This window comes from Lactuca virosa, chromosome 8 (assembly GCF_052849685.1).
Source record: "Lactuca virosa cultivar CGN04683 chromosome 8, Lactuca_virosa_CGN04683_v6, whole genome shotgun sequence".
Lineage (NCBI taxonomy): Eukaryota > Viridiplantae > Streptophyta > Magnoliopsida > Asterales > Asteraceae > Lactuca > Lactuca virosa.
Window position 1 is genome coordinate 100,180,073 of NC_136433.1, and position 144,179 is coordinate 100,324,251.

General features: G+C 36.3%; 6 protein-coding genes and 2 pseudogenes across 9 annotated transcripts; 3 read left to right on the forward strand and 5 right to left on the reverse strand.

Moving 5' to 3' along the window:
- Positions 1-997: 997 nt before the first annotated feature.
- Positions 998-3,496, forward strand: LOC145129603 (rho GDP-dissociation inhibitor 1-like). The gene is made up of 5 exons (XM_079064375.1): positions 998-1,418; positions 2,177-2,240; positions 2,349-2,570; positions 2,999-3,123; positions 3,206-3,496. Exons 1-5 carry the CDS (start codon positions 1,161-1,163, stop codon positions 3,272-3,274), a joined length of 738 nt encoding a protein of 245 aa, XP_078920501.1. The 5' UTR covers positions 998-1,160; the 3' UTR covers positions 3,275-3,496.
- A 38-nt stretch (positions 3,497-3,534) lies between these two features.
- Positions 3,535-8,186, reverse strand: PSAT1 (phospholipid sterol acyl transferase 1). 3 transcript variants are annotated; one of them, XM_079064371.1, is made up of 15 exons: positions 7,772-8,186; positions 6,833-6,968; positions 6,586-6,730; positions 6,252-6,421; positions 6,093-6,169; positions 5,802-6,015; positions 5,541-5,712; positions 5,181-5,375; positions 5,006-5,057; positions 4,665-4,736; positions 4,413-4,581; positions 4,249-4,353; positions 4,065-4,149; positions 3,816-3,918; positions 3,535-3,734 (listed from the first exon to the last, which is right to left on the reverse strand). In XM_079064371.1, exons 1-14 carry the CDS (start codon positions 8,111-8,113, stop codon positions 3,837-3,839), a joined length of 2,016 nt encoding a protein of 671 aa, XP_078920497.1. In that variant the 5' UTR covers positions 8,114-8,186; the 3' UTR covers positions 3,535-3,734; positions 3,816-3,836. The 3 variants fall into 3 exon arrangements, with proteins under 3 accessions (XP_078920497.1, XP_078920499.1, XP_078920498.1); XM_079064373.1 differs by having other exon boundaries at positions 6,833-6,993; XM_079064372.1 differs by having other exon boundaries at positions 3,536-3,734; positions 5,541-5,709.
- Positions 8,187-40,425: 32,239 nt separating this feature from the next.
- Positions 40,426-43,699, forward strand: LOC145133365 (exocyst complex component EXO84A-like). Its single transcript, XM_079068310.1, has 7 exons — positions 40,426-40,726; positions 40,974-41,071; positions 41,148-42,183; positions 42,261-42,692; positions 42,767-42,952; positions 43,024-43,160; positions 43,226-43,699. The coding sequence occupies exons 1-7, from the start codon at positions 40,562-40,564 to the stop codon at positions 43,581-43,583; spliced, it is 2,412 nt and encodes an 803-aa protein (XP_078924436.1). The 5' UTR covers positions 40,426-40,561; the 3' UTR covers positions 43,584-43,699.
- A 1,244-nt stretch (positions 43,700-44,943) lies between these two features.
- LOC145134072 (multiple organellar RNA editing factor 2, chloroplastic-like) lies at positions 44,944-46,328 on the reverse strand. Its single transcript, XM_079068994.1, has 4 exons — positions 45,845-46,328; positions 45,485-45,582; positions 45,343-45,408; positions 44,944-45,267 (listed from the first exon to the last, which is right to left on the reverse strand). Exons 1-4 carry the CDS (start codon positions 46,270-46,272, stop codon positions 45,125-45,127), a joined length of 735 nt encoding a protein of 244 aa, XP_078925120.1. The 5' UTR covers positions 46,273-46,328; the 3' UTR covers positions 44,944-45,124.
- A 4,631-nt stretch (positions 46,329-50,959) lies between these two features.
- LOC145134506 (large ribosomal subunit protein uL16c pseudogene) lies at positions 50,960-51,886 on the reverse strand (annotated as a pseudogene).
- Positions 51,887-76,804: 24,918 nt separating this feature from the next.
- LOC145132470 (heterogeneous nuclear ribonucleoprotein 1-like) lies at positions 76,805-81,350 on the reverse strand. Of its 2 annotated transcripts, XM_079067252.1 has the most exons (10): positions 81,144-81,350; positions 80,718-80,807; positions 80,126-80,562; positions 79,862-80,018; positions 79,523-79,693; positions 79,351-79,457; positions 79,045-79,113; positions 78,922-78,962; positions 78,656-78,737; positions 77,719-77,826 (listed from the first exon to the last, which is right to left on the reverse strand). In XM_079067252.1, the coding sequence occupies exons 1-9, from the start codon at positions 81,312-81,314 to the stop codon at positions 78,676-78,678; spliced, it is 1,305 nt and encodes a 434-aa protein (XP_078923378.1). In that variant the 5' UTR covers positions 81,315-81,350; the 3' UTR covers positions 77,719-77,826; positions 78,656-78,675. The 2 variants fall into 2 exon arrangements, with proteins under 2 accessions (XP_078923379.1, XP_078923378.1); XM_079067253.1 differs by lacking the exons at positions 78,656-78,737; positions 78,922-78,962; positions 79,045-79,113; ... (4 more) ...; positions 80,718-80,807; positions 81,144-81,350 and adding an exon at positions 77,997-78,453 and having other exon boundaries at positions 76,805-77,826.
- Positions 81,351-82,980: 1,630 nt separating this feature from the next.
- Positions 82,981-93,727, forward strand: LOC145130679 (uncharacterized; annotated as a pseudogene).
- Positions 93,728-95,655: 1,928 nt separating this feature from the next.
- LOC145129980 (putative inactive histone-lysine N-methyltransferase SUVR2) lies at positions 95,656-99,759 on the reverse strand. The gene is made up of 11 exons (XM_079064818.1): positions 99,562-99,759; positions 98,774-99,021; positions 98,628-98,660; positions 98,491-98,526; positions 97,898-98,417; positions 96,835-97,808; positions 96,477-96,742; positions 96,325-96,391; positions 96,199-96,249; positions 95,995-96,094; positions 95,656-95,887 (listed from the first exon to the last, which is right to left on the reverse strand). Exons 2-11 carry the CDS (start codon positions 98,954-98,956, stop codon positions 95,862-95,864), a joined length of 2,256 nt encoding a protein of 751 aa, XP_078920944.1. The 5' UTR covers positions 98,957-99,021; positions 99,562-99,759; the 3' UTR covers positions 95,656-95,861.
- Positions 99,760-144,179: the final 44,420 nt, after the last annotated feature.

A 144,179-nucleotide genomic window follows, 5' to 3' on the forward strand; every position in this document is an offset into this window, starting at 1 on the left:
CTCTAGCTTTTTATTTTTATAAAAAAATTAAGTTAAATCATCTACTCTGATAAATCAAAATCTTTTGTCACATGTCATATTCTCATTGATTTGGTTACATGTCATTTTGTGGTTATTTTCAATTAATTTTTTCCACATGACATTTTGTGGCTTTTTTCATTTTATTAATTTCCACATAATATTTAAATGTAATAATTACAATAAATATAATAATAAATGGATATCAATTTCATTAATTAACTTCTTTCTAATTTTCAAACTTCTAAATTAAAGTCTCATTAGTTTTCTTTGTTTATTTATCTAAATTATTTGTTTAATTTAAAAGAAAAACAAACAATTTAATTTTTATAATTCAATATTTTTCTATTTTTTCTTATAAATTCAAACTTTTCAAATATTTAGAATTTCATATTTTTTTTTCTTTAAAATGAACTCATGTAATACATGAGTCTTACACCTAGTACCTAATAAATGAATGTTTTTTGACACATGTCATCATCTAATTCAATATGCCACATGACATTTTTTTATTTTTTTCAAATTCATTTAAATCCACTTGACAAATTGTGGTGTTTTTGGCTTTTTATTAAATTATAAAAGAATCTAATCTAAAAATATAATAAAAAAATAAGGAAATTTAAATGTCTCCATAAATTCTCACGTAATTTGTCAATTAATATATTAAATTCAATTTAAATTCAAATCAAACTTTTTAATTGAAAAACATAATTTTTGGCCAATCCCTTTTGAATTCATGATAATTGGCAGAAACCTTGCAGAAATTGATTCATTCACATTTAATATTGATATTTTTTTTTCTACATTCAGTTTTATAAATTATTAAACATGTAATACTTAATAAAATATATTATTATTATTTTTAAAACTCGTATTTTATACGGGTCTGAGACCTAATAATGTAAATAAACTATAATCAAATTCAATTTTATAAGGATAAAAAGTCGTATATAGTCAAACGACCTACGCTTATTTTGATGCTAAACAAAGACATTCAAACAAATATATGTGCTAGTGATAATGTGACTACTGTCTATATCAAAATCCGAAAAAGGAAATAAAGGAGAAAGGGTGTTGATTTGATTTCTTTAGAAGAAGGGTTCTTTTCTTGTTCTCATCTTGTCTGCAGAAAAAGAACAGGGATGGAAGGTGTGAAGGGAGCAGAAGCAGGAACATCATCTGGGTCTACCTCATGTTCACTTCTTGATGATGTTAATGGAGATTTGAAGAACAAACAAACAGGAGAATTTGCAGAAAACCCCTTAAATGTTAGGGTTTTTGAACATGAACATGAACATGATGATGATGATGAAGAAGAACATGAACATCATCAAGTGGGTGTCTCCAAATTTGTTCCTGGCCCTCTTCTTCCTCTTAAGGACCAGCTTGACAAGGACAAGGTTTCTTTTTTACTTTATTTGTAGAAATTTTAAATGTTTTATGTCTCATATTTACTCTTATATAATCCTCAGTTACTTTTAAAATATGGTATGTTCTGTTTCAATCTAGGGTTTGTAAAGTCGTAGCGTATGCTCTGTTGCAATTTAAGATTTGCAGATAAATATCAAATTAACATGTAAATTTTTATTTTTTAAATTTTTTGCTTTGCATCTTGGGGTATCTATGTGATTCTTGCATTTTAAGCTTTATTTTCAAGAATAGCTGAAAACATGAGTGAATGTGTACAATTTGCAGAATCCCAGTGTCCTATATCAAATTGACTGTAAAAAGTTACACAATTTCAAATTTTGGGGTTCTAAAAGAAAGGTCCTTAATGGGCCCTAGTGCACTTCTAGGGTTTCTTTCGATTTTGTCTTGCCGCTTTTGATAATTAGTGGGAGTTGTTCATTTCCGGATTGACTATCTTATTTTGTTTCGTATTATAATTCAAATTTGGAATTAATAAAGTTGAGATCTTGCTCTGTTTCTTTAGTTTCTCTATTATCACTAGCACAATATAGAAATTCACGCAATTTCAATTTAGGGTTCCCCTATTATATCCAATAATGTAGTCATAGAAATTTGGTATGTCCAAGATCCTTTGTGTTGAATAGTATATGCCACCTTTCAGAAGGGTAAAATCGTCTTTTCCTGGATATGTTTGCTGGAATATGTTATATGTTTCAAAAGGGTGTAAAACAGTCTTTTGGATTTACAGGATGATGAAAGTTTAAGGAGGTGGAAAGAGAAGTTGCTTGGTGGAGTCGAAAGTGAATTGTATGGTTAGTCTTATTTAATTGTTATGATAATTTTCACATACAATTAATTTATCAAGTTTAGCCTCTTAACTATGTTATGTAGTGATTAAGACATTATTATACTTTTGTTAGGTCAAAAGGATCCCGAAGTTAAATTCCACTCCATAGGAATCGTATCAAAAGACGTTGGGGAGATCACTACTTCATTACCGGTCAAAGAAAGTCAAAGTGGTCGTCCCCTTTTTACACTTAAAGAAGGAGTTCAATATCGGCTTAAGCTAACATTCACTATTCTTCACAACATTGTTTCTGGTCTCACCTACACCAATACAGTGTGGAAATCAGGAATCCAAGGTAACTTTTTTTCTTTTATAATATACTCACTTTGACGTTTGAATTCAAACACAATACTTTCCAAGAGCATAAAAAATATCAACTTCTGTACAAACTTAAAGCCAAGTTTTTCGGGGTTGTAAAACTCGGTATCCAGTTCAATTTCATTTGAAAATTCCTTTGAATAGCTTATAGAAGTCATGCAAAGGGCAGTTTGAGAGTTGTTGGTTTAGTCGGATCTAATTGAGCCAATGTCGGACTAAGTGAGACTCAACCATGACCAAGTAAAACAGTCTGAATCTGACCGAGTCAGCCCAGCCTCTTACCAAACCCAGTAAGAGGCATTCCAAACAACCCCTTATAAAGCATGAAAAGATTCTTGTTTGACTTTAAATGTCAAACCATATCCACAAAGTGATCGACCTTTTTTTTATTGTCTTTGGTGTCAGTGGATCGAATCAAAGGAATGTTGGGTACATTTGCACCTCAGAAAGATGCTTACGTGGAAACCTTAGAGGAGGAGACCACGCCATCTGGCATACTTGCAAGAGGAATATACACAGCAAAGCTGAGGGTAAGTTAGTTCTTGTTTGTGCGGGTCCCATCAAAATTGACGAAATATGAAGTATAATTTGTAAGTTTGTTTGGTGATTCAGTTTGAAGATGATGATAAGAGGTGTCATTTGGAGCTTGATTATTCTTTTGAGATCAAGAAGAAAAGCTAGTTCATATGCCATATTGAATTAATTGTTCAAGTTTAAAGTCATTTATTTATTCTCATTTTACTACCCTTTTAGACATTTTTTGTTATTGAATTTTAAAGATGTTTGGCGAGCTTTTAGTTTAATTATTGTTAAAAATCTTTTGCTCTGAGTGGGAGCTATTCAACTTGTACTGTATTAAGTGGAAGTTGTACATCGTTATGGATTTGATTTTTTTCTGTGGCATTTGAGAGAATAATGTTTTTTGTTTTTTTTTTTTTTTATAATTTTGGATGACCATGGCCTTATGTGTATTGTTGAACATGATGAATGATACATCTCTACATATTTCAATCACTAATTTCTGTCAAATGCTTCAAAAAAATATGCCTTCCCTCTAGTTTGCCATCTATGGTATGTATGATGTATGGCAATTGGCACATCAATGGCATTTAAATCCCATTTCCACCATCATTGACCAATCCTGCATCAATCAGCATTTTCTGTTTGTCAAAATAAAGAAATCAAACAGGCTGTATAGAAGCTTTTAAGGAAAGGAAACTACCTCTCATGGCTGTGGTTGTGGTTATACATATTTGAGAAGGAGATCGGCTGAAGAGCTTTTGACCCTGCAACTTTGACCCAAATGAACATCTCCAAAAACATATCTGCGTCATTATTTTTACATATGTAAACTGCCAACATATGGACCAAATTCATTCTAAGTTTTTTTTTTTTTTTTTTTTTTTTTGTTAGGGCTATTGCACTATAGATTGTCCTATTGTCATGTGTAACAGATAAGGAGTGGATTTACCTGTATTCACAATACTCGGCCCACGCGCAACGAGCTTTTCCATAATCCCAATAACAGTCTTCATCCCTCAAAGGTCCACGCTTAGCTGTAAAAAAAAACCCCCACAATTTAATTTTTTAAAAAAAAAATTTATTAACTTTGACATCTCTTCAAAAAAAGAAAAGGGAGGGAAAACCAAACTAACCCTTGGTAACAAATTTGGATTTCTTATCCGGATGAATATCATGCCACATCTCAAGCCATAGCTCCCGCATCAAAATTGGTGATCTCACAATGTTCCTATGATTTGCTGCAAATAAACACTCAAATTCAAAGCCCTAAACCCTAAAAATTTTTAAAAAAAGATACCTTTATCGATTTCCCAAACAGCTGTCCTTTGTCCAGGAAGGCTTTCAGAGTCTTCATAATAGGTAATGTACTTAACACGAGATGACCTTGTCATGTTGGGGATTATATCAGCCCCTATTTGGTGTTCTACATCCGTATGCACTTGCACATCCTCCCCATCATGCTCTGACTAAAATAATAAATAAATAATTCAATTTAATTTAACTTTTTTTTAATGTATGATATTATGATGCCATTAGGGCTTTCACATACCTGAGGTGTTCTTGTTATATTGACTTTTGGTCCCAGCCAATTCTTGCAATATGAAAGAGAATTATATGGTACCTATAACCAATACATTTCTTGATTCAATGTTTTATATTTTTAACATAAAAATATTGGTTTAACCATTAATACATGATCTTTTCTAATTAAACCATAAAAGTTTCCAAATTAACCATTTTAACCTCCGATGAAATGGTTAATTTGGAAAGATGTCAGAAACTTTTATGGTTTAATTGGAAAAAATATAATAAAGTATAAGTGGTTTAACCGCAAAATTGACCAAAATATAATGGTTTTTCCGTAATTTTCTTATAATTATTTTCGGTTACCGTTTCATCACCACTTGCAGCCCCGGGATTTCCTTCAATTAAATTTCCAGACCTATATCAAAAAAGAAATAAACCAAAATACCAGAAGTTGAATAATGGAATTAAAATCTGAAAATTTTGAAATGGTGCATGATCATCAATTTCAATCATATGGTAAAGAAAGTAGTTATTATACCTGGTAAACAAAATTCCCTCAAATTCATATACAACATCAGTCATAATCCAGTTGTCAGGGTAAGGTTTTCCACTTGGTGCAAAATAGTAACCAACTTCAGTTCTTGAATCTACTCCATATATACAAAATATGTTCTTCAAAGGTGGTCTCTCCCATGGTGTCAAAGGATTTAATACTGGATCACCATGATACAACCTGCATACCACAAAAAACATCTTAAACAAATACCCTGACCAAAAAATTATGCAAGACTTTACTACATTTTATACTTATAACAACCATTATTGTAATTTATATTTTCTATGTTGCTATTATTGGTAGAAAAATAATATAAAGTACATTGTTATTTGCATTACTCACTTGTCTAATTGGTAGAGAAGCCTTTTGCTATCAGGATCATAATCCTCAATTGCTTTAAAAAATGTCCCATCTGCTATTTCCCGAGCATTAAATGATAACTGAGTAGGGACCCCACATTCCATGTTAGATAAATTGGCTTGTAACTCATCTCCAAAAGATGGATAAGCTTCTGCTACAATGTTGAAGAATGAAGCCCATTAATATAGTTAACAGAAACCACTTTTTTTTTCTTCATAAAAACATTCATATTTCATAACATACCTACAACTGAAGGGATTTCAATGTTGATTATGTTAGTTGGAAATCCAGAATAGTTTAACCGATATTCAAGATCATCACAGTGGTATATATTGTGTTTCTTTTTGCGCCCAGTGGAAAAATGCTTCGAGTAGACATTTTCACTTTGACAATACTCTGAAAAAGGTGTCATCCATAGTGAAGAACCAAATGAATTGAACATCAATCGTGCTGTCCCCTGATAATAAATTGACATTAATAAGATAAGCCAAAAAACATAAAAAGGAAAGAAAAACAAATACTTGAAGAACAAACCTCGGGTACAGGAAGACCAAATGTGGATCCAGAGAGTGTTGCTTCTACTGTTTGAACTGACCCAAGAAGTGGAGACCCTGAAAGTAAGAATTAGAAAGCGTAAATGTCTAAATTGCCCCTTAAAGTTCGTGGCCAGAATGACATGTTGATGTGACATACCCACAGCAAAATAGGCATGAATGTGATCATCTAGCCATTGGATATATTTTTTAGGGGCAATTTCTAGCTTCAACCACTCCAAAAAATAACGAAAAACATTGTTGCCCAAAGAGTGGGCAAAGACTATGGAGGGCCCACCACGATGTTTCAAAGCTGTTTCAAAAGTAAGTCTGCAAAGAAATTTTAAAAAAAAAAAAAATTATGGGTGTCAAAATTATTATAATTTGGATCATGATTGAAAGATATATATATATATATATATATATATATATATATATATATATATATATATATATATATATATATATATATATATATATAACTGAATACAAACTTTAGCTTGTGGAAGTACAAATCCCGTTCTTCAAGCTTTGATGGTGACAATCTCCAATCATATGGAACAGCAAGAATAGCATTTGCCTCAATCCCAAATTCAATGCACCATTTGATCCATTCTTTCCATACTGATGAAAGAGGACCTGATAATCAACAATTCACATTCAGGGACTATATGTTACAACTTACATATAAGTGTGTGTTTATGTATATAAGGATGGAGAAATGAAAAAAAAAAATGTTACCTGTTATATAACCTGGGTCAAGTTCTGTGATAGCTGAAAGGCCACTATCTGGGCGTGACTTACACTCTGGGTGATCTGTTTGATTGTAAGGATCAAGCATCATGCATTTAAGCCAGCAATTCATTGCAGAAAGACACTGCATGGTAGATTGTAGCCTTCTTCTATCATCCACCAGACAGTATTGGATAGAAAATGAGAAATGTAGCATTACTTCTACTATAGCATATATCAAGAAATGAATCACATTTTATTTGGATATAACATCCAATGTGGCAATATGTCTTATCAAGTTGTTGCACAATCTGGTTATAAGTTATAATCTACCATATCTTTTTCCTAAGAATATATGCTCATCATATAGGATATCTCTAGGATCATCACTTATATGTTTCAAAAAGGAGTCACACTTTGGTTTTCCAGGTCAAAGCTAATACATTTCACCTGTGTTTAAACTAATTATTGTGATTTCAAGTACCAATAATCAGTTTAAAGTGTTTGACAAAAAGTGATTATGATTATGATTTTGTGATTATTTGGGGTCAAAAAATTTAGATTTGGAGATGCTTATCCCTAACTTTATGCACTTATCATTAACATGTTTTTCCTAACCCCTTAAAATCCATACATGTTCAAATTATAAACTATTCCATTTGAATTCCAAATCCCAAAATAGTTTAAGGGAGCATGGAGCATCATGTATAATCTACTAGAAAAATCAATAACTTAACACAATCGGAATAAAAACAATGTTAAGTTAGAAGCATATCAATTCAACAGTGCTAATATGCAAATACGTTATCCTTCATAAACTAATAATTATAAATTCATAGGCAATCACACGTCACGGTTGCTTAATCATCAACAGGATAAAAGTAAACACATGATATAGAAATTTTTGATGGGTTAAATGAAAAAATCTCAGATTGTAGGAAAATATACTTTGGTCGTGTCGAGCCAAACCAAATCGAGTGGATTGAAATCTAGAGGAGAGTAAGGGCAATCCAAAATAGACCAGGCTCTGAGCTGAGTAGACGCAAAACCTGGTATTATAATCCCCGATAACTTGGAGTAATCTCCCTTGAACTGACCGCCATTGACGACGGAGGTTCTATCCAAAACCCCGACGATAACGAACACGACGGCGATGAACTTTAAATCACTTTTCATTCGCCCTGCCTCCCTTGTGTGACTCCGTGTGCGAGTTATGATGGTTGACTGGGGGTTTGATGGAGGAGGAGAAGGCGTATAAGTTAGTTGGGGATTTGGTTGAGTTTTATACATCCCTCGGAGACTTTTCGCCGCCGCCGGGGAAATGGAGACATGATTTGGTTCAATTGGTTGTATCGTTCATGTGGCAAATTTAAAATAGCGAGGACGAATATGAAAAGTAACATTTTTCTACCTTTTTTAAAGACAAAATTTAAAAAATGATGTGGGTAAGGTCCAAAAAAAAGTTTATTAGCAAAAAAGATCCTATTTGATGGTTTTGTTGCAGTTTTGGTCCCAACCTCGTTAAATTTAACAGCATAGCTGTTAACTTTTGGCAAATGACGGATTTACCCCTTGGACCATTTCTGCAGTTTTATCTTTTTACCAAACAATGATCAATTATGCAATTTTTCTTTTTTATTTTATTGATTATATATTAATTATTTTAATAACTTTTTTCTTATTGTATTATTTTTTTATTGGATTATTATATATTAATAAATATTATTTTTAATATTTAATATTTATATATTAATAAATATTACTTTTTTTTATTATTAATTTATTTAATTAATTTTTTTTTGAATTTCTTCTTTATTGCATTAATTCTTTTTTATTGGATTATTATATATTAATAAATATTATTTTTAACATATAATATTTATCTATTAGTAAGTCTTACTTTTTTGGATTATTAAATTCATTTAATTAATTTTTTTTAATTTTTTTATTTCGTTAATTCTTTTGATTGGATTATTATATATTAATAAATTTTATTTTTAATATATTATATTTATATATTAATAAATATTACTTTTTTATTATTATTTTTTTAAATGATTTTTTTTAATTTCTTCTTTATTGTATTAATTCTTTATTATTCGATTATTATATATTAACAAATATCATTTTTAGCATATATAGTATTTATCTATTAGTAAGTGTTACTCTATTGGATTATTAATTTCATTATATTATTTTTTAATTCTTTTATTGCATTAGTTCTTTTTATTGGAATATTTAATTTAAATTTAATATTTTATTTATAATAAATAATATTTATTTATTTGTTTTTATTTTATTTTAATTTCTTTCTTTATTGTTTTAAATAAAAATACCAAAAAATCTCACCCACCCCACATTCTCTAATTTATTTTAAATATTTGGAACATAACATATTTTGGACAACACCACCACTATCACTCAGTCACAACAAACCACTATCGGGTCGTCTCCAACCCTGTTACTATATATATAAATATATAAGATCAGTAATTATTCACGAAATGAGATCATCGTGTGTATTTTAGTTTTTGTGTATTCACATATATCTAAATTTATTATATATTTCAATAAACTTATGATTTTAACTTATGATTTTGACACTAAAAATATTTCTACATGAATTACCAAATCTGAGTATTCGCTACTCGGCGGTCAGCCGAACGAGTACCGAATAACGAGTTCTACAACTTTTTCACCACCTGTAGTGGCTATGGTGGTTTGAAAACCCTCGATCTAACATTGTCGTCATCGATGGTGGTATATGTAATGAATGGTCGGCTGGAGGAAGTATGCTTTCTGAGGTTTATTTCACATTGTGGGTAGTCAACTGGTGTAGTTTTTGTCGAGAATGGTCGACTGTAGTCGATGATCGATGATTTCCAGCGAGATGATACGACGACGCAAGGTGGTAAAATGCAACGAATGGAGGAGCTGACCCGGAGTGTTTGGTATTTTTATTTATAACAACAAAGAAAGAAATTAAAATAAAATAAAAACAATTAAATAAATATTATTTATTATAAATAAAAATAATAAATTTAAATTAATAATCCAATAAAAAGAACTAATGCAATAAAAAAATTAAAAAAGTTAAATGAAATTAACAATCTAATAAAGTAACACTTACCAATGGATAAATATTATATGCTAAAAATAATATTTGTTAATATATAGTAATCCAATAAAAAAGAATTAATACAATAAAGAAGAAATTAAAAAAATCAATTAAAAAAATAATAATCAAAAAAGTAATATTTATTAATATATAAATATAATATATTAAAAATAAATTTTAATAATATATAATAATTCAATCAAAAGAATTAACGAAATAAAAAAATTAAAAAAAAATAATTAAATGAATTTAATAATCCAAAAAAGTAACACTTACTAACAGATAAATATTATATGTTAAAAATAATATTTATTAATATATAATAATCCAATAAAAAAGAATAATGCAATAAAGAAGAAATTCAAAAAAAATAATTAAAAAAATTAATAATAAAAAAGTAATATTTATTAATATATAAATATAAAATATTAAAAATAATATTTATTAATATTAAATAATCCAATAAAAAAATAATACAATAAGAAAAAAGTTAAAAAAAAAGTAATTAAAATAATTAATATATAATAATTCAATAAAATGAAAAAGAAAAATTGCATAATTGGTCCTTGTAGTTTGGTAAAAAGATAAAACTGCAGAAATGATCCCAGGGGTAAATCCGTCATTTGCCAAAAGTTAACAGCCATGTTGTAACAATGTAATTTTTCAAAACAATTTTTCATTTTAAAAACATACTTTCATTCATAAAATATCAGAGTAATCCAATGTATCACATGATATCATAATAACAAATCCCAAGATCTCTAATTACATAAATCCTCTCAGTGTGTACGAATCACGTCGGCGCCTTCCCACGGTCCTCGCTAGTACCTGAAACACATCACACAACAACTGTAAGCATAAAAGCTTAGTGAGTTCCCCAAAATACCACATACCTCACATACGCCTTTCCAGGCCATAACCCTGTAGGATCTTCCGATACATGTGTCTCAGGGGACTTCCGTCCCAAATCCCGGTAGACCTTCCGGTCCGTAACCTCTTGACCTTCCGGTCCATATCATCTCGACCTTCCGGTACTTACCATACGTAACATACATAGCACATACATACATATCATCTTGACCTTCCGGTCCTTATCATTCATAGCATACATAACACATACATATCACATAACCGCATATAGCACATACATCATAACATACAAGACCTTCTGGTCACACATAGGTACCCTTCCAGGTACAGTATAGTGAGAAGACTCACCTCAATGAAGTCGGATAAACTCTCGTGCTCAACGTCCCGACCTAGCCTCCTCTTATTATTCAAATAACATACCCGATCAATACTTTCTCATGATCTCCTCTCTACAGATTGGGTAGAAGGCCATTCTACCCTTCCCTGAACTCTCCTGAATCAGTCTTGACCAGAACCCTAAAGTCAACGAAAGTTAACGGTCAACTTTAACCCGACTCGCCGAGTGCACTAGGGTGACTCGGCGAGTACACGCCTGCTCTCTTCGCCCCTGGTCCTCTCTTGACTCGCTGAATCAACCCTATACTCTACGGGTCGTCACAGGTCGCGAGTCGCGGGGCAATCCGACTCGACTCGTCGAGTCCGCTCATGGACTCGGCGAGTTCATTCCATGCTCACACTCAAACGACCTTCTGAGGTCAGATCTGTTCCTCTAATCCATAGATCTAACCTTCCCAAGCTCATTAAACACGTAAAGGTTCGAACTTGATACTCATGCAACGTCCAAATGACTCTACTTGATGATTTAGCCCCAAATACAACATCCTAAGTCCATTTCTTCCATAACTCCTCATAAAGCAAGATGGAATAAGTTCTCTGGACCACTATGGATCCAGATCTGATATCCAAACATGATAAGGGACCATATTCCCAACAAATCATCCCAATAAAGGGTATAGAAAACCCTAGATCCATGGATTCTTTAACAAAACAGAAAGGGGATTGATATACTACCTCAAGGATGATGCCCTTTGCTTGAAAACCACAGATGTGCAATCTCCTTGGCCTCCTCTAAGCTGGAAACAACTTCTTCTTGCAAAACCAACCCACAAAGGTCCAATAATGGCTTCTTCTCTCCCACAAACGCTCCAGCACTATTAGGGTTTCTCTCAAGGGTCTGGTAGCCGCAAATGGTGGCTATAAGGGTCCTTAAATAGGTCCCAAACCCGAGAAATTAGGGTTTCATTAAACAGCGTGGACTCGCCGAGTCCACGCATGGACTCGCCGAGTCCTTCATTAAATCAGACCAATACATGCGCGATCCCACGCGGTGAGTCTGGACGCCTACTCGCCGAGTCCCTCTCTAAAATTCAATATAAAATACTTAAAATAAGATACCTGGGAATCCGGATGTTACAATTCTCCCCCACTAGAATCAGACTTCGCCCTCGAAGTCCTGCTCGACAAACAACTTCGGATGTTGCTCCCGCATCTCCAACTCCGGCTCCCAGGTCAGCTCGGACCCCTTCCGATGTTGCCACTGGACCTGCACCAGTGACACCTCCTTGTTCCTCAGAACCTTGATCTTCCGATCCCGGATTGCGATTGGCCTCTCCGCATAATTCAGGCTCGCATCCACCTGAATATCCTCCAGTGGTACCATCGCCGACTCGTCAGCTATACACTTCCTCAACTGGGACACGTGGAAGGTATCATGAATCTGGCTCAACTCCGCAGGTATCTCCAACCGATATGCTACCTTGCCCACCCTCGCGGTCACCCTGAATGGACCGATGTACCGGGGCCCCAGCTTGCCCCTCTTCCTGAATCGGATCACCCCTTTCCAAGGAGATACTTTCAGGAGTACAAAGTTCCCCACCTGGAACTCCAGCTCGGATCGTCGCCGATCCGCATAACTCTTCTGACGACTCTGAGCCGTCAGTAACCTCTGTCTAACCTGTTGTATCTGCTCTGTCGTCTGAAGCACTATCTCAGTGCTACCCATCACACGCTGCCCTACCTCTCCCCAGCAAATGGGAGTCCGACACCTCCTCCCATACAACAACTCGAAAGGAGGCATACCAATACTAGAATGGTGACTGTTGTTGTAGGAAAACTCAGCCAATGGCAGATACGTGTCCCAACTTCCTCCGAAGTCCAACACACATGCTCGAACCATGTCCTCGAGCGTCTGAATCGTCCGCCCACTCTGCCCGTCCGTCTGTGGGTAGGTAGGCGGTACTGAAATGCAACCTCGTACCCAACTCCTCGTGGAACTTCTTCCAGAACCTGGAAGTGAAACGTACATCTCGATATGACACAATCGAGATCGGCACCCCATGACGCGATACCACCTCTCTCACATACAACTCTGCCAACCTCTCAGCAGAAGAGCTCTCACTAATAGCAAGAAAGTGTGCGCTCTTCGTCAGTCGGTCGACGATCACCCAAATTGCATCGACACCCCTCGCGGTCCTCGGCAATTTGGTGATGAAAGCCATGGAAATCTGTTCCCACTTCCACTGGGGAACCTCAAGCGGCTGCAACTTGCCATGCGGACGCTGGTGCTCGGCCTTAACCCTACGACAGGTCAAGCACCTCTCAACAAACCACGCGACATCCCTCTTCATACAGGGCCACCAATAATCTTTCTTCGGGTCCAAATACATCTTCGTGGCCCCGGGATGGATCGAGAACCTCGATCTATGCGCCTCCTCCATCAGAATGGTACGTGCCCTGCCTGCATACGACACCCAAATCCGACCCTGAAAGGTCATCAGCCCTCGACTATCCGTCACGAACTCGGACACCGACCCGATCACCCGCTCCCTCTTGCGGTTCTCCGGTATCACGGCCTCTGCCTGGGCCTCCCGAATGGTGTCCAACACCGGGGTCATCACTGTCAACCTCATACAAGTGCCTCGAATCGGGGCACTCTCCGCCCTACGGCTCAGCGCATCGGCTACCACATTAGCTTTGCCCGGGTGGTACAGGATCTCACAATCATAATCCTTTACCACATCCAACCATCTTCTCTGACGCATGTTCAGATTGGGCTGATCCATCAGATACTTCAAACTCTTATGGTCCGTATAAATGGTACACCGAACCCCATACAAATAGTGACGCCAGATCTTGAGGGCGAACACCACTGCCCCCAACTCCAGATCGTGGGTGGGATACCTCGTCTCATGAGGCTTCAGCTGCCTCGATGCATACGCTATCACATGCCCTCTCTGCATAAGCACCGCACCCAACCCCGATATCGATGCGTCACAATACACCACAAAATCCTCCATCCCTTCCGGGAGGGCTAACACAGGGGCTTCGCATAACTTCTGGCGAAGTGTCTCAAACGAGGTCTGCTGCCCGGACCCCATGAAAAAGCAACACCCTTCCGGGTCATCCTGGTGAGAGGCACGACAATCTTGGAGAAATCCCTGATAAATCTCCGATAGTAGCCGGCCAATCCTAGAAAACTCCTAATCTCGGTGGGAGATCTCGACACCTCCCAACTCATAACCGCCTCAATCTTGGCCGGATCGACCAAAATCCCATCCTGGTTGACGCGATGTCCCAAGAACTGGACCTCCCGTAACCAGAACTCGCACTTGGAGAATTTGGCATAAAGCCTCTCCGTCCTCAATACCCCGAGAATCTCTCTAAGATGCTCCTCGTGCTGCTCTCTAGATCTCGAATACACCAATATATCGTCGATGAACACGATCACCGAACGATCCAACATCGGTCTACACACTCTGTTCATGAGATCCATGAACGCTGCTGGTGCATTGGTGAGCCCGAAAGGCATCACCACGAACTCGTAATGCCCATAACGAGTCCTGAACGCCGTCTTCTGGATATCCTCATCACGCACTCTCATTTGATGATATCCAGACCTCAGATCGATCTTGGAGAACCAAGATGCTCCCTGCAACTGATCGAACAAATCGTCGATCTTCGGTAATGGATAACGGTTCTTGACCGTCAACTTGTTCAACTCCCGGTAATCAATACATATCCGGTGTGAACCATCCTTTTTCTTGACAAAAAGGATCGGCGCTCCCCATGGCGAGCTACTCGGTCGAATAAATCGCTTCCCCAGCAGCTCCTGAAGCTGCGAGGATAACTCCTGCACCTCTGGCGGCGCAAGGCGATAAGGCGCTGCCCCCGGAACCAAATCAATGCGGAACTCTACCTGCCTCTCGGGAGGCACACCCGACAACTCCTCGGGAAAAACATCCGGGAACTCGCGCACTATCGGAACGTCATCCACTGAACTCGGTCTCCCAGCGGCCTCTCGTGTGTCCATCACATAGGCTACAAACCCGCTGCATCCCTGCTGTAAACTCTGTCTCGCTCTGGCAGCCGAACAGAACGCTGACCCACATCGGGTACCCTTGTCGTACACCGTAAGTACTCCCCCACTGGGGTCTCGTATCGTCACCAACTGTCGCTCGCAGTCTATCACAGCCCCAAATCGGCTCAACCAATCCATGCCCACTATGACACACACGTCCCCCATCGCTATCGGGACCAGATCTATCGGGAACTCAACACCGAAGATCTCGAGTACACATCCTCGTATCACCTCCGTAGCATACACCGCTCGCTCGTCGGCTATGGAAACTCGCAGAGGTCGACTCATCGCCTCTCGTCTGCTACTGATGTGCCGACTAAACGCTATCGACACAAATGATCGACTCGCACCCGAGTCAAATAACACTAAGGCAGGTACAGAACTCACAAGAAAAGTACCTACGCATATCATCATATAAGCAAAATATCTCATCTCAGCATAAAATAAATAAATAAGAATACATACCAGCCACAACATTGGGCGCTGCGCGGACCTCCTCCGCTGTCAACTTGAAAGCTCTCCCACGAGCCTTCGGTGCCTCGGCCTTCACTGGCCGAACCTCGGTAACCCTAGCAGCAGGGGCAGATCCCTGTGTTGATCCCTGATGTAACTGCGGGCACTCGGCCTTCCGATGGCCAGTCTGGTTGCAATGAAAGCAAACCATAAATCCTTTGGGGCAATCCTTGGCGATATGCCCCTCCTTGCCACATTTGTAGCAAGCACCCGATCGACAGACCCGATCGCAAGTGCGGCCCTTCTGGCCTCCAGATCTAGTATCAGCGGACTTGGCCCGCTTGGCTGCCGGCTGAGACTGTGCCGGCCGCCGATCTATCCTCTGAGACTCGGCCTCCTCCCTGGCCTGAGTCTCCAACTCAATCTCCCTCTTCCGGGCATTTGCCTGGAGCTCAGCAAATGTCCGGTAAGTCGAGTTCGACACGAACTCCCGTATATCCCTCCTCAAAACGCCCAAATACCGGCTCATACGTGCCTGCTCAGTAGACACCTGCTCAGGGCAGAACACCACCCTCTCATGAAACTTCCTCGTAACCACAGTAACCGAATCAGTACCCTGCTTGAGGGTCAAGAACTCCTGAACCAACCGTTCCCTCTCCACCGGAGGAACATACTCGTCTCTGAACATGGTGGTGAACCTCTCCCAGGTCACCGCTGAAATCTCTGCAAGAGTGAAGCTCGTCGTCACGAACTTCCACCAATCCTTCGCTCCCAATCGAAGCTGGTTCAACGCGAACCGTACCCTCAGATGCTCCGGACATGAACACGTGTAGAAGCATCCCTCGATATCAGCAATCCATCTCATCGCAGCGATCGGATCCTGCGTCCCATCAAACTCTGGTGGCTTCGTGTTGCTGAACTCTCGAAGCAACAACGAGTCACCTCCCTGAGGTCTGGCAGCAGCCACAGCTGCAGTAGCAGCAGCAGCAGCAGCCTCAGTCACCGCGGCGTACCGCTCATCGAAAGTCTCAATCAGTGTGGTCTTGATAGACCCAAACATCTCTGGAATCTCGGCCCTGATCGCCGCCGCCACCTCATCGTGGATCATCTGACGAAGCTCCTCGTCACTCACGCCACTCGGCTTAGGTCTGTGGTGTGTACCAACCATGATGTCTCTGAAACACAACATAATAATATCAGAGACTCGCTCGAGTATACTCGCACTCGATAACTCAACCCTACTTGTTCCTTAGTACCCAATGGATTCTTACTTAGAGTGCGCACTGCTCCGGTGTCTTCAGTAGTACGGGCCCTATACTACCGTCCACACCGCATCAGTATTCACCCTAAGTCCTCCTCTTTGGATCCCAGATCACAAGTACTCTATATCTCACTGGCATAGGCTACCCTTCGGTAGACCTCTCATCAGCTCCTCACTGCTACCTACTCGCTCTCAAGCATCACATAGCAGCAAACTCCTTCCTAGGCTAAGGCATCACAAATCAGGCCACTCTAGTCCTAACATGAATACCTAGCCTACTCATGCATATCATATCATAACATATCTCATAACACATAATGTAAGGGTATTTTGGGAAATCACCGTTCGGGCGCTGGCTGACCGTACACACTGCTTCCTTTTGCTTTTCTCAAAATCTTTTACTTTCCTAGAAAAATTGTTTATTTTATGAAAAACTTTCTCAATTCCTCAGTTTGAGTTCAGATTCATCCGAAGATGCACCCGAATCCCTCAAACCAAGGCTCTGATACCAACTTGTAACAACGTAATTTTTCAAAACAATTTTTCATTTTAAAAACATACTTTCATTCATAAAACATCAGAGTAATCCAATGTATCACATGATATCATAATAATAAATCCCAAGATCTCTAATTACATAAATCCTCTCAATGTGTACGAATCACGCCGGCGCCTTCCCACGGTCATCGCTAGTACCTGAAACACATCACACAACAACTGTAAGCATAAAAGCTTAGTGAGTTCCCCAAAATACCACATACCCCACATACGCCTTTCCAGGCCATAACCCTGTAGGATCTTCCGATCCATGTGTCTCAGGGGACTTCCGTCCCAAATCCCGGTAGACCTTCCGGTCCGTAACCTCTTGACCTTCCGGTCCATATCATCTCGACCTTCCGGTCCTTACCATACGTAACATACATAGCACATACATACATATCATCTTGACCTTCCGGTCCTTATCATTCATAGCATACATATCACATAACCGCATATAGCACATACATCATAACATACAAGACCTTCTGGTCACACATAGGTACCCTTCCAGGTACAGTATAGTGAGAAGACTCACCTCAATGAAGTCGGATAAACTCTCGTGCTCAACGTCCCGACCTAGCCTCCTCCTATTATTCAAATAACATACCCGATCAATACTTTCTCATGATCTCCTCTCTACAGACTGGGTAGAAGGCCATTCTACCCTTCCATGAACTCTCCTGAATCAATCTTGACCAGAACCCTAAAGTCAACGAAAGTCAACAGTCAACTTTGACCCGACTCGCCGAGTGCACTAGGTGTTGGATATAGTGTCTAAGTCCATAACTTTATTTGGTATGTACTTGACCCGACCCGGCATGGTCCATTTGGGTTGCATGGCATTGCAATACTTGGATAGACTAAATGAGAGAATAAGGCACTTATGATTATTAATATATTATAAGTTCTAATATATTAATTAGTATTGATCAAGTATTAATCTAGTATTAATTTGGTGATCAAAGTGAGACTAATTAAATATATAGGGTTGATTATGACAATCATCAATTATTTTATGGTGGATTAATGATCCATGGTTTATGGGTTATGGATGTAACCATTTGGAGCTCCATGGATAGTCCATGGGAGTTACAAACCCATGGGTCATGGGAAATCAAGAGTCATGACAATTAAGGGCATTCATGTGTAAACCCTAATTGTGACAACACTATAAAAGGAACCCTATGGCTAGCAAAATCATGACCTAGTGGACCTAGTGTTACTAGAGAGGGCATAACCGATTTTGAGTGCTAGAAGTATTCTCTTAAGTTATTCCAAGTCTTGTGGTGTTGTGTGAAGCATTTGAGGCACAACATTTGGGGTGCTAGGCTCACAAAGTCTTGAAGGAATCCAAGCAACAACAAGGTATGTATTTCTACTAGTTTTATGTTCTATGTAATCCCCATGCCATGCTAGTTAGGAAATAACCTTGAAAAGAAATTTGCATGTATATAGAGAAAACATAGATTCAAGGTTATTAGGGTTGCATGTACACTTAGGAAGTGTTAGAATGCTCAAAAACCCATCAGTGGTATCAGAGCCTAGGATTGTTTTCTGTATACTTGATGCAAAACTGCTTAAAAATCGAAAATTCTGCATTCTGACGACTGGACTCGCCGAGTCCATGGGGAGGACTCGCCGAGTCCATGAACAAATTCATTCTACTCGCCGAGTAGAATAATGCACTCGGCGAGTAAGAGCGTGCTGGGCAGTTTTTTCGAGTTTTGTTGCTGGAAATGGATTAAGATCATTATCCCAATCTGTTTTGGACTTGTAAAATCTGTTTTTCAAAATGATAATGATTATGTTAATCCATTTTACATGACTTTTATCAATTTTCAAGTATTGTATATGTTTATATGATTTCTTGAAATTGCTTGACATGAATTTGTGTTCTTATGAGTTTTTAGAAGATCATAGGAATTATGTGTAACCACCATGTGTGTTTAATTCATGATCTTAATGGCTATGATGGTGTCCATAACTTGTCCTCAAGTTATGGATAACCAAAAGTCACTTCTTTTAATTGTGATTAAAGAACTAAAGAGGTTTCATAAAATGAAGAGTCTTCATTTTATGAACCATTAAAACTCATAAGTTACAAATTGAAGAGACTTGGAATAGTTTCAAATCTTGCCCTCAAGTTTTGGAATTTGAAAAGTCTTACACTTTAATACTTTAATTCCAAATTAAACCTTAGATTTTTAAAAAGTTTAAAAATCAACCCTTATACTATTATTATAATTTTATTATATAGATATGTATACGAATATGTCATTCTTACCGTTAGTAGGCCTCATTCACGAAGCCGGTCTATAAGGGGGGTATAAGGTTGTTGTCTATAAAATGGTGACTTAATGGGTGTCCACTCTCACCCACCGCTTCCTTGATCGGTGGAGGGTCGTTAGCCGAACGGGTAGGATACGACTTTAAATACTTGTTAAAAGTATAATGAATTATAAAGTAACTATACATTATAAATTCCCAATCTTAGTTACTTTAGGAAAATGTGAAATTGGTGCTAGCCCATAAAATTACACTTTGTACCTTACCAAGTCGTTAGTGGAGCGTGTGTGGTTAACCGGCACACTAACATGGACTAGTAAGAGTGGCAAAGGGTAACTTAACTTTATTATAGATCGGTGGAGCGTGTGTGGTTAACCGGCACATCGATTAGGTAATATTGTTGAGGGTACCAAGTCAATTTGTATGGTTATTCACACCTTGTTTGTGATCCTCGACATCCCAGTCACAAACTTGAGACGGCACAATCGAGATTCAAACATGCCATTGAAAAGTTCAATGTATCTCAAAAGATCTAGGAGTTTCAAAACCAATAAAACCTAATAATAAAATATTTCGTTCTTATGGTGGAAATTGGTAAATCGTCATTTACCTACCTTCAAATATTTTATAGTATGGATTACGACATCCCTCTTCCAACTATAAATAGTTTGTTGGATCCTAGCCTTAATATTTCAATTGGGTGAATTATTAAGGATTCCTAATCTAATGAAACTTGTCTTTCTTTCCTTTCAGATGTCTTCCAACAATGCTTCTGGCTCAAACCCAACAGGCTCCTTTTCCCTTATGAACTTGTGTGGTAAGGTCATCTTTGATGGATCCAATTTCAATGAGTGGATCAGAAACATCAGAATGATTACCCGCTATGAGGACAAAGAATATGTCCTCGATAGGGAGCTTAAGGTTGTGAGTGAAGCCACTGCTACTCCTGAAGAGTTTGCGGAGTTTGTTGCACATGAAAAGGATGCTACTAAAGTAGCATGCATCATGATGGCCACCATGACTCCTGAACTTCAAAAATCCTATGAAGATTTCTACCCCTATGAGATGCACCTGGATCTGATGGAAAGGTACCATCAGAGCGCGCGTCAGGAGAGGTATGAAATCATCTCCTCCATGATAACCGCAAGGATGAAGGATGGTGAACCCATCACCGGTCACTTGCAGAAGATGCAAAGGTTCGTTGACCGGTTGCTGAAGCTAAATGTTGACCTTCCTGAGGAAATGGCGATTGACATCATTCTCCATTCCTTACCTCCAAGTTAAGATCAGTTTCGTATGACTTATCATATGAACAAGGAGGAAGTCACACTTAGCAAACTTCAAGGACTCTTAAGGACAGCTGAAAATGGCCTTAAGGGTAAAGCGGTTGCTACTTCTACTCCTTCAACAGCCCCTGTTCTGGCTATTGGGCAGGGAAAGGGTAAGAAGAGGAAAAGCCCTTCGAAGGGTACCAAGGGTAAGACTCTTGATGGTTCCTCTTCAAGTGGGACAAAGAAAGGTCCCATTACTCCTTCTTCAAACCCAAAGGAAGCACAATGCTTCTATTGCCAGGATAAGGGACACTTCAAGCGAAGCTGCCCGAAATATCTGCAAGATGTAAAGGATGGGAAGGTTAAACCCACCCATGCAGGTATTTACACAATGCTAATTCTTGGGTGCTTGATACAGGTTGTGGTATTCACATCTGTACTGATTTGCAGGCACTAAGAAGAAGTGAGCAAGTGGAGCACGGGAAGATAAACTTAGTCATGGGCAACAGGAAAGCATCACCTGTTACCAAGATAGGAGTTTATTCTTTATTGCTTAATAATGGGTTAATGTTAGATTTGAATAAGTGTTGTTACTCGCCCGAAATGGCGAGAAATATTATTTCTTTTCATGGCTTGTACAAACAAGGTTTTACATTTTCATTTGATAATAAAAATGGTGCTATTAATGTTTATTACAATGATGTATTTTACTTTAAAGCATTACCTTGTGATGGTGTATATGAAGCCGTGAATGTTGTAGACAATCTAGGAAATAATGTGTTGTATATTGATTCTTCAGATAGCTTGGATAAAGCATCCTTGTGGCATTGTCGTCTTGGACATGTTAACAAGAAGCGCATAGGCCAACTCCAAAAGGCTGGAGTCTTGGAATCATTTGACCTCAAGTCAGATGATAGTTGCGAGTCTTGTTTACTTGGAAAAATGACAAAGTCACCCTTCACAGGTACTTGTGATAGGGGTGAAGGTTTGTTGGACCTTGTACACACGGATGTGTGTGGGCCCTTCAGAGTTGCTACAAGGGATGCTAATCGCTATTATGTGACTTTTACTGATGATTACAGTAGATATGGATATATTTACTTAATCAAGCATAAGTCAGAAACCTTTGAAAAGTTCAAAGAGTTTAAGCAGGAAGTGGAGAATCAATTGGGCAGGAACATCAAGATGCTCCGATCCGATCGGGGAGGAGAGTATCTTAGCATTGAGTTCCTTGACTATCTTAAGGAATGTGGGATTGTCTCACAATTGACACCTCCCAGAACACCACAGTTGAATGGTGTAGCTGAGAGGCGCAATCGAACCTTGTTGGATATGGTTCGTTCCATGATGAGTCGAGCTTCGTTACCAATCTCTTTCTGGGGGTATGCCTTAGAGACTGCCGCCCATATCCTTAATCTAGTCCCTACTAAAAAGGTTGCCAAAACACCTCACGAGATGTGGACTGGGAAAGTTCCCAATTTGGACCACATCAAGATTTGGGGTTGTGAAGCTTTCGTGAGGCGTGAGACTCATGATAAGCTTGAACCTCGAAGTGAGAGGTGTATTTTCATCGGCTACCCACAGAGATCCTTTGGTTACCTCTTCTACAGACCCAGTGATAATGTGGTCTTTGTAACAAGAAGAGGAGTCTTTCGTGAGAGAGAATTCATAAGCCAAGGGGACAGTGGGAGGCAAATTGACCTTGAAGAGCTTCAAGAGTCAAGTGGTGAAGGAACCTCAAATGCTATCGACCAACCTGAGGAGGAAACTCCTGTTGATCCGATAGATGAGTCTGTACCTCCAAGACGTTCCACTAGGATGAGGAACACACCTGATTTTTATTATGGTTATCACATCACCACTGAAGGTGATACATTTATTAGTGATAGTACACTAATAGATTTGGATGAACCTAATAATTACAGGGAAGCCATGGCAGGCCCTGAGTCTGCTAAATGGAAGGAGGCTATGGACAGCGAGATTCAGTCCATGTATGACAATCAAGTTTGGAACTTGGTTGACAATGTACCAGATCGTAAGACAATTGGGTGCAAATGGATCTTCAAGAAGAAGACCGACATGGATGGGAAGGTACATACTTACAAAGCGCGACTGGTTGCGAAGGGCTTTACTCAAACTCCGGGAGTTGACTATGATGAGACCTTCTCACCAGTAGCTAAGATTAAGTCTATTAGAGTATTGTTAGCCATAGCTGCATTTCATGATTATGAAATATGGCAAATGGATGTCAAAACCGCTTTCCTTAATGGAAAGTTGGCTGAGGATGTTTACATGGCTCAACCAGAGGGTTTTGTCGATACAAGATACCCTAATAGAGTGTGTAAGCTTGATAAATCCATTTATGGATTGAAACAAGCATCTCGCAGATGGAATCTTTGCTTTGATGAAAAAGTCAAAGAGTTTGGCTTTTCTAGGAGTGAGGATGAGTCTTGTGTGTATGTCAGGGCTAGTGGGAGCATAGTTAGCTTCTTGGTGTTGTATGTGGATGACATACTTCTCATAGGAAACGACGTCCCAACCTTGCAGGAGGTTAAGTCCTGGCTTGGGAAGTGTTTCGCTATGAAGGACCTTGGGGAAGCTGCCTATATCCTAGGGATAAGGATATTGAGAGATAGGAGTAAGAGACTAATTGGACTTAGTCAAAGTACTTACTTGGATAAGGTGTTGAAGAGGTTCAGCATGCAAGAATCCAAGAAAGGAGAATTACCAATCCAGAGTAATGCCAAGCTGAGTAAGACTCAGAGTCCGAGTACACAAGCTGAGATAGCTGAAATGAGTCATATACCATATGCTTCCGCTGTGGGCTCGATCATGTATGTTATGACTTGTACTCGCCCTGATGTGGCCTTTGCTTTGAGCATGGTCAGTAGATATCAAGGGAACCCTGACAAGGCACACTGGACAGCGGTAAAGAACATTCTCAAGTATCTGCGAAGGACTAAGGATTGGGTCCTTACCCTCGGAGGCAGTGATGACTTGAGAGTGGAAGGATATAGCGATGCTAGCTTCCAGACTGATAGGGATAATTTCCGCTCTCAGTCAGGCTGGGTCTTTATCCTAAATGGACGGGCAATTACTTGGAAAAGTTCCAAGCAGGAGACAGTAGCTGATTCTACTTGTGAATCAGAGTACATAGCAGCAAGTGAAGCAGCTAAGGAGGCGATATGGCTAAAGAACTTCATCGGAGACCTTGGAGTTGTACCAGCTATAAAGGAGCCAATGGAAATTTTCTGTGACAGCGAAAGTACGGTTGCTTTGGCTAAGGAACCAAGAGATCACGGGAGATCTAGGCACATTGACAGAAAATACCATTTTATCAGACATCGAATAGAAGAATGACTCCTCGTGGCTAAGAGGGTATCATCAGATGAGAACCCGACAGATCCCCTCACGAAGGGACTGAGCAGGGTTAAGCATTTACAGCATGCGAGGCGCATTGGGCTGAGGGATGATATTAGTTTCAATAATTAGATTCCTGAAACTTGTAAAATGTAATTGACATTTGATGATAAATAAAAGTTGTTATTTATTTATGAGTAAGGTGTTACTATCTTGTGTTGATTGTTTACTATGTTTCAATTTTGCATGTTTTTACTTCCAGAATAATTATGTTATTATTCAAACCATCCACAGTCAGTCAAACTTTGGAAGTAAGTATTGATTTAAGACTGTCATGAATTTGGCTTGTATGATTTGTCTAAAAGTGCTTTGGACAATGCAATGGTTGCTACAACATTCATGAGTACTCATAAGGGCTGAGTATTGGATCCAACCCACGCTCACTTGCATCACTTAATGGAATTTTATCTCGAGTGATCGTGAGACGGTAATATCATATAAATCTTCAAACCTAGAGATATGAGTTGTTGACTATGAGTTGGTTATTCATTGATTGTACGAAAACGCATTGGTAACTCGATGTTATAAAACGTGCCTTTGTGAATAATTCAACAAGTAGTTAGTACAAGCATATCAGTCGAAGTTTATCTGTTCCTTCTAGAAATAGAAGCGATATCTGGGCCCCTCGATGATTTGGTTTTGACCTATGTACCGGGCCCGGTCAGAACCTAATTGATGTGTTCAATTTAGTTCTATGTCGAAACAAATCAGAGATCGAGAAACAAATGTTGGACAATAAGTAAGACCATGTTCCATGTGTTTGTCCGGCTGATATCATGAGAACAGAGGATTATATGATCACTTATCTTAAATGGCGTATCATCATCATCTCAGTTCCGAGAGACTTTGAAAGAGCTACGATTGCTAGTCGGATTTTGAAGTCATATTTGCAAATATAGTTATTAGACTTATCCAAGTGGGAGGCTGTTGGATATAGTGTCTAAGTCCATAACTTTATTTGGTATGTACTTGACCCGGCCCGGCATGGTCCATTTGGGTTGCATGGCATTGCAATACTTGGATAGACTAAATGAGAGAATAAGGCACTTATGATTATTAATATATTATAAGTTCTAATATATTAATTAGTATTGATCAAGTATTAATCTAGTATTAATTTGGTGATCAAAGTGAGACTAATTAAATATATAGGGTTGATTATGACAATCATCAATTATTTTATGGTGGATTAATGATCCATGGTTTATGGGTTATGGATGTAACCATTTGGAGCTCCATGGATAGTCCATGGGAGTTACAAACCCATGGGTCATGGGAAATCAAGAGTCATGACAATTAAGGGCATTCATGTGTAAACCCTAATTGTGACAACACTATAAAAGGAACCCTATGGCTAGCAAAATCATGACCTAGTGGACCTAGTGTTACTAGAGAGGGCATAACCGATTTTGAGTGCTAGAAGTATTCTCTTAAGTTATTCCAAGTCTTGTGGTGTTGTGTGAAGCATTTGAGGCACAACATTTGGGGTGCTAGGCTCACAAAGTCTTGAAGGAATCCAAGCAACAACAAGGTATGTATTTCTACTAGTTTTATGTTTTATGTAATCCCCATGCCATGCTAGTTAGGAAATAACCTTGAAAAGAAATTTGCATGTATATAGATAAAACATAGATTCAAGGTTATTAGGGTTGCATGTACACTTAGGAAGTGTTAGAATGCTCAAAAACCCATCACTAGGGTGACTCGGCGAGTACACGCCTGCCCTCTTCGCCCCTGGTCCTCTCTTGACTCGCTGAGTCAACCCTATACTCTACGGGTCGTCACAGGTCGCGAGTCGCGGGGCAACCCGACTCGACTCGTCGAGTCCGCTCATGGACTCGGCGAGTTCATTCCATGCTCACTCTCAAACGACCTTCTGAGGTCAGATCTGTTCCTCTAATCCATAGATCTAACCTTCCCAAGCTCATTAAACACGTAAAGGTTCGAACTTGATACTCATGCAACGTCCAAATGACTCTACTTGATGATTTAGCCCCAAATACAACATCCTAAGTACATTTCTTCCATAACTCCTCATAAAGCAAGATGGAATAAGTTCTCTGGACCACTATGGATCCAAATCTGATATCCAAACATGATAAGGGACCATCTTCCCAACAAATCATCCCAATAAAGGGTATAGAAAACCCTAGATCCATGGATTCTTTAACAAAACAGAAAGGGGATTGATATACTACCTCAAGGATGATGCCCTTTGCTTGAAAACCACAGATGTGCAATCTCCTTGGCCTCCTCTAAGCTGGAAACAACTTCTTCTTGCAAAACCAACCCACAAAGGTCCAATAATGGCTTTTTCTCTCCCACAAACGCTGCAGCACTATTAGGGTTTCTCTCAAGGGTCTGGTAGCCGCAAATGGTGGCTATAAGGGTCCTTAAATAGGTCCCAAACCCGAGAAATTAGGGTTTCATTAAACAGTGTGGATTCGCCGAGTCCACGCATGGACTCGCCGAGTCCTTCATTAAATCAGACCAATACATGCGCGATCCCACTCGGCGAGTCTGGACGCCTACTCGCCGAGTCCCTCTCTAAAATTCAATATAAAATACTTAAAATAAGATACCTGGGAATCCGGATGTTACACATGTTGTTAAACTTAACGAGGTTAGGACCAAAACCGCAACAAAACCATCAAATATGGACCTTTTTTGCTAATAAACTTTTTTTTGGACCTTACCCATAAAAATTGACAAACCACAGGGACTATTTTTGCAATTTTGTCTTTTTTAAACAATTTAGTTTTACCAAAAATAATAAGTTCTTGAGAAAACTATAAATTTGGTCCCTGTGATTAAAGTTGCAAATTTCGTCCTTATCAACAAGTTTCGTTGTGGATTTGGTCCCTACCATCGCCCATAAGTGTGTTATCCTTGGATACTGATCTTAGCCGCCACCACCACTACCATCACCCATCACCACCATTGCCGTCGCCAATGCCAAGATTTTACTATTTTTAAAATTTATATAACGTATATTTACATATAAGTTAAAAAATAAAGTAAATTTAAGCAAAACAGACAAAAAGGGTAATTATGTCATTTTATATGGATTTCAATTTCATTTCCTGAAAACCAAACAAAATCTGGAATTAATTCTAATTCCATTTCATGTCAACCAAACAGGATATGAAATTGAATTCAAATTCCTGACAAATTCTTTTTCCAATTCCAATTCCAATTCATTCAGAAACATTTTGCAAATCAAACAGCTCCTAAGGCTAAAGAGAGTGGTAACACTCTTAACACCTTGCCACATCAGATTTTTAAGTGTCACCTCATTTTTTACCATTTAACATCTAATCTTAGCATTTGGTAGATTTCCTGCCACACCCCGCTAAAGCGGAAACACGAGGCGTGGCAGTATAAAGGGTTTCATAGCAAAAGTTAAAAGACAACACCAACCATAGTATTAAAAATCATTACAATTTTACAATGGGTTTGAACAACTTTTAAAAGAAATTACAATGTAAATTGAAATACAACACATGCGATTGCTCCTAAAACTGAAGTGTCCCTAAGTGCCACTTACTCGATGATTCCTGAAAAAGCATGTAAAACGAGCGTCAACTATAAAAATAGTTGGTGAGTACTCACAAGTTTAAAAATAATATTGGTTTCATGAATCGAAATCAAATTTTGATATAAGTTTCCATAGATAAAAATATATTGCTAAAATGAGTAAATAAGTTTGTGTAAACAAAGTTCGTTGTTATCATGAGAAATAAAGTATGTTGCCCAAAAGAGATGCAACGTTCATATCCTCATGGGAAATAAAGTTTGTTACTAAAATGAGTAATCAAGTTTCATTGCTACAAGGAGCAAACAAGTTTGTTACTATAAGAAGCAACCAATTTTGTTGCTAAAACAAGTAAATAAGTATTTAGTAACAAAAGTTCGTTGTTATAATGAGATACAAAGTTTATTGCTATAATTAATAAACAAGTTTATTGCTATAACGAGAAACGAGTTTGTATGTGTATGAGCAAACAATGAGTCTCAACCAAACCTATGACTGAAGCCCTATCGAGATCTATGCTTATCGTTCCATAGATGAATATGGTATCATGCACTCCAGCGATTCGGGCGAGTGAGGAGTTGTCAATTCCTAATAGCGCTATCCATAATGACCATTGGCTCAAAGAGTTAATGGTTAGAGATAAGGGAAGGGCCTTAGTACGATAAGTTCTCATGTTCCGTGTTGCATAGACATACATAAAGAGACATAGCAATACAATAGCAATCATGTTTGATAATAATCAATTTAAATACAACATGCAAACAGTAGTTTTTCTGGACATGCTTTTCCACCCCAAAACATAAAACGGAAAATAGGGGAGTGCGTGAATACTCACAATATGCAAAATATAGTAATCAAGTTTATACGAGTCAACTAAATATAACGAACATAAATAGTTTAGGACATGCTTTTCCACCCCAAAACATAAAAACCGAAAATAGGGGAGTGCGTGAATACTCACAATATGCAAAATATAGCAACCAAGTTTATACAAGTCAAATAAATACAATGAGCATAAATAGTTTAGGACATGCTTTTCCACCCCAAAACATTTAAAAACCGAAAATAGGGGAGAGTGGTAAATACTCACAATGCATTGAGATGATGCAAATGATGCCTTGATTTACGCTCCACTCGTACCACTATCGTTGTCCTACAACGATGTTACACACTAATGAGTCTCTAATTGAAATCTAATACTAGTATACTTACTACTACAATAGAATTATGCCAATAATGTGTCAAAATTTAATATTGATAAGTTACAAACATTTTTCTGTGGAAATTAAGTTTCAAAGAATCAATTGTTATATAACAATTTAAGTGGAAAATTTCCATTATTGAAATGTTAATATTTAACATTTTAGAGGTGTTCCAATGATTAAATATTCAAAACGAAATTAATTTAGTTCTAAACTTTCCCAAACTTTGTATTTCATTTTTAATTGAAGTCAAAGACCTTAAGATGAATTTTCTTGAATTTTTGATTTGTCTAACTATTTTTCACCATTTAATTCCATGAATAATCATAAAATCATGGAAAAATAGTAAATTATCATGAAAAATTCTTGTAATTTTTGTGTAACTATTTTACAGTGTACATAATCTAGGAAAAATATTAATATGTGTTTTCAAAAAGTTTAACACAATTTTTCTGATTTTTGTACATTTAAGTGTATTAAATCTTGGGAAAATAGAAGAAAAATAGCATACAGAAGATAAAAATCATCAAAATTTTTATGTATCATCCTAACATATTATAAGAGTTTCTGGTAAATTTTCATGAATTTCGGATGAGTAAAACTATTTTTCCTGTTTTTAGTCCATTATAAACACAAAAATTCAAGAAAAATAGATATACATTTTCAAAAATTCCCAAAATATTTTTCGGAGTCTTAAATATAAGGTACAAGCTGCGAAAAATAAGAAACAATATTTTCACATTCCCTAATGTCGTTTTATGATTTATTAGAGCTAAATAAAAAGAAAATTAAAAACCATACTAAACAGTAACAAAAATCGATGAAACTTCATGAGAGATGTTTATTAACTTAAAGGGTCATCCACAAATATTTCCAGAATTTATTTACAAGTTTAAGTATTTTATATGCTTTAACACTCTATTTTATTATTATTTTCATGTAAAAATAATGAAAATATATATTGAGCTGAAAATTTCCAGAATGCAACTTCAAACAATTTAATAACAATGAAAGATTCTTTTCTTATTTTTGATGTTGAAAACCATGCCTAAAGGCTCAATAAATTATAGAGAAAACTTGGTTCTTGTGATTTATGTAAAGATTATTGATGTTACTATGACAATTTTTGCAACATGTTACAAAGACTTTTGAATCAAGATCTTTTTGTACCTATTAATACATGATATTAAGAGTTCAAAATAATTTTTGAATGACTTTTAGTGATGAATAAATCCTTTGAACATGCAATACAAAACTAGTATTCACAAGAAGGTGCTGATTGAGCAACAGTTTTGTAAAAATTGCTAAAAATCGAAATATTTGAATTTTCCAGTGAGGTCAGATGGGTTTGAAAGCTAACTCAAAATATTCTATTTCAGAAAAAGAATCCCGAATTTTGGTTAAGAAATGAGTGAGATATGACAGTTTAAAGTCAGGTAAAGAAATCTGGCAGATTGCATGCATGATGATTGGTTAGAAAAGTGAGTTTTCATCATTTCCTTGAGTAAATCTTTTGAAATATTTTGAATATATCATGATAAACTCATATTTTAGTCATGTTTCCAGAGATCAAAAGATTAAAACTTATCAAAATGTATACATGCATTTATGAACAAAATTTTGTTTCTCAAAAACTCTTAACTTGAGTTTGATGTTTTAATCCTTAAAATCGATTTTTGCACTAAGATCATGAACATGCAACCTTGTTTATCATATATGCATGGTGTTAAAACACATCCATCATGTTCTAAAAACCATTTTAACAAAAATAAAACAAGTTTGAAGAAGATGAAGAAGGAGAAAGTGTAAGAAAAAGAGCAAAACTTGAAGGAAAAGTGAAGTAGAAATCGATTTTACCTTCAAGAATACCACAAGATGATGAAGATTTCGAGTTTGAGGAGTGTTCTTGGGTTTGTTTTCTGGAAAATTTCATGGTTCTTAGAGGGAGGAAGAGAGAATGGAGTGGTGTTTGGAGAGAAAAATTAGAGAGAAGGTAGAGAGAGTTTTCTAGAAAGAGAAAGAAGAGAGATGTGTGTGTGTTGGAGAATGAGAGTGTGAGAGAGAGATATGGGGAGAGAGGGATCCGAATTTTTTTAGTATAATACCCCTTTCTCATTCATTTTCTTTTATAAAATTTAAGTTCTTTTATAAAATATCTCAATTTTTATATAAAATGTGCACTAAAATCAAGTTTTTATTCATAAAACCTTGATTTTTGATTTATAAATTAAGGGTAAATGTTAATGAGTTAAATTTTATTTTCCTTGATTATATTTCCCTGAATTTAATTGTTTTAAGATAATATTATAAGTTTCATAACTATTTTTATAGAATTCTTGATGTTAAACTTTATAAAATTTAAGTTTTAGGGTTTTTAGGGTTTTTGAGAGTTTGTAAAAATTTGGATATCAAAATAAATAGAATATTTGAGACTTTAAATTATCTTATGGTATTATAACTCTTTTATAGTTATAAATAATGTTTGTAATTTATTTTTATCGGTTTATTGGCATTCTATGTAGTGATTCCGAGATTCAAGCGAAATTGAGGAATCAAGTATACTAGTCCTAGTCTTCAACTTTGACTTAAGTTTCTATGAGACTTTGACCTAATTTATACTTCTAGGTCAAGTGCATGATGTGTGTATATGATTCATGAAAAGGTGTTCGAGTCAAAGAGTGACCCAAATATGGATAGCCTCTACAGTTAAGTAGTTGTAGAATTCACATATCAATGTGAAATCTAAGTACATTATCCATTGTTTCTAGTTGCTTCCAAGTTTCTAGTAGCTTATAACTGAGCTTCTAGTCACTAAGTCCAGTATGTGTCGTGCGTATATGTGCAACTAAGTTTATTCAAATCTAGAACCGACTCGAATTTTGACGGTTGTCACATTCTCCCCCGGTTGAAAGAATTTCGCCCCGAAATTCAATTCGTGACGTATTCTATTAGAAATCAGTCGAATACAATTATATAGTTGGAGAGGTGGTGACTTGCAATGTTCTTTGATTATTTCGGGTTTCTTTCCTCAAGGGAAAAGCCCAATTCTTTAGCTATAGTCAAATTAATGTGTCCTTAATTCGAGTTCTACAATTTAGATTGCGAGAAATTAGGATCATGGAAATCATGATCCAAACATGGCGACCTAGTCGAAAAAGATCATCTAGTTAGATATTATCTGAATTAAGAGAGCTATAAGTTTTGCTGAAGCACTAACTGCACTGAGCGTTAAATCCGCATTGATCCTTAAGTCGCGTTCTAAATTAGCACTAAGTGTAAATTCGCCGCCTAATAAAGAAGAGATTAGGAACAATTTGTTCACTTCCGGGTTGGCTACTACATCTGGAAAGGATATATTTTGAAATAAGAAGGGGTAGCACAAATGAAAGAGAAGCGATTGAGGGTAAGTTCCTAAAAATACGTACTAAGGGTAGGCAACGAAGTTTTGGTACATCTCAAATGTAAAGGCTAATTAAGTGTCGTCGACAAAATAAATTACGAATGATTGAGCATCTCCGATGCTATAATTACTACTATGGTTACTCTTACAATAATAAAACCTTATTCAAAGAATAAATATATTTAGAGAGTCATTGGTGCAAATGGAGGCGATGAAAATTTATGATAAATTAAATCACATTGTGTATATAGCATTTTAAGTGTTTAGAAGTGATTAAAAATCTCATTGTTATCAAAATGTCTGTTTAGAAATGATAATTAATCTCACTATTATCAAAATGTGTAATAATTCCAAGATAATGAAGATACATGTGTGGCGATCCAACAAAGTAGTAAAATAATATAAAGATTAATTAAAGTTAAAGGTTTAAGTCGTCATTAAGGGAATTTTTTTTATTGAATTTATTGATATTACGCTATTTGAAAAATTGACTAATTGTCTAAGTCAGGACAAATCTAAGTTTACGAGGAGTCAAAATACTTATGAAAACAAGCTTGAGAGTTTAGGAACTCACTGAAAATTGCAAAGTAAATTACTATTTTAAGAAAGGTGTAAAAATGTCAATCTTCAAAATAGGGCATTCATAGTTTAGTGTTTCTACAAAAACAATCATTTATAGAATAGATAATCGTAAAATTCAAAATTCTTGATGTATTTAAAGAAAAGGAGAAACATAAGGATACATATCCTTCACATATATTTTCCGGATATAGAAAAATTATAAGCATAAGAGTATTCATCTTGTGTATTAATTATAAGGAAAAATACAATGAAAATTGCATTTTATATCAAGTTTCTGAATTTAGAACGAAAGAGCAAATGTAAATAAGGATCACTTGTTTATAGAGATTTCAAAATAAAAACAAGATGTATATGATAAAAAGGCGTAATTGAATATATCAAAGTTGACTAAATAAAAATTATTCCTCACAGCTATACATGTATTAATCGCTCAAAACGAAAGGATAGACTTCTAGTATGTATGTGTACAAACATGATACCAGGAGAAGCAAAATAGACAGAAACAAAGTTAGACAATGTATTATGTTACTATTATGGGTGTGCGAGATCTAAAATCATAAGGAGAGCAAGAAATCAAGTGCGGGGGAAAGAAAAAAGGAAGGTAGCGGCGACAATGATTGTTATTGTTAAAATTATAAGAACAATACCTATAGGTAGATTAAAACCAGGTTGAGATATATTTCAAACTTTAATATTTGATGTATATTGATGATTAAATAGACATGTGAGAGTCTTAGAATGTTTGCTAATAATCACGAGTTACCTTATTAAGTTAAACTCCATTTGTGAAAAAGAAGAAGCACTACAAACGGTAGTTGAAAATCTGACAATTTGACTTTTTAGAATGGAGTTCAATAATAGTTAAAACATATAAGGTAAAGACTCAATAGATTTAGAAGAGTAATTATACATTGTTGAAGGTGTCACTGGAAATTTAAAAGTGAACACTAAGTTTTGCAATGTTGTAAGTTTTATAAACACATATTATAAAACTAATTTGAAATAAAATAAACAAATAAGGTGTGTTTTGAAATGTAGTCATCAGTGATGTCTTGTAAACACATTTGGATTAGAAAGTTGTAAAAATACCATGTTGGGTTTCAAGAAAACACATTTAAGTAAAGTACGATGCCTAAATGGGGAAGTAGTCAAAAGTCTTAAAACAAAAGTGGTTTGAAGATCCGATGAAGCTTTTACACATAATATGAACTTTAACGTCATATGTTTAAGTTTTATAGTAAAGAGTTTAAACACGATTATAAAAGAAAATGTTTCTAGTTTTTCGAAGACGTGTCAAAATGGTAAGCAATGTTTAAAATGGTTTATATGCCCTTAAAAGCACATCAATCCATTGAAATGAATTTGAAATGAAATTGAAATAGCAAGGTTAAAACCAATATTGGTTAAATTGAGTTTTGAAGAAAAGTGTTAAGTTAAAGCAAGTTGTCAAAAGATTTTTAGCGAGAATATGGCTTACATTGTTAGGAAATGTCTAGTAAGTTGTATGAAGTGGTTATAAAGTATTTTATCGATGATAAATAAAACCGATGAAACGAAATAATTTTTCGATGGAAGATTAAGAAGTAAGGAATAAGTATATTAGTGTAGCTGATCGTACCTAAATACTAAGGCGAGTACAAGGCGAGTATAAGACGAGTACCGATGTCTTTTTCCCTAAGATAAAGGGCAAGAAAAATTGTTTGAAAAACGTTTTATGGTGTCAATGCAGTTTCGTGGCCTTTTATAGAGGTCAAAGGGATATCCTATGTTAAGTTTTAACCTGAAGGTGGAAACAACCTAAAGCTAAATCGTAGCGTAGTAATAAGGTCTCACGTATTAGTAGCAATAGGTTAAACCTTTGTGTCTCCTTGTGAGTCGAATCCGGAATGCCCGCCAATGGTATCCAAGTGATTACTTAGTGGTGACTCATCTACATCCTTACGCGATGCTCCAATTATCATTCGTGTCGGTATCGAAACGCTTTTTCCTAGTTGTAACTCTAGTACGAAGACGATGAAGAGGTATTGAGGGATAATTAGTATTGGTTTCGACTTAAGATTATTACTAGTGTATATCTAACTACTAACCTTATATCTAAAGTCAATAGCTACCGAGGAATACCCATTATCAGTACTATGTGCATTGCTCTTAGAGTGGCTAGTGAAATAACCTAAGTGGTTAACCTAGCACTTGATAAGGGATAAGAATATTTCTAAATAAGGGCATTGATATAACAGTGAACTTAGTTTCTAAGTGTATCTAGATGAATGCCTATAATATGCAATGCCCGTACGCACACCAAAAATTTTGTTTTTCAAAAGTTTAAGTTGAAAATTGTTTTGAACATAATTCTACTATAACCGTTTCAAGCCTCGCATTAAGTTTCCTTAATTAAGCATAGTTGGCCAGGCTATACTTAGTTAAAGTCCAATAATGCGTACTCGAATTAGTTATACTAGTAGTATGTTCGGTATTTTAAAAACATTTTGAAATTTTTTTTGGCTATAGTTGTGGTTCTCCAAAGGAAAACTAAAACAAGTAAATAAGTATTTAGTAACAAAAGTTCGTTGTTATAATGAGATACAAAGTTTATTGCTATAATAAGAAACAAAGTTGATTGCTATAATTGATAAACGAGTTTATTGCCATAATAAATAACAAGTTTGTATGTGTATGAGCAAACAATGAGTTCTCAACCAAACCTATGACTGAAGCCCTATCAAGATCTATGCTTATCGTTCCATAGATTAATATGGTATCATGCACTCCAGCAATAGGGCGAGTGAGGAGTTGTCAATTCCTAATAGCGCTATCCATAATGACCATTGGCTCAAAGAGTTAATGGTTAGAGATAAGGGAAGGGCCTTAATACGATAAGTTCTCATGTTCCGTGTTGCATAGACATACATAGAGAGATATAGCAATAAAATAGCAATCATGTTTGATACAAATCAATTTAAATACAACATTCAAATAATAGTTTTTCGGGACATGCTTTTCCACCCCAAAACATAAAAACTGAAAATAGGGGAGTGCGTGAATACTCACAATATGCAAAATATAGTAATCGAGTTTATACGAGTCAACTAAATATAACGAACATAAATAGTTTAGGACATGCTTTTCCACCCCAAAACATAAAAACCGAAAATAGGGGAGTGCGTGAATACTCACAATATGCAAAATATAGCAACCAAGTTTATACGAGTCAAATAAATACAATGAGCATATTATGATGATGAACATCAAACAATATTCCAAAAACCCTAAAGAGCCCAAAATCCAAATTTATAAATCTTAAAGCTTAAAAACTTTATAAAATTTGGCTATAAACTTCCAAATATCAAATTTTATTAATCAAATTATGGATTATACCAATGAAATAGAAATATAAATTATCATGCATTAATCATAATTAATTAGTTAAAAACAAGATTTTTAAATAAATCAAAAAATTGCTTAAAGAATCACTTTTATAAAAATTAGATTTTTATAAAAAATATTGGAGGGAATTTTATAAAATTTGAGATACAATGATCAAAAATAGTTTAGGACTTTAAACTGTCATATCTCACTCATTTCTTAACCAAAATTCGGGATTCTTTTTCTGAAATATAATATTTTGAGTTAGCTTTCAAACCCATCTGACCTCACTGGAAAATTCAAATATTTCGATTTTTAGCAATTTTTACAAAACTGTTGCTCAATCAGCACCTTTTTGTGAATACTAGTTTTGTATTGCATGTTCAAAGGACTTATTCATCACTAAAAGTCATTCAAAAATTATTTTGAACTCTTAATATCATGTATTAATAGGTACAAAAAGATCTTGATTCAAAAGTCTTTGTAACATGTTGCAAAAATTGTCATAGTAACATCAATAATCTTTACATAAATCACAAGAACCAAGTTTTCTCTATAATTTATTGAGCCTTTAGGCATGGTTTTCAACATCAAAAATAAGAAAACAATTTTTCATTGTTATTAAATTGTATAAAGATGCATTCTGGAAATATTCAGCTCAATATATATTTTCTTTATTTTTATATGAAAATAATAAGAAAATAGAGTGTTAAATCATATAAAATACTTACTAGTCCAGTATGCTAATAATAACTAAAACTTTCGGAAAGCATACCAAACAGCAACAAAAATTGATGAAATTTAGTGAGGGGTCATTATCCATCATAAGGGTCATCCATGAATTTGTTCCGGATTTATTGACCTCTGGAAGTATTTTATGTGATTTATGCCCTTGGTTTCTAGCAATAATTTAAATAAATCAAAGAAATAATAAAAGCTTTTGGTATTTTACAGATTATCACATGCATGTGAGGGCTTTCAAAAGGAAAAATGTTCAAAATTTAATCAGAAGGGAAATAGGGGTATTGAACCCAAACAAGATAAGAAATGTTGCATTCAATGGTGCATGAGATGTAAATGTGGCTGAAGTTCATGAATTTATGAAGCACATTCTGTGGGGTTTTAAGCCACGAAATTTCAACCATCATTCACTGGATATGTTAAGTTTCTAAAGTATTTTTCCCCAGATTTATGGTTGGGTTTAAGGCCATTGATCATGCAAGGCAAAAATGGTGATCATAGAAAAAGAGCTGTTTGCGCAACCATTTTGTAAAAATTGCCAAAAATCGGATATTTAATATTTTACAGTGAGACCAGTTGGGTTTGAAAGTTAACTCATGGAACTATCCAATACAAAAAGAATATCATGATTTGGTTAAGTAATGACCGAGATATGGTCGTTCAAAGCTGAATAAAGTAATCTGGCAGATTGCATGTTTGCTTTGAGTGCATCCTTAGGACATTTTGACAAGAACATCATGCATGCCTTTGATAAGGTCCGATTTCTAGCACATGCATGGAGTGAATGAGCATCCAAGATGTACTAGAAATGGTTTAAATGCTTTTGATCATGCAAGAACACAAAAGAAATGGAGAAGAAGATGTAATACTTGTTTTTGAAGTCACATGAACATATGTGCATCATTTTCACTCCTTGCATGGGTTTGATCCCGGATTTTCACCATTTCAAACACATGCATTGTGTTATGGTGAGAATCTACAAACCACAAGGGAAAAATAGAGATTTCTAGCCATGGAAAGGCATAGAATCCGAAAAGAAGAGAAAACTAAGAAGAAGAGGAAGTAGAATCATGAAACTATGGGAGAAGATGTTGTTGTTTACCTTGGTTTTGATCTTGAGGGAAGTAAGAACACTTCAAGGTCTTCAAAATCTCGAAATTTGGCAGAGGAATGAGAGAAATTTCGTGGGTTAGAGAGAGAGAGGAAGAGAGTTTGTGGGTTAGGAGGGTGGAGTGTGAGAGAGTGAAGAGAGAAGAGGTAGAGTGAGAAACATGAGAACTTATCGTACTAAGGCCCTTCCCTTATCTCTAACCATTAACTCTTTGAGCCAATGGTCATTATGGATAGCGCTATTAGGAATTGACAACTCCTCACTCGCCCTATTGCTGGAGTGCATGATACCATATTCATCTATGGAACGATAAGCATAGATCTTGATAGGGCTTCAGTCATAGGTTTGGTTGAGACTCATTGTTTGCTCATACACATACAAACTCGTTTCTCGTTATAGCAATAAACTTGTTATTTATTATGACAATAAACTCGTTTATCAGTTATAGCAATCGACTTTGTTTCTCATTATAGCAATGAACTTTGTTTCTCATTACAACAACGAACTTTTATTACTGAAAACTTATATACATGTTTTAGCAACGAAATTGATTGCTCATTATAGCAATGAAACTTGTTTACTCATTTTTAGCAACGAACTTTATTTCCATGAGGATATGAACGTTGCATCTCATTTGGGCAACGTAACTTTATTTAACTTTATTTCTCACGATGGCAACAAACTTTGTTTATACAAACTTATTTACTCATTTTTGCAATATATTTTTAGACTCCTAGCACTTAATTTTTTTATTTCTTTTTCTAATTTAATTTAACTACTTTATTTTAATACACGAACATTTTTTGTGCACAAATATTAAATATATTTGATTTTTTTAAGCCACAAACATTTTGCGATCCAAATCCTCCCCTATTAAATACCCCTTTTTCTGTAGGGTTAATGTCATTATTGAATTCTTTTAAAATTATATCAAAGCCTAAATAAAAGTTATAGAATTCTTTTAAAATTATATGAAAGCCTAAATAAATAACATATTATATTATGATTGATAGTAATTGCATTATATACTAACAAAGACGTTTTAATGTGTATATACTCTTTTACATACTACAAAAAACAATAACGGGTAACTTTTATCAATAAAGTAAATATGGATGTTATCATTGATACAGTAAAATCATTGACTTCTTTTGTCACATATACCTATTTACACTCAACCATAACCATCTTGATATGCATAGAGAGACAAGTAATATTCTAAGAGATTTAGAGAGAGAAAGAAGAAAAATATTGATATTGCTGTTGTGGAGAGGAGATCGGAGAGGGAGAGTGGTAGTTGGCGGCGAGAGGAGCGAACACCGGAGAAAATATAGCGAGGCGGAGAAGTGACAGTCCGATGACGGAGACGCAGTGGTTCAACGATTGGCAACAGAGACAGGTGGGGGAGATGCAGTTGGGTGGTGGCAACGACGTTATTCCAGCTTCGATTTGAATCTTTATTGTTAATATTGAGTTAAGACTTTTGTACATTTGATAAGATTTTTGATTTTGTTTTGGAGAACATCAAACGCAAACTCAGATCAAAAGCAAAACAAAACCAACCCGATTTCCGTTTCGTCTTCTTCCAACCAATCACAATGCGTTGTTGTTTCTTTCTCTTCTCGGCAAAATTTAGACGAGTACAGGTAGCGACCCCCTAACAAGTGCTAGGGGGTGGTGTTTCAAGCTGGCTAGCGAGGCCGGTAGCGACCTCCACTCCACTCAGCCTAAGTCCTGTTTGAACTTCAACCTTGTACTTTACTTTTGCATTTGAGCCTACACCTGAAATGTTTGTTCCAACGATAATAATATATGTCAAATTCATGGCTATTTTTGAAAGTTACCAATTCATGTCTAAATCTTGGAAAACACTTATACCGATGGCACTTTATATCAAGAAAAATCAAGTAATCGAACAGGGGAAATCCCTTGTAGTTCCCGCCAAACAAAACGACGTCATATACGTTCGAGATCCATTTGCCTGCAAAAAAAAAAAAAAAAAAAAAAAAAAAAAAAAAAAAAAAAACGCATATTGAAAGCGAACCTCTGTCTCATTGCGATCAACTGAACGAAGAAATCGAAGTTTATTTCTCCAAGATTCTCATCTAAATGACACAAAATCGGGATTCGGATCATTGCATAGGATATCCATTGTACCTAAAATCGCCATGGAAACATCTCCTCCCGCATCAAAATTCCGATTTAGAGATCACGGTGATGATATGGAGAACGGAGAATCTGTCGTCGATGATACAAGTTCTGAACCGTCTTCAGTCACCAGCGATGAAGACTCCGACATCGAGTCTGATGAGCTTGCATCAATGACCGCCAAGGTAGACACCGGACTTATATATCTAATATGATCGGCCTAAATTACTTTGTATCTCTGGAACATTATATAGTAACTATCCCGGATTTTAAAATTTGGATTTGGAAACAAATGGGGGCATTGACTTCGAACATTCAAACTGATTTTGGTCAAATGCTAAAGAACTTGCTGAATGTCGTTTCTATATATAGATTCCGAAAATCTGGCCGTGTTCTTGTGTTGCCATGGTGATGAGTTTTTCATTGTTTTAGGGGATCAATCATCTATGTTTAGAACTCATTGAGCTGAGGCAAGCATCAGAAGTTGATTTCCAAGATAATATAATCTCCAATTACTTATCCTTCATCAGGTGAACTTCAATATCTTTTACTAATACGAGTTTCCCTGATGAAAGCAGGATTTGATATTGGTCATCATGTTTACAGGGTTTTTAGAGAAACAAAAGGTATAAACAATGAAGTAATGCAATTGAAGTATCATCTGATGTCCCAAAAACAGCTTGTTCAGAATCTGATGGATGGTGCTTATCTAAAGGCTGTATCAGATGATCCAATGGACACAGTCGTTGAGGAACACCCACTTGATGATCAAAACCCTACTACTTTTTTCAAGACTTGTGCTGATGAGGTATTAGAAACCCTAGACAACCTTCTGTTCGAGCATAGATTAGAAGAAGCATTGGGGATTTTCGAGATAGAAGATGGAAATTCTCCAAAAGTGAAGTTACAAGAGGATGTTTCACCAGATGTATGGATGTGCTATAAATCTGACATGGCTGAAAGGAGGGTAAAGCTTGCAGATAAGCTAACACTGGTGGCTGACAACACAAGAATCTCTGCTGCAGAACTGCAAAAATCATTAGTTGGACTTTCCAGCCTTGGTTTTGATCATCTAGCAACTCGTTTACTTTTCAAATATTACCATACTCGCATTGCTTCTGGTGTAAATAATCTGCAGTCCTCAGCAAGATTTCTACCTGGGATTCACATTCATGATCTAGCAAAATACATATTTTCCATGATGTATCAAGCAGCAAGGAGTTTTGTTATGTTACATGGAGAAACTTCAACTTATGATTCAGAACTTATGAAATGGGCATGCGAGGAAACAGAAGCTTTTGCTTCTTGCTTCAATACACATGTTAGATTGATTTCACAGACTGGTGACGGGTTGTCAATGGTGGTCAACTCTTTACATTCTGCCATGTCATATTGCTCTGTGTTAGAAAGCCAAAAGTTAGTGTTACAACCGTGTTTGATCGAACACATTCTTCCTTGTATACAAGGTTTTTTGAAGACTCGTTTTGATCATTTCAAGAAAGTCATCAGCATCTTCACATCTAATGATGTTTGGGTTATGGGAAGATATCTTGTATCAGGAATGTTGACAGAAGACGCCTCTTCATTGGCTGAATATTGCTTACTCACCAACAGTGGCAGAAAGTTCATGTCACTGCTACAGGTAATGCCCAAATTCCAAATCTAGATAGTTCATATCAGACCTGGTCAAATTTTCTTACTTGCGTTTTATAATTTCAGACAGCTATTGAAGATGCTTCATCTTTGGTTTCTATTTTGGGAAGTTCAATTCTTGAAGAGCTCATGAACCTGTTTACAGAGTATGCTTTCCTCCTTCAAACAGCCCTCACCCATGAAACAAACCATGTTGTAGAAGGTGCACCAAGAATCCAAAAGGCGGAATCACTGTCACAAAAAGTTTCAATATTTGCCAATTTATCAACACTCGAGCAATTCTTCTTCATTGTGATCAGAAACTTATTCAAGAACGCAAATGATTTAAAGATTGTAATTGAAAGTCACATGGAATCAGTTGCAGGCACTTTCAGTAGACTGAGAACTGAATTCTGCAAGCAATTTATACATGACATAATGTCTAATGAAGCTTCTTGCATTAGGGAGCATAGTGATATCAAGTTGTTGCAGGATCTAATGCCTTCTCTTCCTTATCAGGTAACCATTAACAATTTCCTTACACCGATTTTTTATCTGAAGTTTGAATTGATAGTGGTTTGTGAAATGAGCAGATACTGTTTCTGGAACTAAGGAAAGTAGAAGAACTTGCTGAAGAGAATGTGGTTGAATTTGATTGGTTGGTGATGTTACTGAAAGAGCTCATTGAAACTATATTTGATTGGATTTCCAGAAACCATGAAATCTGGATGACTAACAAGGAGGATACAACTGTTGATCAATCTGATAGATTAACTCAGGTAAAAGATTCTGTTTCAGCTTACAAGTGTGTCTTTAAACATGATTTAATTAACTTTTGTTTTGACAACAGTTTGCGGTTGACATGCAATTTGTGGTTGAAATCGCAAGGCGTGGAGGATACTTAACCACAAATATGATGAATTCTTCAAAAGATGTTGTATTAGAGATGGAATCAGCCATGGTTTCTGGTGGATTTGATATAAACAGGTGCATAATTCTCATTCACATTGGTATTAGAAACAGACATTGAAATATGGTATATTGTTGTGTAGATACGTGGTTGATTATGAAAAGGTAGCCAAGTCTGCCATGGAAGCTATCAAAGAGCTTGAAGCAGTTGAAGAAGAAAAATGGAAGTCGGATGAAGGGAGTGAAGAACACCAATCATATTTTTCAAGCGACTCGATTGAAGATGATGATAATGATGATGACAATGAAATGTTTAAAGAAGTTTACTTGGAACCTCAACCAACAGAGATGTCAGATGATGTTTGTGTTGAAGAGGAGGAGGGTGTTGGCGTTGTGAATGTGGAGATAAAAGAGGTTGTTAGTTTAACAACTTCTGATGAGTTGTTGCAGCTCAGGAAGATAAGAAGGGTTAGCAAAGTGGTTCTTCAAAACCAAGAATGAAGACTCCAATTTAGCAAGAACACACAAGTTTAGTAGTATTAATATTAACATATAAGTATAATCATATATGTTCAAAGGAAAAACAACAATGTGCGACATTAAAACTCTACTCCAAATGTAAGGAATTTGTCTAAGATATGAATTTTATTTTTTTGCTATAAAATGAGTATTTTGTATGTGTTTAAAAGTATTTTTCAGTCGAAAGTTTCAAGAGGTCACTTGTGTAACTTTGAGATCCCCTCGGAACACGAGGACCTTCAACAACCAGTCATTAAGCGTATTTCGCATGTATCGATTACATGTGTGAAGATATGGGGTAGCTTATGAACCCAATATATAGATTTGAAGTCGTATATACCGCCTCTTTTCACTAGAGGTGTGAATTAAATTGATTGATAATGTCGTGAACTTAATTGGAAGTCAGGAAATAGAACTACTTTATATTTACCGAGCCTAGTATGATCCAAACATCATAAACCATAAATATGTTCTAACATGTCTTATACTTGTATTATTCTTGTCAAGTTTAAATTTTTCTTCAACATTAACAAACTTTGTAGCATTATGTAACAAGTTCGGTATATTTTGAAGCCAAACTCAATCATTGTATATGTTATTCTCGTAAAAACATTAATCCTGCCATTTTACACAAAAAACAAATTGTTCATTTTCATTTCTCATACCTATTACAAACTTTCAATTACAATGGCAATCAACTAATTAGTATAATGTCATCATATGATTAATCTTAATCGACACCAAATAACCAAAACACTAAAACTGATAATAAAAAAACACACACAAAAATATCATAAACCTAATTGAGACACCATATACTATAGTTGTTTGCTTCAATTGGTTTTTGAACAATGGGTTCGCTTCAATTGGTTTTTGAACAATGGGTTCACCGAGATGTTGCTTTTCACTTATCTCATTTAACAGTTTGTGCATTTCAAAAGATTTCTCCTTGTACCAACTCTTTGGTAGCATTTCATCAAATCATTCAAAACATCCAAATATCTATCCATATTTGAAAACTTTGAGAAACCAAATAAACACTGGGGTCTTTTTAACCAAGAAACTAAAAACTTAGTTTGAATACCAAAGCAACATCTACGTAGAGGCTGGGGTTGATTTCCATGTCTACACACATAAATATAGATAAATAGACATCTCTTTTGTCATTGTAAGGGAGTGGTGTCACATTCGATGTAGAGTCACCTGTGAGAGAGAGAGAGAGAGAGACTTGCCATGCCGTGGAGCTCACCCACAAGCCTAAATAATGTTACTCCACAAAACTATTTATATAAATAGAAAATAAATTATGGCAGTGAAATATCCAACTTCTATAGAACAATGATTATTGATTACTAAGACGATATATATATTTGATAAATAGAATCATAGAACCATTAGTGTCAAAAGCCAACAGCTAACACATGCACAAAGAAACTGAGCACGTCCATTACTTCATTCATCCACATCCACTAGAGAAAGAGAAAGAGAGAATATTTCTGATCTGAAATGAAACATAAATATGACTAGCGGCTATTTTCACGACGCCTGACATATCTGGTTCGATCATTGTATCTGGGCCTGTCTTGCACTCTTTGTGGAACTGGTTCCACCCTCCTTTGCCTTTCAGGTGATCTCTGGACAATCTCTCCATTCACATACAGCTCAGCTGTCAAACATCATCCATTAATTTAATTAACTTCAATATCAAAACCCCAATTCACTTATATTATTATTAGCATACCTCCATAATCTTTGTTTTCAGCATCCACATATGAATCTGGTAGCACAAAAAGCACACCAGGCAGTCCTGTACAACATAGCTAAAAGCTGTGACTAACTTGTCCCTTCAAAAACTAATGGAATAGATAAAAATGCAGACAAACCTTCAAGCTTGTTTGATGTCTCTTCATCAATCTCGCACCCAAATCCAAAGTACCTCTCACAAGAAACGTTATATATCTTCTTCTTTGCTTCTTCCTCACTAGAAGAATTAACAAATTCGCAAACGCAAAGAAAGGTTATTCATCAAATTCTTACACACATAAACTCAAATCCGATCATTATTTTCCAAAACCAAACAGTTTGGTGCCTAAAAGATGGATTTTTTTCTTAGATGCCTTTTACGTCCATCAGGGGTTGTGGGATCTAATAACCTTCGTCTTAAGAAAAAATGCCTCAAAGACAACGACGATCACTAAAAACAAAAAGTGAAATTTGGCGTAAATTAGGGTTTTATGACGTACCTTCCTAGAACTTTAGATAGGGTTTCAACATAGCAGTCGATCATCTGCTGCTTGGTGGCGCCTTCACCGCCGGGCTTATCCATCACGATTAACCAATGCTCGTAATCACATCCGGGGAACAGCGGCGCCATCTCCGTCGGTGGTCGATCACTGAAGTTCGAACCGGAGTTCAGAGGAGAATAAGCACCTCCGGCGCGGGTTACACGGCACCGGATAGTGTTCAGACGAACCGCGCCCGGTGCGAACACTCGGAGGGAGTGTGAAAGAGAAACGGTCGACCGGACGGGTCGAGAAAATCCGGGTAGGGGCGAAGCTCTACCTATGGAAGATGAAGACGAAAATAGACGCTTGGACATGACAAGGAATGAAGAAGATGATCGGAAGGTTAGGAGTGACCGGCCAATGGCCGCTGTCGTTGTCGCCGCCATGACTACGGATACGGTGGTTTGGACGAGTGCAGTGATTGTAGAAGGGTTTATGGATAGAGGGGGCCAGGGGTGTTGGATATATAATATATTCACATATTCAATTATTGGGCTAAGATGAAAAGCAATAAGACCCAATCGATTTCAAATTAGCCCAATCAACTCTATTTGTATTTAAATTATTTTCCATATATATATATATATATATATATATATATATATATATATATATATTGCTTAGGAAATATGTGGCTGTCATGTACCTAAGCTTATATATATAACCCTCCCAAAAATGTAGTTTTGATCCATTTATATCCAAACTAATCATGATATCTCTTTTACTATTCTTCCTTAATCATGTGACTTACTAAATCGATCAAAATTATGTTTTTTTTTCATGGTGTCTAAAAACTTAAAGCATTAAAAGTCGTGACCATTTAATCTACCATACTAAATTCTAAATGAAAACTAATAGAATAAAAGATAAAATGAACATATTATAACTTAATCAAGTTTTTCACAAAATCATTTGATAAAGTCTTTCAATTGAAAGACAAAACACTTGAGTTATATTTGTTAAAAAAATATTGGTTTTTTATTTTCTCTATAAACTTCAATAATTATTTGCAACAAAGAAATATATATAATTGATCTTTTTCATTCCATAATTGAACTTAATTCAATGGTATTCTATTAAAACAAAACTAAGAGAAAATGAAATTGGATTTGTTTTGTTTAAAACTACTTCGTTTAAAAAGTTCTATACCTAAGCTTAGGTACATAAAGGCTGCGATTTTTTGATAAAAAAATTCAAAAAAAAGTTTTGTAATGTCTAGGTATTTTTTTTATGCATTTTTATGATTTTTAGGGTTTTTTTAGGGTTTTTTTGTTTTCAAAATAACCCTTCCCTATATATATATATATATATATATATATATATATATATATATATATATATATATATATATATATATATATATATATATAGACACACACACACATTACAGCCCCACCTAAGCTTAGGTATTAAACCTCTAAAATATGTCGTTTTAACTTAGTAAATATGTCGGTTTGGTTTTCACTTGGTAATATATCATCATCGATAACATTTCTTTCCCCCATTACCATTTTATCATTTCTGTTTTATTTCCTCTATTATCGTTTATTATTTTAATCCCAGTGAACATTATTTTTTTTCACTGTCACGAAAGTCGAAGATAATCAATATTTTTGCTTCCTTATCAAAACTATTGCGTCGATCTTGAATCTACATCTTCAAGTGTTAATCGTGAATCTATTAACCGCAATAAATATATATATATATATATATATATATATATATATATATATATATAAAAGACTAAAACGCTACCTCTAAAATTTATAATCGTATGTACTCAACTATCAACTGTGTAAAACATGGATGGGGTTGGGTTTGGTTTGGTTTGGTTAAAAAGAAAATTTCCAAATGAAATGTTCAAAAGGAGTTTGTGGATAGAGATTTGTCGATGTTGATATGAATGAAATAAATTTGATTGCAATATATTTATTGTAATTTCATATTTGATTTGTAGGGATATTTTCTTTAGAACAATTGATATGAATGAAATAAATTTGCTTGCAATATATTTATTGTAAATTTATATTTGATTTGTAGGTGTATTTTCTTTAGAACGATATAAATCTTAGTAATCATCTAAATATTCTTTTTAATAATAGTAATAATGAAAACAACACTTATTGGTAAATTAACTTGTAATACTAAATTAATGTTAATAACTAATTAACAATGATCTTAAATAGGTTAATTTCACCTAAATTGGATACCAAACGATTATAATTCGATCAATTCATTTCTCAATTCATTTCTCGGCCGAAAAAGTTTGGTTATCTGGTGATTTATTAAAGGTAGTATAAGCATATTTTTAATTAATTAGAGGAAAACTGATTGTTTTTTAACGTCTGCATGTTTTTAAAATAGACTGAGATTTAGATATACCGGTTTTTTTAAACATAAAAAATATTACAACAAACTAATTTTTTTCATCAACTATAACTTGAGAGACTAAATAAAGTATACAACTAATTCACAAATATAGTTTGGGGTGAGCACAAACCGAGTTGATAAAAAAATCCGATAAAAACGGAACAAACCGAAAATAATAACTGAAACTGATACAAAATTCGACGATGTGATGATTCGAAGGGCTAAAATTATGTTGGGATTCGATAATCAAAAAATTAAATGAACTTAGTTATTAATGTGGTATAAATTATGATAGCTGAAAAATAAACTTCATTAAGATTTTTGATATTATATATATGAACTACTTAATCGATAATATTGTTTCTATCCTAAATAACATTATAAAGTATTCAAAATTATAAAGTATGCATATTAATTCATCATTCCAAACTAAACATTTCAATATAACTCTATGTTTTTTCTGACCAGTATATCAATTTAATCTAACTATAATTTTTTTAACCATTATGCAATTTAATCTAATTCTATGTTTTTTCTAGCCATAATATCCATTTACAACTTTTACATCTCTCAATTCCTTTTTTTTCCATTATCAATTCCATAAAACTCTATACATACATCCACAGTGATATTTAATTATTGATTATCAATTATGAAGCGAAACAATAAATCATGAGTAGAGTATTGTTGGAGAATCATAAATAAAACGTTACAGAGTATTGTTAAGAATTATTGTAACAATACACTAAAAAAGTAGTACAAGGTAAGCATGATCAATTCACACTAACACATGGCTAATGGTTATGCCACTTTGCACAAGGCATGACTTGGTCGTTTAAAGGGGGTTTGTTTGTAAAATATTTTATTGAAAGATAAAAATGACATTGTACTAAAAATATAATTCATAAAATGAAGAAATTCTGACTCTATGTTATACTAGTTTGGTATTCCAATTCAATTGTGAATCGACATAACTCAACTCTATCTAAGTTGGTACTTCAAAGCATTAACAATATCTAATATTTCCCATTTATTAGATTGTTCAATTCAAAATAAACTCTTTGAGGTAAACCTGGTCTTCTAATTCTAATCTAAACAAGCTCTTAGAAATAAATTAAAAGATTGCATTAAGATTAATGTGTATGTTCCTAACAACATCCAATACTTCTCATAATCTTGAAAGCGTAAAAATGTGTGATTTTAGTATGCATCAAAATTAATTAATTGAAAATAAATTTAATGCTTGTTACTAGTTTCAATTCACAAAACAATTACAAATTTTGCAAATCAAATAACTTGAATGATCTAAATATAATTCAAGTGGCCAAAAAGAACCAAGTCTAGAACCAAATTTTTAATTAACATGAAACCATAATCACTAGATAGAAATTGAAGGAAAGCATCAAATCACATGACTGAATCTCAAACAACAGTCAAAACATAGAATCTTAAAGGTAGGGTTTTAGCCACATATGGCTAAAACAAACACAAAAGTCTACAAATGTAAAATAGTATGCAAATACGACTTACAAATTCGTCAAATAATGTTTCCAAATGTTTTAGTATGAAATCCTAATAGAGAGCTTCAAAATCTTCAATCTCCAAGTACTCTTTGATGAAGTCTATATTAAAAATGGCCTAATTCCCGTCATAAGGCTAAAAGGAAAAACTTCAAAAATTAGTTTTAGATGGGACACAACCGTGTGGAATTAGTGTAATTCCACATAGCTCGTGTGAAAGTAAAGTGTGTTGCCTTAAATGAGACTTCTTCCAAAGTTCATTGCCAAAAAGTTACATCTTTTCACATCACACGAATCGTGTGATTTTAGTGTAAACCAACACGACCCTTGTGAAGCCTTCAAGTCCACAATAGATCTTCAATCAGATGGCATGTGTGTCTTCCAAGAGTAAATGCCCCACATGGACCTTGTTACAAACTCGAGAATTAGAAACTCACCAGGAGTGGTGGAAATTAAGGAGTGGTGGAAATTAAGGAAAGGGAGATTACGATGGTTTAGAAAATGTCTATAAATCCGGTTCATATGGTTGACCCGATTCAAAGGACGTTCATCCTTGATTGTACGGATGGATTCGTGAATCAAGATTGTCAAACTATATATCTCTGGAGTTTGATAATATAACTAGTGTTTTGCATGTTATCCATGTAAATAAATATCTTTTTGATTGAATGAGATTTGTTTTTTACAAAAAATATTTGTTCCCGACCTTTTGACATGGGTGCTGGTAATGAACATCAATGTTGAATGAAATCGTATTTTGATGTGATAATTGCAGTTTTTTATTTACTTATTATGTATTTATTAAGATAGAAAATATAATTTTTATAGGACATTGTCATACGATGTTGCATATGTATTTTAACTAATTTTACTTGATGTGTTCTTCATTTCCTATCTACCAAACAACATGGATTACTTAAGCCATTCCATCCATTCTATTCCACTGGAGTAACCAACCACAACAATGGAATTATAAGATGATCTTAGGCTATCACCTTGTCCTTTCAATTGCTTGAGCAATTCCATTCCATTCGAATTCACATTCCATATGAACCAACAACCAAACAACATCTGAAATATCATCTCATACACTTACAATCATATCATTTGTATTATACTTATTTGATCATACTCGTACTGAAACTACTTAGCTTAAACTACTGCTACAAGCATATATCTAGAATGTTGATTAAGCTGAGGAAAAACTTGTATAAATTCTCTAATAATAGAGCAAAATCAAACACAAGGAAGTCATGATTATTAGCAAATGGTTTGATCAGAAACTCATTCAAATTTCTAAAGTTTACAGTTTAACAAATGAAACAAACCGTTCGGAGTCTAACAAAACAGAGCGAAGATCATCAAGAAACAAAATTCACCGAATGCCAATCTCCTTAGTTTTTGCATCCCGGATGATGGATCTTGTTTGTATAGGCATTTTAGAACCTGCTATCTGTATCGCCCTTTTAGCCAAACTTTCTGTTACTCCTCCCATTTCATAAATAATCTGACCTCGTTGAACTGGAGCTACCCAATGTGAAATAGATCCTTTCCCTCTACCCATTCGTACTTCTGCAGGTTTCGATGTTACAGATTTATATGGGAATATACGGACCCACACCTTACCTCCTTTCCCGCCGCGACGTACATTCAACTGCAGCGCTCTTCGACCAGCTTCCAGCTGTTTAGCTGTGATCCGTGCACATTCAAGCGCCTGAAGTGCGTATTTACCGAAACAGATCTCGTTACCTCCATCACGAATTCCTTCGATTCTTCCTTTTCGGTATTTAGGGAATTTCATTCTTTGGATATTCACAACGGTGCTATAGAATCGGAGGTTGATCGGTGAATACGAACCGGTTGCACTATTCAGATTAACGGCGCCGAGAGAGTCGGAGAGAGATGATATGGAGGAGCGAGCGAATCCGGTTGAGTGCATGGAAGATGATGATCGGACGGCTACAAGCGATCGAGCAATCTTAGCCGCCATTGCTATTGCCATGACTGTGAAATGGAAGATTAGGGTTTGAGATTGGGTCTTTTAGTTGATTTCTGGAAAAGGGCGAAGAAAGATCAATACCAAACCACGATTCCTTGTAGGATTAATGAAAATAAAAATGAACCTTAAATTCTTTAGAAAAGTCTATTTTATTTTAATTTATGAAAAAATCTAAAATTAAAATTCATTTATAAGAAAAACATAAATTATAGGTAAAAATGATGATTTGATCTTTTTTCCCGGTTTACAGGTTTTATTATTTTTCTGGTTTCAATAAAGTCTCATTATTTTATCATAATTTATGAATAAGTCTTAAACTAAAATTTAGTGATGATTTGACATTTTCTTCCTATAACATACATTTTACCGGTTTCATTGCTGACATGGATGTCTAGTCATTAAATGACCTTATGTGTTGGATTATCTAATGTTATGTTTACCATAAAACTTGATATCCTAATGTATTATATATTTTTGAACATAAAATGCATCCAACGAAGACTGCAATAATTAATAAACTAGCAACAATCCATCTCGTCAGACATCAGCTCATTTTCCATCCTTTTTTCCCTAGAAACACATATTTTACCGGTTTCATTGTTGACTTAGATATATAGTCACAAATGAGTCGACGAGATGGTTATCAAATTTTACGGTTGACCCAGCATTATATAACCCATCGTATTCATCTTATTAACTCATTTAATGACTAGGCATCCATGTCAGCAATAAAACTGGTGAAATATATGGTACATGGAGAAAAAAAAGGGTCAAATCATCATTAAATTTTAGTTTGGGACTTATTCGTAAATTAAGGTAAAATATTGGAACTTTAATGGAACTAGGTAAGTAATGAAACCGGTAAACCGGAAAAATAGGTCAAATCGTCATTTTTACCTGTAATTCATGTTTTTTCGTAAACAAATTTTAGTGTGAGATTTTTTTCGTAAATTAGGGTAAAATATTAGGGTTTTTTCTGAAGATTTTCCTAAATTGTAAATAAAAACTTTAAATAACAACTTTATTTATTTATTTATCTTTTGTATTATTCTATAAGTTAATTTACGGAGAGGCTTATGAATAGTACCTAGTATTGAGTCGACTCTAATAACACTTGGTTATAAGTTGTAGCTTCCTTGGTATAAACAGTTGATTCATCCAATAGTGTTCTCGAATCCTCATCTTCTTCAGTTACCACCCATCGACGACCTCAAAGGCCTCCGGAAAATCTTCTTTCGTCGTTTTCCTCGATTTCCCGTTTCCTTGCACAATACCTTCGATTTCCCGATTTCCCTATAAGTAGCGGAGAAATTCTCCTGAAACTCACCTGGTCCACCATAAAACAATGGCTGAGAAATTATCTGATTTTTCCACAATGTAAGAAATCAAGTGATGTAGTTGTCGGTGAATTCGAATTTCAAATTGTGAATCATATACCAACAAATGATTCATTCGACATGTTTTTGGGTTGAGATTTTGAATATTACCAATGATATGGAAGCTAACGATTTCGAAGTTATACTCATCTTTTTCTGTGGACCTGCAGATAATTCCACTTAAATTCGTTGGTACGTTCTTTGTATTCTTATTTCATGTTCACTTTTTTTGAGTGGTATGGTTTCTTAGGAGTTATTAGGAGCACTGAAGAGACTAAATTAATGTTGATATCCGCTCATGCTCGCAATAATTTAGGGTTACTTCGTGTTGTTCTTCATTATATTACTTCAATTTCTCTTATCTAGTGTGAAAAGCGCAAAGAACATGTCAATGAAAACATAAAATGATTGGGACCTTGTATGTTTATTTATGTGTATATTACTTCAAATCGAAGGAAAATAGTTGTAATGTTCATTTATATTTGGGTGCAACTGTGAATAAAGGAAAAACAATGTGATTTGTGGATTGAACAAGGAGGGCGAGATTCATATAGAGGTAGTTACATGTATTTGTTATTTCAGATTATTTTGATACGCGTTAATCTTTGTTGTACACCTTTAAAAAGGTTTCTACTGAGTCTTTGCAACAACTCTTGTTGGAATTATGTTGTCTTTTAGAGGCTTCCACAACAAAGGTAATTGTGTTTCCTTTTCTATTTTCATATTTTTGGGGGTCGATTGTATAAAGAATAACATTTATGCATTCACTTACATAAATTCCTTAAAAGGTGTTTAAAATTTGAAGTAATGAAAGTTAGTGTCAATTGTTGTAAGGTTGTTGGTGATGTGACATATATAGGGGAATACGACCCTCCAATTCCTAAGATGAGTTTTAAACTTCAAATGATGAATTATCAAAAGAAAACTTAGCAAATTAAGGAATTTACCATTTTACCCTTCCATTGGCAGGTTACATATGAATGGTTATTTAAATTTGCAACATGTGTCAAGGTATTCATTATTGAGTACATTGTACATAAATTAATATGTATAATAATTTTCTACTTGTCTAATTGTTTCAATTTCTAATTACAATGTCTGGAACGACGTCTTTGGTTTGGATTGGGCTATCACAACAGACATTGTGCGAGGTTGAAGAAAAATGTAAAGCTTAGCGTTTATACAAAACGAGCTCTTTTAATATGATTTTGTGATGTGTTTATTTGCACTGACAATTTTAAATTTATAAGTCCTGTCAGATCTAAACCAGGTAAACATAAATAGGCAGTGTACCTAGTCGCAAAATAGTATAGTAAAGGTAAGACAGGTGTTGAACACTAGTGAAACGAGTAGGGTTGTAAACGAACTGAACGTTCAACGAACTGTTCATGAACCGTTCGGCAGGAAGTTTGTTTATGTTCATTTACTTAATAAACGAACGAACATGAACACAAATTATCGTTCGTTTAGTTAAACGAACGAACATGAACAATGGTCTCGTTCGTTCAATTATATTTGTGAACGTCCGTTTATGTTGTTCATATAAGTTCATTTTATGTTCACATATGCCTAATTGTGTTTGATTACATTAGTGTATTATATGTTCATTTATGTTTATATATCTTCAATTATGTTTTTTATCTTTGTTTATTTATGTTCGTTTGTTTATGTTCGTTTAGCATGTTCACGAACATAAACGAACGAACATGAACAATGTAATTTGTTAAACGAACGAACATGAACAAGAAAACTCGTCCGTTTATCTGTTCGTGTTCGTTTATTTGTTCGGCTAACTTAAATGAACGAACATGAACAAGCCTCGTTCGTGTTCGTTTGGTTCGTTTACAACCCTAGAAACGAGTATGATTTTAATTAAAAACTAATGTTGCTAATTAAACTAAAGAAATAATTGTAAATTGGGGGGTTTTATCTGATTTTACAAGTTCAGAAAAACTTAATTTATTAACTTAACAATTAAACTAACTATGATTACTTTGACTATACCAAACAAACAGAAAACGATTTTAAATCAAGATTAAAGAGCACTTTCATTTAGCTTCAAATCACCTATACCTTATGGTTGATTTCTTATGAAATGGATTATTTAGTTGGTTACTGAATTCTAAGTTACTAATTATCTTGTTCCGATTTCCTAGTGTTTATCAATTCATGAACTACTATTACAATGGGCATGCAACAAGTGAACACTAAATTGATTCTAATATTTTTGCACTATGAATGACAAGATCTAGTGATTTTCTTATCTATGATCAAGACAATAACTCAAACCCTTCACTTAGGGTTTCATCAAAACCTTCAAAATCTTACCCTAAATCCGAAATTAGAGGGTTAGAAGATGAATTTCTTACCTTAATTCATCAAATTAAAGCTTAAATCAAGTTATCCCTTCAAAAATCGACCCATGCGGCTTAAGTGTGTGTTTTTCACACCTGGGGGAGTGTTTGGGTGTTTGGGTTTCGAATAGAATCATTCACAGATCATATTTTTATGGTCAGAACATGTTCACGTCGTGAGCCTGTCTTGCTCACGCCGTGAATACTGGCAATAAGCAAAGTATGTTGTTGATTTCCTTCCAGCTTTAGGCAGTTTTTGTCCCAACTTTAAATGCGCATTTCCTAGTGTTTATCAATTCATGAACTACTATTACAATGGGCATGCAACAAGTGAACACTAAATTGATTCTAATATTTTTGAACTATGAATGACAAGATCTAGTGATTTTCTTATCTATGATCAAGACAATAACTCAAACCCTTCACTTAGGGTTTCATCAAAACCTTCAAAATCTTACCCTAAATTCGAAATTAGAGGGTTAGAAGATGAATTTCTTACCTTAATTCATCAAATTAAAGCTTAAATCAAGTTATCCCTTCAAAAATCGACCCATACGGCTTAAGTGTGTGTTTTTCGCACCTGGGGGTGTGTTTGGGTGTTTGGGTTTCGAATAGAATCATTCACAGATCATATTTTTATGATCAGAACATGTTCACGTCGTGACCCTATCTTGCTCACGCCGTGAATACTGGAAATAAGCAAAGTATGTTGCTGATTTCCTTCCAGCTTTAGGCAGTTTTTGTCTCAACTTTAAATGCGCATATCTTATTCGTTTCTTATCCGTTTTTAATGATCTTTATATCCACGCGAAGGTGGAAACATAGTCTAAATGTTTTTTAAGTCATATCTAATTAAATTAATACAGATCTTAATCTATTAAGTCATGAAGTTGGCCTAAAAAGCATAAATATACCAATTTTGCCCTTTTGGCCAAAAATGCATTTCTCATGCATTCTTTCTCTACAACTCACTCATATAACTTCTTATAGTGACTTAAAAATGTTTTGACCATCTCCATGAAGTTACAACTTCATACTCCTACGTACGCCCAATGTACTCATCAGAGGCCAAAACTCACCATTAAGCTCTTATTGGGTTAAGTCAAGTTGTCCAAACTCTTATCTTAACCCTAAATGATGTCTTAAACCATAAAATCGAAACCTTTAAGCCTTTGCATGGATAAAGAGGGCTAAATCTCCAAAATCCTTACTTTCACAACACTCCAAACCACTTAACTCTTGTATGGTGCTAAGGAAACAATCAAGCAACCATTTTTATGATTCATAATAGCTCCATAATGGATAAAGTTTCCAACTTTATCCATTAGAATGGTCCCAACAAACAAGATCTGGTCTTTAAGTCTCAAAGGGACCCAAAAGTGCATTTTTTTCAACTTAATACATTAAGTCCAAGTCTCCAACCTTCATATCTGAATTAAAATGGTGTTTAGATGGATAAAGTTTCCAACTTTATCCATAACAAGGTCACAAACTTTCAAGATCTAAATTTTATGCACTTAAAGTGACCAAAAGCTCATAACACTCAAAACTAGCTAGATCTAACAATATCATCATCAAGATTCAAACTTTATACCTCTAGAAGAAAGATCAAGGTGAATAAAGTCTGGATCTACAAGCTCCAATGCAACCAACACTTCTTCCATGAGTTCCTTCTTCTCCAAGGTGCACCAAGAACACTCCAAAGCACTTAAAAACACCTTCTTTTTGCTCACAAGGCTCAAACTAGGGTTAGAGTTTCAAGAGAGGGTGTTGGAGAGGTGGAGGTTGAGAATGGAGTGGTTTGGGGTAGTTAAGGAGCTTAAATAGGGCTCAAACCACGAAAATATGGTTTAGGAACTGATCGCGTACGCCCAACGTACTCAATTTACGCCGAGCGTATGCGGCTGAACCAAAAATCGCCCTAACTTCAAACGGTCATAACTTCTTCGTTTCAACTCCGATTTTGACGATCTTTATTGATGGGTTTTTGAGCATTCTAACACTTCCTAAGTGTACATGCAACCCTAATAACCTTGAATCTATGTTTTCTCTATATACATGCAAATTTCTATTTCAAGGTTATTTCCTAACTAGCATGGCATGGGGAATATATGAAACATAAAAACTAGTAGAAATACATACCTTGTTGTTGCTTGGATTCCTTCAAGACTTTGTGAGCCTAGCACCCCAAATGTTGTGCCTCAAATGCTTCACACAACACCACAAAACTTGGAATAACTTGAGAGAATACTTCTTGCACTCAAAATAGTTATGCCCTCTCTAGTAACACTAGGTCACGATTTTGCTAGCCATAGGGTTCCTTTTATAGTGTTGTCACAATTAGGGTTTACATATGAATGCCCTTAATTGTCATGACTCTTGATTTCTCATGACCCATGGGTTTGTAACTCCCATGGACTATCCATGGAGCTCCATATGGTTATAACCAAACCCATAAACCATGGATCATTAATCCACCATAAAAGAATTGATGATTGTCATAATCAACCCTATATATTTAATTAGTCTCACTTTGATCACCAAATTAATACTAGATTAATACTTGATCAATACTAATTAAATAATACTATTATTAATATATTAGAACTTATAATATATTAATAATCATAAGTGCCTTATTCTCTCATCTAGTCTATCCAAGTATTGCAATGCCATGCAACCCAAATGGACCATGCCGGGTCGGGTCAAGTTCATACCAAATAAAGTTATGGACTTAGACACTATATCCAACAGTCTCCCACTTGGATAAGTCTAATAACTATATTTGCAAATATGACTTCAAAATCCGACTAGCAATCGTAGCTCTTTCAAAGTCTCTCAGAACTGAAATGATGATGATACGCCATTTAAGATAAGTGATCATATAATCCTCTGTTCTCATGATATCAGCCGGACAAACACATGGAACATGGTCTTACTTATTGTCCAGCATTTGTTTCTCGATCTCTGATTTGTTTCGACATAGAACTAAATTGAACACATCAATTAGGTTCTGACCGGGCCCGGTACATAATTCAAAACCAAATCATCGAGGGGCCCAGATATCGCTTCTATTTCTAGAAGGAACAGATAAACTTCGACTGATATGCTTGTACTAACTACTTGTTGAATTATTCACAAAGGCACGTTTTATAACATCGAGTTACCAATGCGTTTTCGTACAATCAATGAATAACCAACTCATAGTCAACAACTCATATCTCTAGGTTTGAAGATTTATATGATATTACCGTCTCACGATCACTCGAGATAAATTCCATGAAGTGATGCAAGTGAGCGTGGGTTGAGTCCAATACTCAGCCCTTATGAGTACTCATGAATGTTGTAGCAACCATTGCATTGTCTAAAGCACTTTAGACAAATCATACAAGCCAAATTCATGACAGTCTTGATTCATATCTACTTCCAACATATGACTGACTGTGGATGGTTTGAATAATATGATATATACCATAACATAATTATTCTGGAAGTCAAAACATGCAAAGTGAAACACAAGAATAATACTAATCTTATATGGCCCCAACACTTTGAGTGTAAATAAAACACCTTTTATTTAAGCACCATATTGATTACTCATTATTTATGTTTCGATTAATCAACTTTATGCTTGAATTAAAACATTAGTTGTCCCATGCTCCAAGCATGTACACTATGGTTTTCCAAACAACAATTATGCCATACTCCAAGTATGCATACTATGTTTACATATGGTCCTCTCTTTGTGAAATAGATCAATTGACAATATTCCAATGATGCTCATTTCACAATTCCAATCCTTGTTGTAAATGAAAGAATACCAAACTCTTGCCATTTACTGTAATATGTTAGATTCTAAACTTATATGCAATGATCCCCTTGTAATGACTATGCACATAAGTCACAAAGACTTGACAACAGACATTACAGGATATTTCAATGGAAAACAATTCCATGAAGTCTCAAATTCAAAGTACATTCCTTTGAACATCCTTCTTGCATTAAGTTCTCTAATCTTACACAGATTCAAAAAGTAACTTCCACCTATGGAAACAATTCCATATTCCTTCTTGCATTAAGTTCTCTAATCTTACACAGATTCAAAGAGTAACTTCCAATTGTCCATGAGTAACCAATCTTTGGTAAACCTCAAACTGTCCTCGACAATTTTGCTTAATCATTTTAGTCATTTCCAGTTCTATTCCTTTTTTCCATCTTAATGCCCTAGGCATTTGGAAAATTTAGAATGGATGAATATTATAGCACATGTAATCAAACTTATACCCAAAGCATATGGGACATGATTTATGCTATAAAATTTTTTATTTGCCATGTTTTCATAATTCGAACTATGAAGAGGGATGCCGTAATCATAATCGAATTTTGAGAACGCAACATATATAGAAATTCCTTATGTTGAACAATTCCAACATAACATTCACATATATCCTTGACTAAAGTTGATAAAACTCAATCTAAGCTGGTAGAATTGGAATGAAGTATAAAATCCTCTCCCTTAATTATAGCAAACAACTTTTCAAAGCAAATTGAAACTTTTGTTTTCTATAATTAACATTGCTAACCTGCAATATTTAACATAATCGTCATGCTCCCACTAGCATAATGATTACCAGCATAACACTTTATGCTCCCACTAGCTTTGACATGTACTCAGAAATCAACTGGACTTCTAGAAATCAATACTTTATTGACTTTCTTACCAAAGTTCATATTTCTGATACTAGATTGCTTTGATAAGACTTTATCAAAAAACATACACCTTTCCTTAGATAGCTCACATGTTTGTCTAGACCTTTTGCAATTCTCACTAGTTAGTGTGCCGGTTAACCACACACGCTCCACTAACTATATGAGAATGCAAATATCACAACCGCTATCTACTTAAAATCTTCTTGGTGGAAGCGTTTCCTCACCATCATTTTCATGAATCGAAGAGAAACCTTATGACACTTAGATTTTATGGTGTATGTGTTCCTATCCATGTGAATTTGTCATAACCATAATCACAGGACTAGGTTAGTGACACTTCCAAATTCATATGGACTGAACTTGTGCAATCTTAATTTCTTGCCACCTGGTAGCACAATGCCCACCATTGCTTCCGGGTTGTTATGCAAACAATTGAGAACTCATAGAACTCACAAGCATAATCATCTTTCAACTGGAATAGACACAGAAACAAGAATATGTCAACACGATAGGTTACAAACCTCAAGTCGTGGGCTAGTGATTAACAAAACTCTTGATTTAGTTCTTGAAACTATTTCAGAATCATTTAGACTCCCACTATCCTCTTGACATATAAGACTTCTCTTTGTCAAGAACCATTCCTTGACAATACAAATATTCAAGAGCTAGTGCGGATTCTTATCAAGTTAAACACTTCTCACTATTGGTCTTAGCTGGTCTTTGTTTTATCCAAAACATCACAACTTACCAATCTCAAATGTACAAGAATAGGAAACATCTTATTCTACATTTGACAAGTGTTATGAACTTTCTAAAGACTATGTCACTCAAGTTACAATCTTGGAGTATAACTCCAGGATTTGTTTTTGGCACGAAGTATGAATTATCTTTTGATTTAACCATTTCAACAATTCACGATTCCTCTCCTCATGCAACAAACACACTAAGGTGTCCTTAGAGGATCAATTGTGATATGGTTCCATAATCACTAAGATAATCATAAAACAAAATACACAAGTACTCTCCCATCTCTTCAGATTGGAGAAAATTTTATCTTTCTGCCTTATTTGATTCTTCTTATTCATTCTGCCATACATTGAAACTTTTCCAATGTTTCAGAATTACACTTAAACTCGTAAGCATAACCATATTTACTAAACTTTAGTAAATCATAACGAATAATCTTATCTACCTTTGTGGTGGACCTGACCAGCACACAACCAAGTGTACCCAATCTTTTAGTCCTTCACTTGACTCACATGTGCATGTGAACAATGAATTAGTCTTAATTTCCCAAAGACGAAAACTTCTCATTCATCATACAATACAAGTTGCATGATTCCAAGTTTCTATCTAACTAAAACTTGGGCGATGAGAATCTTTCCTTATTTGGTAAATTATGATACTACCACAAATGAAAGAATCAAATCCATTTTCAAATATTGCTATTAATGGAAACATATAATCAACAATTTTTCACAAATGCCATTGTAAGGATACTTAAAATAAATAAAATCAAAACTTTTCTTTATTTTAAAACTTTGCGGAAAACTTATCCTTACAACCCATATGAAAACCTTGTTGTTATCTATTCCTAAGCAATATGTCTCAACTCTTAAGTAATAGCTCAAAATTCTGATCACCGAACCATGCGATCAAAATCCCTCTTCGCGATCAGAATCAGCATATACTTCCTTTAAGTTTCTTCACTTTTCTTTGATTCTTAAAACATCAACATGTGACCCAGTCACATCATGCAATAAGAATCTCAGAATAGAAACTTAATAGAGTTAGATAATGGACTTTACCTGAAGTAGAGTCAAACATTTGACTTTACTATCCTTATGGACTTTTAGGTAAATTTGACAGCTTCGCAACCAATGACCTTCCTTTGGCAACAGAAACATATGGACTCTTTGGAAACGGTACATGGGACTATCACAGACTTAGCCTTTCTCTTTACCATTTGGTCAACCGAGTTGACTATGGCCAATCCCTTTCAATTGGGAAGAGAAAGTTTTTTTGGACTTCCAATGTTACCATTGTCAATGTCCATGGAAGTTTGGGAAGTTGATCTTTCAATCAAATTTTGCTTTACCAATGCTCCAAATCATTGCTGATTCAGCATCATCAAGCAAATAGGTAAGATCATTAAGGGTCATGTCGTGATCTGTTATCAGGGAGTGACCAAGTCAACAGCCAGCTACCTTGAGACTTCGACACCCGACTCTCCCGGCTTGTCAATATGTGACTTAATCTCCAAGACCTAAGCACATATAGACTTTGTTTGCCAATAGGGATTGAGTGACTTAGAACTTATCATGTCTTGAAACTTGTGGGATAGGGAGATTTATTGGAGTAGGTGGAGGAAGTGAAGTATGATTTTCAGTCCCACTAATGCATAACAAAGGGATTGATCTTTCACCTTGATTGCCATTCGGGATATCATCTTCATTAGAAAGCTTCTTCCTAAAGATTTGGGAAGACCATAGCTGTCTAAACTAGACATCTATAATGGGAGAAATTCAAGTTAGTTGATTTAAAGTTCTTAATATAACACCCAATATGAAATATTAAGGCTAGGACCCAATAACCTATTTATAACTGGAAGAGGGATGCCGTAATCCAAATTATAAAATAGTTAAAGGTAGGTAAATGACGATTTACCAATTTCCACCATGAAAAACGAAATATAATTAAGTTTTAATTGGATTTGAAACTCCTAGATCTTTTGAGATACATTGAACCTTCAATGGCATGTTTGAGTCTCGATTGTGCCCTCTCAAGTTTGTGACTGGGATGCCGAGGATCACAAACAAGGTGTGAATAACCATACAAATTGACTTGGGACCCTCAACAATATTACCTAATCGATGTGCCGGTTAACCACACACGCTCCACCGATCTATAATAAAGTCAAGTTACCCATTGCCACTCTTACTAGTCCATGTTAGTGTGTCGGTTAACCACACACGCTCCACTAACGACTTGGTAAGGTACAAAGTGTAATTTTATGGGCTAGCACCAATTTCACATTTTCCTAAAGTAACTAAGATTGGGAATTTATAATGTATAGTTACTTTATAATTCATTATACTTTTAACGAGTATTTAAAGTCGTATCCTACCCGTTCGGCTAACGACCCTCCACCGATCAAGGAAGCGGTGGGTGAGAGTGGACACCCATTAAGTCACCATTTTATAGGCAACAACCTTATACCCCCTTATAGACCGGCTTCGTGAATGAGGCCTACTAACGGTAAGAATGACATATTCTTATACATATCTATATAATAAAATTATAATAATAGTATAAGTGTTGATTTTTAAACTTTTTAAAAATCTAAGGTTTAATTTGGAATTAAAGTATTAAAGTGTAAGACTTTTCAAATTCCAAAACTTGAGGGCAAGATTTGAAACTATTCCAAGTCTCTTCAATCTCTTCAATTTGTAACTTATGAGTTTTAATGGTTCATAAAAATGAAGACTCTTCATTTTATGAAACCTCTTTAGTTCTTTAATCATAATTAAAAGAAGTGACTTTTGGTTATCCATAACTTGAGGACAAGTTATGGACACCATCATAGCCATTAAGATCATGAATTAAACATACATGGAGGTTACATATAATTCCTATGATCTTATAAAAACTCATAAGAACACAAATTCATGTCAAGCAATTTCAAGAAAATCATATAAACATATACAATACTTGAAAATTGACAAAAGTCATGTAAAATGGGTTAACATAATCATTATCATTTTTGAAAAACAGATTTTACAAGTCCAAAACAGATTGGGATAATGATCTTAATCCATTTCCAGCAACAAAACTCGAAAAAACTGCCCAGCACGCTCCTACTCGCCGAGTGCATTATTCTACTCGTCGAGTAGGATGAATTTGTTCATGGACTCGGCGAGTCCTCCCCATGGACTCGGCGAGTCCAGTCGTCAGAGTGCAGAATTTTCGATTTTTAAGCAGTTTTGCAACAAGTATACAGAAAACAATCCTAGGCTCTGATACCACTGATGGGTTTTTGAGCATTCTAACACTTCCTAAGTGTACATGAAACCCTAATAACCTTGAATCTATGTTTTCTCTATATACATGCAAATTTCTATTTCAAGGTTATTTCCTAACTAGCATGGCATGGGGAATATATGAAACATAAAAACTAGTAGAAATACATACCTTGTTGTTGCTTGGATTCCTTCAAGACTTTGTGAGCCTAGCACCCCAAATGTTGTGCCTCAAATGTTTCACACAACACCACAAAACTTGGAATAACTTGAGAGAATACTTCTTGCACTCAAAATCGGTTATGCCCTCTCTAGTAACACTAGGTCACGATTTTGCTAGCCATGGGGTTCCTTTTATAGTGTTGTCACAATTAGGGTTTACATATGAATGCCCTTAATTGTCATGACTCTTGATTTCTCATGACCCATGAGTTTGTAACTCCCATGGACTATCCATGGAGCTCCATATGGTTATAACCAAACCCATAAACCATGAATCATTAATCCACCATAAAAGAATTGATGATTGTCATAATCAACCCTATATATTTAATTAGTCTCACTTTGATCACCAAATTAATACTAGATTAATACTTGATCAATACTAATTAAATAATACTATTATTAATATATTAGAACTTATAATATATTAATAATCATAAGTGCCTTATTCTCTCATCTAGTCTATCCAAGTATTGCAATGCCATGCAACCCAAATGGACCATGCCGGGTCGGGTCAAGTTCATACCAAATAAAGTTATGGACTTAGACACTATATCCAACATTTATATCCATAGAAAGGTGTTGAAGAGCTTTACAATATTATCTAAATATCTTCGACTAAAAACTTCTCGAACAAAAATCCAAATATTCATAAAAGGATTGAACTATCAATTTACGGTTATATCCTTGGGCTCCAAAGCACCAACCGAACTCTCAGATCACCTAATCTACATTACCTACACTCAAAAAGGGGGGTCTAGGTATCTTTCCCAAAGGCCCTAATCCTTATCATAACCGGTCTTCGGGTCACAACCCTGAATTATGAAATCATTCGAAACAAGGTGTTACACGCGTAGGGGTGGCAATCTCAACCTGAACCCGCCAACCCAACCCAATAAATAGCAGGTTAGGTTTAGATTTTGAACCGGTTTAATTAAATGGGTCAATCCGTCTAACCTGTTTAATTAAATGGGTTGGGTTAGGGTTGAAATTCCTAACCCGTTTAATATTTTTTAATTTATATTTATTTAGTATTATTATTTAGTTGATCATTATATTTTGACTATTTTTTATTTATTAGAAACCATGGGTTTGTAACGGTTACTGGAATTCCAGTTGGTAAAAGTTATAGTCGAGTTGCATAGAATTTAGAAATTATATATTCATAATGTTTTATAGTTGTAAACACTTGATTTGTGTTTGTGTTATGGGCCGATAAACTTATTGTTGTATTGTTTTCAAACTTGAACAATTGTTATATCTTTTAAGATGTAGTTTTATTTGGTGTTTAAAGGGTTTTTTGTGAAAAATTAAACGTGTCAACCCGATTTTAACATGTTTAGTAAATAGGTTGGGTTAGGACAACAATAAATAGATCAACCCGATTTCAACCCATTTACTGAAAATGTTGGGTTGGGTTGGGAGTTCTCAACCCATTTACTTAAACAGGTTGGGTTGGGTAGAGATTGTCAACCCATTTAATTAAACATGTCAACCTGTTTATGACCCAACCCGACCAATTGCCACCCCTACGCCCGAGTCATCGAAAAACATATCCGATTTTTCATCGGATTTGTCAAACAAATCATCGTGCAAATACTCAGGTTGTGGCTGTACGCGAACCCTGTATACGTGATCCACCAAATCCGCACGAAGGGCGTGATGAATGTCGCGATCATGTACTTCTCTTCTATTTTCCCTATACTCTTGCATACCAACAACTGCTCCTTTGACGTTTGGTAAAACTTTGTTTTCATCATAACGACATATCACTCTTCCTTCATCTTCTAGAATCATATTATGATGCACACATACATTATGTGTTGCAACCTTTTCACTTCATATGACTGTGCCCCGACTTGTAGTATTTTCCAACGCCTCTTGAGTACACCAAATGTTCGCTCCACGTCCTTCCCAACTGACTCTTGTGCCTCCTTAAACTTTTTTCTTTTTCGTTGTTCGGACATATGAACGATTTCACAAAAGCAGATAAAGTAGGATATATCTGATGCGTTTGAGCCATAAGAACTTTCCTATGTGCACATGCAAACCCTAATGCTTGGATCTAGGTTTCTCTAATTGAACATGCAATTTATCCAAGTCTTGCAAACCTTAGATCTAGTGTATACAAATCAAATTTGATATAAGAAATTCAGATCTATATGATTACCTCTTGTTGCTTGCTTGAATCTTCTTGTTCTTGGAGCTTAGAGTCACAATTGTCACTCCTCTAATGGCTTACAAACACCAACTAGCAAGAGGATGATTTAAAGAGAGGATGTGGGCACAAAATCGGCTCTAAGAACTCCTAAGGGTTTCTGGTAGCCGATTTCTGTAGCCTTTGGGGTCTTTAAATACTTGAGCTGCTAGGGTTACATCCTGAAACCCTAATTGAATAACTTAGGCCCTAAGCAATCCAAGGATCCCTCTAGAATAAGGCTTGGACGAATTTAAGGAGTCCATACACCTTAATTTCGTCCACCCTATATTCATAAGGGTCCATAGCCCAAAACCAACTATCACACAATTGACAGTTCCAGTCCCCTTTATTTAATTAATCACTTTTAGTCACCAAATTAATTCTTAATTAATCTATGACCAATATTAATTAAATAATATGACTATTCCTTTAATATATTATTCTCATAATATATTAATAAATCATAATATCTTCTCTCTCTTCATAAATCACCCTGTCAAGTTGCTATGGTGAAGGCAACCCAAAAGGACCATGCACAACCGGGTCAAGTACTTACCAAATATAGTTACGGGCTTAGACACTAATCCAACAGTCTCCCACTTGGATAAGTCTAGTAACTACAAATGCAAGCACAATCCGTTTAGCAATCGTAGCTCTCAAAGACGCTTTCGAACTCTGATCTTATCAATAACCTGTCCTTTAGATAAGGGATCGTATAATCCTCTGTTCTAGATATCATGTGGACAATTACATGGAACATAGTCATACTTATTGTCCATCAGTTAGTTTCTCGATCTCAGATTCATTTGACATAGAACTTAATTGAACACATCAATTCAGTCCTGACCGGGCCCGACACATAAGTCAAATCAATTCATCGAGGGGCCCTGATATCGCTTTTACCCTCTTAGGATAAAAGGAACAGATAAACTTCGACTTATATGCATTTATTATCCACTAATCAAATCATACACAACAATGCGTTTTATAACATCAAGTTACTGACGCATTTACGCATTATCAATGCACAACCAATTAGCAAACAACAAACCATATATCTAGGTTTTAAGTGTTGGATTAATGTCTAAGTCCATAACTATATTTGGTATGTACTTGACCCGACCCGGCATGGTCCATTTGGGTTGCACTTCACCGACACAATTTATATGGATAGTCTTTTGAGAATAGTATATTTATGATTTATATTAATATATTATAAGTTCTAATATATTAATATGGAATCATATTATTTAATTAGTATTGATCAAGAATTAATTTAGAATTAATTAAGTGATCAAAAAGAACTAATTAAATATGGACTCTTATATATATGGAATGGGCCAAGTTCATTTAGGTTGGGCTAAGCTTTCATGGATGGTCCATGGAGCTTTTAACCCATGGATCCTATGTAAATGAAAGGTCATGGGTATTAGGGTTTACATGGATGTAACCCTAATCCTCCATAATATATAAAGGGGTCCTTGGCTCACAAAATTGACACAAGTGTGTGAAAATAAGAGTGGGCCGATTTTAGTGTGCATACATATTCTCTCAAGTTCTTCCAAGGTGTTTTGGTGATTTGTGATTCCATTTGAGGCTTCCACACTATTGGGGCTAAGCTCTTAAAGCTTGAAGACATCAAGCTACATCAAAAGGTATGTCATCTAACTAGAACTTTGTAGTATAGGTGCTTCATAATATGCTAGTTAGGATGAAACCTTGGAATAGTTAATATTTGCATGTATAATAGAGAAAACATAGATCCAAGGTTTATAGGGTTGCATGTACACCATAGGAGTGTTAGAATGCTCAAAACCCAACATTAAGACCATATGATATTACCGTCTTGCGATCGCTCGTGATGAATTCCATGAAGCGATTCCAGCAAGCGTGGGTTTATTCCAATGCTCAAATCAAGTTCATAAGCACTCATGAACGTTGTAGCAAACCTTTGCTATGTCTAATACATTTTAGACATTCTACACACCAATTCATGACAGTCTTCATTCATATCTACTTCCAACATATGAACGACTGTGGACTGTTCGAATAATTCGATCATTATCAAATAATTCAATTATTCAGGAAGTCAAAACATGCAAAATGAAACAATAGGTAAATGATTAACATAAGACAGTAACATTACTAATAAATAATACTCCTTTTATTTAATCATCGAATGTTAATTACAATTTATCTATTACACGTTTCTAAACTATCTAATCTAAACTAATATCGTCCATCAGCCCAATGCTCCTAGCGTGCTGCAAGTGCTTAACCCTGCTCAGTCCCTTCGTAAGCGGATCTGCTGGGTTATCCTCTGACGATACCCTCTTCACTACGAGGAGCCCTTCTTCCACCCGATGTCGAATAAAGTGATATTTTCTGTCGATATGTCGAGATCTACCATGATCCCTTGGTTCCTTGGTCAAGGAAACCGCTCCTTCATTATCACAGAAAATTTCCATAGGCTCTTATATGGTCGGCACAACTCCAAGGTCTCCAATGAAGTTCTTCAACCATATTTCCTCCTTTGACGCTTCGCTTGCCGCTATATACTCTGATTCGCACGTTGAATCAGCTACAGTCTCCTGTTTGGAACTTTTCCAAGTCACCACTCCTCCATTAAGGGTAAAGACCCAGCCCGACTGCGAACAGTAGTTGTCCCTGTCGGTCTGAAAACTGGCGTCACTGTACCCTCGCACCTTTAAGTCATCACTTCCACCGAAGACTAGAAACCATTCCTTGGTCCTCCGAAGGTACTTAAGAATATTCTTGACTGCAATCCAATGCGCTCTGCCAGGGTTCCCTTGATATCTGCTGACCATGCTCAAAGTGAAGGCCACATCAAGGCGAGTACAAGTCATAGCATACATGATTGAGCCAACTGCGTAAGCGTAAGGTACTCGCCTCATCTCTGCTATCTCGACTTCAGTACTCGGACTTTGAGTCTTACTCAACTTGGCATTACTTTGGATTGGTAACTCCCCTTTCTTTGAATTCTCCATACTAAAACGTTTTAGTACTTTGTCCAAGTAAGTATTCTGACTAAGTCCTATTAGTCTCTTACTTATGTTTCTCACTATCCTTATTCCCAAAATATAGGAAGCCTCTCCAAGGTCCTTCATAGCGAAGCACTTCCCGAGCCAGGACTTAACCTCCTGCAGTGTCGGGACGTCGTTTCCTATGAGCAGTATGTCATCGACATACAATATGAGGAAACTCACTACACTCCCACTAGCTTTGACATATACACATGATTCATCTTCGCTTCGCAGAAAACCAAACTCTTTGACCTTCTCATCAAAACAAAGATTGCACCTGCGAGATGCTTGCTTAAGTCCATAAATGGACTTCTCAAGCTTACACATTCTATTGGGATGTTTCGTATTGACAAAACCCTCTGGCTGAGCCATGTAAACATCCTCAGCTAACTTCCCATTAAGGAAAGCGGTTTTGACATCCATCTGCCATATTTCATAGTAATGAAATGCAGCAATGGCCATCATCACCCTGATAGACTTTATCTTCGCAACTGGTGAGAAGGTTTCGTCGTAGTCAACTCCAGGAGTTTGAGTGAAACCCTTCGCAACCAATCGTGCCTTATAAGTGTGTACATTCCCATCCACGTCAGTCTTCTTCTTGAAGATCCACTTGCACCCGACCGTCTTATGACCTGGTACATTGTCAACCAAATTCCAAACTTGGTTGTCATACATGGACTGAATCTCGCTGTCCATAGCCTCTTTCCATTTCGCAGACTCCGGGACTGCCATGGCTTCCTTATAGCTGTTAGGTTTGTCCAGATTCACTAGTGTACTATCACTAATGAACGTATCCCCTTCTGTAGTAATATGAAAACCATAAAACTGGGGTGGAACACTAACCCTTTCGGAACGTCTAAGAGGTAAGGACTCGTTAATCGGTTCCACCGGAGTTGCCCCCTCAGGTTGAGCGCCAGTGTTAGAGGTTCCTTCATCGCTCGACTCTTGAAGCTATTCAAGATCGATTTGTCCCCCACTGTTTCCTTGGCTTATGAGTTCTCGCTCTCAGAAAACCCCTCTCCTCGCAACGAAGACAACATTGTCACTCGGTCTGTAGAAGAGATATCCAAAGGATTTCTGCGGGTAGCCGATGAAAATACATCGCTCACTACGAGGTTCGAGCTTGTCGTGAGTCTCTCGTCTTACGAAAACCTCGCAACCCCAAACCTTGATATGTGCCAACAAGGGAGCCTTCCCTGTCCACATTTCGTGAGGTGTTTTGGCAACCTTCTTCGTAGGGACTAAGTTAAGGATATGGGCGGCAGTCTCTAAGGCATACCCCCAGAATGAGATAGGTAGTGAAGCATGACTTATCATGGAACGAACCATGTCTAGCAAGGTTCGATTACGCCTCTCAGCCACACCATTCAACTGTGGTGTCCTAGGTGGCGTTAATTGTGAAACAATTCCGCATTCCTTGAGATAGTCGTGGAATTCAAGACTTAGGTACTCTCCACCTCGATCAGATCGAAGCATCATGATTTTCCTGCCCAACTGATTTTCCACTTCTTGTTTAAACTCTTTGAACTTTTCAAAGGTTTCTGACTTGTGCTTGATTAAGTAGATATACCCATATCTGCTATAATCGTCTGTGAAAGTCACATAGAAGCGATTCGCATCCCTTGTGGTGGATCTAAAGGGTCCACATACATCTGTATGTATGAGATCCAATAAACCCTCACCCCTCGCACAAGTGCCAGTGAAGGGTGACTTTGTCATCTTTCCAAGTAAACAAGACTCGTACACGTCATCGTCCCTAAGATCGAATGACTCCAACACTCCATCCTTTTGGAGTTGGGCTATGCGTTTCTTGTTGACATGTCCAAGACGACAATGCCACAAGCATGCCTTATCCATACTATTGGAAGAATCCACACACAACACATCATTTCCTAAGTTATCTACAACCATCACAGTTTCATATATTCCATTACAAGGCAATGCTTCAAAATATAAAACATTATTAAGATAAGCATAAATAGAACCCTTTTCATTATCAAATGAATATCTAAAACCTTGTCTATATAAACCATGAAATGAAATGATGTTTCTTGCCATATCTGGCGAATAGCAACAATTACTCAAATTTAAACCTTATCCATTACTAAGCACTAAGGAGTATACTCCAATCTTGGTCACAGGCGATGATCTTCTGTTTCCCATGATCAGATTCATCATTCCATGCTCCACATCCCTATTTCCTTTTAGTCCCTGCAAATCAGAACATATGTGAAAACCACATCCTGTATCAAGAACCCAAGAAGTAGCATGTGATAAACCATTAGATTTAATTGTGTAAATACCTGCAAAAGATGGCTTGATCTTCCCATCCTTGATGGCCTGCAGATATTCTGAGCAGCTTCTCTTCCAATGCCCTATCTTGTGGCAGTAGTGGCACTCTGCCTCCTTAGGGTTAGAGTTGGGTTTAGCAGAACCAACTTTGGTTCCACTAGGAGAGGTGCCATCTTGGGACTTTCCCTTGTGGTGTCCCCTTGAGGGAGCCTTCTTATTCTTACCCTTCCCTTGCCCTATTGCCAAGACAGGGGCAGCAGCAGGAGTTGGAGTTGATGCAACAGATTTATCCTTGAGGTTGCTCTCAGCAGTCCTCAACAAGCCCTGAAGCTTGCTCAAGGAGACCTCTTCCTTATTCATGTGGTAGGTCATGCGGAACTGGCTATAGCAGGAAAGCAATGAGTGAAGGATGATGTCAATTTCCAGCTCTTCATCGAAGTTCACATTCAACTTCAGCAGGCGATTGACATATCTCTGCATCTTTTGCAGATGAGCGGTAAGGGACTCTCCATTACCCATTTTGGTAGTGATCATCGAAGTGATGATCTCATACCTTTCTTGCCTAGCGCTCTGGTGGTAGCGTTCCAGCAGATCCTGATGCATCTCATAGGGGTACTTGTCCTCATAGGACTTCTGGAGTTCTGCAGTCATAGCCGCCAGCATGATGCAATGGACTTTCGTGGCATCACGCTCGTGGGCCTCATAAGCCGCAATCTCTTCAGCGGTAGCAGTGTCGATGTCAATCTCCTTTAGCTTCTCATCGAGGACGTATTCTTTGTCCTCGTAGCGAGTGGCCATGCGAATGTTGCGGATCCAATTACTGAAATTGGTCCCATCAAAGATCACTTTCCCACACAAGTTCATGAGTGAGAACAAACCACAGGAGTTTGAACCAGAAGCGTTGTTGTTTGCGTTCGACATCTGAAAAGGAAAAAGAACAAAGTTGATTAGATACGAATTTCCCCAATTAATCACCCAAATGAAAAATTAGGGCTAGGAACCAACAACATTATTCACAAATTAGAAATGGGATGCCGTAATCTAACAAGTAAATAATTTGAAGGCAAGTGAATGTCGATTCACTAATTCTCCACCATGAAAAACGAAAAAGAGATTAAGTTTTAAATGTATTGAAAAACTCCTAGATCTTTTGAGATTCATTGAACTTTTCAATGGCATGTTTAAATCTCGATATGCCCCTCTAGTTTGTGACTGGGATGCCGAGGATCACAAAGTGGATGTGAATAACCATGCAAATGTACATCGTGTCCTCATTGTTACAGTCACCTATTCGATGTGCCGGTTAACCACACACGCTCCATCGAACTATGACAAACAATGAGTCACCCTTTGCCACCTTTGCTTAGAACCCAATTAATATGCCGGTTAACCACACACGCTCCATTAACGTCTTAGCAAGGGTACAAAGTGTAATTTCATGGAATTGCATCAAATTCACTTTTGCCTAAAGTAACTAAGATTGGGAATTTTGTAAAAACATTTAGTTACTTTATATAGATTCATTATACTTTTAAATGAGGAAAGTTTGCCCTATCCTACCCGTTCGGCTAACGACCCTCCACCAATCAAGGAAGCGGTGGGTGAGAATGGACACCCATTAAACGGCCATTTTATAGGCCATAACCTTATACCCCCCTTATAGATCGGCTTCGTGAATGAGGCCTACTAACGGTAAGACTAGCATTTAAGTTATAATATATATATTAATCTTATAATATTATAAGTATAAGGTTGAATTTTAAAACTTTTAAAATTCTAAGGTTTGAAATTTAAATAGTTCAAATTAAACTTTTAATCACAAAATTTAAATTTCAAAACTTGAGGACAAGTTTTGAACTTTTCAAAACACAAAGGATCAAATAGCAAATAATATAAAGTAAACAATTAATTCAATGATTATCTAAATTTGACCTAGTCAATATTACTTGCAAGATAATTCAACAATTAATTCAAATAATCAATTATTATCAAATAAGGAAATTATTATTTAAACAATTGGTAATTATCTTTTGTTTTGTTGAGGATATTGACAAAAAGATGATAAAATTCGGATTTTATTGAACCAAAACGATTTAGGTAAGTATCCTAAAGCAAAACAGCAAGAAATCCTGAAAATCACTCTGACAGACGCTCCGACTCGCCGAGTCCCCTTATGGACTCGTCGAGTTCATCCTACTAGTCGACTCCACAATGGGACTCGCCGAGTTTGTCAGTCAGGAGGCAGAAAAACGATTTTTCCAAAGCTTGAACAAATAAACAATGCATCAATTCAATAGAAATCAATCAAAGCTCTGATACCACTGATGGGTTTGAGCCATAAGAACTTTCCTATGTGCACATGCAAACCCTAATGCTTGGATCTAGGTTTCTCTAATTGAACATGCAATTTATCCAAGTCTTGCAAACCTTAGATCTAGTGTATACAAATCAAATTTGATATAAGAAATTCAGATCTAGATGATTACCTCTTGTTGCTTGCTTGAATCTTCTTGTTCTTGGAGCTTAGAGCCACAATTGTCATTCCTCTAATGGCTTACAAACACCAACTAGCAAGAGGATGATTTGAAGAGAGGATGTGGGCACAAAATCGGCTCTAAGAACTCCTAAGGGTTTCTGGTAGCCGATTTCTGTAGCCCTTTGGGTCTTTAAATACTTGAGCTGCTAGGGTTACATCCTGAAACCCTAATTGAATAACTTAGGCCCTAAGCAATCCAAGGATCCCTCTAGAATAAGGCTTGGACGAATTCAAGGAGTCCATACACCTTAATTTCGTCCACCCTATATTCATAAGGGTCCATAGCCCAAAACCAACTATCACACAATTGACAGTTCTAGTCCCCTTTATTTATTTAATCACTTTTAGTCACCAAATTAATTCTTAATTAATCTATGACCAATATTAATTAAATAATATGATTATTCCTTTAATATATTATTCTCATAATATATTAATAAATCATATCTTCTCTCTCTTCATAAATCACTCTGTCAAGTTGCTATGGTGAAGGCAACCCAAAAGGACCATGCACAACTGGGACAATTACTTACCAAATATAGTTACGGGCTTAGACACTAATCCAACAATATCATGTTGGTAAGATAGTACCCGCACTTATATGCTACCTTATTTGCTTCAAACGATACATCGTGCGACTTTCCAAGGTATATGTCGTTGAATACCGGCGGCTGATCTAGAACATCGATGTCGTTGTTTGCAACAGCTGGACCAAAGCATGCATGCCATATGCAAAGATCATGTGATGCGATTGCTTCTAAAACAATCATCAACTCTCTATGATCGCCCCGCATGTATTGACCACGTCATGCGTTAGGGCATAATGCCCAAGACCAGTGCATGAAATCAATACTACCTAGCATTCCTGGGAACCCATGCTTACTTTCATGCACTGTGTACAATTGGTGGACATCATTGATAATTGGTTTATGCAAATATCGTTGCCCGTAAATCAAAGTAATAACTTTTGCGAACTTGTACGCACTATCCCGTGTGGTACACTCGGACATCTTTAAATACTCGTCTCATTTGTCTGCTCTCATGCCGTAAGCTAACTAACGGATTGAGATTGTGCATTTTTTAATTGGAGAAAAAAAATTTCTGCGTCTCACATCCCGCTTCCACTGGAAATATAGAAAACGGTCTTCCAAATCGCCAACAATACGTAAAAATAACTTTTTCCTCATCCGGAACCGCCGTCGAAACTTTTCAGCTTACACGACGTCATCTGCAAAATAGTCTTCTATAAGACGAGTGTGCCCGACTTCATGATTTCTCCGCATCGAAGGGTTTCTTGTTTTAGGTCGTGAACGTGAGCTTTGACCTTGTCGGTTTAGGAAATAAACCACTATTTTGCCATGACGGAACCGACAAATAACGCCAATTCTTGAGCCATCAAATCGGAGGACGAAGATGACAATGATGACATTGTGTTTGAGTGGTTTTTTTTTTTTTTTTTGAGAAAATAAGTAGAAATAAGTTTGAAAATTAGTTAAGTTTGTTTCGTATTTAATATTTATAGAGTGTTAAATGTATTAAAAAAATCGAAAAAATATTGTTTCTAGCCGTTGAAACTAAAAAAAAGAGAAATATTTTTTTTGAATGTTACTATTTTAATAAGAAAAAGCAAAAAAAAATCAGCTAATGGGGTGAAGAGAGTCGGCGGTGTAGCCTCCCCTCATTCCTAAACCGCACCACCTTAAACCGTGGTGGCGGTATTGTATTTCCGGCCACGGTTCCGGTTCCCACATCCCTAAACCGCTACACACCCTTAAGCCTATTAAAAAAGGTCCAAAAACTATTTTTTATAATAACTAAAATTCAATTAATTGTTTTTAAATTAATTTGTAACAATAATAGTTAAAAATACCATAAATTTATAAATTTGTCGATAATTTAAACAATTATCATGATGAAATTAAAACCTCATTAAAAAAAATTAGTTAATATAAATAAGATAACATTTACAATAACATATGATCACGAAAAGTTTAACTATCGTAATTTTATTTCATGGATATTCGTCTAGTAGAATCATAATTCAAACACCCCTATTGGTTTATAGTTTATACCATTCGGTCTCTTGGGGGATGTTATACAAAGTGGCTTATATCATGTCCACAACTTCTATTTTAGGCTTTTAGCACATATGTCAAATTTTGGTCCGACATTATCATATCAACAACTTCTAGTCCAGTCGCATGTAAGAGGGGCCTAAAAATGATTAACATCGATCAATATGAAAATGAAATCAATGGAAAAACCTGCAACTCAAATGAAAAAAGATGAAAGCAATTGATAAATGGAAACACATACAAACAAACTATAGCAAACTTGAGCTACACATATTTCGACCTACAAACCACACTTTAAAAAAAAAACGACATACAAACTTCTAGTAACCTGTTTGCCTGTTATACCCACCCTCCATATTGCCACCGCCACCACCTCCCCCTTGCTGATCTCCACCACCACCTCCTGCCCCAAACTGCCCACCACCACCACCACCTCCATACCCGGCATTGTAGCCATCATTACCACCATAGTTTCCGTAACCATAACCTTGACCACCATACCCAGAAGCTCCACCTGCAGATTGACCCATTGATGCAGATTGACCACCTCCTCCATAACCCATATTTGGACCATAACCAGAACTTTGACCACCCCATTGGGTTTTCACTGCACCAGGATTTCCATAACCAGGGTTCCCATATGCACCACCATAGCCGCCACCACCATAACCACCAACACCATAACTTCCATATCCACCTCCAAAACCATAACTTGGTTGACCATAGCCGGAATATGTTGGGTAGCCACCGCCGGTGGTTTGTTGCAGGAATCTATTACCATCCATTTGACTATCATATGAGCTGGAATTGCTACCTTGATATCCACCACCACGTGCGCCACCGCCACTGCCACTGCCATTGCCGCCAGGATTAGCGTCTTTAGGAAGTGCTCGTTTCACCTCAACAAGCTTATTGTTGAGTTCATGGAAGGTCTTTTGAAGAACTCTATCAACAGCATCTTCTGTATCAAATGAGATGAAACCAAATCCACGAGGTCTGTTGGTGGTTTGGTCAAACATGATTACTACATCCGTTATATCACCATAAGTTTCAAAGTATTGACGGAATTGGTCCTCTGTCAAGGTGGAAGGTAAACCGCCAACAAATATCTTTTTGGTTCTGTAATTTCCTCCTGTCCCTGCCCCACCGGAGCTCCTCCCAACATTGCTTGCAGGTCTAGACGTTTGCTGTTCTTCCCTCGATAATGCCCTCTTAGCTTCCACCTGCACATTAGAAACGAACCACAGAATACATGAGCCGCCGAATCTGAAATTGAATTTATAACTGGAAAACGAGGTGAAACACTATAATCATACATTGTTATACAATGATCGCGAAACTAAAACCCCAAACCCAAAACAATGACGTACAAAATCGAATAGCAATTTCTTACAGTTCGGCCTTCAATAGTATGTCTATCTTGAAGAACAGAATCGAGAAGGGAAGGATCTGAGAAAACTACGAAGCCGAAGCCACGTGGACGGCCGGTGGTCTTGTCGCGCATGATAACAGTCTGAGAGACATGGCCGTACTTGCTGAAGTAATCTCTAAGGGTTTCCTCGGTGGTGTCCCATGCTATTCCTCCGATGAATAACTTCCCTTCGTCTGAATCCATTGACACCAGTTTATTTCTCGCACAGAAAGACGTGGAAACCCTCAGTTGAGGTTGAGTTGCAGAGGCTTGAATTTAGGGTTAGGGTTTGTATGCTAATGTTCCACAGATTCCGAGTGCCACTTCCCGGAAAACGCAGTATTTGTTGAAAGATACGGTGAAAATAGCAAGAAAAAGGAAGTCGCCCGCTCCCCCCATCCCACCAAGAAACGCCACCGTTTCAGCAATATACGTTTCAATCGAATAATTCTTATAGAGCTTTTAATATGTGTGAAGATATTTATGGTATTATATATTTTTTAGTCAAACTTGATCTATTTTGATTAAAAGGGGCATTTCCGAGAATAGTTAAGTTTGGCTAAAAATAAACGGGATCCAAAATATAATATAAGTGTTAATAAATTACAAAAAATCGATTGATACACAACAAAAAAACTTACATTAAGTTTTTCAAGGGACATCAAGTCTGGATTTTTGATACATGAAAAATGTAGAGGCACCAAATCCTCTCAGCAACGTCACCTGCAAAAAGATTCAAACAATTAAAATCTCTATCCCATGAAATTTTTTATTATTAAGTTAAAATTATTTATCACCCATATTTACCATTACAAAAGGATTACATTAATTATTGTCTACAATATTTAAATGGGTACACATTTATAATTACATCTGGAATCACTAATAATACGAACAGAGAACTCACATTCTGTGTGTTCCTTGTTACCATCACTACAACTGCAGCATCTATAGAAAGAAAACAGGTCGATAATTATAGAAATCATGAATCAAATAAGAACAATAATAAAGCTTAAGAAAACATAGATACCGAATCTTTGTAGTTTTCCCTTTGAATTGACTCAATAACTCACTTGCATATGCTTCAAATAAACGAGACCTGCAAGCAGAAAACAACCCATCTCTTGGTTTTAACACACGTGTAAAAAGCATTTTAACCGGTTAAACAGGTTACAGGTAAACTTTTGCATAAACTTGGTTCCATATTTCATCTGAAAAAACATTTATTTAGGTGTGTGCATAAATAAATAGGTTCCAACTTACAACATGTTTTAAATTTGTAATAATTAGATTTAAAGGTACAGAAAATGGAAGCATCAAAGAAGAAACGGTTTACCAGGGAGGAAGAGATGATGCTACAAGTGCAGGAGGGATTTCCCACAATCTATGAATTTGATTGCTTAATTTTGCATCAAGATACTCAACAATCTCATGTTCCTTGAACTGAAAATGGGAACAAAAAGTGGAATGATTTGTAAATAAACTGAACTTTGTAGCAGAAAGACTACCTTTGAGTCCTTTGTTTCCTCCATTAATTTGACATTTTGAAATCTTTTCAAGATCAAGTTGTGTACTCCTTCGTATAGTGTGTAGATACTAAAAGGTTCATTACAACTCGACATAAATTTTTTAATTACATGATTCCATCTCCTTGATATACATCCCACCAGTAACAGCTCCTGTCATGATTCATTATTGGTTAAAAAAAACATGTTTGTGAAAAATATTATATATACTCCTTCATGCCAAAATGTTGCAACTTTTGACTTAACACATGTTTAGATAAAGTGTTTGACTGCTTCTCAAGTGTACAGATCAATTGACTTTTTGAATTATAAATGACTCACAAATGTCTCAATTTCTTCACTTGATGTATCTAACTGTTCAAAAACCTGTATCCACTGAACCTTAGGGGCAGAAAAAATCATGCTTGCACCTGAAACCAATCTGATAGTCTGCTTATCAAGTAGATATGAAAGGGTTTTCATCCGCCAATTACTCCACCTGATTAAAATAATCAATTAGTCTTTGATCATTATTACTGCTTACAAATTGTTCTATGGATAAGTATGATGATCAATGAATGTTAACAAGACAAAAATATCACTTACACATAAGCCTTTTGTTGTTCTTGAAGCTCATTTGAGGTTCCTTGTGCTATGGTCTTAGAAACAACATCCACACTTGTCTCTATTGATGAAACACATGAAACTGCAAGTTGCCTTTTTGTGATTCCTTGAATAGCAAACGCTGTCAAATTGGTTTTCGTGTAGGCTTTAGCCTTGGGAGAAGGCCTAGGAGAAAAGTCCATTTTACCCTCCTCAACAGAAGCTTGAGGACTCCTTGTTGTGTTTTGCAGCATCAACTTGTCAAGATATACATCCAAGTAATCGGTTTCTGTCCTTTGAAGTTCATCAAGATCCATTTCAATGGTTGCTTTTAGAACCGATTTGAGATGTTCATCCCTCATTGGTAGTGTGCGAATAAAATGTTCAAGTATATAAAATCTTGCTTTACCAAGTGTAGTGGATGATATATGTGTAAGACCCTGAGTAACAAGATGTAATTAGAGAAAGTCAATGCAGAAAGAATGAACGACTTAATAGAGAAAGTCAGGAGTAAAATGAGTAATAATCATTCCTCATTAAGTTCAAACTGTTTGCGAAAAAAAGAGCATAGAAAAGGGGCTAAGAGATGTTCCACCTGTGGAAAATGAGGATCGGATGTCAGTTTAGATAAGGCTGCATCGACTTCAGCCATGGAGTCTTGATTGCCATCTATACTCTCAAACACCTGGAAAAATAGATAATTTCATGTTCCACAAACCCTACCCTAAAGCAATCAACAATGAAAGAACAATTGAAATGGCTTAATAATATAAATTCTCCTATACCACAAAAGATTTAATTCATAATTACTTCATTCTATTCGACCAATTTCAAATTGGAACAAACCTTTTTTGCTTAAAATTGTTGTAATTTCATGTTCCACAAACTACACGGGATTTTAAAGTAAAACACAAAACCAGAAAGAGGAAATTGAATCAAGATAGAGTCTTCTTCATTCATACTATTCATAATGTATGGAATTTAAAAAGGGAAAGTAGAAAAGAAAATAGGGATTGCTCACATTCTCGAAGAAAAGACCCCATTGGAAAGCTTTTTTAATGTTTAGCGGATCCCAATGAGCAAAGCGACCAGATGATTGATACCCAGAAGCTAAAATCAAGATATCAACAAACCCTTTGATCAATTTCAACAAGTCTTCCAGTGAAATCTCTGGGTGAGACCACCCTCCCATCTTCTTCTTGCTTTTTTTCCCGCCTTTTCTAAAGCGCACAGTCTAGCGATTGATTGTGTGTGTATATATAGTAATATTATAGATGCTAGATTATGGACAATGCAACATCTCCCTGTCTAATAAACAAGTGTCGCATTGAAAAGAGCTGAATTTTTACAAAGTTAAATACCTATTATACCCCTCTTTGATTCAGCTGCGTATCAAAACATATACTACGCCCTGTTGTCTTTAGAATTACTCGGTTATAACAGGTCTGGGCATTAACTCCAAAATTCATTACATTCCCGTTTCATAGCATCTTATTATGATATCCGATCTTTTATATAAGGTATGCTATCAATGCTATCAATTGCATTCAATGGAAATCGTATTACAGTCAATATATATTTCAAACCTTTATATCAATCGTTTCTTTGGTAAATTGTGTCTCCTTCGTCCTTCATCAATCGTACTCCAAAATCATCCACTCAATCACAGACGAAAATCCTCCACTCAATCGCAGAAAAGAGGTGTTCGGTAAGTTTCTTAAAAGCTTACTTTCAGATTGTTTGTTTATTAGTTGAATCTTCTTGTGTGTTTTTTTTAATTTCTGTGTTGTTTTTTACACAACAGTTTATGCTTCTCAATTCTCAATGTGTATGCGTGTGATAATCATAATCGAAAATTGTTTCTGCTTCTTAAAAACCTACTTTCAGATTGCTAATCAAACAATAATGATGGCTAGGGCATTTTCGTCCTTCATCAATCGTTGTTAATTTTGATTTTTCATGCTTATCCATTCTATCCACTGGATCAAATGCTGGAGGACATTTTCGTCTTTTGTTTTCTCTTTGTAGTGTATATACATGTACGCCCAAGAAGATGATATTAACAACCTATCTACCCCTTAAAAACCCTTTTTACCCTTTATTTATATCTGTCAATCTTATCCACTTTTGGATCCTATTATTATATACTCTTAATTTGATATTTTTATAACTTAATTAAGTTGACCAATCTTACATCTTCGGGTAACATTGTTTTCAAATAAAAAAAAAACACATCAAAGAGCATCCAAAAAAACAAAAACACAAAAAAACCACAAAAAATAAACGTCCCAGCAGAAAAAAAAAAAAACCCCCAAAAACAGGAACCAAACAATATCAAACAATAGGAAAATTGTATTTTTCAATTTGGCGTTGCTTTTATTTAGAAACCATAAAAAATTTGTACTTCTCAGCATGCTTTCATTTTCTGTGTTTGCTAACTTTAAAGGCCAAATATGTCCTGCTGTTGGTACTTATTTTTTTATTGGTAAAATACCATTTTTACCCTTTACTTATATTTGATCAATATGAAATATACTCAAATATCGGTTTTCTGCATTCTTTAACTATGAAGTACATCAAATTGGACTAATATACCCCTACCCCTGCATGCATTCTTTAACAAACGTTACAATCAATAGCAACATACTTTCATTTTATCTTTTTGTTAATTCTAAAGGACAAATCTGTCCTGCCCGTTCATCCTGCCTTTTTTTTGTTAATTGTAATGGCCAAATCTTTTTTTATATGTTTACTACTCTAGGGACATAATTGTAATTATGTTTGTGTTTACATTTTCTATGTGTAATTTTCTTCCATTGTTTATCCTTAATATTGTATGTCTTTCTGTTGTAGTGACAATGGCAGCTAGAAATATCACTTTCATCAGCGACTTAGACAATATGAGGGATGATTACACACTAAAAGTGTGTATCATCCGGTTGTGGAGATCATTTTCCGAATCTGACCCCACTGTTGTGAAATCAATTGAAATGATATTAATGGATGAAATGGTAAAATATCCTATTACAATAACATTATTCAAAATCATTTTTTTTTGTATTTGCTCATTCCAATAATATTATTCAAATTCATTCATGGTCGAATAATTGATTCAACTTTGACCAAATTATATAAATTAATATACAATTGGTCAGCAATATATATAATATTCTTACAATATATTAATAGGGTATAAAAATCAGAGCCAGTGTCTACCGAAAAGATTTCCAAAGGTTTGACTCCAAGCTGAAAGAAGATGGCGCTATTTACATCCGATCCCCCACTATAGCTCCAAACAAATACACTTTTAAAATAAGTGATGTAACCTCCAAGTTAAACTTGCATGGACAAACAACTGTTCATGAGTGTCTTGGTTTTCAATCCAAAACAAAATATGAGTTTTGTTTTGTATCGTTTGAAACCATTATCTCTGCGACAACTACATCTAATATCTCAATTGGTACTTTTTCCCCCTATTTTATTGCATTTTATATTTAATTTTTTAATTTTACATAAATTTGACATATTGTATTATCATTTTGTAGATGTTATAGGTGAAGTTGTTTCGTTAGGCAAGCTGGATTCCCGTGATGTTAGCAAATCGAAACATAGGCTAACTTTACAAATCAGAAACTTAGAGTAATTATAACTTTTATTATATTATATATTAAATTATTATTATTAATATTATTATTATTATTATTATTATTATTATTATATAAACATTTAACCTTTACTGTTTCTGCAGAGGTTTGCAAGTTAACGTCACATTGTTTGCAGATTTCGCATACCAAGTGATTTCTTATCTTGAAGCTCATAAACAAGTTGGTCGTGTGGTTATTATTTTGCAGTTTGCAAGACTTAATGTCTATAACGGTACAGTTCTTATAAAAGGCAACCTTCGTTATTTTACGCTTTTTTATTACTCATTATTTTGACTAATTTATTTTCTTTCAACAGGAATTCCTTCTGTTAACAATTATTTTGATCACACACGTATGTTCATAAATGCTGATCTTCCCGAAATTGTGGCCTTCACAGATAGGTAACAAACTATTTTAATTATTCATTCTTATTTTGTTTCTTTTTAATAATTTTACTAATTTCATAATTATTTTCCTAAATAAAAAAACAGCTTGGTTGGATTACAAGGAATTCAAAACCCTTCTTCTTCTTTGACTTTTGATAGCTCTCAATCATACAATGAATATGAAGACTTTTTGAATAATCACAAAGTTAAAAATGTTGTCGATTTGCTAGAACCACAAGAGGTATGTCAATAATTTGGTTTATTTAATGAGATTTTGTTTTATATTATTCATTTATTGTAGTTGCATTGTTTTTTTATGAATCTTTTTGTATTTTATATTTTTTTAGGTAGGGAAATTTATCATTGTTGGTACAATTTACGGTATACGACAAGATATTGATTGGTATTATGATGCGTGTTCAAACTGTGGAAAGAAAGTTGATCGAAGAGATGTTTTTAGCGGTCCAGATAGTGGTGATGCAAGTGTGGTTGTTGAATGCTCTACTGATAAGTGTAAAAAAAAGAGATTTCTTCAGCTCCAATGTTTTTTACATTTACCAAAACCTTAACCGGACAAATTTAATACATTATTAATCATTAATAATGTATAGTTAAACTTAAACATATTTAATATAAATTTATGTGGGATATTTTTGTAGGTATAAAATACCTATTCGTGTCCAAGATGATTCTGGCACAATCACACTAACTCTGTTTGATAGAGATGCTTATAGACTTGTCAAACAACGTGCAAGTGAGCTCATAGAGAAAATCAAACAGGTATAACTTAAGTATAATATATGTTTTATTAAATTCTATTATTTGTTTCATTTTATTTGTATTAATTAATATTAATTTGCTTTTAACCATAACAATAATACATAAGACATTTTTTCCAGGCTGGGGATAATCCGAGAATGTATCCTTATGACCTCAATGTCTGGTACATAAAAAGATGGCATTCAAGATATATGTTAATAGATTCAACGTATCCAATAACTACAATCGGTTTGGGATACTTGGCTATACGCTTGATAGTAACGTTATCAATGCTTTGGAAAAAAAGTTATCTGTTGAGGTATTTATATACATCTTTTTTTGGAAATTATGATGCACACTTTTATTTAATGATTTTTACTAATTACTAATTAATTGTAAATCTTGATGGAATAAAACCTTAAACCCACAAATGATAATACATACTTTTTATGCACCTAAAGCAGGCAGGTAATTCTGGAAATCCTGATGATACAGAAATCGCATCTCACGAAGCATCTCACGAAACGAAGTCGTTGAAGGTTAGCCTATAAAACTACATTATTTATTTTTATAATGCACCTAAAGCAGGCAGGTAATTCTGGAAATCCTTTTGTTAACCTCTGCAATTTTCAGTCTTCACATTCCAAAATAATTGTGAATTTATTGTCTCCTCTGGTAGACCTAAATAACATGTCAATTTTTTTTATTTACAAATATTGCATCCGGAATGTTCATATTGATCTGGATCATTCACAACTTAAATATATCTTTCTGTTTCTGAATCAATACAAAGTACATAACACTTTTTGGCCAAATATATATATATATATATATATATATATATATATATATATATATATATATATATATATATATATATGCAAAAGACTAATATGCCCTCGCCGGTTCATTCCATGTGATGTGTTAGGTTTTTTGACACAGGTGTATTTTTTTCAAAACACATACCACTATGACAGGTATTATGATTCGAAACTTCTTAAAATAAATCACATTTAAGCAAATTATGCAGATAAAACGTATTTTACAAATATAAAATACCATATTTTACCATTTATTTCTTTCACTTAGAAATCGATATTCAATATGGAAATTATATAATTACCTGATTAAGAGCATTTTTTTATGGTATCCATATCAATCATATCTATTACATTTAATTTTCATTATTATGTCGATTTGATCATATATTTGTCAGTATATATTTGAAACATATGATAATCAGTATTTCTTTACAGCATTGTGTGGTTATTATGGATCTTAATCTTAATAATCTCACGTAAGTTGAATTTCGAATATTCAGTTACATACTTCAATCCAAAGGACACTCTCTGCATCTCAATTCTGCTTCTTAATTTCGGATATTCAATCACCGACTTTTTTCCTTCGGTAAGTTTCTCATGATTATATATGATTGCTTCTCAATGTTTGTGTTAATCGTACAATTGAAAATTCTTTTCTTCTTCTGAATTCTGCGACTTAAATTCTGCTTATCATTGTTTTTTTTACTCTAAACATCTGGTTGTTACTACGAACTGCTAAACATCGGCCATTAGGAAATATGAAATACTTTTTACACCTGGTCCACTTTCATATGCTTGATGTTTAGATAGACGTTTTTCGTGTAAAGATTGTATAAAAACCTACATGAATAAAACATGGATGAACATATTAAGTGACATTGAATTAAAGTTTAATGCTAAGTAAATAGTAGTAGGGTAATGCAAAAACGAAAATTTCGTATTCAGTAATATTAACAACTAAAAATGGTTCTGTTTAAGCCTACATCATATCCTATTTCCCTTTGATTAATATGTTTTTGGTGTAAACCGGTTCAAATCAATGACAAATATGTAATTCTGTGAAACATGACAGAACTGCCCCTTAATTCAAAATAGAACCTACCAGTCAAGTAATACAAAATACAATCAACTAATAATAAAGAAGAAAAAATATAACAAAAAACTGATAGAAAAATGTATTTGTCATTATAACGTCACAGAAATTCCCCCGAACTCAAAAAACATAAATATAAAATTTTATTTCTATTCGTATTGATTTCGATTGTACTTTTAGCTTTCTTTGTGTAACCCCTCAATGAATCTGAAATATAAACAAAATAAAGGCAAAATAAATTCTGAAAATGTACAGGTTTGTAGTATATTACAGTACAAAAATTACCATTAATATATTTTTTCTTATTTTTCTTATATTTCAGATACTAACAATTAACATGGATGTTTACAAGACTAATAAGAAGATAAAATTAAATAATTTCTATCTTGATAATACAAAACATATACCGATGTACACCACATCAGTCGATCAAATTCTATCTTCTACAAATGTTAGTAACCCGGGTGCTAACGGTACGTTCAATTAATATGTTATTACTTTCTTTATAAAAATTTTTAATCTTAATTATAACTATTTTATGTCTCTCTCTCTCTCTCTCTATATATATATATATATATATATATATATATATATGTTTATGCAGATTCAGATAGAAACATCTATCATGTTCAGGCTAGAGAAAAAAGAAGAATAAGAAAATTATATTTGGACAATAAAAAAAAAGGTATGACCAAATGAATCCTTTCAATTTCATCTATGTCACATCTTTTGAAAATGAAATTAATAGATAACCTACTTAAACTCATGTACATATTTTTTTTATCAGTTAAATATAAAAGTAATTAATTTGAAATGCTTTTTTAAAGTAATATGTATTTATCAATATTAATATTCATATATTATTTATCGATTTCTAATATTATTTATAAGTTATTTTATTTATAATTTTTTTTCTCAATGCAAATTTAAAGGAGTTGTCCATCGAAGTAAAAACGTATCCGCATCTACATCAATTGCCAATGTTTCAAAAAAATCAATGTTACCAAATCATCCTTCACATTTAAATGTTAGAACTCCTTTATCTAACATTTCCAATGGTAAGTCATTTATTTGTTTAATTTATTTTTATAATGGACAATCTTATTGTATCATATATAATATTGTTTACCTTCAATTTTCTTATCCCAGTCATGGATATTTCCAATAACAGTTTTCAATCACCGTCAACAAACATCAGCTTCGATTCAAACGGTAACATACATCATTGTTTTTACACTTTCTTTCTAACCTTCAAACAATTACACTTTTATTTATAATTTATCCATTTCTTATAACAATTTTTTTACAGAAACATTCAAAGGAGTGGTCAATCGAAACAAAAACGTATGCACATCTATGTCAAATGGGAAAATATCAAAACAACCAATGTTACAAACACCTTCATATTTAAATTTTAGAACTCCGTTATCTAACATTTCCAATGGTATCTCATGTATATTTTTATTTTATAATACATATATTGTCATTGTATCATATTTAATATTGTATACCTTCAAACTTCTTTTCCCAGTCATGGATATCTCCAATAACAGTTTTCAAACACCGTTACCAAACATCGGAATGGATTCAAACGGTAACATACTTGATTGCTCTTAAATTTTTTATCTTTATTTAGAAATATAAATTAAAACTTATTATTTCATATTAAATATTGACTCATTTCTCATTAACATATTTTTTACAGACAAAATCAACGGAGTTGTTCGTCGAAATAAAAACATAACCTCATCTGAATCAACTGCAAACATGTCAAAACAATCAATTTTACAAAATCCTCCTTCACATTTAAATGTTAGAACTCCGTTATCTAACATTTCCAATGGTAAGTCATTTATTGTACCATTTCATCTAATAATATATATTTTTATTCTATGATATTTAACAATGCATATTTTTAATCTTTTTTCCCTAGCGATGGATATTTCAAAAAACAGTTTTCAATCACCGTTACCAAATATTCGACAATACTCTGTAATTTCAAATGGTGACACATCAAACAACTCATCTACAGTAACAAAGAGATCATCTTCAGTCATGTCTACCAATCCTAATCGTAATAAAAACAAAAAAAGGGCAAATTTATCTCCTATTCCAATAATTGGTTTGACATCCGATCAAGACAACAACAATGGTCAAAGTAATCAAAACATATACAACAGTATATCAAAAGGTAAATTTTTAAAAAGTATAAAATTTACAGTTGTTTATCCAATCATTTTCAATTATCTAAACTTACAATATTAACTTTTTATGTAAAACTTAATTCACAGATTATTTGGATCATGGTGATCAGAATGTTGTATGCCAAACATGTTTTGCAAAATTATGGAAAGATGAATCTATCAAATGTAGAAAAAAGGATAATGAAAATTATTCTCTATGTTGTGGTTATGACAAAGTTGAACTTCCAGAGTTAAAGAATGCACCTCCAAGTTATGAAATTCTTTTTAAATCTGGAGATTCTAAAAGCAAACATTTCATGAAGAACATTCGTTCGTACAATTCTATGTTTTCTTTTACGTCGATGCGTGGCAAAATTGATTCCTCAATCAATAGAGGCAATGCTCCATACATTTTTAGACTTAGTGGTCAAAATTATCATAGTATCGGAAGCCTTTTACCAAATCAGGGATTTAAACCAAAATTCTCTCAGTTGTACATATACGATACTGATAATGAAATCGCAAATAGACGAACATGCTTGGGGTACACTTTTCTATATTATCACATTAATATTAATATATATCTTATTGATCAGTAATACTTTCTTTATTTATCTTATGTTTATCTGTTAATGGTACTTGCAGTGGAGAAAATCAACGATCTACATCAAATTCTTCTGTCCTTGATGATGATATTATACAAGATTTGAAATTGATGTTAGATTCAAATAATGTCTTGGTTCAATCTTATAGGATGGTTAGAGATTGTTTTAATGAAAATCCTTGTGCTGATATCAAGTTGAGAATTATTGGAAGAAGGGACCAAGATGGAAGGACATACAACCTACCGTCTGCTTCTGAGGTAGCAGCTTTGATTGTTGGAGATATTGGTGATTCAATTGATAATAGAGATATTGTTGTTCAAACTTCATCTGGTTCTCTACGGCGTATTAGTGAATTACATCCATCATATCTTCCTCTTCAATATCCACTACTCTTTCCATATGGTGATGATGGTTACAGAGATGACATACCACATCGAGGTATTACATCTTCAAGCAACAGCAAGCGGCCCAACTGTACAATGAGAGAATTTTTTTCTTATAGAATACAGGACAGGGATCAATATTTTTCACTAATTCTTAATTCAAAAAGGTTGTTCCAACAGTTTTTGGTAGACGCTTATACTATGATTGAAAGCGAGAGATTACATTTCATAAGGAGCAAACAACAAATTCTTAGATGCGAGTCTTATGAGATTTTACGTAATCAACAAGACCTCGGGAATAGAGATATATCCAACGTCGGACAACGTGTTATCTTACCTACCTCATTCACTGGCGGTGCACGTTATATGATGCAAAACTACCTTGACGCCATGTCCTTATGTAAATGGTTTGGATATCCTGATTTCTTCATAACCTTTACATGTAACCCAAAATGGCCTGAAGTTAAAAGGTTTCTTCGTAACACTTCATTGCATCCTGAAGATAGACCTGATATCTTATGTAGGTTATTCAAAATAAAGCTTGATGCTTTTATTAAAGACATACGGGAAAATAAAATTTTCGGCATCGTTCAAGCAGGTATTGAAAGTTGTTGTTTAATAAAAAATTATTTTTTATTCTTTTTTCGTTTCTTAACATTATTTATTAGTTGCAAATATAATTCATTCACTACTAATCATATATTTTTTGTAAAATTTATTTGCAGTTGTCTATACAATTAAATTTCAAAAAAGGGGTTTGCCACATAGTCATATTTGTCTATTTATGCATCCTGACTCCAAGCGGCCTACTGTTGAATATATTGATCCGATAATTTCCGCGGAGATTCCAAATATCAATGAAGAGCCAGAGTTGTATTCACTTGTAAGTGAATTCATGATACATGGTCCTTGTGGAGTTGAAAATATGAATTGCCCATGTATGGTTGACAGGCAATGTTCGAAAAATTTTCCAAAGCAATTCTGTAATCATTCTTCAGTTGATAACAACGGTTATCCCTTATATATGAGAAGAAACAATGGATATTTTGTCGAAAAATCAGGTGTCAAGTTAGACAACATAAATGTTGTTCCATATAACAAATATCTGTTGAAAAGATATCAGGCACATATTAATGTTGAATGGTGCAATAAAGGATCTTCCATAAAGTATCTGTTTAAATATATAAACAAAGGTCCAGATAGAGCTACAGTTGTTGTTGACATCAACACTGATTCTCATCAAGAAAAGGTTGTCGATGAAATAAAAGATTATTATGATTGTAGATATTTATCTGCATGTGAAGCATCATGGCGAATATTTAAATATGATGTTCATTACCGATATCCTTCTGTGATGCGACTACCTTTTCATCTTCCTAATCAACAACAACTTATATATGCTGCAGACGATGATATTGACGATGTTCTTGAACAACCTTCAGTTGCTGCTTCTATGTTCACATCTTGGATGGAATGTAATAAAATTAATAAAGATGCACGAAAACTTACATATGTTGAATTTTCGACAAAGTTCGTTTGGAAAGCTAATCATAAGTTGTGGAAGCCAAGGAAAATTGGACGTTCAATAGGAAGGATTCACTCTGTTTCACCTAAACTTGGTGAAATATACTTCCTAAGAATTCTTTTAAATAAAGTGAAAGGTCCAAAGTCATTTGAAGAAATTCGTACGGTAAATGGTGAAGAATTTCCTACTTTTCGAGATGCATGTTATGCTTTGGGCCTCTTAGACGACGACAAAGAATATGTCGAAGCAATTAAGGAAGCAAGTCATTCAGGAAGTGGTTTTTATCTGCGTTTCTTATTTGCTACAATGTTAATGTCTGACAGTTTGGGTAGACCAGAGTTTGTTTGGGAAAATACATGGCAACTATTGTCAGATGGTATTCTTTACAACCAGCAACGTACATTAAAGTCTCCAGGTATTATAATTTTTTAACATTATTTCTAAAAATGAATATTATATATTTTCAATATGTAGCGTGCAAATTTGTTTATAAAAATTAATGTTTTTAATATTATATTGTTTTTTACATATTCATAATTTTTACAGGTTTAACACTCAATGAGGATCAACTTAAAAACCTGACTTTTGAGATCGAACAGATTTTACTTCGTAACAACACCAGTCTTAAAAATTATAACAAAATGCCTTACCCTGATACTGATATGGTTTCTTCTTCAACAAATCGCCTTATCACGGAGGAGCTAGACTATGACATACCCATCTTAAAGAAAGAGTTTGATCGAATGTTTCATGCATTAACAAACGAGCAGCGAAATATTTTTATTGATATCATGACTACAGTCAATGATAATAAAGGAGGTGTTTTTTTGTGTATGGATATGGTGGAACAGGCAAAACCTTTCTTTGGAAGACGATATCTGCAGCAATTAGATGTAAAGGTGATATAGTTTTAAATGTTGCTTCAAGTGGTATTGCATCGTTATTAATGCCTGGAGGTAGGACAGCACACTCTCGGTTTATAATTCCATTGAATCTTACAGAGGATTCTGTTTGTAAGATATCGCCTGATAGTGAACTCGGCAGATTAGTAAGAAAAACCTCATTGATTATCTGGGATGAAGCACCTATGGTCCACAAGCATGCATTTGAAGCTTTAGATCGAGCTCTGAAAGATGTATGTAACTTTGACAAGTCTGGCAACTCAAAAATTCCATTTGGAGGGAAAGTGATTGTTTTTGGAGGAGACTTCAGACAGATTCTACCTGTTGTTCAAGGAGGCAATAGACAAAATATTGTTAATGCTTCTTTAAGTTCTTCATATATATGGCAACAATGCAAAGTCCATAGATTAACAATAAACATGAGACTAACCGTTGGAAGGGAACCATCTGATATTCGAAAAATACAAAGTTTTGCAAACTGGCTTTTGGATATAGGAGAAGGAAAAGTTGGTGGTTCAAACGATGGTGAAGCGATTATTGATGTTCCGGATGATATTCTCATTAATGATCCACATGATCCTATAGGTTCATTAATTGAGTTTGTATATCCTTCAATCTTGGAAAAATTCAACGTTATGAGTTATTTTCAAGAAAGAGCTATACTAGCTCCGAAAAATGAAGTTGTCCAACAAATCAATGATCGTTTGTTAGCACTGTTTCCCGGAGACGAAGTTGAATATTTAAGTTCAGATAGTCTTTGCCAATCAGAGTTTGTTCATGATCATTTTGATCCCAATTTATACTCCCCAGATATTTTAAATGGTCTTAAAATATCAGGTTTGCCAAATCATAGGTTAATTTTAAAAGTCGGTGTTCCAGTTATGTTACTTAGAAACATTGATCAAAAGAATGGATTATGTAACGGCACCAGACTACAAGTGAAATCTTTGGGCAAACGTGTTATTGAGGCAATTATCATATCTGGAACTAATATTGGAAAACAAACCTTTATTCCAAGATTGTCTTTAACTCCATCTGAAAAAAAAATTCCCTTCAAATTTCAAAGAAGACAATTTCCTGTGGCTGTATGTTTTGCAATGACAATTAATAAAAGTCAAGGACAGTCGCTATCAAAGGTTGGTTTGTATCTCAAAGATCCTGTTTTTTCACATGGACAGTTGTATATTGCCTTATCGAGAGTTCAAAGTAGAGAAGGATTGAAATTGTTAATTTTAGATAAGGATGGTAGACTTACAAACAAAACTTCCAATGTTGTGTATAAGGAAGTTTTTAGAAATTTATAAATCATTCGTAGTGTTTAAATTAAAACAATTGTGTTTTTTTTATTTAAATTTTTTATATATTTTTTATATACCATTGCAATCTATAATATTGATTTTGTTTTGATATTTCATTTTAACACTTTAATCAATGTCACATGGTGTTTATTGTTTGCTCCCTCAAATCAAAAAATTACTGATTTGCCCTCGCATTTCATAAAACATTCAAATATGCAAACTTTCACTTTAGTTATCTTTGTATTTAACTTTTCTAATGTTTGCTTGTGTTTTTTTTAACATTTATTCAAATTTGTATATTTTTGTACAAATATATATTAATATTAATTTTAAATAATAAATATAAAAATGTTTAACAAATTTACTTCTTATTAATAATATAATTTTTTTACAAATTTTTTACCCGTGGTTTCCATGGGTTGTAACCTAGTTTTTTTAATAAAAAAAACTTCATATCCATCGTTTAGAACATGTAAATTGTAAAGTATTATAACGACCCCACACTATAAAATAAGGTATACTGCAAAAAAAAAAAAAAAAAAAAAAACAAAGAGCAATATATTAGCAAAAAAGGAAACATACCAATCATAATTACTTGAATTGGATCTATTTTTAAAGCCACAGCTAAAGTAACTGTTTCTGAAAACCAAAATATTTATCGTCTTCCAAACCATCCACAAAGTAGTGTAAACAAAATGAAACTTTTTTCTTCCTTTTACCACCATCAATTCCATTAATCTTCTCTAAAAGACTAGAACACAAGTCGCGGGGCTCCTTGAAAATACTAGACCATTCTGTTAGCCATCCCCAGGTATCTATTGCAAACTCACAGGAGAGGAAGAGGTGTTCCATACACTCATCAACAAAGCGACACAACAGACAAAGACTCGAATAAATACTTATACCTCTCTTGATTATATTGTTGTAAGTAGGAATCTTGTTTTTGAATAGCAATTAATTTTCAATGGGATCCACTTAACCCAATTAAATTTTGTTTCTCTGTTATCATCCAACTTATCATTCTGTTTTTGAAAAATGACTTACCATAAAATAAACATACAAAATAATACAGTATAATAGTTGAATATTAGTTTTCTCTAACAAATGTGAAAATGTGAAAGATATAAATGAACTTGTTCACCAATTATTTACAATTTATATTTTATTTACATTCTACGAACTTAAATTTTAGAATTATTCGAAATAATATTAAAAAAAGTGATATAGAACCCATTTTTTCCATATGTTCAAACAACTTATGCATTTGTATAAGTGACTAAAAGGTAAATCCAACATATCATTTAAGAGTGAAAATGCTATCTTTTGTTATTTGTTAAAAGAATGATTGGTAAATTTTCTAATATTGTGTCAAATTGTGTAGGTAGAGATAGTAATGAAATGAAATTTGGTAAGAACTTGTTTTATCATTTTCATGGGATATAATTGATAGTGATTTTTGAAACTCTGTTGACTGGTTCAACAAAAAGGGAGTACAATTTAACTCCCCATATATGACTTCCTGTTAAAGTCTTTTAAAGAAATGCATTATATTTGCATGTACATGTACAGCTTTTTACGTTTTTTGTTGCCTTTCCATAAATCATCCTTTTAATCTACGTGTTACAAAAATATGTATTATTCGTGATTTTGTGTATTAAAAGTTGATCAAGTAAAAAAACAATCTGAATGTGGAACACACGATACAGATAACAAAAAATAAGACAAATATGGATCAAGTGAAGGGTGTCATATTCCAATGAACAGGATTGTGAACAACATGCAATGAACAGGATTGTGACTGAAACATATGTCAATAATGGAACAAAAAATACAGACTTTTGTCCAATCCAAAAAGATGAAACAAAATAGGACAAAGACTTGATTCTCAATCTGTCATATGTATGTGCAAACACATAGTAAAGGAATGATGTTCATACTTAAATGCCACCAAGGGTTTGATTTTATTATAAAAACTGGTTCAAAAGGAAGGGAGACATCATCATCATCATCATCATATCAACATCATAGTATTAAAAGCAGTCATCATGAGCAGCAATACATGCATACAAAAGGCTAGGCGTCTTGTAACTTATGGTGGGGTTACTAGATTAGTAGTTACAGTTTACAGCAGTCCTTAATTTCAAGATAACCTTCTTTTCCCAGATCCTGCAAAAAAAAAAAAAAAAAAAAAAAAAAAAAAAAAAAAAAAAAATCAAAAGATGAACCAATGATGCAGTTGTAAGGGTATTTTAGGCATTTCAACAAATACTTACTAGTAGTGGAGGGTTTTATGTCACGGCAGTATCTGCTACCACATTGGCACTGAAATGGCTTCACAGGATGATCATCATCATCAAAATCAATACCATAATCCTGCAACAATGTCAACATACATTATACATAAAACATCCATTATATATAACAATAAAACAAGCCATATGAACTGCATGCAAAATTCAAAATAGCAACCAGCTCACCCGAGTCAACTCTTCTAGAGCTTTCACCTTTCTTGTAGTGAAGAAAGCAAGCTGTCAATCAAGAATTTGTTTGATTAAAATTTTTAATAAAACTAAAAAACATTAACAGGTGCATAAATTACATACATGATAGTAGTGACGATCAGGATTTTCCACTTCCACAGGGATCTCAACCAAATTCGAATCAAAACACCTACCAAAAGAAACATTTTTTTCTTTTTTAAAAAAAAAAAAAACATATATTTATTTATTTATGTATTATGGCAGTATGAGCATACCTATGATTAATAAATCTAGCCACATTTCCATAATAAGTGGCATCCAAACACAGAGCTTCTTCATCCTTAAATTCACTCTCTCCGCCCCAATCAGCATCAAGCAATACTGGATGGGCATATTCGTCTTTTTTTGAACTTTGTACAACTCTATTGTAAAGTTCTGTATTAGTCAACACTTCCCCCACATACTCACACACAAATGCACCTTTTGGCAGATCCTCAAGGGTACGAACACCCCACCCTTTTCCTCCATGTGTCATGAATACCTAAATAGAAATTAATAAATAAAACAATATAAGCCTAGAAGAAAAAAAAAACATCATGAGATAATAAAAATAAAATGACATACACCTCTCACCTGCAACTTATGTTTAATTCCACATTGTACAACTCGATTCCCACACTTTTTATTGCAGCCACATTTCAACCAACATTCTTTGATAAAACCCCTTTCCAAATGACCTTTACATTGTTCCAAAATCTCCTCATTTTTCGACCTTTCTAATGGGCATTCTTTGCAATAAAGTACAACACGTTTTTGAGGATCACGATTCATTTGTATACAATCATCTAGAAGCCACTCTTTCACAAGCCCTTCACTTGTATAAGCAAATTCACCACCACTTTGTAAAGCACATGGACAAGGTGTTGATGATGTCAGACAATCATCAAAACAAGTGGGACAACAATTGTCATCAGCAATACGAGCCAGTGAGAAGTCAACATGAGCATTCTGGAAAACTGCATTCTTTGGAATGTAATGGAAAGATGGAAGACACTCGGTGTTGACTTCATTGACCAATGAGATTGCCTCACTTTCTTGTCCTTTAGCTATGTCATTAACAACATCATCAGAAGAAGACATTGTATTATTCTCAATAATGCCATTCTGCTCTACTTGTTTTTCATGATCATTTCCATTGTTATCTATCACAGATTTCATTGGACCAACATCTATGGCTACTGGTGGCTCATTGGTGGAATTGGATCCAAGTTCCAGAAAGCATTCGCACATATCCTTCATTAGTTTCTTGACTGAAAAGCTTGGATCTAGAAGTTTGTATGATTTCAGACATTTATCTTCAACTGTTTTCAAAAGGGTATCTACACTTGTGGCAGATAACTTAGTCTTTCCATTAACACACAAAGAAATCTTGATCTCCCCAGAAGACGATGAAGCAATATCTACTTTAGCAGTTGGTTCATTTGGAATGCCTATGAGCTCATTACCATTTGATGTTTCATGAACATGGTTTCTTAAATCCACAGATTCAGAATCAGGTTCTGTTTCCAAATTGTTGTCAGTTGAAGCATCTTCATTAGCCAATGATTCTGCACATTTAAAGGAAAATCTTTATAAATACCAAAAAATCATAATCACTGGATTTATATTAACAGCAAGGGGATGGGCATAGAAGTACCTGGCATGATCACTGCAAGAGGGACCTGATAGTGAGGTGGATTGTCTGAATGGGGCTCATCTTTTGGTATTATTAAGGCATGATTCTTTTTTTTAGGCATGACATTGACACCTGTCTCAACTTTTGGCTCTTTAAAGTGCACATCAGATGACTTAACTAACCTCTTTTCTCTAGGAGCAGGATGTGGTGAAAGAGGCTCTTTCCCTCTGTTTCTGAGGCGCCTAACAGCTAAGTAAGAGCCTGTTGCATCTGCAACAACCACATCTCCTGAATGGATTACATCAGATCCTTCTATTCTTGCCAAATCATTTGGTAAAATAGGTTGTTTTCCCTTTCGTTTTAAAGGTGAAACAGGCTCAGGAACCTCATCAACCTCTAGTTTTGGCCTTTTTAGTAAAGCTCCATTTGAATTAGGGCTAGAGGGTGAAGATTGACCATCTTGATGTCTTAAGCGCAATCGCTTTAAGGGTCTTTCTGGTTCTTCTTGAGTTTGTGTTTCCTCTTCAATAGCCTTCATTCTCTGAATCAAAAGAAACATTATTGAATCAAACACAATAATCACTATATGCCCCTGAAAAACACAAGTTACTTACTTCAGCTTGCTCAAGTTGTTTTTTCTTCTCTGCTACCTGGAAGATGACCAATCATGAAAAAAAAAAAAAAAGTTAGAACTCGTGATATGAACAAAGAAGAAAAAACAAGGACAAATTCGGTACATGCTATTACGTACTTGAACATCAAGTTTTTTCTTGTGTTCTACTTCCTGGAAAACAAAAAAGATACAACTCAGAAATTTGGGGAGAAGAATTATTCATAGAAATACAGCAATGGAGGAAAATTTCTATAAAATATATATTTAGAAACAGATCAACATGCCTCTGACTCTTGGCTATCAAAAATAGCATCAGCAAGAGCTCTATAGTTTTCTTCTTCAATAAGCTCCCAGTTCTTATCATAAAGTTTTAAAAGCCTCTTCAAGACTGGCTTTGTTTTTTCTTCAGGGATTCCAAGATCTTTCATAGCACGAAAGGCCTTGGCAACTCTTATATTGGGAGCCATCACTTAGTATGCACTTTTCTTTTCTTCTTTGGGAATTCCAAGATCGTTTAGACCTTCATGCAAACCTGCACATCACCAAGATATATAATTCCTAGACCAAAAATGGGATGTTCAACAACATAATATCATTAATATGAAGTAAGAAAATCAATAACAATGTTCGATTAGGGGAAAACAACATTTAAGTTTAGACAGGAAAATGTAACGTCTTTCCCATTAACAGAGCTCCCTTTACAAAACAAAAAAAACGCCGAACAAAAACATTTTCAAGAAAATAAATTTCTATCCATCTATCATATGGAAAGTAACCTACCCTCTCAGCAGAACACAAAACGTAATTATTGAACTGTAACAGTTTTTTTTGCGAAAAATGTCAAATAATCAAAACGTTTGGTAGGCATGAACAGAAAAGTAAACTGCATACGAACAATGTGCACTTTACAAACGCAACTAACCCTACACCTGTACGAATTCAGTAAAATTAGGAAGAAAACCACAAGTAGAAACGATTTCTTTTGTAGAAAAGGGGGTTTTAACTAGCCACAAGAACGATCAATGATAGAAAAACGCTAAAATAACAAAATCAACAGAATGTAGTTTCTTACCGTGAGCATAAAAGAGTGATTTGCAACGAACTGGAGTACATTTGTGCGTGAGAAAACTAGTAGGGCACACAGAAAGTGACGAAAATAGGGAAATTTAGGCCTGCTTGTGACTCGTGACTTGTGAGAGTTCTTGAGGGCTTAAAGCAAAGGCGCGTGGAGTGCGGACGCCACGCCTCTCTCGCAGTCTCGCTGTCGAATCCACCTGCGCGTATTGCTGCTACGTTCATCATTTTCATTTTCATTTTCTTTTTTATAAACACTGTAATAAATTATATCCTATATAAAATTTTAAACATTTATGTTTTTATAAAACAGTTTTTTGTTTTCTATATGTATTAAATTTACTTTTTATATAAATAACCATTATATATATATATATATATATATATATATATATATATATATATAGAGAGAGAGAGAGAGGAGGGTTCAATTGAGAAAAAAAAAAAGGTTGAGAATGAGGGAATCATTCCCAGCCAATCATTTAATTAGCATCTTAATATAAAATACACGGTGACAAATTTGTAAATATGATATGATATCCTTCAATCACAGATACATAATTGTGGATAATTTGATAACAATTCAAATTCATTACTACTCGATCGTTCATCATCCAAATTTCTTCTCCAACCTTCAACGATCATCCAGATTTCTTCAATTAAATCCTCGATCAACATCATCCAATGTTAATCAATCATCCATCTTCGTCAAAAACATGTTCATCAACATCATTCAACAGTAGACAAAAAAAAATCGTTTTTGGTTCTTTCAATCCAACCTTCAATTATGCTTGAATTCGAGTATATCTTCAACATCTACGATTAATTATACCCCCAGTGTCATTAGATCAACATCATCGATAATCAACAACAATTTCACTTCATATCATTCATTCAACATCGATCATCAAACAAAACTTCTAAATTAAGGTTAGAAAAAACGTCAAATCGTTTTTTTTTTTTTGAAAAATTTCATATAATTCTCTATCAATCTACTATTTTGTAAGTTTTAAATAGTCAAAGTATCATGTTTTTAGCATTTTTAAAAAAACTTACTTGTATGCACTCCAACTGTTTGATGAAATGCATAAACTAAATTACCACGTTATATTCACATATGACTATGTTTTCGCACCTTAATCAGTATATGATTATTAAAACACAAAACAAATATACAATTTTATATGTTATTCATATGTGAATAACATATAAAAATTATATATATTTGTGAATATACCTTGTAATATTCATATGTTAATATCATGTGTAATATTCATATGTGAATAAACTGTGTAATATTCACATATGAATATACCATCTAATATTCATAAGTGAATATATCATCTAATACTTACAAGTGAAAATACTATGTAATATTCACAAGTGAATGCATCATTTAATATTTAAATATGAATATATTATATCATATTCACAAGTGTATATACTATATATTATTCATATGTGAATATACTGTGTAATATTCATTAATGAATATACCATGCAATATTTAGATGTGACTAGAATGTGTAATATTCACAAGTAAATATACCATATACTATTCACATGTGAATCTACCATATAATATTCATATGTGAATATACTATGTAATATTCATTTGTGAATATACCATGTAATATCACATGTAAATATACAATATAAACAACATATATCATATAATATTCACATATGATTATACATTCATGTGTGAATATACCATATGATAATTAGAATGTGATAAATCGCTATTATTATGAACTAAAAGTATATTTTTAACATTTTTTATGTGTATTCACATGTTTTTCAGGCATCGTTATAACTCAATAAAAGAATAACATTTCAATCAATGGTTTGTTCATATCCCGGTGGTTGACGATTGGTTGACGTAATTGAGAAGATATCATTGACGAAGACAATATGTTTTTATATTCACGTGTAAATGTTATACAATTTAATATATTCTTCATTTTGATCGTGTTAAATTCAAATGCAAATGATATTCATTAACCAATACAATGTTGTTTGTCTTAGTATAATGTTGATTTTACATGTAAAACAATATTGTTACAATATACAAAAAAACTATTCACAAACCAATTCTTATAGTGTATTATTTATTTTTATATATAAAGGTTGTATTCACAAAATAAATAAATCAACATGTATAGTTTATTCACATAAATAAAAATAACAGATTACAATGATGTTTTTACTAGTGCGATTGAAGTTAGTAACATCATCAGTAAATATGTCGTAATGATTTCTAAACTTTATTCATATATGAATAAATAGCATGTCATGATGATGTCATCACTAACAGGAATGGAAATTTAGTGACATCATCAAAACAATTTGCCGCAATGAAGTTTAGTCTCGGAATTGGACGAAATTCGCATATTTGATGTAAAATGGTGCGATTTACAAAACTCACAGCTTCGCCGTGACGTACGGTGTTTTTCGGCCATTCGGGACTGTTTAGGGCCTCAAAATGACGTTTTTCTATTTTTATAATTTTCCGAAAAAAAAGCTATCATTTATTCACAAATGAATATAACATTAATAAAAATATATATGCTTATATAATTATTTTATTAACCTAAAAAGATTAGTTGTATGTGAATAAATATATATTCTTATCAAATACTTCTTTTATCTTTAATTTTATATATTTTGTAGTCATCGGTTTTATTGACAGTTTTATTCATTTGTGAATAATACATATATATTCACATTTGATTATTGCATATATATTCATTTGTGAAAATTACATATGTTTACATGCGGATATAATTCTTATATGTTATTCAGATATGAATTACAAACTTGCTTAGGACCTCAAAACAATGTTTTTTTTTTCCAAAAAAAATACATTATCACTTATGAATAAAAAGTATGATTAATTTTTTTATAATTTAAATATCATTCATATATGAATATAGCATATAATAAACATAGTATATTCATATTTAAATATTAGACGATGCATTCAATTGTGAATATTACATAGTATATTCACTTGTGAATATTAGATGGTATATTCACTTATGAATATTATATGATATTTTCATATGTGAATATTACATAGTATTACATGGTATATCACATGTGAATTTTACATAGTATATTCACTTGTGAATATAATATGATATATTCACTTATGAATATTACACAGTATATTCACATATGAATATTACAATGTGTTTTCACAAATATATATAATTTTTATACGTTATTCACATATGAATAACATACAGACTTGCATATTTGTTTTTTTTTAATAATCATATACTGATTCAGGTCGGAAAACATATTCATATGTGAATATAACGTGGTAATTTAGTTTATGCATTTCATCAAACAGTTGGAGTGCATACAAGTTAACTTTTTTAAAAATGTTATAAACATGATACTTCCAATTCAAGTTATCAATTCCAAATCATCATATACTTCCGATTTCGACTTTGAAGCGTGCAATTCCGATTTTCATTTCATTCCAAAAAAAATCCGATTTCAATTTTGAAACCTCGAAATCCCGATTCCAGATTTCTTTATAATACTAATAATCAAGACGCGAACTGTTCCGATTAGAATATATGTTCCAATTTCAAAAGCTTCCGACTTCAGATGCGACATCCTATGTCTGATCGATTTCACATTTTGATTTTGATTTCCAAAAATCCGATTAGGAACCTGTGAGTACCGATTCCGAGTCCTTCAATGTCGACTGTGACTGCAAGTCCAAAACTCCAATTCCAATTTCATGAACAACAAAGAAATTCCGATTCCAACTGAGTTCGTTTGCGAATCTGGGAAATTCAAATTCGGAGTATTCAACAAAGAAATCGATGTTACGTATTTGAGATTGAAGGTTATTATCATATTTACAAGTTTGTCACCGTGTCTTTTATGCTTAAATTAAATGAGTGGCTGAGAATGATTCCCCCATTCTCAACCTTTTTTATTTTCTCAATTGAACTTACCTCTATATATATATATATATATATATATATATATATATATATATATATATATATATAACATAAATGATTAAATATGTAAAAATAATAATGATCATGTAGGTGAAAAAAATATATAAGTAAATATATACACCAAACAAAATTTTAAAATTTATAGTATTTTCAATGATAGTTTATTCAAAAGATTTTTTCTATTCGAAAAAACTTTTGAAATATTTTTTATCATGAAAATAAATCATAAAGGTTACTTCAAACACTTATGAGCGTCTACAATGATTATCTTATATTATCACTTAAAATTATTGTGAGATCATCATTCCATTATGGAAAATCTTCATAAATGGTCAATGTGATTTCCAAAAAAATCGAGTTCATTCATTAACTTTTTAGGTTATCAAGGATAGTCCATGTGGTTTAAAATCTTTAATGGATGATCCCTCGTGGATATAAACAGACATTTGTACCCTCTTAAATTTATTTTAGATTTTCTTTAATCAAATTTTAATTTAAAAAAAATAATAATAAAATATAAGATGGACCCCAACCACTTATCCCCCCCCCCCCAATCGGTTGATTTTCGTTGAAATTCGAATTGCCAAATAGATGAGGTCTCTAAGACGAATGAGAAGTAATTGGTGCACTTGGTTGGATCTGTTAAAGAGAAAGACGATTTGTTAAAGCAGAAAGAGGATTTCACTAAGCAATTAGAGGAATACATGAAGTCGAAGGATTCATATAGGTCGGACATTGAAATTGCATCATGACATGATTTTGAGCACTCCTCAAAATCCCAGTACAATTTTTTGAACTAGATAATATAATTGGATTCCATATGTTGTTGCAATTGAATTAATCATATATGTCATGATTATGTATAAAGGTCAAATAAGCCATATGCTTGGAGCATGTCGAATGATACCAATATAATCTGAGAACAATTAATGGTGTGACTTATAGGAACATTCTAAAGTACTTGCGAGAACTAAAGAAGTATATTCCTGATCTGCGGAGTATTTGAAAGAAAGTTGTGTTTAAGCTGTTACACATATTCTAAACTTCCAAATAGATTGAGATGACTCGCAGTCACAATCAGGTGTGTCCTCGTTGTGAATGAAGAGAAAGTTACATGGAAAGTGGTTCCATGTAGATTTTAATTATAGTTACACGTCAGAGTTATAGTACATTGTTGTTTAGAGAACCACATACAAAGATGCTTAATGTATATTTCATTATGACTATGAGCAATCTCATTACGCAAGTATTGGTATCTAAGGTGGTGTTTGTTTTTTGGAAAAACCCTCTTCAGACCTCTTATTGTTGCGCGACGCAGCACACGCGCAACATTTTTCATCCCGCAACTGTTTGTTTTTCAGAAGTCTTCGGATTAAAAAACCTTTGTGTGTGTTCTTCTTGACTCAGCACTTGTTTTGCCTCTTCCTACCTCTTCCAACCTCTTCTTATTCTTTTTTTCTTGCTAAAATATTGATTATATATTGCTGAAATCTTATTTCATATTTTTTTTCGTTTTTTTTTTTTTGGTTTATTCTTGTTGAATTTTTTTTTTCTTTTTTTTTATATTGAATAATAATAATTTGTTGATGAAATATCATTATTTCATGCTACAATATCTTTATTTTTTGTTAAAACATCGTTATTTTTTGCTGAAATATCATAATTTCTTGCCGAAATGTCATACATTATTAAATTTTCGGTATTAAAAAACTATTTTCGGATTATAAAATCAGTTAATTTTAATTTTTTAATATCTGCAGCAGCATGCAGATGTTAAAAAACAAACACGCTTCTTATTACAGTCTGCAGCCGTTTGGTCCACATCTTCTACTGCAGAGGGTTGCAGAGGTGGTTTACAGACTTTATGAATTTTTACTTCAAAAAAACAAACAACACCTAAGTCATATTTAAGCATCTAATACATTCTCAATAATTTTCTCTATATATGAGTTATATATATATATATATATATATATATATATATATATATATATATATATATATATATATATATATATATATATATATATAAAACTGAAAATGTTTAAATTCACAAAGTTTATACAAATCAAGTCTGTTAAATCTGATGGGTTTTGAGCATTACAACATTCCTATGGTGCACATGCAACCCATATTTGCTTTGGATCTAGGTTTTTCTCAAGTTATACATGCAAATCAATTTTCCAAAGCAAGAACCCTAATCTAGCATACAATTTTCGGATTTAACAATTAAACAAGAGTTAGAAGAATGCCTTTCTTGTTAACTAGTAGTAACAAGCAATCCTTTCCTTGATCTTGACCTTCAAGAGCTTAGTGCATCAATTGTTGCACCTCTAATGGAGAGTCACAAACACCACAAGCAAAGAATAAGGAGAAGGAGAGGCAGAAATCGGCTAGGGTTTCTTCTAGGGAAGCAGTGGTCGATTTCATGAGGCTAGGGGTTCCATTTATAGTTGAGGCTACTAGGGTTTTCCACTGGAAACCTTAATTCTCTTGCTTAGGCCCTAAGCAACACATGGACCCCCACATGGTAAGCATTGGACGAAAATTCTATGGGCTTCCTATAGATTTCCGTCCACCCTATACCAATAGGATCCATTAGCCCAAACTATAACTATTATTGATTTACATAATCAGTCCCCGTTCTTTTAATCATTATCTTTTGATCACTAAATTAATTCTTGATCGTTACTAATTAAATAATATGATTTCTCAATTAGTATATTATTCCTATAATATATTAATAAACCATTTAAATAACCTCTTTATCCAAAACTCATCCTATCCAGTTGCTTTGGTGAAGGCAACTCAAACGGATCACGCTACTATCGGGTCAAGTACATACCAATTATAGTTATGGGCTTAGACACCCAATCCAACGGTCTCCCACTTGGATAAGTCTAATAACTATAACTGCAAGTATGACTTCAAAATCCGATTAGCAATCGTAGCTCTCAAAAGCCGTTGTCGAACTCTAACCTAGTCAATGACGCGTCCTTTAGATAAGGGATCATATAATCCTCCGTTCTGCAAGATATTGTGTGGACAAAGACATGGAACATAATCATTATCAATGTCCAACAGTTTGTTTCCCGACTTCTGATTTGTTTGACATAGAACTTAATTGAACACATCAATTTAGTCCTGACCAGACCTGGAACATAAGTCAACACAAAATCATCAAGGGGCCCAAGATATCGCTTTCACCGTCTTAGGATAAAAGGAATATATAAACTTTGACTTATATGCTTGTACTATTTACTCGTCAAATCATACACAACAACACGTTTTATAACATCAAGTTACTGATGCGTTTACGCATTATCAATGCACAACCAACTCGTAAACAACAACTCATATATCTCTGTTTAAAGATTATACGATATTATCATCTCACAATCACTCGTAATAAATTCCACGAAGTGATTCACATGAGCGTGGGTTTAATCCAATACTCAAATCTTATTTCAAGAGTACTCATGAACGTTGCAGCAAACCTTTGTTATGTATAAACACTTAGACAATCTACAAACCAATTCATGACGGTATAACCTCATAACTTACTCCTAATATTTGATCGACCGTGGATAGTTTGAACAATCTAATTATTCTAGAAGTAAAACATGCAAAATTGAAACAATAGTAAACAATCGACACAAGATAGTAAACTTTACTCATAAATAAATCTCAATTACTTAATCATCAAATTTCAATTACATTTATCTATTACAAGTTTCTAACATTTATCTAATCACTAAAACTAATATCGTCCTTCAAACCAATGCTCATCGCATGTTGTAAGTGCTTAACCCTACTTAGACCCTTTGTGAGGGGATCTGCAGGATTCTCTTCTGACGATACCCTCTTAACCACGAGGAGTCCTTCTTCTACCCGATGTCTGATGAAGTGGTATTTTCTGTCGATATGTCATGATCCCTTGGTTACGTGGTCAAGGCAATCGCTCCTTAATTATCACAGAAAATCTCCATAGGCTCCTTTATGGCTGGTACAACTCCAAGGTCTCCAATGAAGTTATTCAACCATATCGCCTCCTTCGACGTTTCGCTCGCTGCTATGTACTCTGATTCATACGTTGAATCAGCCACGGTCTCTTGCTTGGAACTTTTCCAAGTAATTGCTCCTCCATTTAAGGTAAATACCCAGCCCGACTGAGAGCGGAAGTTATCTCTGTCGGACTGAAACCTGGCGTTACTATATCCTGTCACTCTCAAGTCATCACTCCCACCAACTATAAGGACCCAGTCCTTAGTCCTTTGCAGATACTTAAGAATGTTCTTAACTGTTGTCCAGTGAGCTATACCCGGGTTCCCTTGATATCGGCTAACCATGCTCAACGCAAAAGCCACATCAGGGCGAGCACATGTCACATCGTACATGATCGAGCCAATGGCGGAAACATATGGAACTCGACTTATTTCCGCTATCTCAACATCGGTACTCGGACTTTGAGTCTTACTCAGCTTGGTATTACTCTGGATTGGCAGCTCCCCTTTCTTGGAATTTTCCATTCTAAATCGTTTCAACACCTTATCCAAGTAAGTAATTTGATTAAGTCCTACTAGTCTTCTACCCCTCAAGATCCTTATCCCCAGAATATAAGCAGCTTCCCCTATATCCTTCATAGCGAAACACTTCCCAAGCCAGGACTTAACCTCCTGCAAGTTCGGGATGTCGTTTCCTATAAGCGGTATGTCATCAACATACAAACCCTAAACCTAATCTCCGGGACTTGAATTGTTTTGAATCTTGGATGGACACGGGATTGTAGGCTTGATATGAAAAAGATCCTATGGGGAGGGACCATACTTGTAAAATGTGCAAAAGTTTGAATGGACACGGGATTAAACCCCGTGCCATCCTTCCCTCTCGTGGCATCACCCAAACCTTAAACCTAATCTCTTATTCAACCGCCACCATGAGAAGCCATCCCAGCCGCCGCCGCCGCAGTGTCGAGTCTGACCGCAATTCCTCCACCTGCAACCTCACTGTCAGACGCTACCCCAACAACCCCTGCTGCCGGTGACGTTGTGTACAGCCGGAGGAGCCGCCGAAGACCAAAGATTGAAGTTGAAGACGTCGTCGCGCGGGCCGTGAGCGATCAGAAGGCTCTCGGTATGCCAGCAGCACCTCACTCCTTCGTTCCTCCCTATGAGTTCGACGTCAAGCTCGTCGTTGCCGCCGACAATGGCTTTTGGTCGCCATTTCAGCTTGTTCCAGCGTTACCAGCCGCCTAGTTGGTGGTTGGAAGTTGTGGTCTCGTGTCGAGTATGGTTATGTGTTGCTGTTAAACCCGAGATGTATTGTGCGAGTATTGCTGGCCGGAAACCGAGGAAAAGAACCTCCATGGCCGCCAGCCATGGTGACCGCCGCCTGTTGCCATCTCCCGTCGCCACAAGCCACCATTGAAGGCACCAAGGCCGACCCGTTGTGTGTTATGTGGTATGCTAGCCATTATGTGTTAGGTGGTATGTTAGTTATTTTTGTGATATGTGGTATGCTAGTTGACTCTGTGTTGTTTGCATGGAAGACCCCGGGGGGAGTATGTGGCACTTGAATATCAGACAATGTGGGGGAGCCCATGGCATTACAGGTAAAGACCATGGGGGGAGCCCATGGCAAATAGTTAAGACCATGGGAGGATCCCATGGCATATTAGTGTAAGACCCTTGGGGGAGCCCACGACATCCTGGAGTAAGACCCTGGAGGGAGTCTATGGCATCCTTATAAGTTTATATGCATTGTTTATGTGATATGTGGTATACAAGTTGTTTATGTGGTATGTGGTATACTAGTTGTTTATGGGATATGTGATTTGCTAGTTGTCTTTGTGATGCTTGCATGGAAGACCCCGGGGGGAGACCATGGCAGATGGATATCAGACCATGGGGGGAGCCCATGGCACTTGGATATCAGACCATGTGGGGGATCCCATGACATTCCATGTAACAACCATGGGGGGATCCCATGGCAGATGGTAAAGACCATGGGGGAGCCCATGACACACATGTATAAGACCATGGGGGAGCCCACAGCATCTAGGAGTAAGACCCTGGAGGGAGTCCACGGCATCCTTATATGTTTATATGTATGGCTTATGTGATTGATATGGCCTATGTGATTGATATGGTCTATGTGGTTATGTGGATTATGTGGATTATGTGGGGTATGCTCTGGGGAACTCACTAAGCTTTGTGCTTATTGTTTTGTTTATGGTTTAAGGTATCATTGGTTTGGAAAGGAAGGGCTCGGCTTGATTGAAGCGCACACGCCCGTGTTTTATGCATTATGTGATTTTGGGACGTAACTCTGATAAATGTTTTAATTAAGCAATGTTTTTGAATGATTGGATGAAGTAGCATTTTTGTTTGGCTATAATGAAATGAAAATTTTACCCCTGATTTTTGGGTCGTTACAAGTTGGTATCAGAGCCTTGGTTTGAGGGATTCAGACATACTTTCGGGTGTGTCTGAACTCAAACTGAGGATCTGTAAAATTTTCAAAAGAAAAATGTTTTCAAGGAAAGCGTTTTTTAAGACAAGAAAAGGTGTGGTGCATGCAATCGACCGAGCTCAAGTAAGTTTTCGCCAAAATACCCATATATGTTATCTGTTATAACTTAATTTATGAATTTGTGAATCGCATGCTAGTTAGGGCTAGGAGAGATGCCTTTGTATGTATGTTGTGTGAGCTAGTAAACTTGCATGATAGTGATGATTAGTCAGCGATAGATTGGCCTGATATGTGATGCTTGTAGCCTTAAAGATATTGGATGCTATGTTGGAATGAGAATGACTATTAGTATTGGTAACTGCTAAGTGTATGCTTTGAAAATTGTATACGATTAGGATCTTATAGCCTTAGAATAACTGATTTGGCCTTATTTCATGTTCCTTGTCTGGTTGTGGTCCTAGGGTAGAGTCTATTATTCGACACTTTATTAGATCCTTTTCTGTGTATAATTTGCATGCATAAGGCATCCGACGGTGAGGATGGATGGATGTGGATAGAATGAGTTGTGGTATGTGGGCTGAATGTTCTATGATAGTTCTTTGGATCGGAGTGCTACTGCACGAATGCTGCTTGCTTTGTGCTTTGTGGAACTCTTCAATGATAGGAGTCAGCTACTAAGTGAATATAACGATATTCAGGAGGTGGATGGCTGGCATCATGAGGAGTTCTTCAGCAGTTGATGGCAGGGTGAGGTTGGGAACCTAGGCAAGCCTAGGATATGCTCCAGTGAGTTAGTGGGACGGTTTGTCGAGGTTAGGAACCAAGGGGGCCTAGGAGTTGCTTCGGTGGGTATTGTGTTGTTGTTTAGTGGATATTTGGTGCATCAGTGGAGCAGGTGACTTAGAGGATTCGGGAGGATTGTTGGGGAAAGTATGGATAGGTATGGAAGGTAGTATTGGGCCCGTACTACTGAAAGCACAGGATCCATACTCGAATTGGTGAGAGTCTTGGAGAATCTAAGAAGCTTATGGGAAGGAGAATTATTGGTTATGCTTGGACCGTAGGAATAGCTGTTGTTTAGAATGAGGATGAGCACGCATGGGAAGGACCAGAGTTTGGTCCCGACTCCGGTGGTAAGCCAGTTAGTGGAAGGACTGCCAGGGTTTTTGAGTTCACCTTGGATTTCTTATATCATGCGACACGTATTGATTGTGCGCTCTATTGCACTTTCGGAATTGGAGACTATGTCTTGGGATTATTTTGTAGTCTGGTTTAGGGTAGAGGTTGCTTTAGCTACTGCAGTTCAGTCGTGGACGATTGAGCTGGTGAATGTGTCAGGGTGCGAGACCCTGAATGATATGATTTCTAGAGCCCGAGAGCGGGAGACTGATTTGGAGCACATTAGGAAGAGGGGACCAGATCAGGTGCATATATTGGAGGGTCCCGGGAAGATACCCAAGATTTCGGATCAGATTTTGAGAGGCCAGCAGGGCCGGATTCAGTGCAGCACCTGCGGGAAACTGCAGGATGGAGTTTTCGTTCCTAGGGTTTGGGTAAGTGTATCCTTGGGTCTGTTTTCCCTGCTTGTGTTTGGGTTATGTTTTCAAGTGATGACATATTCCATTTGTGTGCCGCGAATTATTAGTAGTTAACGAAAGGTCATTTCTCTATTTGCGGGTTGGGAGTGTTCAGTATTAACTTGGTTTATGGTCAAGATCGGTTCATGGGAATTATATGGGATGTCTGTAGACAGGGTTCCGCATGATGGATATTCAGCATTGTCAGAATTCGGTGGTTTTAGTAACCGTTATTGATTGGCGGATGAAAGCGCCAAGGGAAGTGGCTCGTTGCTGGGGTATTTGTGGGAGCATCTGTCTTTTGGTCTTCAAGAACTGAGTGTGGTATCATTTCAGGCATTAGAGACTCTCAGTTTCACTGGGATTCAGGAGGTGTCCATCTGGTCTTTAGGAGTTATGCAGTCTTTGGGTATTGGCTAGTGATGGAGCACTAGTTGGTAGGCACTAGTTGTCATCGATTCGATCGTTGTAAATTAAGAAGGATTGGGAATCCTTCAAATTCTCATGTGCCTTGAGAATTTAGTCGATTCAAAGTGGGGGAGAATCGTCCCGGGATTCAGAAGCAGCAGCGGTTTTGAAACTGGGATAAGTTTCGCATCCTTGTCAGGAAAAAAAACGACCCAAGTGGTTGTTTGGTTTGAGGGTTGTGTGAGTTGGGAGTTCGGTAAAACTCCCCAGCATGTGAACCGCGTCTTCTTGGGGCTTGATAGCAAAAATTGGGGAATCAGGTTGGGGCTCCAGTCTTAAATTGAGTTCAGTATGGGTGTTCGGTTGAGAGTGTGCTCGACTCTGTGTGCGTTTCGAATTGATAAATTAGGGGTAAGGCATTGGACTGTGGTTGTGTTATGGCGAAAGTGTTGTAAGACTACGGGGGAGCCGTAGCATTCACTAATGGTCAGTTGCGGTGAAAGTGTTGTAAGACTAAGGGGGAGCCGTAGCATTCACTAGTTGTCAGTTGGGGTGAAAGTGTTGTAAGACTACGAGGAAGCCGTAGCATTTACTAGTAGTCAGTTGGGGTGAAAGTGTTGCAAGACTACGGGGGAGCCGTAGCATTCACTAGTAGTCAGTTGGGGTGAAAGTTTTGTAAGACTACCGGGGAGCCATAACATTCACTAGTATTCATATAGTGTGGAAAGTGTTGTAAGACTGCAGGGGAGCCGTAGAATTCACAAGCGGTCAGATAGTGTGGGAAGTGTAGAAAGACTGCAGGGTAGTCGTGGCATTCATGGATTCGTTCAGATGACTTACGCCAGGGTGGGCCAGATCGCAAGGTTGTGAGTAGGTCACAACATAATTGGAATCAGGAAACGGTAGGTCGAAGGGGACCGAACATGAGGTACGGCTACAGTTATTCTGGTAGTAATCACCTTTTTTGAGTCGGATTCAGTGGTGACGGGCTGTCAGCCTATCATGATCGAATGGATCAAAGGATTAAAGGAGCCATGAGTGGCGGTATAGATAGGGCAGTTATTGTCAGGCGAGGTATCCTTCGGAGGTCGTGTGGGACTGTTGTAAGTGTGTTTCTGGCCTAGCAATCGGTTAAGTGTTCGATGTTTCGAGTAGTTGACAGATAAGATGAGATCAGAGAGGTCTCGACTGCTTCCGAAAAGTAGCAAGTGGTAGCAAGAAGAGTCGAAGTGGGTTCAACAACTCGGGATTCATGTGTGGAGTTGTTTGTATTAGGGGTATACGCTAAGTTGTTGTAGTTGGATTAAATAATCTCAGGGTGGTTGATTAGACCATGTTGCGCAACTCTTTTCTGAGTCTTAATCGTTGTAGGGATAAGTCTCCTACTCGAAGGATTATCTGAGCTTTTTGTCAAGTATAAGTGTACTGCAGGTAAATTTGGTCTATGACTTTGTTTTCTAGTGGGAACCTCAAGTTATCAGAAGTTGAGAAGCCAGATGGGAGATAAGTGCAATTAATTTGGTAATGATTCAGTGTGGGCGGTCTGTCAGGGAGACATACCATCTCGAGACTTTAGATTTCAGATGGAGTAGATGTGATCACGTTGCAAGGAATTCGTTCATCTTCGGGTTTTAGAACCATGCGAGGGATGGTTTTGGTTACCTTGGGAAGGCTATGGTATGCTCGGGACTGTGGCCATGTGTAACATACACGTTTTGAAATCGTGTTTTGTAAATGCTAAAAGTAAATAATATTATGAAATATTATGTAATATTGAGTATTGAGTTCTAACAGATAGTTTTTACTAGAAATGAAGTAAAACTTTGTTTAGAATCACTCGGAAAATATTGGAAGTCTTATGAGATTCCAATCAAATGTCAAATAGTGAAATTTAACGAAAATATAAAATTTGAAATAGGTATAATTTTATTATTGAAAGTTGTAAAGAATCTCGTTAGAAACATTTAGGCGAAAACCTCATCGAAATCCGAGTTATAACGAAGAAGTTATGACCAATCGAAGATCCGCGACAAAACCGGCACGGCGCTGAATGACGTAAAAAGTGAGTTTGCGATAAACTACTTTTTAGCTTTAGTAATCTAAACGAAAGTCATAGTATTCATTAAACCGAGAATTTTCATAGAAAGAACGTCCAAATCTGACTTCGTATGAGGAAGTTATGATTTTTCTAAGTTTCGGAATAGCAGTAGACATCTAAAAACTTGAAATAAAGATCGAGTGATTTTTAGCCGACACAACCTAAACGAGAATCGAAGATCTCGTCGATTGTAGTTCAACGGTAAAAAGACAGAAGAAAACGGACGTCGGATGAAGAAGATATGAAATTTTAACGGATTTTCCTATCCCGGTTTGTTAAAAATAATAATATTAAAAATAAAGTCAAAATTAGCCGACGAAGTCTAAACGAAAGTTGTAGAGCATAATTTTCCCTACGTGTGCATATAAAGAACGTCAAAAACGGAGCTCGTATGCGAAATTTATGGATTTTAGAAGTTTTCGGCACAAAAATCGAGAATAATTGCGAAAACCGAGAAAAATCACATGAACAGTACCCGAACACGTCACCTGGATTCTCGCATGCGTGCCCCGTGTCGGATTGTGATACGACCGAAGGGAGGCCCAACCAAAGCATGCCGCGCGGCGCCCCGTGTCCGACGTCGATGACTCAGCCGAAGACCATCCGACGCGTGTGCACCCCCATGTCCTAAGCAGCTGCGTCATCCGAGACGCTGGACCAATCCGAAGCCGACGCATGCCCATCTCGCATCCGAGCCTTGCCCCTTTTGCCGCGTGTCCGAGGCTCGCACCTATATAAAGGGTGCGAGACCTCCCGACTAGATATAGAAAATTGCCACTTTTTCACCCCTAATTCCATATTTTAGCTATTTCCACTTCCCCCGAAGCCCCGATGTTATTTTCAACACCCGAAATACGTTCCAAAGTGCCCGAGAAGCCCGAGAAATTTTTCTTTTCGGTTTAAAGCCCAACCCTCGCAAGGCCCGGATTTCAAGAAAACTCCTGGTTTTCAACGAAGAAAGCTAATTATAGTAACGAAGTGCTGCCCAAATTACTATTTTAACCCCCGGTTATTCCACGGTGAGTTCAATATAGGGAAAATTTTATGTTATGTGTTATATGTTCAATGTGCTTTCCCATGTTACTATGATAATGAGCTATACCTTTGACCACGAAGTGTATGACATAAGCATCACTTGGGTACTGGTATGTAGTCTTTGGCCATGAAGTGTATGACATAAGCATCACTTTGGCAATAGCAAAATACAAAGACAAGGCCGAAAGCCTGTGTATTCTAGCAAATTGATATTCTGAAATTATATTTTCTGCGTCACTTGGGCTGAAGTCTTATTGGTGTATATCAAGTATTGAAATTGTTATGTCTCATTGATCGTATATCTTTGAATCAGATTATTCGTTGATATGGAAAGCCTGTCATATGATACTCACTTGTCTTTCTTGTTCCTTGTCCCTCTTTGCTTCTGTCATATTGATATGTATATGGCATAATGTTATATTGTAACTGTTATTGAACTCACTAAGTGTCACCCGCTTATCCCTCTCAATGTTTAAACTATTGCAGGTGATAAGCATCCAGTATAATTTTATACTGGTAGAAGATGTAGAATAGATAATATTATAACTTTTGTAATGTATTCCTGGGAAAATATGTAATATATAAAACTTTGTAAAAATCTTAATAGTCGGTTTGTATCCAGTCTATGTAAATAACTTATCAATGTAAAATATTGTTTTATGAATATGCATGTAGCATGTTTTTGAGTAACAATGTTTTCAGAAATACGAAAGTTTAGAAAGTTAGGGTCTCTCACCATGTTGCTCAGGCTGTTTAGCGTGTCGGGGTTGGTAAGGAATGATTTCGAGGACGAAATCTGATTTAAGTGGGGGAGAGTTGTAACATTCCATTTGAAATTAAATAAATAATAAACTCTAAAACCCCGATATGTATTTTTTTTTATTTTATATTATTATAGCTAAAATCAATAACATTTAGCGGAGTGTTGGTTTCGGGGAGCCAAATGATATAATTTGGATTTTCGGGGGTTAAAGTGTATTTCCGGGATTTATTTTGTAAAGATTTTCAAAAGTCAGGGGGTGTTTGGTAATTATTGGACTTAGATTTAAAGGATTTTGGAATGTTGAGGGTTAAATGGTAACTTCTGGGACTTGAATTGTTATGAATCTTGGATGTTGGGGGCTGTTTGTAAATTATAGGCTTAATTTGAAAAAATCCTATGAGGAAGGGACTAGACTTGTAAAATGTGCAAAAGTTTGAATGGACATGTGATTAAACCCGGTGCCATCCTTCCCTCTCTTGGCATCACCCAAACCTTAAACCTAATCTCTTCTTCAGCCGCCACCATGAAAAGCCATCCCAGCCGCCGCCGCAGTGTCGATTCTGACCGTCATTCCTCCACCTGTAACCTCACCATCAAACGCCACCCCAACACCCCTGCTGCCGGTGACATTGTGTGCAGCCGGAAGAGCCGTCGAAGACCAAATATTGAAGCTGGAAACGTCGTCGCGCGGGCCGTGAGAGATCAGAAGGTTCTCGGTATGCCAACAACACCTCACTCCTTCGTTCCTCCCTATGAGTTCGACGTCAGGCCCGTCGTTGCCGCTGATAATGGCTTTTGGTCGCCATTTCAGATTGTTCTAGCGTTACCAGCCGCCTAGTTGGTGGTTGGGAGTTGTGGTATCGTGTTGGGTATGGTTTTGTGTTGTTGTTGAACCCGCGACGTGTTGTGCGAGTATTGTTGATCGGAAACCGAGGAAAAGAACCACCATGGCCGCCAGCCATGGTGGCCGTCGCCTGCTGCCATCACCCATCGCCACCAGCCACCGTGGAAGGTGGTTGTGTGCGTGTTTTACTATGTATTTAGGTATGTGTTGGTGGTATTATGTTGTATTGTAACACCTGGTTTGAATTGGAAAGGATTTGAGCATGGACTCGGCGAGTTGGGAGCTCAACTCGTCGAGTAGGGTCGTATTTCAGGGGCACGAATCGGAAGTGACTCGGCGAGTCAGAAGGCTGAATCGACGAGTCAGGGCTGTATAACGAAAAACCGAAATTTCGGGGTTTGCCCCTATATAAGCCTCATGAAACGCTCTTGTAGCCTCCCTTAACATCATAAGAGACTGTGTATGGCCGCAAACTCCCTGGTGTGTGAAGTGTGTGCATTTGAGAACTTGACTTTGAGGATTTGGGAAGGAATCCAAGCTTGGAGAAGAAGAATCAAGGGGAAAACACTGGATCTAGCATCTTGTTCGTCTTGGGCATCAAATTGAGGTATGAATCTGTTACCTTAAGCCTATATTCTAATTGGGAGTTCATTACCCAACTTTGAGGAAATGGAAGCAAGCCTATATCTGGACCTATCACAAGGGTATGGTTCCAGATCTGAACCTCACTAGGTCCCAAATATCATAAAGTTGCATGCTTTATAAGCTTATTCCCTCCCCATGAATGAAAACCTTGTTGGAGGATTAGTTTTGGTGTTTACGGTTATGAAAGGCCCTACATGCACGTAAAGTTTGTAACTTTACGTGAAATATACAATAGGAGATGATGGATCTAAAGTTTGGGACCTTAAGTCCCACTGGAAAGGACCGTAATCATGATGAACTTTGGGGGACTCGACGAGTCGTGCAAGTGACTCGGCGAGTCGAGAGGGTTTTCTCGTTTATGGCCAGGGGGTTTACGGCCAAGGGTGTACTGTCAAGGGTGTTCGGCCAAGGGTTTACGGTCAAAAGTGTACGGTTGGTGGTTTACGGCCGTAAACACCAAGGAACTCGACGAGTCCCTCGGGTGACTCGGTGAGTCGACGAGTTAAGCAGGGAACCCGGTGAGTGAATGATTGTACTCGACGAGTCAAGGTCAATATGGGATGTTGACCATGACTATAGACTTTGACTTTGACCGGGGTTGACCCTGGGGGTATTTATGGGACTATATTGAGATATTTACTCATTTATTATAAACAATTTGGAAAGAGCAGCACAGGCATATCTTAATCCAGTTTGCCAGTTCAGCCTTTGAGAGGTGAGTCTTCTCACCTTACCAATGGGTCTAAGGCACTAAGGCCGGCCCATTTGCGGTAGTTGGTTTACTTGTTATGTAGATGTGTGATATGTATTTGTGCATGATATGTGGTAGAGATAGCCTTTGTGGCTAACAGTAGAGATAGTCGTATGGATAATGGTAGAGACGGCCTTATGGCCAATGGTAGAGACAACCTTTATGGCTGATGGTAGAGAGGCTTAGCATGTCCAAGAAGTGTTCTAGGTCCCATGCTTAGTTGTAGTGCAAGTTTGAGGCCAATAAAGATCATCAAAGTGGGTTTACGGCCCTAGGAGGTGTGTGCGGCCGTACAAAGGGGTGTGCGGCCGTACACCCTTCATGTTCATGCTAAATTTGTCGACTTTAAGATGATTCAAGGCTAGGATCAGAGGCTTAGCATGTCCAACTAGCTGATAGGGGTCAAACTCTCACTTTGGAGAGCCTTTAAGGGGTGTACGACCAATCTTATGAAGGTGTGCGGCCGTACTCCTTCAAAGGATGAAGAACATGATGAAACTTGATGAACCAAGGCTTAGATCAAGAGGTATTTCAAGTATAACAAGCTAGAGGATGGAATACTCACGTTTTTGAAGCCTTGAAGGGTTCACGGTTGAAGAAACTTGAGAGAGAATGGAGTAGTGTGCAGCCAACGGGAGAAAGGAATGAAGGAAGGGAGGTCTACTCATATATATAGGGGTGGGTGACCCACCACCTTGAGTGTACGACCATGAGGGGGGTGTACGGTCGTACACTCCTCCTAAGAGAGTGTATGGCCCGAAATGCTACTTTACGACCTCGTTAACTCATCCCTAAACTCAATCTTGGTTGTACTCAAGCTTAGAACACTTAAACGAACCCTTAGACAGTGCTAAAAGATAACAGAAACGAGTTTAACATTGATTGAATTGAATAATTGTACAAGATAGAAGTTTCGGAAGCACAAGACCTGTACCCAAGCCAATGTTAGATCTGACAACTTCAAGGAGGGCCGGTGTGGAGAGATCCGTTTTATGAAAATCCTGATCGTTATGATTTATGATATTCCAGTTCAGCATGGTAGTGACACGTTTCGGGGCGGGAGGATCAGGATCGGGATCTAGATCCGGGAATGGATCGGGTGACACCACATACGACATAGATGAGAGGCTGCGCGAGCTTATTGCAGTCGAGGTTACCAGGGGCATCCTTGACGCTACCCCAGTCATTTTTTGGACGGTCAAGGAGGGCATAATGTAGATCATGGAGGAGAGACTCAGATCATTCAGGACTGAGATTGTTGCGGGCCAGTTGGGGGCCCGAACTCCCTCGTTTCGGGAGTTCAAGGTGGTAGTTGTCGAGGCCAACAAAAATAAATAACCCTAAATCTTTTACACTAAAATAGTGTATAGTGGTAAAGGGGTCGATCCACGGAGATTGGTTCAATTTATAACTCTATGGAAAATCTTTTTTGCAACAGTACTTCTAAAATGACAATAAAATAAAAATGAGGGTTTTGGTGTTTTGAAATACTTGAAACAAACTAGAATTAACTAAGATTTAAATAGACAATTTCAACAAAAATAAGAGTTTGATGTAAAATCAATAAGAGAAGGATGGTTGACTTAAGGTTCCTCACTTTGACTTTTGATGAACATATCATTAGAATCAAATGGTGCAATACTTGTTTTCAACCCTTAATTTGGCTATAGTAATCCAAGGAGCTTGAGATTACCTAGACTTTTCTTAATTGTTGAAATGGTTAGAGAAGCTCATAACAATTTCCTTAGTTAAAGTCACTAATTCCATTAAGCATGTAATTAGTGAAAGTCAACTAGCATTAAGAACCAAAAAAATCACCAAATCCAAGAGGGGTCAAATGTTTTCACCACCATGTTGGAGAAAATGTTTTTATGATTGTGTGAAGTAAAACTAACACAAGAATCACTTGTTGCTTGCTAATTTGAAGATCCTTTACTTAATCAAGAAATTAGCCAACTAATCACCACAAACACATTTAAACTCATGAATAAAAACATGCAAGTAATGATAAGATGTTAAAACACAAAACATTTTCATAAAGATTCAAACACAAATTCATGGATTCTTCAATATTCAACAAAAGTTCAAAGGATTCAACAAAAGTCAACCAAGATTAGTTTAGCCAAGCATGACTAAACTCAAGGAAACAAAGTTAGTTAAGATTGTACCAAACATTTAGCAAGAATTAAGAGATGAAATGGTGAAGTTCTTGAGGGTTCTTGGCCTTCAAAAAATGTTCCAAACTCCAGAGAGAAAGTATCAAAATCGGACCTCCAAGATTATGCTAAAGAGGCACACCAACCTTCCCAATATAGAGCTCTAAGTAAAATCCCTAAATTGCCCTTGTCAGGAATCCACGCGGGCAGCGGGGAATCTTACGCGGGCCGCGTGACTTCGACGGAAATTTTTGGGCTTCTTCAAGTCTTGGCCCCCCACAGCTAATCCATTGGCCCAGTTCGAATCCAATCTGCTTCTAGCCCATTTCTCTTCAATATTTCTTCAATTTGAGCCCAATTTGTCTCTCCACATCACTCAAAACTTCCGCAAATTCCTAAACATCGATCTTGCACACTCAAGAATTCTCCCGTGGCTTTCAAATTTAAAGTTTAATTCTTCCAACCCTTCAAATAATTGACAATCCCACTCCATGCATCACCTCTATAGCCATCAAGCCTAAAATCCTCGTTGTCCTCCAAGTCCAATTGCTTTCCAAAAGATCCCGCTCCGCTAGTCTCCTTAAAATCTGTAATTAAGCTCACAAAACTCGAAAGAACCCGAAAGTGGTCATAAAATAACAAAAAGGAAAATATGCATGGAAATTATCTAAATTGCGAATGAAATATGCTAAAATAAACTATAAAAAGAAGTAAATAAAATGAAGCTATCAAATCACCCCAAGCTTAAACCTTACTTGTCCTCAAGTAAGACAAGACTAAAATGAACTCGGGATGAACTATCCTAAGGAAAATAAAAAGAATGGATAGAACCGCAGAACCTGATCACCGTTAGTCAACATGGTCAGAATTGATCTTGCTATTACCTCACGAATTTTTCATCCGATGACAATGGGACCATAAACCACAGACAGGACAACTCCTTTAGGTGAGTAAGGAGGGATGAGCAGTCGCAGCCCAATGGAACATGCATACAATGAAGAACATCTGTAGTAGGGAGAAAGCAGTTGGATGGGCTCGTGTGGAGCTCTTCTTTTAAGTGTACACTCTGATCTCACGTCTGCTGGCTACTCTCATGTGTAATTGGGTTTAATCGCTCGGGCACCGTTGTAGGAATCGGTTCACTTAGTGTTGGCCCAAACCTCCTGTAGTATCCGACTCGATAGTCTCCCTAACATCACCAATTTGCGAAAAAACAACTCGATCTATATACAATAAAACAACTCTATATAAATGAATATCAAACGTCGGGTGACCAAAATATAGGAAAATTTGTTCAATAATTGAACCGGTCACCTATCTACGATTATTGCAGCTTGAATTTTTTTTTTGTTTTATTTTTTTTTTTGTTTTTTTTAATAAACACTTGAAGGTAATGTATTAACAATCGAAATTTTTAACAAGAAAACCCTTTGACTCAAAATTTGGTTCCCAAAAGTGTGTAAGTGGAACCGAAAGGGTAGTAATATAATCCGAATGGTCTAAGTGTGAAAATGACCACGTGTGGAGCATAAAGATGTAATGTAAGCTCCTTTTCAAACTTGCAATTTTTCAAAAATAATGAAAATGTCCATATGCGGACTAAAAGACTCTCTAAGATCCTAAGAAAATCGCAAAAAGATATGGTGATGTAAAGAGACCGGATATGGATTCTACTCGGGGACAAGCACCAGTGCTTCATCTTAACGGTTCAAACATGATCAAGTGTGATCCTCTCAACGGTAGTGACCGTAAGGCTAAGAACATCCATTGCTATAGTATATCCTACAGTTGTTAGTATTGCATGCATAATTCTTCATGAAAACTACCTGGCCATGATCACTTACCCCTTTAAGCTTCCAGCATCTGATCCCAAGTATGAAGTCCCAAACTGCAGCTGGTGGTCCCGGTTCGATGGGTGAGATAGCAACAAGATCCTGGACCAATAATGATACAATAACTATGAACCTGTTCCATGGCATCCAAGGGGGTGAGAATAAACAGATAACAAAAATGCATGAATGCTAATGCCCTAAGCTAAATGTTATGCAAAAATAGAAAGTAGAAAAGAAGAAAATAAAATCTTTTTGGAATTTTATAAAAAAAAATGAATGCAAATTAGCTTAAAACTAAAATGAAATGCAACCTAACAAAAAAATGCATGAAAAAGTAAAAGCAAAAGGGAAATGCCCCACCCCAAGCTTAAGAACAAGCATTGTCCTCAATGCTTAAGGAAAGGGCGGAAATAACCTAAATCGGAGGGTCGGGTAGAGCATAGGGGTTTGTAGAGGAGGAAAAATGGTGAAGAATGGCGGTGGTATCGCGGGATTCTGACCGGTAGATCTCTGGGAAATTGAGTTTTTGTAGGAGCGCGGGTAAGGCGCGGGCCGCGTGTTGGCCGCGTCTAGTTTTCTCGAAATCTCACTAATTCTTCTGACCTTTCACGCGGGCCGCGTGCTGGTCGCACGGAGGCCGCATGACCTGAAGCTTGAAAATGGCAAAGAATCGGAAATCTGCGCGGGCCGCATGGAACTCGCACGATGGCCGCACAAAGTCTTACGCGGGCCGTGTGGAACCCGCACGCTGGCCGCGTGTGCTGAACAGGGTTGGAGGTGATTCTTCTACGCGGGCAAGGAATGGGCCGCACATAAGCCGCACAAGACCTTACGCGGGCCGCGTGGAATTTCACGCGGGCCGCGTGACTTCCTGCACTTCAAAATTTAAAATTTTTCTAAAAACTTTATTTTTGGCCAAAATGATTCCCGTAAAATCCCGGGTTTCAAAAACACAACAAAAGTTTGGACGAAAGGTGAGAATAAAGCTTGAAATTTTTCAAAAATGAACATTTTCAAAATCATTTTATTCGCTTTATAAAAGACGAAAGCACAATGCTTCCCAAAAATGCCCTTCTTTAACGTCTTCGGCGAGACGCCTCCAAACTTCACTTTAACACTTTGGGGCGTCCAAATGGACGACATCTTGGACATTTGAATCAAAACCTTCATATAATGGCTTCAACCAATGTCCATTAACCTTGAAAACTTGCCCCGTGTCAACATTTTTTAATTTCCACATCTCCATTGGGACTCTTTTCTTGTATTTGACTTTCTTTTTACGGAAAAACCATACCGGACTTAGACCTTTGATAATAGACAGAATCCAACCATATTCTTTCTTGTACTTGTTTAGTAAGGTGACCAACTCTTCCATATTCGACATAGCGGTCGAGTTGGTGACCGGTTGGGTGTCTTCCTTCTCGGGATATGTATCATTTAAAGGGTTCGACAGATTTATCGTTTTCGGCTCTTGTGGTTTGTCTACCACTGGAGTTAGTTTATCAATGGTAGTGGGTGGCTCAAACTCTCTTTCGTTAACCCCCAACACGTCCTCTATAGTTTCATTGACATCTTTCTCAATTTCTTCTTCCTCCTTGACAGCCTCTTCCATTTCTACTCCTTCTTCCTCTTCTCCACATAACACTCTTGGGCCATCAAAACTTTTCTCATCTTTCAAAGGAATGGCACATGTGCTATGCCTTGGGCTCTCTTCAGACGGTAGTTTGTCTTGAGCTTCCATTATACTTATTGTTTGAGAAATTTGTGTTATTTGTTTCTCTAAGCTTTTGAGGCTAGCTTGGGTTGTTTCTTGGAAAATTTGGGTAGATGTGGCAATGCTCTTCACAATGTCCTCTAAGGACATGCTTGGAATTTCAGGTTGTTGAGGAGGTGGAGGATATGGATGTTGGAATTGTGGAGTTGGTTGGTGTTTTTCATTTCTCCAAGCTTAATATGGGCTTTGGTATTGGTTGTATCCCCAAGCTTGGTTGTTGTCCCACCATTGATCATGTTGAGGTTGATCATAAATCCATTGGTTTGACCAGTAGTAGCTTCCCTTCTCTTGCACTTCTTCCCATTCTCCTTGTGAATATGGACACATATCGGAATGATGTCCATTTTGGGCGCAATTATCGCAAAGAAGAGGCGAGGGTTGCACACTTTGGTCACTTTCAATCATCATAACTAACTGAGCTAGCTCGGAAAGTTTATCTTCAATGCAAGGAGTGTTCATTTCTGAACCATAATTTTTTTTTCAATTTTTTTTAGTTTTAAACTAGAGTACCTGCACAATGAGATCTAGGCATAGAGAAACAAACTGATTAAATATAAACCAATCCCCGACAACGGCGCCAAAATTTGGTGGTTGTCGAGGCCAACAAAAATAAATAACCCTAAATCTTTTACACTAAAATAGTGTATAGTGGTAAAGGGGTCGATCCACGGAGATTGGTTCAATTTATAACTCTATGGAAAATCTTTTTTGCAACAGTACTTCTAAAATGACAATAAAATAAAAATGGGGGTTTTGGTGTTTTGAAATACTTGAAACAAACTAGAATTAACTAAGATTTAAATAGACAATTTCAACAAAAATAAGAGTTTGATGTAAAATCAATAAGAGAAGGATGGTTGACTTAAGGTTCCTCACTTTGACTTTTGATGAACATATCATTAGAATCAAATGGTGCAATACTTGTTTTAAACCCTTAATTTGGCTATAGTAATCCAATGAGCTTGAGATTACCTAGACTTTTCTTAATTGTTGAAATGGTTAGAGAAGCTCATAACAATTTCCTTAGTTAAAGTCACTAATTCCATTAAGCATGTAATTAGTGAAAGTCAACTAGCATTAAGAACCAAAAAAATCACCAAATCCAAGAGGGGTCAAATGTTTTCACCACCATGTTGGAGAAAATGTTTTTATGATTGTGTGAAGTAAAACTAACACAAGAATCACTTGTTGCTTGCTAATTTGAAGATCCTTTACTTAATCAAGAAATTAGCCAACTAATCACCACAAACACATTTAAACTCATGAATAAAAACATGCAAGTAATGATAAGATGTTAAAACACAAAACATTTTCATAAAGATTCAAACACAAATTCATGGATTCTTCAATATTCAACAAAAGTTCAAAGGATTCAACAAAAGTCAACCAAGATTAGTTTAGCCAAGCATGACTAAACTCAAGGAAACAAAGTTAGTTAAGATTGTACCAAACATTTAGCAAGAATTAAGAGATGAAATGGTGAAGTTCTTGAGGGTTCTTGGCCTTCAAAAAATGTTCCAAACTCCAGAGAGAAAGTATCAAAATCGGACCTCCAAGATTATGCTAAAGAGGCACACCAACCTTCCCAATATAGAGCTCTAAGTAAAATCCCTAAATTGCCCTTGTCAGGAATCCACGCGGGCCGCGGGGAATCTTACGCGGGCCGCGTGACTTCGACGGAAATTTTTGGGCTTCTTCAAGTCTTGGCCCCCCACAGCTAATCCATTGGCCCAGTTCGAATCCAATCTGCTTCTAGCCCATTTCTCTTCAATATTTCTTCAATTTGAGCCCAATTTGTCTCTCCACATCACTCAAAACTTCCGCAAATTCCTAAACATCGATCTTGCACACTCAAGAATTCTCCCGTGGCTTTCAAATTTAAAGTTTAATTCTTCCAACCCTTCAAATAATTGACAATCCCACTCCATGCATCACCTCTATAGCCATCAAGCCTAAAATCCTCGTTGTCCTCCAAGTCCAATTGCTTTCCAAAAGATCCCGCTCCGCTAGTCTCCTTAAAATCTGTAATTAAGCTCACAAAACTCGAAAGAACCCGAAAGTGGTCATAAAATAACAAAAAGGAAAATATGCATGGAAATTATCTAAATTGCGAATGAAATATGCTAAAATAAACTATAAAAATAAGTAAATAAAATGAAGCTATCAAATCACCCCAAGCTTAAACCTTACTTGTCCTCAAGTAAGACAAGACTAAAATGAACTCGGGATGAACTATCCTAGGGAAAATAAAAAGAATGGATAGAACCGCGGAACCTGATCACCGTTAGTCAACATGGTCAGAATTGATCTTGCTATTACCTCACGAATTTTTCATCCGATGACAATGGGACCATAAACCACAGACAGGACAACTCCTTTAGGTGAGTAAGGAGGGATGAGCAGTCGCAGCCCAATGGAACATGCATACAATGAAGAACATCTGTAGTAGGGAGAAAGCAGTTGGATGGGCTCGTGTGGAGCTCTTCTTTTAAGTGTACACTCTGATCTCACGTCTGCCGGCTACTCTCATGTGTAATTGGGTTTAATCGCTCGGGCACCGTTGTAGGAATCGGTTCACTTAGTGTTGGCCCAAACCTCCTGTAGTATCCGACTCGATAGTCTCCCTAACATCACCAATTTGCGAAAAAACAACTCGATCTATATACAATAAAACAACTCTATATAAATGAATATCAAACGTCGGGTGACCAAAATATAGGAAAATTTGTTCAATAATTGAACCGGTCACCTATCTACGATTATTGCAGCTTGAATTTTTTTTTTGTTTTATTTTTTTTTGTTTTTTTTAATAAACACTTGAAGGTAATGTATTAACAATCGAAATTTTTAACAAGAAAACCCTTTGACTCAAAATTTGGTTCCCAAAAGTGTGTAAGTGGAACCGAAAGGGTAGTAATATAATCCGAATGGTCTAAGTGTGAAAATGACCATGTGTGGAGCATAAAGATGTAATGTAAGCTCCTTTTCAAACTTGCAATTTTTCAAAAATAATGAAAATGTCCATATGCGGACTAAAAGACTCTCTAAGATCCTAAGAAAATCGCAAAAAGATATGGTGATGTAAAGAGACCGGATATGGATTCTACTCGGGGACAAGCACCAGTGCTTCATCTTAACGGTTCAAACATGATCAAGTGTGATCCTCTCAACGGTAGTGACCGTAAGGCTAAGAACATCCATTGCTATAGTATATCCTACAGTTGTTAGTATTGCATGCATAATTCTTCATGAAAACTACCTGGCCATGATCACTTACCCCTTTAAGCTTCCAGCATCTGATCCCAAGTATGAAGTCCCAAACTGCAGCTGGTGGTCCCGGTTCGATGGGTGAGATAGCAACAAGATCCTGGACCAATAATGATACAATAACTATGAACCTGTTCCATGGCATCCAAGGGGGTGAGAATAAACAGATAACAAAAATGCATGAATGCTAATGCCCTAAGCTAAATGTTATGCAAAAATAGAAAGTAGAAAAGAAGAAAATAAAATCTTTTTGGAATTTTATAAAAAAAAATGAATGCAAATTAGCTTAAAACTAAAATGAAATGCAACCTAACAAAAAAATGCATGAAAAAGTAAAAGCAAAAGGGAAATGCCCCACCCCAAGCTTAAGAACAAGCATTGTCCTCAATGCTTAAGGAAAGGGCGGAAATAACCTAAATCGGAGGGTCGGGTAGAGCATAGGGGTTTGTAGAGGAGGAAAAATGGTGAAGAATGGCGGTGGTCTCGCGGGATTCTGACCGGTAGATCTCTGGGAAATTGAGTTTTTGTAGGAGCGCGGGTAAGGCGCGGGCCGCGTGTTGGCCGCGTCTAGTTTTCTCGAAATCTCACTGATTCTTCTGACCTTTCACGCGGGCCGCATGCTGGTCGCACGGAGGCCGCATGACCTGAAGCTTGAAAATGGCAAAGAATCGGAAATCTGCGCGGGCCGCATGGAACTCGCACGATGGCCGCACAAAGTCTTACGCGGGCCAATCAAATGTCTTATGAGATTCCAATCAAATGTCAAATAGTGAAATTTAACGAAAATATAAAATTTGAAATAGGTATAATTTTATTATTGAAAGTTGTAAAGAATCTCGTTAGAAACATTTAGGCGAAAACCTCATCGAAATCCGACTTATAACGAAAAAGTTATGACCAATCGAAGATCCGCGACAAAACCGGCACGGCGCTGAATGACGTAAAAAGTGAGTTTGCGATAAACTACTTTTTAGCTTTAGTAATCTAAACGAAAGTCATAGTATTCATTAAACCGAGAATTTTCATAGAAAGAACGTCCAAATCTGACTTCGTATGAGGAAGTTATGATTTTTCTAAGTTTCGGAATAGCAGTAGACATCTAAAAACTTGAAATAAAGATCGAGTGATTTTTAGCCGACACAACCTAAACGAGAATCGAAGATCTCGTCGATTGTAGTTCAACGGTAAAAAGACAGAAGAAAACGGACGTCGGATGAAGAAGGTATGAAATTTTAACGGATTTTCCTATCCCGGTCTGTTAAAAATAATAATATTAAAAATAAAGTCAAAATTAGCCGACGAAGTCTAAACGAAAGTTGTAGAGCATAATTTTCCCTACGTGTGCATATAAAGAACGTCAAAAACGGAGCTCGTATGCGAAAGTTATGGATTTTAGAAGTTTTTGGCACAAAAATCGAGAATAATTGCGAAAACCGAGAAAAATCGCATGAACAGTACCCGAACACGTCACCCGGATTCTCGCATGCGTGCCCCGTGTCGGATTGTGATACGACCGAAGGGAGGCCCAACCAAAGCATGCCGCGCGGCGCCCCGTGTCCGACGTCGATGACTCAGCCGAAGACCATCCGACGCGTGTGCACCCCCGTGTCCTAAGCAGCTGCGTCATCCGAGACGCTGGACCAATCCGAAGCCGACGCATGCCCATCTCGCATCCGAGCCTTGCCCCTTTTGCCGCGTGTCCGAGGCTCGCACCTATATAAAGGGTGCGAGACCTCCCGACTAGATATAGAAAATTGCCACTTTTTCACCCCTAATTCCATATTTTAGCTATTTCCACTTCCCCCGAAGCCCCGATGTTATTTTCAACACCCGAAATACGTTCCAAAGTGCCCGAGAAGCCCGAGAAATTTTTCTTTTCGGTTTAAAGCCCAACCCTCGCAAGGCCCGGATTTCAAGAAAACTCCTGGTTTTCAACGAAGAAAGCTAATTATAGTAACGAAGTGCTGCCCAAATTACTATTTTAACCCCCGGTTATTCCACGGTGAGTTCAATATAGGGAAAATTTTATGTTATGTGTTATATGTTCAATGTGCTTTCCCATGTTACTATGATAATGAGCTATACCTTTGACCACGAAGTGTATGACATAAGCATCACTTGGGTACTGGTATGTAGTCTTTGGCCATGAAGTGTATGACATAAGCATCACTTTGGCAATAGCAAAATACAAAGACAAGGCCGAAAGCCTGTGTATTCTAGCAAATTGATATTCTGAAATTATATTTTCTGCGTCACTTGGGCTGAAGTCTTATTGGTGTATATCAAGTATTGAAATTGTTATGTCTCATTGATCGTATATCTTTGAATCAGATTATTCGTTGATATGGAAAGCCTGTCATATGATACTCACTTGTCTTTCTTGTTCCTTGTCCCTCTTTGCTTCTGTCATATTGATATGTATATGGCATAATGTTATATTGTAACTGTTATTGAACTCACTAAGTGTCACCCGCTTATCCCTCTCAATGTTTAAACTATTGCAGGTGATAAGCATCCAGTATAATTTTATACTGGTAGAAGATGTAGAATAGATAATATTATAACTTTTGTAATGTATTCCTGGGAAAATATGTAATATATAAAACTTTGTAAAAATCTTAATAGTCGGTTTGTATCCAGTCTATGTAAATAACTTATCAATGTAAAATATTGTTTTATGAATATGCATGTAGCATGTTTTTGAGTAACAATGTTTTCAGAAATACGAAAGTTTAGAAAGTTAGGGTCTCTCACCATGTTGCTCAGGCTGTTTAGCGTGTCGGGGTTGGTAAGGAATGATTTCGAGGACGAAATCTGATTTAAGTGGGGGAGAGTTGTAACATTCCATTTGAAATTAAATAAATAATAAACTCTAAAACCCCGATATGTATTTTTTTTTATTTTATATTATTATAGCTAAAATCAATAACATTTAGCGGAGTGTTGGTTTCGAGGAGCCAAATGATATAATTTGGATTTTCGGGGGTTAAAGTGTATTTCCGGGATTTATTTTGTAAAGATTTTCAAAAGTCAGGGGGTGTTTGGTAATTATTGGACTTAGATTTAAAGGATTTTGGAATGTTGAGGGTTAAATGGTAACTTCTGGGACTTGAATTGTTATGAATCTTGGATGTTGGGGGCTGTTTTGTAAATTATAGGCTTAATTTGAAAAAATCCTATGAGGAAGGGACTAGACTTGTAAAATGTGCAAAAGTTTGAATGGACACGTGATTAAACCCGGTGCCATCCTTCCCTCTCTTGGCATCACCCAAACCTTAAACCTAATCTCTTCTTCAGCCGCCACCATGAAAAGCCATCCCAGCCGCCGCCGCAGTGTCGATTCCGACCGTCATTCCTCCACCTGTAACCTCACCATCAAACGCCACCCCAACACCCCTGCTGCCGGTGACATTGTGTGCAGCCGGAAGAGCCGCCGAAGACCAAATATTGAAGCTGGAAACGTCGTCGCGCGGGCCGTGAGAGATCAGAAGGTTCTCGGTATGCCAACAACACCTCACTCCTTCGTTCCTCCCTATGAGTTCGACGTCAGGCCCGTCGTTGCCGCTGATAATGGCTTTTGGTCGCCATTTCAGATTGTTCTAGCGTTACCAGCCGCCTAGTTGGTGGTTGGGAGTTGTGGTCTCGTGTTGGGTATGGTTTTGTGTTGTTGTTGAACCCGCGACGTGTTGTGCGAGTATTGTTGGTCGGAAACCGAGGAAAAGAACCACCATGGCCGCCAGCCATGGTGGCCGTCGCCTGCTGCCATCACCCATCGCCACCAGCCACCGTGGAAGGTGGTTGTGTGCGTGTTTTACTATGTATTTAGGTATGTGTTGGTGGTATTATGTTGTATTGTAACACCTGGTTTGAATTGGAAAGGATTTGAGCATGGACTCGGCGAGTTGGGAGCTCAACTCGTCGAGTAGGGTCGTATTTCAGGGGCACGAATCGGAAGTGACTCGGCGAGTCAGAAGGCTGAATCGACGAGTCAGGGCTGTATAACGAAAAACCGAAATTTCGGGGTTTGCCCCTATATAAGCCTCATGAAACGCTCTTGTAGCCTCCCTTAACATCATAAGAGACTGTGTATGGCCGCAAACTCCCTGGTGTGTGAAGTGTGTGCATTTGAGAACTTGACTTTGAGGATTTGGGAAGGAATCCAAGCTTGGAGAAGAAGAATCAAGGGGAAAACACTGGATCTAGCATCTTGTTCGTCTTGGGCATCAAATTGAGGTATGAATCTGTTACCTTAAGCCTATATTCTAATTGGGAGTTCATTACCCAACTTTGAGGAAATGGAAGCAAGCCTATATATGGACCTATCACAAGGGTATGGTTCCAGATCTGAACCTCACTAGGTCCCAAATATCATAAAGTTGCATGCTTTATAAGCTTATTCCCTCCCCATGAATGAAAACCTTGTTGGAGGATTAGTTTTGGTGTTTACGGTTATGAAAGGCCCTACATGCACGTAAAGTTTGTAACTTTACGTGAAATATACAATAGGAGATGATGGATCTAAAGTTTGGGACCTTAAGTCCCACTGGAAAGGACCGTAATCATGATGAACTTTGGGGGACTCGACGAGTCGTGCAAGTGACTCGGCGAGTCGAGAGGGTTTTCTCGTTTATGGCCAGGGGGTTTACGGCCAAGGGTGTACTGTCAAGGGTGTTCGGCCAAGGGTTTACGGTCAAAAGTGTACGGTTGGTGGTTTACGGCCGTAAACACCAAGGAACTCGACGAGTCCCTCGGGTGACTCGGTGAGTCGACGAGTTAAGCAGGGAACCCGGTGAGTGAATGATTGTACTCGACGAGTCAAGGTCAATATGGGATGTTGACCATGACTATAGACTTTGACTTTGACCGGGGTTGACCCTGGGGGTATTTATGGGACTATATTGAGATATTTACTCATTTATTATAAACAATTTGGAAAGAGCAGCACAGGCATATCTTAATCCAGTTTGCCAGTTCAGCCTTTGAGAGGTGAGTCTTCTCACCTTACCAATGGGTCTAAGGCACTAAGGCCGGCCCATTTGCGGTAGTTGGTTTACTTGTTATGTAGATGTGTGATATGTATTTGTGCATGATATGTGGTAGAGATAGCCTTTGTGGCTAACAGTAGAGATAGTCGTATGGATAATGGTAGAGACGGCCTTATGGCCAATGGTAGAGACAACCTTTATGGCTGATGGTAGAGAGGCTTAGCATGTCCAAGAAGTGTTCTAGGTCCCATGCTTAGTTGTAGTGCAAGTTTGAGGCCAATAAAGATCATCAAAGTGGGTTTACGGCCCTAGGAGGTGTGTGCGGCCGTACAAAGGGGTGTGCGGCCGTACACCCTTCATGTTCATGCTAAATTTGTCGACTTTAAGATGATTCAAGGCTAGGATCAGAGGCTTAGCATGTCCAACTAGCTGATAGGGGTCAAACTCTCACTTTGGAGAGCCTTTAAGGGGTGTACGACCAATCTTATGAAGGTGTGCGGCCGTACTCCTTCAAAGGATGAAGAACATGATGAAACTTGATGAACCAAGGCTTAGATCAAGAGGTATTTCAAGTATAACAAGCTAGAGGATGGAATACTCACGTTTTTGAAGCCTTGAAGGGTTCACGGTTGAAGAAACTTGAGAGAGAATGGAGTAGTGTGCAGCCAACGGGAGAAAGGAATGAAGGAAGGGAGGTCTACTCATATATATAGGGGTGGGTGACCCACCACCTTGAGTGTACGACCATGAGGGGGGTGTACGGTCGTACACTCCTCCTAAGAGAGTGTATGGCCCGAAATGCTACTTTACGACCTCGTTAACTCATCCCTAAACTCAATCTTGGTTGTACTCAAGCTTAGAACACTTAAACGAACCCTTAGACAGTGCTAAAAGATAACAGAAACGAGTTTAACATTGATTGAATTGAATAATTGTACAAGATAGAAGTTTCGGAAGCACAAGACCTGTACCCAAGCCAATGTTAGATCTGACAACTTCAAGGAGGGCCGGTGTGGAGAGATCCGTTTTATGAAAATCCTGATCGTTATGATTTATGATATTCCAGTTCAGCATGGTAGTGACACGTTTCGGGGCGGGAGGATCAGGATCGGGATCTAGATCCGGGAATGGATCGGGTGACACCACATACGACATAGATGAGAGGCTGCGCGAGCTTATTGCAGTCGAGGTTACCAGGGGCATCCTTGACGCTACCCCAGTCATTTTTTGGACGGTCAAGGAGGGCATAATGTAGATCATGGAGGAGAGACTCAGATCATTCAGGACTGAGATTGTTGCGGGCCAGTTGGGGGCCCGAACTCCCTCGTTTCGGGAGTTCAAGGTGGTAGTTGTCGAGGCCAACAAAAATAAATAACCCTAAATCTTTTACACTAAAATAGTGTATAGTGGTAAAGGGGTCGATCCACGGAGATTGGTTCAATTTATAACTCTATGGAAAATCTTTTTTGCAACAGTACTTCTAAAATGACAATAAAATAAAAATGAGGGTTTTGGTGTTTTGAAATACTTGAAACAAACTAGAATTAACTAAGATTTAAATAGACAATTTCAACAAAAATAAGAGTTTGATGTAAAATCAATAAGAGAAGGATGGTTGACTTAAGGTTCCTCACTTTGACTTTTGATGAACATATCATTAGAATCAAATGGTGCAATACTTGTTTTCAACCCTTAATTTGGCTATAGTAATCCAAGGAGCTTGAGATTACCTAGACTTTTCTTAATTGTTGAAATGGTTAGAGAAGCTCATAACAATTTCCTTAGTTAAAGTCACTAATTCCATTAAGCATGTAATTAGTGAAAGTCAACTAGCATTAAGAACCAAAAAAATCACCAAATCCAAGAGGGGTCAAATGTTTTCACCACCATGTTGGAGAAAATGTTTTTATGATTGTGTGAAGTAAAACTAACACAAGAATCACTTGTTGCTTGCTAATTTGAAGATCCTTTACTTAATCAAGAAATTAGCCAACTAATCACCACAAACACATTTAAACTCATGAATAAAAACATGCAAGTAATGATAAGATGTTAAAACACAAAACATTTTCATAAAGATTCAAACACAAATTCATGGATTCTTCAATATTCAACAAAAGTTCAAAGGATTCAACAAAAGTCAACCAAGATTAGTTTAGCCAAGCATGACTAAACTCAAGGAAACAAAGTTAGTTAAGATTGTACCAAACATTTAGCAAGAATTAAGAGATGAAATGGTGAAGTTCTTGAGGGTTCTTGGCCTTCAAAAAATGTTCCAAACTCCAGAGAGAAAGTATCAAAATCGGACCTCCAAGATTATGCTAAAGAGGCACACCAACCTTCCCAATATAGAGCTCTAAGTAAAATCCCTAAATTGCCCTTGTCAGGAATCCACGCGGGCCGCGGGGAATCTTACGCGGGCCGCGTGACTTCGACGGAAATTTTTGGGCTTCTTCAAGTCTTGGCCCCCCACAGCTAATCCATTGGCCCAGTTCGAATCCAATCTGCTTCTAGCCCATTTCTCTTCAATATTTCTTCAATTTGAGCCCAATTTGTCTCTCCACATCACTCAAAACTTCCGCAAATTCCTAAACATCGATCTTGCACACTCAAGAATTCTCCCGTGGCTTTCAAATTTAAAGTTTAATTCTTCCAACCCTTCAAATAATTGACAATCCCACTCCATGCATCACCTCTATAGCCATCAAGCCTAAAATCCTCGTTGTCCTCCAAGTCCAATTGCTTTCCAAAAGATCCCGCTCCGCTAGTCTCCTTAAAATCTGTAATTAAGCTCACAAAACTCGAAAGAACCCGAAAGTGGTCATAAAATAACAAAAAGGAAAATATGCATGGAAATTATCTAAATTGCGAATGAAATATGCTAAAATAAACTATAAAAAGAAGTAAATAAAATGAAGCTATCAAATCACCCCAAGCTTAAACCTTACTTGTCCTCAAGTAAGACAAGACTAAAATGAACTCGGGATGAACTATCCTAGGGAAAATAAAAAGAATGGATAGAACCGCAGAACCTGATCACCGTTAGTCAACATGGTCAGAATTGATCTTGCTATTACCTCACGAATTTTTCATCCGATGACAATGGGACCATAAACCACAGACAGGACAACTCCTTTAGGTGAGTAAGGAGGGATGAGCAGTCGCAGCCCAATGGAACATGCATACAATGAAGAACATCTGTAGTAGGGAGAAAGCAGTTGGATGGGCTCGTGTGGAGCTCTTCTTTTAAGTGTACACTCTGATCTCACGTCTGCCGGCTACTCTCATGTGTAATTGGGTTTAATCGCTCGGGCACCGTTGTAGGAATCGGTTCACTTAGTGTTGGCCCAAACCTCCTGTAGTATCCGACTCGATAGTCTCCCTAACATCACCAATTTGCGAAAAAACAACTCGATCTATATACAATAAAACAACTCTATATAAATGAATATCAAACGCCGGGTGACCAAAATATAGGAAAATTTGTTCAATAATTGAACCGGTCACCTATCTACGATTATTGCAGCTTGAATTTTTTTTTTTTGTTTTATTTTTTTTTGTTTTTTTTAATAAACACTTGAAGGTAATGTATTAACAATCGAAATTTTTAACAAGAAAACCCTTTGACTCAAAATTTGGTTCCCAAAAGTGTGTAAGTGGAACCGAAAGGGTAGTAATATAATCCGAATGGTCTAAGTGTGAAAATGACCATGTGTGGAGCATAAAGATGTAATGTAAGCTCCTTTTCAAACTTGCAATTTTTCAAAAATAATGAAAATGTCCATATGCGGACTAAAAGACTCTCTAAGATCCTAAGAAAATCGCAAAAAGATATGGTGATGTAAAGAGACCGGATATGGATTCTACTCGGGGACAAGCACCAGTGCTTCATCTTAACGGTTCAAACATGATCAAGTGTGATCCTCTCAACGGTAGTGACCGTAAGGCTAAGAACATCCATTGCTATAGTATATCCTACAGTTGTTAGTATTGCATGCATAATTCTTCATGAAAACTACCTGGCCATGATCACTTACCCCTTTAAGCTTCCAGCATCTGATCCCAAGTATGAAGTCCCAAACTGCAGCTGGTGGTCCCGGTTCGATGGGTGAGATAGCAACAAGATCCTGGACCAATAATGATACAATAACTATGAACCTGTTCCATGGCATCCAAGGGGGTGAGAATAAACAGATAACAAAAATGCATGAATGCTAATGCCCTAAGCTAAATGTTATGCAAAAATAGAAAGTAGAAAAGAAGAAAATAAAATCTTTTTGGAATTTTATAAAAAAAAATGAATGCAAATTAGATTAAAACTAAAATGAAATGCAACCTAACAAAAAAATGCATGAAAAAGTAAAAGCAAAAGGGAAATGCCCCACCCCAAGCTTAAGAACAAGCATTGTCCTCAATGCTTAAGGAAAGGGCGGAAATAACCTAAATCGGAGGGTCGGGTAGAGCATAGGGGTTTGTAGAGGAGGAAAAATGGTGAAGAATGGCGGTGGTCTCGCGGGATTCTGACCGGTAGATCTCTGGGAAATTGAGTTTTTGTTGGAGCGCGGGTAAGGCGCGGGCCGCGTGTTGGCCGCGTCTAGTTTTCTCGAAATCTCACTGATTCTTCTGACCTTTCACGCGGGTCGCGTGCTGGTCGCACGGAGGCCGCATGACCTGAAGCTTGAAAATGGCAAAGAATCGGAAATCTGTGCGGGCCGCGTGGAACCCGCACGATGGCCGCACAAAGTCTTACGCGGGCCGCGTGGAACCCGCACGCTGGCCGCGTGTGCTGAACAGGGTTGGAGGTGATTCTTCTACGCGGGCAAGGAATGGGCCGCACATAAGCCGCACAAGACCTTACGCGGGCCGCGTGGAATTTCACGCGGGCCGCGTGACTTCCTGCACTTCAAAATTTAAAATTTTTCTAAAAACTTTATTTTTGGCCAAAATGATTCCCGCAAAATCCCGGGTTTCAAAAACACAACAAAAGTTTGGACGAAAGGTGAGAATAAAGCTTGAAATTTTTCAAAAATGAACATTTTCAAAATCATTTTATTCGCTTTATAAAAGACGAAAGCACAATGCTTCCCAAAAATGCCCTTCTTTAACGTCTTCGGCGAGACGCCTCCAAACTTCACTTTAACACTTTGGGGCGTCCAAATGGACGACATCTTGGACATTTGAATCAAAACCTTCATATAATGGCTTCAACCAATGTCCATTAACCTTGAAAACTTGCCCCGTGTCAACATTTTTTAATTTCCACATCTCCATTGGGACTCTTTTCTTGTATTTGACTTTCTTTTTACGGAAAAACCATACCGGACTTAGACCTTTGATAATAGAAAGAATCCAACCATATTCTTTCTTGTACTTGTTTAGTAAGGTGACCAACTCTTCCATATTCGACATAGCGGTCGAGTTGGTGACCGGTTGGGTGTCTTCCTTCTCGGGATATGTATCATTTAAAGGGTTCGACAGATTTATCGTTTTCGGCTCTTGTGGTTTGTCTACCACTGGAGTTAGTTTATCAATGGTAGTGGGTGGCTCAAACTCTCTTTCGTTAACCCCCAACACGTCCTCTATAGTTTCATTGACATCTTTCTCAATTTCTTCTTCCTCCTTGACAGCCTCTTCCATTTCTACTCCTTCTTCCTCTTCTCCACATAACACTCTTGGGCCATCAAAACTTTTCTCATCTTTCAAAGGAATGGCACATGTGCTATGCCTTGGGCTCTCTTCAGACGGTAGTTTGTCTTGAGCTTCCATTATACTTATTGTTTGAGAAATTTGTGTTATTTGTTTCTCTAAGCTTTTGAGGCTAGCTTGGGTTGTTTCTTGGAAAATTTGGGTAGATGTGGCAATGCTCTTCACAATGTCCTCTAAGGACATGCTTGGAATTTCAGGTTGTTGAGGAGGTGGAGGATATGGATGTTGGAATTGTGGAGTTGGTTGGTGTTTTTCATTTCTCCAAGCTTAATATGGGCTTTGGTATTGGTTGTATCCCCAAGCTTGGTTGTTGTCCCACCATTGATCATGTTGAGGTTGATCATAAATACATTGGTTTGACCAGTAGTAGCTTCCCTTCTCTTGCACTTCTTCCCATTCTCCTTGTGAATATGGACACATATCGGAATGATGTCCATTTTGGGCGCAATTATCGCAAAGAAGAGGCGAGGGTTGCACACTTTGGTCACTTTCAATCATCATAACTAACTGAGCTAGCTCGGAAAGTTTATCTTCAATGCAAGGAGTGTTCATTTCTGAACCATAATTTCTTTTTCAATTTTTTTTAGTTTTAAACTAGAGTACCTGCACAATGAGATCTAGGCATAGAGAAACAAACTGATTAAATATAAACCAATCCCCGACAACGGCGCCAAAATTTGGTGGTTGTCGAGGCCAACAAAAATAAATAACCCTAAATCTTTTACACTAAAATAGTGTATAGTGGTAAAGGGGTCGATCCACGGAGATTGGTTCAATTTATAACTCTATGGAAAATCTTTTTTGCTACAGTACTCCTAAAATGACAATAAAATAAAAATGGGGGTTTTGGTGTTTTGAAATACTTGAAACAAACTAGAATTAACTAAGATTTAAATAGACAATTTCAACAAAAATAAGAGTTTGATGTAAAATCAATAAGAGAAGGATGGTTGACTTAAGGTTCCTCACTTTGACTTTTGATGAACATATCATTAGAATCAAATGGTGCAATACTTGTTTTAAACCCTTAATTTGGCTATAGTAATCCAAGGAGCTTGAGATTACCTAGACTTTTCTTAATTGTTGAAATGGTTAGAGAAGCTCATAACAATTTCCTTAGTTAAAGTCACTAATTCCATTAAGCATGTAATTAGTGAAAGTCAACTAGCATTAAGAACCAAAAAAATCACCAAATCCAAGAGGGGTCAAATGCTTTCACCACCATGTTGGAGAAAATGTTTTTATGATTGTGTGAAGTAAAACTAACACAAGAATCACTTGTTGCTTGCTAATTTGAAGATCCTTTACTTAATCAAGAAATTAGTCAACTAATCACCACAAACACATTTAAACTCATGAATAAAAACATGCAAGTAATGATAAGATGTTAAAACACAAAACATTTTCATAAAGATTCAAACACAAATTCATGGATTCTTCAATATTCAACAAAAGTTCAAAGGATTCAACAAAAGTCAACCAAGATTAGTTTAGCCAAGCATGACTAAACTCAAGGAAACAAAGTTAGTTAAGATTGTACCAAACATTTAGCAAGAATTAAGAGATGAAATGGTGAAGTTCTTGAGGGTTCTTGGCCTTCAAAAAATGTTCCAAACTCCAGAGAGAAAGTATCAAAATCGGACCTCCAAGATTATGCTAAAGAGGCACACCAACCTTCCCAATATAGAGCTCTAAGTAAAATCCCTAAATTGCCCTTGTCAGGAATCCACGCGGGCCGCGGGGAATCTTACGCGGGCCGCGTGACTTCGACGGAAATTTTTGGGCTTCTTCAAGTCTTGGCCCCCCACAGCTAATCCATTGGCCCAGTTCGAATCCAATCTGCTTCTAGCCCATTTCTCTTCAATATTTCTTCAATTTGAGCCCAATTTGTCTCTCCACATCACTCAAAACTTCCGCAAATTCCTAAACATCGATCTTGCACACTCAAGAATTCTCCCGTGGCTTTCAAATTTAAAGTTTAATTCTTCCAACCCATCAAATAATTGACAATCCCACTCCATGCATCACCTCTATAGCCATCAAGCCTAAAATCCTCGTTGTCCTCCAAGTCCAATTGCTTTCCAAAAGATCCCGCTCCGCTAGTCTCCTTAAAATCTGTAATTAAGCTCACAAAACTCGAAAGAACCCGAAAGTGGTCATAAAATAACAAAAAGGAAAATATGCATGGAAATTATCTAAATTGCGAATGAAATATGCTAAAATAAACTATAAAAATAAGTAAATAAAATGAAGCTATCAAATCACCCCAAGCTTAAACCTTACTTGTCCTCAAGTAAGACAAGACTAAAATGAACTCGGGATGAACTATCCTAGGGAAAATAAAAAGAATGGATAGAACCGCGGAACCTGATCACCGTTAGTCAACATGGTCAGAATTGATCTTGCTATTACCTCACGAATTTTTCATCCGATGACAATGGGACCATAAACCACAGACAGGACAACTCCTTTAGGTGAGTAAGGAGGGATGAGCAGTCGCAGCCCAATGGAACATGCATACAATGAAGAACATTTGTAGTAGGGAGAAAGCAGTTGGATGGGCTCGTGTGGAGCTCTTCTTTTAAGTGTACACTCTGATCTCACGTCTGCTGGGTACTCTCATGTGTAATTGGGTTTAATCGCTCGGGCACCGTTGTAGGAATCGGTTCACTTAGTGTTGGCCCAAACCTCCTGTAGTATCCGACTCGATAGTCTCCCTAACATCACCAATTTGCGAAAAAACAACTCGATCTATATACAATAAAACAACTCTATATAAATGAATATCAAACGTCGGGTGACCAAAATATAGGAAAATTTGTTCAATAATTGAACCGGTCACCTATCTACGATTATTGCAGCTTGAATTTTTTTTTTGTTTTATTTTTTTTTGTTTTTTTTAATAAACACTTGAAGGTAATGTATTAACAATCGAAATTTTTAACAAGAAAACCCTTTGACTCAAAATTTGGTTCCCAAAAGTGTGTAAGTGGAACCGAAAGGGTAGTAATATAATCTGAATGGTCTAAGTGTGAAAATGACCATGTGTGGAGCATAAAGATGTAATGTAAGCTCCTTTTCAAACTTGCAATTTTTCAAAAATAATGAAAATGTCCATATGCGGACTAAAAGACTCTCTAAGATCCTAAGAAAATCGCAAAAAGATATGGTGATGTAAAGAGACCGGATATGGATTCTACTCGGGGACAAGCACCAGTGCTTCATCTTAACGGTTCAAACATGATCAAGTGTGATCCTCTCAACGGTAGTGACCGTAAGGCTAAGAACATCCATTGCTATAGTATATCCTACAGTTGTTAGTATTGCATGCATAATTCTTCATGAAAACTACCTGGCCATGATCACTTACCCCTTTAAGCTTCCAGCATCTGATCCCAAGTATGAAGTCCCAAACTGCAGCTGGTGGTCCCGGTTCGATGGGTGAGATAGCAACAAGATCCTGGACCAATAATGATACAATAACTATGAACCTGTTCCATGGCATCCAAGGGGGTGAGAATAAACAGATAACAAAAATGCATGAATGCTAATGCCCTAAGCTAAATGTTATGCAAAAATAGAAAGTAGAAAAGAAGAAAATAAAATCTTTTTGGAATTTTATAAAAAAAATGAATGCAAATTAGCTTAAAACTAAAATGAAATGCAACCTAACAAAAAAATGCATGAAAAAGTAAAAGCAAAAGGGAAATGCCCCACCCCAAGCTTAAGAACAAGCATTGTCCTCAATGCTTAAGGAAAGGGCGGAAATAACCTAAATCGGAGGGTCGGGTAGAGCATAGGGGTTTGTAGAGGAGGAAAAATGGTGAAGAATGGCGGTGGTCTCGCGGGATTCTGACCGGTAGATCTCTGGGAAATTGAGTTTTTGTAGGAGCGCGGGTAAGGCGCGGGCCGCGTGTTGGCCGCGTCTAGTTTTCTCGAAATCTCACTGATTCTTCTGACCTTTCACGCGGGCCGCATGCTGGTCGCACGGAGGCCGCATGACCTGAAGCTTGAAAATGGCAAAGAATCGGAAATCTGCGCGGGCCGCGTGGAACCCGCACGATGGCCGCACAAAGTCTTACGCGGGCCGCGTGGAACCCGCACGCTGGCCGCGTGTGCTGAACAGGGTTGGAGGTGATTCTTCTACGCGGGCAAGGAATGGGCCGCACATAAGCCGCACAAGACCTTACGCGGGCCGCGTGGAATTTCACGCGGGCCGCGTGACTTCCTGCACTTCAAAATTTAAAATTTTTCTAAAAACTTTATTTTTGGCCAAAATGATTCCCGCAAAATCCCGGGTTTCAAAAACACAACAAAAGTTTGGACGAAAGGTGAGAATAAAGCTTGAAATTTTTCAAAAATGAACATTTTCAAAATCATTTTATTCGCTTTATAAAAGACGAAAGCACAATGCTTCCCAAAAATGCCCTTCTTTAACGTCTTCGGCGAGACGCCTCCAAACTTCACTTTAACACTTTGGGGCGTCCAAATGGACGACATCTTGGACATTTGAATCAAAACCTTCATATAATGGCTTCAACCAATGTCCATTAACCTTGAAAACTTGCCCCGTGTCAACATTTTTTAATTTCCACATCTCCATTGGGACTCTTTTCTTGTATTTGACTTTCTTTTTACGGAAAAACCATACTGGACTTAGACCTTTGATAATAGAAAGAATCCAACCATATTCTTTCTTGTACTTGTTTAGTAAGGTGACCAACTCTTCCATATTCGACATAGCGGTCGAGTTGGTGACCGGTTGGGTGTCTTCCTTCTCGGGATATGTATCATTTAAAGGGTTCGACAGATTTATCGTTTTCGGCTCTTGTGGTTTGTCTACCACTGGAGTTAGTTTATCAATGGTAGTGGGTGGCTCAAACTCTCTTTCGTTAACCCCCAACACGTCCTCTATAGTTTCATTGACATCTTTCTCAATTTCTTCTTCCTCCTTGACAGCCTCTTCCATTTCTACTCCTTCTTCCTCTTCTCCACATAACACTCTTGGGCCATCAAAACTTTTCTCATCTTTCAAAGGAATGGCACATGTGCTATGCCTTGGGCTCTCTTCAGACGGTAGTTTGTCTTGAGCTTCCATTATACTTATTGTTTGAGAAATTTGTGTTATTTGTTTCTCTAAGCTTTTGAGGCTAGCTTGGGTTGTTTCTTGGAAAATTTGGGTAGATGTGGCAATGCTCTTCACAATGTCCTCTAAGGACATGCTTGGAATTTCAGGTTGTTGAGGAGGTGGAGGATATGGATGTTGGAATTGTAGAGTTGGTTGGTGTTTTTCATTTCTCCAAGCTTAATATGGGCTTTGGTATTGGTTGTATCCCCAAGCTTGGTTGTTGTCCCACCATTGATCATGTTGAGGTTGATCATAAATCCATTGGTTTGACCAGTAGTAGCTTCCCTTCTCTTGCACTTCTTCCCATTCTCCTTGTGAATATGGACACATATCGGAATGATGTCCATTTTGGGCGCAATTATCGCAAAGAAGAGGCGAGGGTTGCACACTTTGGTCACTTTCAATCATCATAACTAACTGAGCTAGCTCGGAAAGTTTATCTTCAATGCAAGGAGTGTTCATTTCTGAACCATAATTTTTTTTTTCAATTTTTTTTAGTTTTAAACTAGAGTACCTGCACAATGAGATCTAGGCATAGAGAAACAAACTAATTAAATATAAACCAATCCCCGACAACGGCGCCAAAATTTGGTGGTTGTCGAGGCCAACAAAAATAAATAACCCTAAATCTTTTACACTAAAATAGTGTATAGTGGTAAAGGGGTCGATCCACGGAGATTGGTTCAATTTATAACTCTATGGAAAATCTTTTTTGCAACAGTACTTCTAAAATGACAATAAAATAAAAATAGGGGTTTTGGTGTTTTGAAATACTTGAAACAAACTAGAATTAACTAAGATTTAAATAGACAATTTCAACAAAAATAAGAGTTTGATGTAAAATCAATAAGAGAAGGATGGTTGACTTAAGGTTCCTCACTTTGACTTTTGATGAACATATCATTAGAATCAAATGGTGCAATACTTGTTTTCAACCCTTAATTTGGCTATAGTAATCCAAGGAGCTTGAGATTACCTAGACTTTTCTTAATTGTTGAAATGGTTAGAGAAGCTCATAACAATTTCCTTAGTTAAAGTCACTAATTCCATTAAGCATGTAATTAGTGAAAGTCAACTAGCATTAAGAACCAAAAAAATCACCAAATCCAAGAGGGGTCAAATGCTTTCACCACCATGTTGGAGAAAATGTTTTTATGATTGTGTGAAGTAAAACTAACACAAGAATCACT

Excerpts from the sequence above, each read along its gene's own strand:
- LOC145129603 (XM_079064375.1), top strand. The coding sequence starts at position 1,161 with ATGGAAGGTGTGAAGGGAGCAGAAGCAGGAACATCATCTGGGTCTACC. Across the intron at positions 2,241-2,348 it reads AGTCGAAAGTGAATTGTATG|GTCAAAAGGATCCCGAAGTT; the intron begins GTTAGTCTTATT and ends TACTTTTGTTAG. Across the intron at positions 3,124-3,205 it reads TATACACAGCAAAGCTGAGG|TTTGAAGATGATGATAAGAG; the intron begins GTAAGTTAGTTC and ends TTGGTGATTCAG.
- LOC145133365 (XM_079068310.1), top strand. The coding sequence starts at position 40,562 with ATGGAAACATCTCCTCCCGCATCAAAATTCCGATTTAGAGATCACGGT. Across the intron at positions 42,184-42,260 it reads AGTTCATGTCACTGCTACAG|ACAGCTATTGAAGATGCTTC; the intron begins GTAATGCCCAAA and ends TTATAATTTCAG. Across the intron at positions 42,693-42,766 it reads TGCCTTCTCTTCCTTATCAG|ATACTGTTTCTGGAACTAAG; the intron begins GTAACCATTAAC and ends TGAAATGAGCAG.
- LOC145129980 (XM_079064818.1), bottom strand. The coding sequence starts at position 98,956 with ATGGCTCCCAATATAAGAGTTGCCAAGGCCTTTCGTGCTATGAAAGAT. Across the intron at positions 96,743-96,834 it reads GAATTAAACATAAGTTGCAG|GTATTCATGACACATGGAGG; the intron begins GTGAGAGGTGTA and ends ATTTCTATTTAG. Across the intron at positions 96,392-96,476 it reads GCTAGATTTATTAATCATAG|GTGTTTTGATTCGAATTTGG; the intron begins GTATGCTCATAC and ends TTCTTTTGGTAG.
- PSAT1 (XM_079064371.1), bottom strand. The coding sequence starts at position 8,113 with ATGTATAAAACTCAACCAAATCCCCAACTAACTTATACGCCTTCTCCT. Across the intron at positions 6,969-7,771 it reads TTTGGCTCGACACGACCAAA|TGTCTTTCTGCAATGAATTG; the intron begins GTATATTTTCCT and ends TCTACCATGCAG. Across the intron at positions 5,058-5,180 it reads GAGGGAATTTTGTTTACCAG|GTCTGGAAATTTAATTGAAG; the intron begins GTATAATAACTA and ends TTTTTGATATAG.
- LOC145134072 (XM_079068994.1), bottom strand. The coding sequence starts at position 46,272 with ATGGCGGCGACAACGACAGCGGCCATTGGCCGGTCACTCCTAACCTTC. Across the intron at positions 45,409-45,484 it reads GACATCAAACAAGCTTGAAG|GACTGCCTGGTGTGCTTTTT; the intron begins GTTTGTCTGCAT and ends TATGTTGTACAG. Across the intron at positions 45,268-45,342 it reads TGAAAACAAAGATTATGGAG|CTGAGCTGTATGTGAATGGA; the intron begins GTATGCTAATAA and ends GATGTTTGACAG.
- LOC145132470 (XM_079067252.1), bottom strand. The coding sequence starts at position 81,314 with ATGGGAGGGTGGTCTCACCCAGAGATTTCACTGGAAGACTTGTTGAAA. Across the intron at positions 80,808-81,143 it reads GGGGTCTTTTCTTCGAGAAT|GTGTTTGAGAGTATAGATGG; the intron begins GTGAGCAATCCC and ends CTATTTTTCCAG. Across the intron at positions 78,963-79,044 it reads GGGAAAACTACAAAGATTCG|ATGCTGCAGTTGTAGTGATG; the intron begins GTATCTATGTTT and ends TTCTTTCTATAG.